This window comes from Hypanus sabinus, chromosome 19 (assembly GCF_030144855.1).
Source record: "Hypanus sabinus isolate sHypSab1 chromosome 19, sHypSab1.hap1, whole genome shotgun sequence".
In the NCBI taxonomy this organism is placed as follows: domain Eukaryota; kingdom Metazoa; phylum Chordata; class Chondrichthyes; order Myliobatiformes; family Dasyatidae; genus Hypanus; species Hypanus sabinus.
In genome coordinates, this window is record NC_082724.1 from 55,063,607 (window position 1) to 55,186,062 (window position 122,456).

Genomic DNA, 122,456 nt, shown 5'->3' on the forward strand with positions numbered 1-122,456 from the left:
CAGAAACCGAACAAAGCAATTAAAAGGTTTGGTTCTAGGTGGTGATTCAGAATATTCGATAACGTTAAAAAGACATCTTTCCAAAATTTCTCCAAGCTAGGACGAAACCAGTACATATGAATGAGAGAGGCCTTGCCCCTTTTGCATTTATCACAAAGCGGACTGATGTTAGGGTAAAATCGAGATAATTTAGATTTAGACATATGGGCTCTATGAACAATCTTAAACTGTAAAAGGCAATGGCGAGCACAAAGAGAGGTTGTATTAACCAATTTGAGAATCGAGTCCCAAGTCTCATCAGATAAGGAGGTATTTAAATCCTGCTCCCATGCCATTTTAATTTTATCCACAGGGGCACGTCATAAGGCTGCTAATTTATCTTGAATACTTGATATTAAACCTTTACCTAGTGGATTAATGGAAAGAAAAAAGTCCATAACATTTTTCTCAGGCATTTCAGGGAAGTTAGGAATTAAAGGAACAATAAAGTGACTAATTTGGAGATATCTAAACAAATGAGTATTGGGCAGATTGAACTTAGCTGAGAGCTGTTGGAAAGAAGCGAAGTGATTATCAATAAAGAGATCTTCAAAATGTCTAATGCCCTTCCTATACCAATCATGGAATGCTGAGTCATACGTAGTGAGTAGAAAAAGGTGATTATGTACGACAGGGCTGGAAATGGAAAAACCATGGAAACCATAAAATTTCCTAAACTGAGCCCAAATATGCAAAGTGTGTCTAACAAGAGGATTAACTATTAATCTGGACAAACTACTATGGAGTACATAGCCAAGAAGTGCAGAGATAGATAGTTCTTTAGTGGAGCTCAACTCCATTGCCACCCAATTAGGGCACTCGGGTTGGCCATGGAAAAAAGACCAAAAGCTAGCACAACGTATATTGGCTGCCCAGTAATACAAACGAAAGTTAGGTAAAGCCATGCCACCCTCTTTTTTAGGTTTTTGGAGATAGACTTTATTAATTCTAGAGCGCTTATTCTTCCACAGATATGACAAAATGATAGAGACTAAGGAATCAAAAAAAGATTTAGGAATAAAAATTCGGATTGTTTGAAATAAGTATAAAAGTTTAGGGAGAACATACATTTTAACAACATTAATATGACCTACCAAAGACATAGATAGAGGTGACCATTGTACCAGACTCTGTTTTATAGTATATGCAAGATTGGCAAAATTTTCACGAAAGAGATCTTTAAACTTCCTTGTGACTGTAATCCCGAGATAGGTAAATTGATTATGGACTACTTTAAAAGGGAGATCATGAAATGTTAATTCTTGTGCTTCTTTATTAATTGGGAAAAGTTCGCTCTTATATAAATTAAGTTTATAGCCAGAGAACTGGCTAAACTGATCAAGAAGTGAAAACATTGGAGGTAAGGATGTAGACGGATTTGAAAGAAAAAGTAATAAGTCATCAGCATAAAGAGAAACTTTATGCTCAACACCCCCTCTCCAAATCCCGGTCAATTCAGGACAATTTCGAAATGCTATCGCCAAAGGTTCTATAGCCAAATCAAAGAGAAAGGGACTTAAAGGACATCCCTGATGGGTGCCACGTTTGAGGTTAAATAACTGGGATTTCTGAAAATTAGTTAAAACAGAGGCAGTAGGACACAAATACAGCAATTTGATCCAAGAGATAAAACTTTGACTGAAGTCAAATTTTTCTAAAACTGCAAAAAGGTAGTTCCACTCTATACGATCAAATGCTTTCTCCGCATCGAGGGAAATAACACATTCAGGAATCCCAGTTGGAGATGAATATAAAATATTGAATAGACGCCGAATGTTAAAAAAAGGGAGACGGTTTTTAATAAAACCAGTTTGTTCATCAGAGATAATAGAGGGAATAACAGTTTCTAATCTATAAGCCAAAACTTTAGCCAAGATTTTAACATCAACATTAAGCAAAGAGATCGGCCTATACGAGGAACACTCTGTTGGGTCTTTACCCTTTTTTTAATAAAAGAATAATAGATGCCTCATTAAACGAGGGTGGCAATTTGCCGCAATTAAACCAGTCAGATAATACTGAGAATAACTGAAGAGAAAGAAGTGAGGAGAATGATTTATAAAATTCTATGGGGAACCCATCAGGTCCAGGAGATTTCCCTGAGGACAATGCAGAAATTGCAAAAGATATTTCTTCTGATGATATAGGCACATTAAGTTTGGCTTTAAAATCAGATGAAAGCAAAGGAATATTCAGATTATTTAAAAATTGATCAACAGAGATATTGTCATTCAAAGATTCAGAGGAATAAAGTCGAGAATAGAAATTTTTGAATGCGTCATTAATTTCTAAATGATCCGATGCAAAGTCTCCGTTCTCCTTCCAGATCTTTGTAATATGTTGTTTGGCTTTGGAACGCCTCAGCTGATTGGCTAAAAATTTACCAGATTTGTCACCATGAATGTAAAAGTGACTCTTACTTTCGAGAAGTTGGCGTTCGACAGGTTGAGTAGACAAAAGATTGAATTTAGCTTGAAGTTCTACACGTTTCTTGTATAGTTCAGGATTCTTAGTTTGAGCATATAGTTGATCCAATTGTTTAATCTGGTTAATGAGGTCTAATCGATCTGCACAGGACTTTCTATTAAGATTTGCTGTATAGGAGATTATTTGACCCCTCAGATATGCTTTCATGGCATCCCAGACAATCTGGGATGACACTTCAGGTGACGTATTAGTGTTAAAATAAAAGGTTATCTGATCCTTAATAAATTTTAGAAAATCATCATCCGATAATAAAGTCGAATCAAACCGCCAGTATTTATTCCTCTGAGGGAGATCAGGAAAGTTTAAAGAGAGAGTAATTGGGGCATGGTCAGAAATCAGTATACTCTGATAATCACAAGAATAGACAAATGGAATGAGTTGGTTATCGAGTAAGAAGTAGTCAATTCTAGTAAAGGTATGGTGAACATGTGAAAAAAAAGAATAATCTCTCTCAGTAGGATGAAGGAAACGCCATATATCAGAGATACCATAATTAGAGAGAAACGATTGGAGAGCTAAGGCAGATTTAGTAGGTGATCTGGTAACAGAGGACGATCGATCCAAATTAGGATCTAACCAACAATTGAAGTCACCACCGAGTATAAGAGAGTATGAGTTTAAGTCTGGTAGTGAGGAAAAAAAACGTTCAAAAAAATTAACATCATCAAAATTGGGGGCATACAGGTTTGCTAGTACAACTTTAGTATTATATAGTTTACCAGAAACAATAATAAAACGGCCATTTGTATCAGATATCTTATTATGGAGTTCAAAAGGAATATTTGAGTTAATAAGGATGGAGACCCCCCCTAGCTTTAGCAGCAAAGGATGAATGAAAATGCTGACCCGCCCACTTTGACAAAAGCCGGGAGTTATCAGAACAACGAATATGAGTTTCTTGAAGGAAAGCAATGTCAGCTTTGAGTTGTTTAATATGTGAGAGTACCTTCCTTCTTTTAACAGGATGATTCAATCCCTTTACATTCCAGCTCACAAATTTAAGTGTACTAGCCATTATCAATTATTAATGCATAAAAGGCAGCAGGCATGCAAAAAGTCAAGCAATACAATATCAGTCTGGGAGCAGAAATGTAAACATAGATTTGTAGAATCAAAGCATAAACATGTCCTGAGTAACAAAGAAAAGCAATAGAAACAGTGAGTGATGTTAAAACTGGAAAATCCACCCCACCCTCGCAACCCACAACGAGACGGCTACCAAAAAAAGCAGCTAGCTCTACCAAAAAAATTAACCCAAATATGACTTCCAGATCTGTGTCATTAACAACAGTTCCGTATAAATAATATAGCAAATGGTAGCTAGTTTATGCACTGGAAAACATAATTACAAATAGGAACAATTTCTGCAGAAGCATAAAACTTAATACAAAGAAAATCAAAGGAAAACCAAAACTAACCTACCCGCAAAAAATTATAGAAGATTAAAAGGAGAGAAAAAAAAAGGGAGGGAGAAAAGGGGGAAATTCTAGGTTCGAGGAGAGTACTTATCAACCATTTACAGAAAAAAAAGGCAGCAAAACTTAAACTGTAAATCAACCAACAGGGAGGCCTTCAATAAAAAACACTAAACCTCCAAAGCCTTGCTTTGGAGTTCAATTGTAGAACTCTATAGATAAAGTTATACAAGCATAAAATAGAATACATAAGTACAATCTAAACATCCGCAGGGAAGCATTAAGCACAGAATATCTATTTAGAAAAAAACGCACCAAGTCCAGGGAGAGATTGTCTACAGCCCTTAGAGTTTCAATAGATAGTGTCTGAGTTATTCAGGTAAAGTCTGATTCCGGAAAAAAATACTTTTACTATGAGAGGTACTTATCCACCGTTTTAGAAGGTCCGACTGGGTTCCGAAGAAGACTGGATGGCCGGAAGACTTCCAACAAATGCCTCAACCTCCTTCATTGACTTAAACCACTTATATTCTCCAGTAGTAAGCATAATTCGGAGGTCGGCAGGATTGCGAAGTGAGGGTCTAAGTCCACGATCGAAAAACACTTTCATCACACCACGCATCTTCAAAACCTGGGGGGCATAATCATCCACAAAACGAATGATTGAATTTCGAAAAGCAAAAGTACTTCTGCGGCGCGCCTCCATAATCAAATGGTTTTTCACCTGGTATTGATGAAAGCACAAAATTACCGGTCATGGGCGTGAGCCCAAAGTTGCGTGGGGAACGTAGACCCTGTGTGCCCTTTCAAGCTCAGGTGGAGTCGGAAAAAATTCTTTTCCAAAAATCTCAGAGAAAATTGGAAAAAAACTTTACAAGGGAACCCTGTTCGGTGGCCTCTGGCAAACCAAGAATTCGTAGATTGCAACATCCCCGGTTTTCAAGATCCACCATTTTGGCAAAAAGTTTACTATTCTTCTCTTCTCGGCTGGAACAAAGGGTCTCAAGGTATTCGATGCGGCGTTTTAAATCATCAGAGGTCGAGTCGATGCGCGATAAATGTACGGCATGTTCGTCCACTCTAGCGCTGATCCCATCCAAATTGGCATCCAGCTGGTTGAAAGAAGTTCTAAATTCCTTTAAAATATCTTCTTGATGTTGTTCCAGAGCAGCGATAATCTCAGTCGGCGGAGCCGTAACTTCCTTTTTCCCGGATTTAGATCTTCTGATAGACATTATAAGATAGATGTGTTCGCAGGCAAGCAAAAGAGACCTAATAAAATTCCTAACTAAGGTTTAAGAATGTAGACATATAGTGCAAAGATAGGGAAAATAACGGAGCAAAAGTTCGAAGCAGCTAAGCAATCGCCATCTTACCGGAAGTCCGACCACACAGAGTATTGTGTTCAGTTTTAATCAGGGAAAGATGTTATTCAACTAGGAAGAGTGCAGAAAAGATTTAGCAGGGTGTTGCCTGGACTTGGGAGGTGGGGGGGTGGGGGGTGCTGAGTATCATGGAGAGGTGGGGTAGACTAAGACATTCTTCCTTGGAATATAGGGGAATGACGGGTGGTCTGACAGGGTGAGAGTGCTTAGTCTCTTTCCCAGCCAGGGGGGTGGATAAAACAAAAGGGAGCATAGGTTTAGGATCAAGAGGCAAGAGATAGGAAAGGGACATCAGGGGCAACTTCTTCACTCAAAGCATTTGGAATGAGCTGCCAGAACTAATGACTGAGGCACTGCACATTTGGATAGGAGAGGATTAGAGGGCTGTGGACCAAATACAGGCAGATGGGACTGACTTACTGGGCAACCCATCCAGCCTGTCACATCCTGTTGGGAACACCACTCATGCCTCCAGAACAGCCATAGCTGCAGTTGGACAAGAAGCTGTGAAGCCACACTTCGGAATATTGCGCAGTGCCAGTCACCCTGTGCTAAGAAAGGTGGAGAAAGAATAGAAAATATTTATGAAGATGCTGCCAGAACCCAAGGGCCTGAGTTCAGAGAAAGCTTGCCAGGCTACGTCTTTATCCTCTGGAAGCTAGGAGGCTGAGTGGTGACCTTTTCAAAATGTCTAACAACATGGGAGGTATAGATTCCAGTGGATGAAATGCAATTTCTAGGTGGTGTATTTCTCCTTCCTGTCTGTATAAAGTTCCATCTGCCAGCTCTGCCACACTGACTCTCTGCTTATCCCACTTTCTGATACTGTTATCTAAATCTGGTTGACTGAATGTCCAAGGGCATAATGTTCTGGTTCTCAGCCTAGAAGACCTCTTCATAGGGCAAGTTGCTCTCTTTCTCACACCTCGACAGCACACTGCACGCTCCAGCACCAACAACTCAGGAATAGGAGAAGTCCATTCAAGGATTTCTATTTTCCGCATGGACACCTATGTGACACCTTGTTCACTCGTCCCTCCTGACTGATCTCCCTCCTGGTACTTATCCTTACAAGTGGAACAAGTGCCACATCTGTCCCTAGACTTCCTCCCTCACTACCATTCAGGGCACAAGCAGTCCTTCCAGGTGAGGCGACACTTCACCTGTGAGTCTGTTGTGGTCACATACTGAATCCGGTGCTCCCGGCGAGACCTGTTCTGGATTGGGAGACCGGTTCGCCAAGCACCTATACACCTATGCTTCATCCACCAGGAAAAGTGGGATCTCCCGCTAGCCACCCATTTCAGTTCTATTTCCCATTCCCATTCATTCCAAGACCTCCTCTACTGTCGTGATGAGGCCACACTTGGGTTGGAGAAGCAACACCTTATATTCTATCTGGGTACAGTCCAACCCGATAGCATAAATATCAATTTCTCCAACTTATGGTAATGCCCCCCTCCCTTCACCATTCCCCATTCCTGTTTCTTCTCTCTCCTTATCTGCCCATCACCTCCCTCTGGGGGTCCTCCTTCCCTTTCTTCTGTGATTTTCTACCTTCTCTTATCAAAACTCCCCTCTTTCAGCCCTTTACCTTTTTCATCAATCAACTTCCCAACTCTTTACCTCACCCCTTCCCCCCTCCTGGTTTCACCTATCACCTTGTACTTTTTCCTCTTCTCCCCGCCCCCGCCTCTTGCTCTGACTTCTCATCTTTTTTTCCAGTCCTGATGAAGGGTCTCAATCCGAAACGTTGACTTTTTATTCACTTCCATTTATGCTGTCTGACCTGCTGAGTTCCTCCAGCATTTTGTGTGTTTTGCCTTGGATTTCTAGCAGCTGCAGATTTTCTTGTGTTTGTGAAGTCTGCTCCTCAACTCTACTGCTCTAATGCAGGGAAATAGGATTTGTGTAGGTGGGCAAAATGTTCAGCATGGATGTGATGGGCCAAAGGGCCTGTTTCGACACTATACGTCATGATGACTATTTGTTAATATCTCCTTAAAAATATTGAAGGAGGCCATTTGACCCGCCAAATCAATGCTGGCTAACAGAGCAATCACATTATAGAATAATAAAGAATAGGCAACCAATAAAGTTGAGGCTCTATGAGGCACTCGCAAGACCACACTTGGAGTATTGTGTGCAGTTTTGGGCTCCTTATTTTAGAAAGGATATACTGACATTGGAGAGGGTTCAGAGAAGATTCAGAAAAATTATTCCAGGAATGAGAGGGTTACCGTATGAGGTACGTCTGGCAGTTCTTGGGCTGTATTCCCTGGAGTTCAGGAGAATGAGGGGGAATCTCATAGAAACATTCTAAGTGTTAAAAGGCCTGAAAAGATTAGATATGGCAAAGTTATTTCCCATGATAGGGGATTTTAGGACAAGAAGGAATGACTTCAGGATTGAAGGATATTCTTTTAGAACTGAGGTGTGGAGAAATTACTTCAGTCAGAGGGTGGCAAATCTGTGGAATTTGTTGCCATGAGTGGCTGTGGAGGCCAAGTCATTGGGTGTATTTAAGGCAGAGATAGATAGGTTCTTGATTAGCCAGGACATTAAAGGGTATGGGGTGAAAGTAGGGGAGTGAGGATGAGTGGGTGAAGTGGATTAGCCCATAATTGAATAGCGGAGCAGACTCGATTAGCCAAATGGCCTACTTCTTCTCCTATTTCTTAGAAATGGGCTTTTTGACCCAACTCATCTATACTGATACTGATATCTACCAAGCTGTGCCATTTGCTCATGTTGGAACCATATCTTTCTAAATCTCAAATATCCAGGATCTTATCAAAATGTCCTTTAAGTGTTGCTACTGTTCATGGCTCAACTGTTTCCTCCAGCAGCTCAGCCCATATACGCACCACGCTCTGCAGGAAGAAGATTCCCTTCAGGTCCCTTTTAAATCTTTCATCTCTCACTGTAGCTGTGCTCTGCAGGTTTTGGTTCACATTCCCTGGGAAAAGGCTATGGGCATTAACCTATATTCCTCTTCATTTTATACACCCCAGAAAGTTCTCCTCTCACTCTCCTATGTTCCAGGGAATAAAGATCTATCCTGGCTGAACAATCCTTATAAATCAGGTCCTCGTGTCCTGCCTGCATCCTCATAAATATTTTCAGCACTCTTTCTAGTTTCATAACACCTCTTCTTTAACAGGGTGACCAAAACTGCACACAATATTCCACGTGTGGTTTCACAGCTTCTTGTTCAACTGCAACATTGCTTCCTGTTATGAATGTACCACAGCTCTGAGGGGCTGAAGGGTGCAGGGTAGCCCCCTCCTTTGTGAGAATCGCAAGGTCACTATTGATTTGGGTCAGGAGACCCAGGAAATGAGAGAGAGACGTGCGGAATGTCTTGACTCCCCCCCGGCGATGCAAAGCTACGGGAAATGGCCATTGTCCCTTGGAGACGAACTTTGTATTGCAATACTCAGCCCCTCAGACACACCAGAAGAAACACTAGCGATCGCGTAATAGCGGAAGCCGGTGGGGAGGCCACGTGCGTTCGGTTCCATTTGCCCAGAACCAGTGCCCTTTACCATGGAAAAACGGCTTTTAGCTAACAACGGGGAAACCAACTCCCAATGACTCGAAGGATTGACATCATAAAAGGACTGGGGCAAGATTTAAACCCGTCTTTCTCTCAAACCAAAACGCTGCAGCTTGACTGAACTAACAGTGACTTTTATATTTCCATCGGATGATACATTATCCCCTAGACAACGATAGAGCTATTTCATATTGATTATTATTATACCCGCGCGTTTAGATTTAGTATTGACGATGTATATTATCTGTATGTTTGCTTTGATCTTATTTTTGTGTATCTTTATCAATAAATACTGTTAAAAATAGTACCATCAGACTTCAACGGACCTCTCTATCTTTGCTGGTAAGTGACCCAGTTACGGGGTTCGTAACAAAATTGGAGTTCTCGTCTCGGGATTTGATACCAAATTGGAGGGCCAGTGAATCGGGCTTGTAAGTCCAAAACTTGGATTTGGTTATGCGGGTAGCCAGACGGGAAACCAGCAAAGATGGACGTGGGTGAATTTATAGAAAACCCGATTCTGGAGGCGCTAGAGGCGGCAACCAAATCAGACTTAATAAATTTGGCGAAGGGGTTAAACCTCGCAGACGTGAGGTTGTCAGTGAAAAAGCGGGAGGTGCGAAGGGCAATAACACAGTATTATATTGGGAAGAATGTGTCTGTAGCTGAGGTATTGGAAAATATTCCTGAAAAGGTACCAGCTAGTGGGATGGCTCAGTTAGAGTTGGAGAAATTAAGGTTGGAACATGCAATTAAGGTAAAACAGCTGGAAATAGCTGAGAAAGAGAGAGAGAGAGCCAAGAAAGAGAGAGAGTATGGGGAGGCAGAGAAACAAAGGAAACAAAGGACTTAGAGATGGAGAAGTTAAGGCAAGAGCGAAGAGATCAAGGGTCAGACCAAGAGGAACGGTTTAATGTTAGTCGGCAGTTGAGGTTAGTCCCTCCATTTGAGGAGATGGATGTTGATAGTTATTTCTTGCTTTTTGAAAAGGTGGCAGTGAATCAGAAGTGGCCCAAAGATCAGTGGGTGGCGTTGTTACAAAGTGTGTTAAAAGGGAAGGCACAGCGGGCATATATGGCATTGTCCATGGAGGAGGAAGAGGGGGAGAGTTATGACAAAGTAAAGGCGGCCATTCTCCGGAGTTACGAGTTAGTACCTGAAGAGTATAGACAAAAGTTTAGAAATTTAAAGAAAGGGTGGAATCAGACGTATACCGAGTTTGCCTATGAGAAAGGTGTGCTCTTGGACCGTTGGTGCACAGCAGAGATAGTGGCAGAGGATTATTGGTGTCTCAGGGAGATAATTCTGATTGAGGAATTTAAAGGTTGTGTTTCGGAGGATATCCGGATGTATTTGAATGAGAAGCCAAATAAGTCCATCTCAGAATTTGCTAGGTTCGCAGATGAATATGCCCTAACCCACAAGACAAAGTTTTCCTTGAATAAAAGTTCCCAGAGAGACTGTGGGAACGATCGAGAAAGCCCGCCGGCTGAGGCAGAGATCCCGCCGGGAGCTAGTGGTAAGGTTGTGGGGGAAAGGCCAGGTAGCCAGAGATTTCCAGGCTTGACCTGTTTTAATTGTGGAAAGGGGGGGCATACTGCATCTAGGTGCTTTGCTCTGAGGAAAGAGACAGGAAAAGGGAAAGCAGCAGTCCCTTTCGGATGTGCCGTGGTAATCAGTAAATCGACAAGAGAGCCCCGGGTAGACAGAATATGAGAAGAGTCTGAGACTTGTATGTCAAACGGAACCGCGTCTGTGAGAGAGGGAGACACACCAGTTCCAGTACGGATCTGGAGAGACACGGGGGCTGAGCTGTCGTTGATCAGCAGTAAGGTACTAGATTTTGGTCGCAAGACGGGAATGGTAGCTGTCAAAGGAATAAGCAAAGGGACAGAAATGGTGCCCTTACATAAGGTCATTATGGATTGTGAGCTGGTGTCCGGACCAGTTGAAATAGGGGTGCGATCAGAATTCCCGAGAACTGACGCGGATGTCCTTCTCGGTAACGATTTAGCAGGTGGTAAGGTTTGGGCAGCAATGATGCTGACAAGCCGGCCGGTGAGTGTTGCGGCCCCGCCCCTAGATTCCAAGGTCTATCCCGCATGCGCGATCACTCACAGCTTGTTGAGAGAGGCAGCTGAGAAAGGGAGCAGTTTAAATCCGGACAATTCCAATTTGGCCGAGACGTTTTTACTGACCCCAGACCATGAGGGTTTAGAGGGTGGTAAAACGAAGAGCAGTAAAGTGAAAGGGCAAGGGAGAGGAGGTAGACCTTCCCTTAGTGAGGAGAAAAATTCTAGAGGCAGAAGATAAAGATGAGAAACAGCTAGAGCTGTTAAAAGGTCCAGAGTTGGACAGGGATGATCTGTCTGGTTTGGCAGAACTGTTTGAAGAAGTTGAAAATTCTAAAGGTGTTTCCTAGATAAAAAGGGTGTCCTTGCCTTGAAGAAGTCTGCTGGGTGGGCAGATGAGGTTGTTTCAGCCTGCGGGGTTGAGTTTACTGCAGAAGGGAGTTACCCAGAGAGTAGCTGGGAGAATCAGGGGAGTTTAGAATTTGGACTGGGTACGGGTATTGAAAGCCTAAAAAAGGCAAATGTCCAGTTTGAGTGTGTCCAAGATGTGGATGCACGTGGTACTGAACCTAGTAAGGGAGCTCAGAAAAAGTCTGAGGTATTTGATTCAGTTGAAAGGGAAGGCCGTCCTTGTGGGTCAGATAGACTTGGTTCAGTGAAGAAAGGGTTAACCTTGGTAATAGTGGGAAGTGAGAGTTCCCAGGTGTTTGTGCTCAAAGGTGTGTTAAAAGTTAATGCAGATATCAAAAGTGGGGAGATAAATATTATTGTTGAAGGAAACGGGAAATATGTAGTTCCCAAATCGAATGAAGAAAATTTAAAGCCTGCGGATCGCTTACAGATTGAGTTGGAAGATGACGGGGGGGGGGGGGCATGCTATTGTTATTCCAGAGTGTGGAGTGAAAAGGCAGAATTTGAAATGCTGCTTGAACAAAGAGTTCGAACTGAAAACTAATAGCCTGAAGGGTTATCGACAAGTATACGAGTGAAGTTATCCCCTTTAGTTCAAGAGCCTGATGGTTGAGGAGTAATAACTGTTCTTGAACTTGCTGTTATGAGTCCTGAGGCTCCTGCAAGTTCTTCCTGGTGGCAGATGTGAGAAGAGAGCATGTCCTGGGTGGTGGTGGTCCCTGATGAAGGATGATGCTTTCCTGTAACACTGTTTCATGTAGAAGTGCTTGGTGGGGGGGGGGGGGGGTAAGTGGATTTACCAACCATTGAGCACTTCTACATGAAACAGCCTGGGCCACATCCATCACTTTTTGTAGGATTTTCCATTCAAGAGCAATGTTGTTTGTTTCCATACCAGCCTGTGATGCGACCGGTCAATAATACTCTTCACACATCTATAGAACTTTCTCAAAGTTTTAGATGTCATGCTGAGTCTGCAATCTTCTAAGGAAGTAGAAGTGCTGACATGTTTTCTTTGTAATTGCACTCGCATGCTGGGCCCAGAACAGGTCCTCTGAAATGATTACACTGAAGAATTTAAAGTTGCTAACCTCTGATCCTCCAATGAGAACTGCCTCATGGACCCCTGGTTTCCTTCTTCTGAAGTCAATAATCAACTCCTTGGTTTCGGTTGTTGTTGTGGCACCATCAGCCAGATTTTTGATCTTGTTCCTGTATGCTTAATCGTCACTACCTTTGATTCAGTCTGTGACAGAGATGTCATTAGCAAACTTGAAGATGGCATTGGAACTGTGCTTAGCCACACAGTCATAAATGTAAGGTGAGTAGAACAGGGGGCTAAGCACACAGCCTTGAGGTGCACCTGGAGCTGATAAAGATCATGTAGGAGATGTTGTTACCAATCCAAACTGACTGGGGTCTGCAACTGAGGAAATCGAAGATCCAGAGCACAGGCAGGTGCTAAGGCCAAGGTCTTGAAGTTTATTGATTTGTTTTGAGGGGATGATAGAACTGAATGCCAAGATATAGTCAATGAAGAACATACTGGTGAATGCATCTTTACTGTCCAGATATTCCAGAGTTGAGTGAAAAACCAATGAGATGGCATCTGCTGTTGACCTGTTGCACCAGTAGGCAAATTGGAGTGGATCCAAATCTCTTCTCAGGCAGGAGTTGATATGTTTAATCACCAACCTCTCACAACACTTCATCACTGTGAATGTAAGTGCTACTGGATGATAGTCATTGAAGCAGGTTACTACGTTCTTCTTGGGCTTTGGTATAACTGAAGTCTACTTGAAGTGGAGGGTACCTCAGACTGCCAAAGCAAAAGGTTAAAGATCTCAGTGAACACTCCAGCCAGCTGATCAGCTCGGGTCTCTAGTACCTGGCCAGGCCTTGACCTTTAGGGAATCCTGCACAAAGACCCTCAAGTCCCTTTGCACCTCAAATTCCTAAATGGACATTGAACTCATGAACATTACTTGTATACTGTAATTGATTGATTCTAAATTAAGTATTGCATTGAACTGCTGTGCGACACATGCTGGTGATAATAAACCTGATTCTGATGCCCAGGTTCTTCCCAGTTATCAATAGGGAGCATCATCCTCCACAGTCCCAATTTCTCTTTTACCTCCCCAGTCCATTCCAGCCTGTTCCTGTTGCATGCCTCAGCCCCTCGGAGGACCCTTACCCAGCTGAAGTGAAGTGATCTAGAAACTTCCCAATTGGTAACTCCTAGTGACCAAGGCCCTTCCCCAGTTCACTCTTTTAAGGTCCAGTGAACTGTTGGCTAACAGGTTTAAGCCACTGGACCCATTCCCAACAGTATAATGGGCGGATTTAAGTGAACAGGTTCCAAGTGTCTGCATGGTCCAGCTGTTGAATATTCCCATGGATAATCCCCACAATACTCTCATTTATGCTGTAGGCATAGTTTACATTCCCTGAGAGTGTAAAATGATGATGACCCCCATGAATAATTCAATGAGCTCTACCCATTAACAGAGTAAAAATCCCCCATTCTTTAATAATGGAATTGTAATTCAATTCACAATAACAACACCGCCGGCCATTAAAGGGGATGTAGAGCAGCCAAAGCCTGTAATATTGAAATAATTTGCTGAGAACAGATTTCCAGAAAGAATTGGCTGTGAGCCTGCTGCTTGTTTAATCAAAGTTTATTCCATCTGGATAGTATGGAAATAAATGGTCATTTACGGATCCCTGTAATAGTCCTGGGAAATTGTGTGGCGCAGAAAACAGAATGAAAATGCACTTCACTAAAGAGGTGAGGAAAAAAACGAGGACATGGCCAAAAGGTCAGTCTAATGTAAACTGAAAACAGAGTAGGGGAACAGGAAAGCAGAATCAGTTTAGACTCATCCACCTTATCCGCCATTTCAGGAGCCACAAAACCGGACTGTAAGTGAATTATTCTCAACCTTGTGATGCCTGAGTGGAAAGAGGAGGAATATTCTAAAGTCTGTAAGCTCAGGCCAAACCAGTAAAGGTGCTAAGTAACCAATCACAAGAATGGAAGATTCTGATACAGGATTTTGACCCAAAATATCAACAATTCTTTTATCACACAGCTGCTGGTCAAGCTGCTGAGTTGCTGCCACAGATTCCATTCTTTCTTGTGTCTCTGATGGAGATTCTGTGTGTTCCACACCTCTTAACACCAACTTGTTTTCTCTCTCCATTCTGAAGAAGTGTCTAGGAGCTGAAACATTAACTGTTTCTTTTATGCTGCCTGACCTGCTGAGTGCTTCTAGCATTTTCGGTTCTTATTTAAGGAATTGGAGGGTTTGCAGAGTGGGGTATTCAGTGGACATTGTACAGTACAGGAGGCTACAGTGAGAGAGAAGCTTAAGGCTGAACTTGTCCAGGAGGATGAGATAGATTCACACCCCAGTATTTGCCAGACAAAACAAACTGCAGATGCTAGAATCAGGAGAAACATACACAATGCTGGAAGAACTCAGCATCAATGGAGGGAAATGACCAGGTGTCATTTCAAGTCAAGACCCTTTATCTGGACAAGACACTGAACTTGAAATTTATCTGACATTGTGTACCGCTACCAGTGAGTCTCACAGATTTATTTCTCATTTCAAAGTATGTAAACATATGAATGGTCTGTGCCTTGGGAAGGACATAACACTAACCTGCATGAAGAAAGGGAAGAGTTAATTACTCAAAGAAAGAGGGATGGCTGTGATGGACAGTGAGAAGGAAATGGAGGGAGAGTAAAAGCTGTGATGTCACTGCACCCTTGGGTGAGTGGTAAATGTGCACTGCCTTTTAATCCGTCGTTTCGGTCAGAGTGGCTGCATGTACTGTGTGGCCCCAGCATCGGCCAGTCTTTCGAATGCTCTGTAAGGTTTCCAGTTAGCGCACATCAGTTGTAAATGTTCCTTGCTTTTGTCCATGTGAGTCCTCAGATCTCAGGACCCGGTGGCGATGGTTTCTAACTGTACTTTGTTCACAGCTCCTGAGGGCACAGCTGTAAAACTATATTTATAACCTGGATTTCAATGGGACTGGGAATGCACAGCTGGTGAAACAGATGTTACCGATCTATGGAATGTTGGATACTCTTGCATTGTGAGCGTCACTATCAAGGGAATGTTCAAATGTGTGGCATTTTCATAAAAAGCCAATTTCAGATATTTATATCCATTTCTATCTTGTGGTTTATCAAAACAGTCAACGGTGGAGAAATGCTTTAATGTAAATCACCCAAATGAGATCTCAGAAACAAGAAAGGACTCTGGCACCATCCCACCAAAGCCAGGGACAGCTCAGATACAGTGTAAGACACATACTATTGAACAGTCCAAGCTCATAGACAGCAGAGTTGGATATGTTGTAAAGCTCCCTGAACAAAGTCCTACCAAAAGGTCAGTGGCCCAAAACGTCGACTGTACTCGTTCCCTAGATGCTGCCTGGCCTGCTGAGTTCCTCCAGCATTTTGCTCGGATTTCCAGCATCTGCAGATTTTCTCTTGTTTGTGCAGGGACTTGAAGCTTTGGTAAGATGTGGGCAAGACATCACAGGTCAGGAGTGAGTGTGGGTTGTGGAAGCCGTTCAGAGTTGAGCTGGTTCAGGAGGAGTCAAACAAGAGACAGGAGTCTGAGAGAAAGTGACCTGACAGGGATTGAAATCCCATCTAGGCCGAGCCCTGGGTCACTTGTGAAAAGAAAAGTTTATACTGAGGGACTTTCAGCTAGGGGAATCCTAAAGGGTTTGTGATCTTGTTCCTGTCAGGCTTGGTCCATGCCTCACTCTTCAACTACTCAGGAAAAGTGTGGAAGCTTGAAGTGCTGCTGGCTGATGTCATCTCCTGCATCGTGGATTCAGGGGGAATGGTCCATTTGTTGTACTGGGCTCTGTTCCCTTTGGCTCCCTCCAGCGAGAATGCAGGCAAAGATTACTTATTTTAACTCCTTTCCAGTCAAATGTGCCCATCCCACACGATTACAGTCATGTGACCAATTAACCTAATAACCTGTACGTTTTTGGAATGTGTGGGGAAACCGGAACACTCAGTCGTGCCGAAGGGCCTTGGCCTGAAGTGTCGACTGTACTTTTTTCCATAGATATTGCCTGGCCTGCTGAGTTCCTCCAGCATTTTGTGTGTGTTGTTCAGAGGATTTTGAAGAAAATCCCATACTTTTGATTTTATTTATTAATTGAAGGGTATAATGAAATACCATGCAACAAAGAAGATCTTCCATGTTTCGTAAACTTTTTCTGGCTGCGTCCAATTCCAGCTGCAGGGCAACGAAGGCTATGTGTGCGGGAGCCTTTTAGTTACCATGCGGCCGCAACCCTTGCAGCCTAGTGGGAACAGTGGGTGCTAGCATCCCTACCATTGAGACCACCTTAAAAAGGTGACGTGGCATCCATCATTGAGGGCCCTCACCATCCAGGACATTTCCTCTTCTCTTTACTGCCATGAGGGAGGAGGTACAGAATCCTGAAGACACACAGGCTTCTTTCCCTTTGCCATCAGATTTCTGAACAGCCCATAAACACTTCCTTGCTATTTTTGCTCTCTTTCTGCATTACTTTTTAACTTTATGCACACTCAGTGGCCATTTGATTAGGCACCTCCTGTTACTTATAAAGGTTCAAAGTATTGTGCATTTACAGATGCTCTTCTGTACACCATGATTATTTGAGTTACTGTTACCTTCCCTTTTGCACACATTAACACAAAGACTACAACTGGAGGTCATGGCTTAAGGGTGAAAGGTGAAATGTTTAAGGGGAACATGAGGGGGAACCTCTTCACTCAGAGTGTGGAATGCGCTGCCAGCGAAACTGGTGGATGCAAGTTCAATTTCAACATGTAAGAGAAAATTGGACAGGTACATGATGGAAGGGGGGTATAGAGGATTACCGTCTGGATGGAGGTCATTAGGACGAGGCAGATTAATAGTTTGGCACATAACTAGCTGGGCAGAAGGGCCTGTTTCTGTGCTGTCATGTTCCATGAGTGTATGACTCTCGAGTCTGCTTGAACCTGTCTGGCAATTCTCCTCTGATCTCTCTCATTATCAAGGCATTTTCGCCGATAAAACTGCCGCTCACTAGATGTTTTGTTTTTGTATTTTTGCACCATTCTCTGCAAACTCTAGAGATGGGTGTGCATGAAAATCCCAGGAGATCAGCAGTTTTTGAGATACTCAAAACTGCCCTGGCTGGCATCATCAATCATCCCATGGTCAAAGTCACTTAGATCACTTTTCTGATATTTAGTCTGAACAACAACTGAACCTCTTGATCATGTTTGTGTGCTTCTATACTTTGAGTTGCTGCCACATGATTGGCTGATTCGATATTTGCATTAATAAGCAGGTGCACCTAATAAAGTGACCACTGATACCTTATTGCAATTTACAGTATGTTTTATGTATTGTATGATACTGCTGCCTCAAAACAACAAATTTCAAGGCATACTGCATGTCAGTGGTAATATGCCTGGTTCTGATTCCTATACAGTCCATTTAGGACAACTTTGAGTTGGTCAGGGAGTAGATCCTCTCTCCCAAAGTGTTAGTCCATCAGTCACCTTCCTCTCCCTCATCCTTGAGAAGATGTTCGACAAAGTTGATCGTGAATACCTTTTGGGGGAGTTGTGCTGCATTTTGTGGGCCAGGTCAGGTGTCGGGACAGTACTGCAAACAGTCTGAAACACGATTAGTAATGCTCAATGGCACCCTTTCATTTTGGAGAGGAGTCCATCAGACCAACCCTACATCTGGCCAGCTGTGTGGAACCATTCCCTGTATCTTCTCCTTTGGAGTTTGAAGGTTTTGGTTATATGAAGGCTGAGCATAAAGGTCATCTTCTTGGCTTATGGGGATGGATCCTTTTGACCTGCTGCAGATCTCTTTGATTTGGTTGTCTGCAATTTGGAGAAAGGGTTAGTTATTGAAAGGTGGACTCCTTTCTGGAGATGAGACCATTCATGTGGAAAACCATGCACCTCTTCTGTCAGGGAGTCTACCTGAGCCTCGCTGATAAACTGACAGGAGCTGGAGCCAAAAGTCATCACAAAGACAGGAGTCTTTCCTATAGGGGCTGAGTGTTGGTCACCAGTCAATAGGTGAACTGTCATCACTGCCATCCAAGTCAATGATAATAAATGTCATTCTGATTTCCAGAGGCAGCATGAAGTCAGTGGTGTAGAACTTGATTTCTGTGATGGACTGAGCTGCATATCTCTCTGCAATTTCTAGTGGCTTTGGGCAGAGCTCCCTTCTAGATTATGTGTCCAGGCCAACATACACTTTCCACTAGACAGTTACCTTTCTTACACCAATCTTTACAGACTCTGGGACTTGGTTGCCTCCAGTTAGAGTTCTCACTGTGCTGATATCACATGTAAGAACGTGATTGGAGAGAGTTCTGAAGAGATGATAGATCTGGAAGCATGGTGCTGTAAGACATGTGTGGTTGTTGCTGTTAAATAAAAGTTCTATTCTTCCAGAATATGATGCTTTATTAGAAACCCATGGTATGTATTAATATAAAGAGCACCATATGGTGTCAGAAGTCAGTCTGGAAGAATAATACGTTACCTAGCATGAGAGAATCGAAGATAATCGAAAAGAGTTGGAACTGTTTTGGTGTTTGCTAACAGTTTTACAAATGGAAGGGCTGCAACCTCCACCGACACTTCAGTTGTCTGGGAATGTAGCTGAGAGCTGGAGAAAATTTAAGCAACATTTTGAAATGTATTTATTGGTGATCAAAGTGGATAAAAAACAGGAAAAAATGAAAGCTGTGCTTCTACTCCACGTAATAGGTGCAATTGAGGTATAACCATTTTACTTTTGAAAATGGAGATAATTTAAATCTAAAATCAATAATGGACAAATTTGAAGCATTTTGTATACCGTGACATATGAGTGGTATAAATTTTTTACATGTCAGCAGAGAGCTGGAGAAACTATTGATCAATATGTTACTGAGTTGAGACACCGTAGTAAAACATGTGAGTTTGGAGAATTGATAGATTCTCTCATTAAAAACAGAATTATTTGCGGCATTCTGGATAATGATCTGAGTGAAAGACTGTTAAGAGAGCAAGACTTAGACCTGGAAAAAGCTTTGATGCTCTGCAAAGCTACAGAAACCATGACGTTACCAGCTAAAGAACTTTTCATTGAGAGTTGCAACAAACATATTAGGAAAAAATAATAAAACGACAACGAAACCGACAGAGAGCAAAACATCATCTGAGAAAATAAAGCTATGTAATCACTGTGGGCGGCAGCATCGGCCAAAACAGTGTCCAGCGTATGGAAATATGTGCAACGACTGCAGTAAGAGTAATCATTTTTCACGCTGTTGCAGAAGTGGAAAGAAAATAAAACAAGTAAATGCAGTGCTTGAAAATGAACATGAGGAGTTTTATATAGATGTGCTTTGTGAAAATAAACAAAGTAAGAATGACTGGACTATTCCATTGCAAGTGAATCAAAACAATATTCTGTTTAAACTTGATACTGGAGCACAATTAAATGTTCTTGCAGAATCTGACTTTAATGCATTAAAGCCAAGACCAAAGTTACATAAGACAAATATAAAGGTGACTGGGTATTCAGGTGCAGACATTCCATTTAAAGGAACATGTGTGGCAAAAGTATCACACAAAAATATTGTGCACATGCTTTCATTTGTGGTGGTGCCAAGGAATGTACAGACAATACTGGGTTTATCTGCCTGTGAGAGACTGAATTTGGTGAAAAGAGTCTTAGTCCTGGACAGTGACACAGAGTCAGAATACTGTGACTTGATGAAAGAGTATAAGGACTTGTTCAAAGTGTTACGTATCCTGTAACTGGATAACTTACCAGCAAAGATAGAGAGGTCTGTTGAAGTCTGATGTCACTGTTTTCAAACATTTTTATTTGTAAAGGGGCACAAAAGTAAGGTTAATGCAAACATTCAGATAATGCACATCACCAATACGCAATCTAAAGCCCGGATATAGTCATAATCATCATTAATCTCGGCTGTTGTCTAGGGGATAATATTTTTTGTCCATTGGAAATCTAAAGAGTCATTCAGAAGTCTTTCGAGGAATTGCTGGGTTTCACGTGTCTTAGAGGGATCGGTGAGAACGAAAAGAAGACTTGCCTGTATCTTTTTGACCACTCCGTTAAAAATCAGGGGAGCGTTGGTTTCCCCGTTGTTAGTTCGAAGTCCTTCTCGGTATTATCAGCCACCTGCTCCCCAGGCAAAGGAGTTAGGAGCACACGTGGCACTGAGTGGCTTCCAGCTCTCCCGGGAGCGTTGAGCGAGCAAATTCCTCTGGTGCATCGCTAGGGTACTGCCTCCTGCAGTCCGCTTTTATCTTTACTTGCAGAGTTGTAGCTGTCCATCAAAGTAGGGGGATGCAATCTCCACCCCCACATGGCCCGAGGGTGTTCAAGTTCATGGTAGTTGTCACGTAGCTGGGACTTGCATGTGACACAGGTGCCTCTAAGAACAAATAGTCAAAACCGTTGCATTGTCTCTCACTTCCGAGTCCCGAATTAATAGCAATCTTGCGATTCTCCGGAAGGAGGGGGCTGCTCCCGCTCCTTCGGCCCCTCATAGCTGTGGTACCTTCATAACAAAAGGGCTTGGTTGTCTTCCAGGACAGCACACAGTTAACATTGACAACACAGTGCCACCTGTAGTACATCCATGTAGAAAAGTGCCTTTTGCATTACGTCACCAACTGAAAACAGAGCTGGACAGAATGGAACAGCTAGAAGTCATAAAGAAAGCTCCCAGACCCATCCCTTTGTTACCAGCATCCGACAAAGCATTGCCACCAAAACCAGGAGTTGCAGTTTTGCCGTCTGGAAGTAACGCACATGCATCAATGGGCCATGCATTCCATCACAATGTCACCTCTGCTGGAGGACAGAGGCCAAGCTTGCCGGTACAGCACAATACTGATCTGAAGCCAAAGAGTGACAAGAATCAGGATCCAATTGAAGAAATGAAAGCACAAGTGAAGGAATTGGGAAGTTTTATTGAAATGATGAAGCCTCAGCAGAAAAAGATTACACAATTAATGAATGAATTAGATGAGGAAATGAAGATTCGTCTTTCATTACAAATGGACGTGGAAGGAATTACCAAAGCTACAGTACTTGAAGTACTTGAAGAGCAGAGTGGGCTCCCGAAGTTCAGGCAGGCAGAGCAGAGTGGAGCGGGCTCCCGAAGTTTGAGTTCAGGCAGGCAGGTAGACAGGTCCCCGGGTTCAGGCAGGCAGACAGGTCCCGGGGGGTTCAGGCAGGTAGATAGGTCCCGGGGGGTTCAGGCAGGTAGATAGGTCCCCGGGGGTTCAGGCAGGTAGGTAGACAGGTCCCCGGGGGTTCAGGCAGACAGGTCCCTGGGGTTCAGGCAGGTAGACAGGTCCCCGGGGGTTCAGGTAGACAGGTCCCCGGGGGTTCAGGTAGACAGGTCCCTGGGGTTCAGGCAGGTAGACAGGTCCCTGGGGTTCAGGCAGACAGGTAGACAGGTCCCCGGGGTTCAGGCAGGTAGACAGGTCCCCGGGGTTCAGGCAGGCAGAGCGGAGCGGAGCGGGCTCCCGATGTTCGAGTTCAGGCAGGCAGGCAGACAGGTCCCTGGGGTTCAGGCAGGTAGACAGGTCCCCGGGGTTCAGGCAGGCAGACAGGTAGACAGGTCCCTGGGGGTTTAGGCAGGTAGGCAGGTAGACAGGTCCCTGGGGTTCAGGCAGGTAGACAGATAGACAGGTCCCTGGGGGTTCAGGCAGGTAGGCAGGTAGACAGGTCCCTGGGGTTCAGGCAGGTAGACAGGTCCCCGGGGTTCAGGCAGGCAGGTAGACAGGTCCCCGGGGGTTCAGGCAGGTAGACAGGTCCCCGGGGTTCAGGCAGGCAGACAGATAGACAGGTCCCCGGGGTTCAGGCAGGCAGAGCGGAGCGGAGCGGGCTCCCGATGTTCGAGTTCAGGCAGGCAGGCAGACAGGTCCCTGGGGTTCAGGCAGGTAGACAGGTCCCCGGGGTTCAGGCAGGCAGACAGGTAGACAGGTCCCTGGGGGTTTAGGCAGGTAGACAGGTCCCTGGGGTTCAGGCAGGTAGACAGATAGACAGGTCCCCGGGGTTCAGGCAGGCAGGCAGACAGGTCCCTGGGGTTCAGGCAGGTAGGTAGACAGGTCCCCGGGGGTTCAGGCAGGTAGACAGGTCCCCGGGGTTCAGGCAGGCAGACAGATAGACAGGTCCCCGGGGGTTCAGGCAGGTAGACAGGTCCCCGGGGTTCAGGCAGGCAGACAGATAGACAGGTCCCCGGGGTTCAGGCAGGCAGAGCGGAGCGGAGCGGGCTCCCGATGTTCGAGTTCAGGCAGGCAGGCAGACAGGACCCTGGGGTTCAGGCAGGTAGACAGGTCCCCGGGGTTCAGGCAGGCAGACAGGTAGACAGGTCCCTGGGGGTTTAGGCAGGTAGACAGGTCCCTGGGGTTCAGGCAGGTAGACAGATAGACAGGTCCCCGGGGTTCAGGCAGGCAGGCAGACAGGTCCCTGGGGTTCAGGCAGGTAGGTAGACAGGTCCCCGGGGGTTCAGGCAGGTAGACAGGTCCCCGGGGTTCAGGCAGGCAGACAGATAGACAGGTCCCCGGGGGTTCAGGCAGGTAGACAGGTCCCCGGGGTTCAGGCAGGCAGACAGATAGACAGGTCCCTGGGGGTTCAGGCAGGTAGACAGGTCCCTGGGGTTCAGGCAGGTAGACAGGTCCCCGGGGTTCAGGCAGGCAGGTAGACAGGTCCCCGGGGGTTCAGGCAGGTAGGCAGGTAGACAGGTCCCCGGGGTTCAGGCAGGTAGACAGGTCCCCGGGGTTCAGGCAGACAGGTCCCTGGGGTTCAGGCAGGGAGGTCGACAGGTCCCCGGGGGTTCAGGCAGACAGGTCCCTGGGGTTCAGGCAGGTAGACAGGTCCCCAGGGGTTCAGGCAGGTAGGTAGACAGGTCCCCGGGGGTTCAGGCAGACAGGTCCCTGGGGTTCAGGCAGGTAGACAGGTCCCCGGGGGTTCAGGCAGACAGGTCCCTGGGGTTCAGGCAGGTAGACAGGTCTCCGGGGGTTCAGGCAGGCAGGCAGGTAGACAGGTCCCCGGGGGTTCAGGCAGGTAGACAGGTCCCCGGGGTTCAGGTAGACAGGTCCCCGGGGTTCCAGACTGGACCCTGACAGAAGAAGTACAACCCAGATCATACATGGTCCAAACAGAAGGAGGAGCAGTGTTAAGAAGAAATCGCGAAGACCTCAAGAAAGAACTAACTTCAGAATTTCAGTTAACTGATGCAGACCAGACAAAACATGGAAATAACGACAAAACACAAGAACTGTGCGAACCACTGAGAAAGTCTACTCGTTGTCGTAGACCTCCAGAGAGACCATTATAAGGAAAGGAAAATGTGGTGATATCACGTGTAAGAACATGATTGGAGAGAGTTCTGAGCATGCGCAGAAATGATAGAAAGATCTGGAAGCATGATGCTGTAAGACACGTGGTCATTGCTGTTAAATAAAAGTTCTATTTCTTCCAGAATATGGTTCTTTATTAGAAACCCACAGTATGTATTAATATAATACCCACAGCCACACAACACCCACAGCCCTCCCAAACCCCACAAAGAGAGTGACTGACTAGGTGGCTGGATGCTAGGAGGAACACACGTCAAGGTTCATAGCCAGAGCCTTATTGATCCCAAAGTTGGTCCAATCTGAATACCGGCCCCAAAAACTTTCTCAGAAGCCATTATGAAAATGCCTTCTCTGCAGGAAGCTTTGGAAATCTTGAGGCTGAATGAAACATAGTAATATGTTTGGGCTCATTGCATCACAGGATATCAGAAGATTCCAAGAAGAAAACCACATGGAGACCTTCTGTGACCCAGTCCTGCTTCCCGGTAAATAGTAGCTGTAAAGTCTTGCACTCAATGTCAGCAACTGTAGACTTCAGGACAGAGAACTGATGGGAACACCCACCAGTCCTCATTGAGGGATCAGGAGTAGAAAGGGTGAACATTTTCAAGTTCCTAGATGTGAACATCTCGGAGGATCTTTCCTGTGCCCAGTGTATTGATGCAATTGCAAGGAAGACCACACTGGCAGCTATACTTTTTAGAAGTTTGAGGAGATTTGGTATGTCGCCAAAGTCTAGCTAATTTCTCTTGAAAATTTGTATGGTGGAGAAGGAGAGTATTTTGACTGCTTGTATTACCAGCTAGTTTGGAGATGCAAATACACAGGACCATATGAGGCGGCAGTGTTGCAGTCTCAGCTAGCTCCATCACAAGCACAAACCTTCCCAACACTGAGGACACCTTCCTGAAGAAATGTTTTAGGAATAGCTTCTTTCCCTTGGCTATCCGTTCTTTTGTGCCTCATTAGCAACTCACACAAAATGCTGGAGGAACTTAGCAGGTCTGGCAACATCCATGGAAATGAATAGGAGGTCAACGTTTCAGGTCAAGACCCTTCTTTAGGACTGGGAAGATGCCAAAATAAAATGGTGGGGGGAAGGTGATAGGAGAAGCCAGGTGTGTGGGAAAGGTCAAGGGTTATAGAGGAAGGAATCTGATAGGAGGGGAGAATGCACCATAGGAGACAGGGAAGGAGGAGAGGACCCGGGGGGAGTTATAGGCAGGTGAGAAGAAGTAGAGGGTCAGGGTGGGGAATAGAGGAAGGGAGGAGGGGAAATTTGTTTGCCGAAAGGAGAAATTGATATTCATGCCATCAGGGTACTCAAAGTTCAAAGTAAATTTTATTATCAAACTACAGAAATGTCATCACACACAACCCTGGGGTTCATTTTCCTGCAGGCATACTCTGACATAATATAAAGTGTTACTCCTCTACCATAAGGGTGGCCTCCTCTTGGCCGTGAACCAACACTTTGGAATGGGAATGTTTGGCCACTGGGAAGTCCTGCTATTGGTAGAAGCTAAGGAAGTGCTCAACGAAGCAGTCCCCCAATTTATGATAGGTCTCACCATTGTAGAGGAGGCTGTATCGGGAGCACCAGACACAACAGACAACCCCAGTGGATTTGCAGGTGAAGTGTTACCTCGCCCAGAACTGGGGCCCTGAATGGAGGTGAGGGAGGGGGTGTATGAGCAGGTGAGTAACTAAGGTCTGCTTGCAGAGGTAAGTGCCTGCAGGAAGATTAGTGGGGGAGGATGAATTGCAAAGGGAGCAATCCCTGTGGAAAATGGGGGGGTTGGTTAGCTAACAACGTGTTTGGTGGTAGGATCCCTTTGGAGATTGCAGAAGTGTGTTGGGTGTGGAGGCTGATGGGGTGGTAGGTAAGGACAAGAGGAACTCTATCACTATTAAGGTGGCAGGAGGATGTGGTTAGTGTGAAGGTTTGGAAAATGGAGGAGATGCAGTTGAGGGCAGCAATAGTGGAGGGAGGAAAACCCTGTTCTGTGAAGGAGGAGGGGATCTCTGATGTCCTGGAATGGAGAGCCAAGACCTGGGAACAGATGTGGTGGAGGCAAAAAGGCTGAGAAAAGGGAATAGCATTTTTACAGGAGGGAAGGTGGGAAGACGTCCAGTCAAGTTAACTGTGGGAATCAGTAGGTTTATTAAAGATGCCTTTTGGAAGTTTGTTTCCAGAGGTGCAGACAGAGAGATTGAGAAAGGGAAGGGAGGTGTCAGAGATAGATCCAGTCAATTTAAGGGCAGGGCGGAACTTAGAGGCAAAATTCTAGCCTGCCCTTAAATTCACTTTTTTGCTACTCTTCTCATCATTCCACTTTGCACTGTATTTACTTTTACTGGGATTTATAGTAAATTTATAGTAATTTGTTTTGTTTGAACTGCACTGCTGCCACAACAAGTTTAACTCTGACTCTGACTCTATCAAAATTAGTGTTAGCCTTAGCTCTTGCCATTGAGCGATGACAAGATTTTGCCCATTCGGGTGAGAAGCAGCAGCACAGTAATAACACTGGTACATCGCCAGTGACCGGCTTCAGTTCTGCTGCTGTGGTGAAGGAGCTAATACGTTCTCCCCATGACCGCATGGGTTTCCTCTGGATGCCCCACTTTCCTCCCACCTTCCATGTGTGATCACGTGGGTGTAATTGGGGAGGCGCAGCCCCACTGGTACTTCACTGTATCTCTAAATAGATAAAAGTAGAAATAAAATGTCAGTGGTAATGAACCAGATCCTGATTCTGGAAGCAACCGCTGGAGTTCAGCAGGAGCTTTGGCACAGGGGCACGAGTTTCGCAGTAGGTCAATGCAACTGGGAAAAGGGGCCAATACCAAAGCTAAATTTTCATTGAGTCAAAGTTAAATTTGTTGTTTTCTGACAGCAGTACAGTGATGGCATTACTGTAAATTACAATAAAAATAATCAATCGTTCAAAAGTGGGATAATGAGGCGGTGCGGTATGTTCAGAAGCCTGATACCAGAGGGGAAGACGCTGTGCATAAAACACTGAAAGTGGATCTTCGGGATCCTGTACCTCCTCCCTGATGGTAGCAACACAAAGAGAGCAGACTGTCACATGGCTTATCTATACATTTATCACAAAAGTGGCCCTCTACTGCAGAATGGAGGATGTAGCCATTACTTACCTTCCACACAGCAGCTGAAGTAATGAGTAACTATTTTGGATGTGAGTCAGAAGGGGATTGGGTGCAGGTAGGTATTGTAGAATTATATGGCATTATGTCTGCCCTGTTACCTAGTCAGCCAGCAAGTTTCCGGCTGGTGTCATGGCTTGGTGTCCACAAAGGTTAATGTGAGATTAGCTGTGTATGTTAACCACATGGAAGTAGTTTCAAGGCTGCACATTACTTGAAATAGTTGACAGATTAATCAGATTTATAAACAGAGCAGGGGCATCAGTGTGTGAGCTGATGTTTAAAAGATTTGACATCTCATTGCTTTTTACTGTTAATTATTAATTATCTGAGACTTCCCTATTGTATTGGAGCTCTCATTTCTGAGTTTTCTTGCTGTCTCATGCTGCACCTGAGGGGATGTGCAATGTCTGGAAACTGGTGGAGTGTGTTAATGTTTCAGAGTCAGTGTTTGAGTGTGGTATTGCCTCAGACTTAATGTTTCACTGTTGTTTGTAGGGACTGTGTGCTTGATTGTGGTTTAGTATTGTATTACAATGTACTTACGCCCTAATAGATCCACGCCAGTCTGAGTATGTGTCCACCTTCTCCTGCCTTGCATTCCTTTCTCCCATTGCTTCTCCTTGGATCAGTACTACACTGAAGAGTGTCTGATGTCTCTGGGCCTGAATTTGATGGAGATCAGAAGGACAGGAGGAGACTGGATTTCATTGAAACCTACTGAATCCTAAAAGGACTGGATAGAATGGACATAGGAGAACCTAAGACCCTAGGACACAGCCTCAGAATGAAGGAATGGTTCTTTAAAACTATGATGAAGAGAAATATGCCCTGCCAGAGAGTGTTCACTCTGTGGAATTCATTGCTGCAGAGGGCAGTACAGCACAAGTCACAATGTTTATGTAAAAATGGTGAATAGGTTACTGATTGGTAAGATGGTTAAGGGTTACAGGGAAAAATCAACTGTTATTGAATGGTGGAGCAGGTGCAATGGGTTGAATTGTCTGATTCTGCCCCAATGTCTGTTGGTCTTATAATACTAAACCCTCAACTTCTCCAAAAAAGTTCCACAGTTTTACCATCACATTGTAAATTGTTGTGACTGACTAAAACTGAGCCACGCAGAAGCTGTAACTGGGAAATAATCAAGTCTTTATTCACGAAGTGAACCTCCGAGAGAGAGAGTCCAGGAGAATCTCACTCACCTGACATGGTGTTTTATACTTCAACGCAAAGATAACAAGAAAGAATTAACTACAGTTTGGCATTCAACACCACAATTCCCTCCAGGCTTGACAAGAAGCTTAGAGACCTTGGCCTTGTGTAGCTGGATCCTGGACTTCCTGTCAGATCACCTGCAGGTGTAGGAGTGGGCTCCCTCACCTCCAACCCTCTGACCCTCAACACAGGAGCCTGTCAGAGCTATGTCCGAAGCCCCCTCCTTTACTCTCTGTATACCCATCACTGTATCACCACCCACAGCTTCAATCTGCTAATTAAAATTGCTGACAATACTACATTGATTGCCATGGTCTCAAATGATGAGGCAGCCTACAGAGAAGAAGTCATCACCCTGACACAGTGCTGTCAAGAAAACAACCTCTCCCTCAATGTCGCAAAAACAAAGGAGCTGGTTGTGGACTGCAGGAAGAATGGAGACAGGCTAACCCCTATTGACATCAATGGATCTGGGGTTGAGAGGGTGAACAGCTTTAAGTTCCTTGGCATATATATCACTGAGGATCTCACGTGGTCTGTACACACTGGCTGTGTGGTGATAAAGCACAACTGCGCCTCTTTCACCTCAGACGGTTGAAGAAGTTTGGCATGAGTCCGCAAATCCTAAGGACTTTCTACAGGGGCACAATTGAGAGCATCCTGACTGGCTGCATCACTGCCTGGTATGGGAACTGCACTTCCTTCAATCGCAGGTCTCTGCAGAGAGTGGTGCGGACAGCCCAGCGCATCTGTAGTTGTGAACTTCCCACTATTCAGGGCATTTACCGAGAAAGGTGCATAAAAAGGGCCTGAAGAATCATTGGGGACCCGAGTCACCCCAACCACAAACTTTTCCAGCTGCTACCCTCTGGAAAACGTTAACTCCAGGACCAACAGTTTCTGGGACAGCTTCTTCCACTAGGCCGAGGGTCGGCAACCCGCGGCTCTTTGATCTCTGTGCTGCGGTTCCCTGTAGTTTGTTAGTTTTCCAAATGTAATTCGAAATTTGAAGATTATGGTGATCTTGTACAATCTAAAAACGTTGTGGCGACCCATTTCCTGGCACATCCGAACCAGCTCACAATTAGCCACCGTTCCGGCTAAGGGAGATAGCCTACGGGGGTTTGTGAGTACGTGTCTTTTGGAGCATCCGCGCCCACGGGGACGGGTTGAGGGAGGCTTTAAATCAAGGCTGTTTAGTTCAAATAAAGTTACCTTTGACTGCAGTGTCTTTATTTTAGCGCTGCGTGTAGCGCTACACCGCTACAACGTATTTTTTATCGCTATTAATATACCACCACTGCCAATGCCTGACACCCGCCAGTGTGCGTTTTCTTTTAATTCTTCGATCCAAGGTAGGCTAACTATGGAGTAACCTTCAACCCAACGTCTTTTTTTTGGAGTTCAAAATGTTTTTGTTGCATGCAGAAATGTAATTTTGTTTTCTCTGCAGGAGTTCATCAATTTCATAAATGCAACACATTATAGTTTGTTTATACATAGCATAAAGGCAAAAAAACCGTTGTATGCAGTGTTATTTCATTTTAAATGTCAAACGGGTTTTGTGGCTCCCAGTGTTTTCTTTTCTGTGGGAAATGGGTCCATATTGGCTCTTTCAGTGGCAAACGTTGCCGACCCCTGCACTAGGCCATCAAACTGATTAATTCATGCTGATACAGTTGTAGTTCTAAGCTATATTGACAGTCCTGTTGTACATACTGTTTATTACAAATACTATAAATTACACATTATACATTTAGACATAGACATTACGTAAAGATTTTTATAGCCATAATCACCTGCTTGGACATTTTCAATATAGCCAGGTAACTTTGCAGAACTACATTCAGTATTTACAACGGTAGGACAGCACAACCAGCAGAACCCCTTTGAAAATTCACTGTTGGTGTCTGTTCCAAAAGCCTCTGAGTACAAACTCCAGGCAAACATGGGGCTTGTTGGAGAGCTAAATTGGAGCAGGGAAGATTACGAAATATGATGATGGAATTAGCGAGAATTAATTGGGAACAGTTGTTTCTGATCATGTCACATCTGATATGTGGAAGATGTTTAAAGAACACAAATATGTTCCAGAAAGAAAGACAAGGATGACAAGGTCAGGGAACCTTGGACGAAGAGACGTGATGAATTTAGCTAAGAGGAAGAAGGAAACATAGGTAAGGTTTAGAAAGCTAAAATCAACAGAGATCTTGAGAATTATAAAGAAGACAGAAAATAACTCAAGAAGGGAATTAGGAGAGCCAGAAAGAGCAAAGAGCAGTCTTTAGCAAGTAGGATTGAAGAGAATCCCAAGGCACTCTATACATACATCCAGAACAAGAGGACAACTAGGTAGAGGGCAGGGCTACTCAAGGACAAAGGAGAAAAATGTGCTCGGGGACAGAAGGCGTGGGAGAGGTCCTATACATGTACTCTGCATCAGTATTTACTAAGTAAAAGGAAGTGGAGGATAGGGAGATCACTGTGGAATCAGCTAATATGCTAGAGCATTTTGAGATAAAGAAGGAAGTAGTGCTGAGTCTCTTAAAAACCATTAAGGTGGATATCCCAGGGCCTAATGGGTCTACCCCAGGTTATGGAGAGAGGCAAGAGATAAGATTGCCAGGCACTGGCAAGTAATGCTTCATTATTTAAGAAGGGAAATGGGTTTAATTCTGAATATTATAGACCGGTGAGTCTCATATCAGCAGTAGGGAAGTTACTGGAGAGGATTCTTATAACTAGGATTTTTGAGTAATTGGAACACCATGGCCTAATTTGGGACAGGTAGCATGATTTTTTTCAGGGCAAGTTGTGTTGTATTAACTTGATTGAATTTCAAAGAGTTGAGGAAAGTAGATGTGTGGATATTTGACAAGGTTCCTCATGGGAGACTTACACAGAAGATTACGAACCATGGGATCAGCTATTCAGATTCAAAAATGGGCTGCTCATTGAAGATAGGGCAGTGGTTCATGGCACCTGAAGTGAATAAAAGTGTCAGCTTGTGGGTTAGTAAGTTTGCAGGCAATGTAAATACTGGAAGTGGTGGAGATAGCACAGGTAACTGGGATACACATCAGTTGCAGATGTGGCCTGAGAAATGGCAGATGGAGTTGAACCTGGCCAAATGTGAGGTGTTGCACTTTGGCAAATCAAGTGTAAAAGGACACTGCACTGTTACTGGCAAAACACAAAAATACAAATGCAGATACTATGGATCAAAAAATACATACACAATGCTGGAAGAACTCAGCAGGTCAGGCAGCATTCGTGAGAAAAGAGTAGCCAACGTTTTGGCCCGTTGGCTACTCTTTTCTCACAGATGCTGCCTGACCTGCTGAGTTCTTTCAGCGTTGTGTACGTACTGTTACTGGCAAGAGCCTTATCAATATTGTGCAGAGAGATCTTGAGGTCCAAGTCCATACTCCCTGAAAGTGGTTACTTCCCTCAGCTGACAGGCTGATCAACACCTCTACCCCTTAACCCACCCCACTACTACCACTACATATACCATCACCGAGCATCACTTTATGTACATTAATCAATGTATAAAACCAGTGTGGTTTATAGGATTGCTTTTATCATGTTTGTATGTGTTCATTATGCTTATTATGTTAATTTCATGCTGCATTGAATCCAGTGTAGCAATCATTTCATTCTCCTTTATACTCATGTACTGAAGAATGATGATAAACAATCCTAAATCCTAACAATCAGCTTCATCTCCAAGTTTGCGGATGACACGAAGCTGGGCGGCGGTGTTAGCTGTGAGGAGGATGCTAAGAGGATGCAGGGTGACTTGGATAGGTTAGGTGAGTGGGCAAATTCATGGCAGATGCAATTTAATGTGGATAAATGTGAGGTTATCCACTTTGGTTGCAAGAACAGGAAAACAGATTATTATCTGAACAGTGGCCGATTAGGAAAAGGGGAGGAGCAACGAGACCTGGGTGTCATTGTACACTAGTCATTGAAGGTGGGCATGCAGGTACAGCAGGCGGTGAAAAAGGCAAATAGTATGTTGGCATTCATAGCAAGAGGATTCGAGTACAGGAGCAGGGAGGTTCTACTGCAGTTGTATAAGGCCTTGGTGAGACTGCACCTAGAATATTGTGTGCAGTTTTGGTCCCCTAATCTGAGGAAAGACATTCTTGCCATAGAGGGAGTACAAAGAAGGTTCACCAGATTGATTCCTGGGATGGCAGGAGTTTCATATGAAGAAAGTTTGGATCGACTAGGTTTATACTCGCTGGAATTTAGAAGATTGAGGGGGGATCTTATTGAAACGTATAAAATTCTAAAGGGATTGGACAGACTAGATGCAGGAAGATTGTTTCCGATGTTGGGGAAGTCCAGAACGAGGGGTCACAGTTTAAGGATAAAGGGGAAGCCTTTTAGGACTGAGATGAGGAAAAACTTCTTCACACAGAGAGTGGTGAATCTGTGGAATTTTCAGCCACAGAAAACAGCTGAGGCCAGTTCATTGGCTATATTTAAGAGGAAGTTAGATATGGCCCTTGTGGCTAAAGGGATCAGGGGGTATGGAGAGAAAGCAGGTACAGGGTTCTGAGTTGGATGATCAGACATGATCATACTGAATGGCGGTGCAGGCTCGAAGGGCTGAAGGGCCTACTCCTGCACCTATTTTCTATGATTCTAAATCTTGAATGTGATCACCCCTCAGCAAGTCTTTCTCTCCAGAAAAATCAACCCCAAGCTATCCGGTCTCTTCCAATAGCCCAAGTTTCAGTACATGGAAGAGACTTCTTCGTGTTGGGAGGAGAAGGTGGCAGAGATCGGTGCTTGGATTTGAAAACAAGGATCTGAATTTTTGGACTGAGCCTCTGCTGGTTCGGAACCCCAGAGTGAGCACTGTTCAGTTGGGACTCTAACCTACAGCATCCCTTCGAAGGAAAGCGACTCCCCAACACACTATCACCCTGGGAATCTGTGGATGTTGCCGGGGGCATCTCCCACTAGACTGCCGAGCATCCTTTCGGTTGGATGCCTTCAAAGGAAGGAGGTACTGGAGCAGTGTCGAGCACTTGAACTTGATAGCTGTGCTGATTGTGTGAGATACCCGTCTGACAATCAGCCTTTCATGTTCCGGTGATCAAAGGGCAGAGGCGCCTCAGGCAGGAAGGGAGTGGTTATTGACTGCTTCTCCCTGTCCTTGCACCCTGCTGGACATTTAAACTGTGTTAAAGCAGCGGCTGAACCTCAGTGCCACGGTGCCCACGACTGGACTGGTTTGTAATCTGGCGAGCCAAGATGCCTATAGAGGACTGCTGCCAACTGAAGTGTGGTGCAGCCTTGGCAGCCATTCTGCTATTCAACAGGGAGGGGATGAGGAAGTCCCTTAGTTATTACAGTAGTGTACTACCCCAGGGGGCCACAGTCCTCTTGGTTCTGAGGAATGTCATAGAACACTAATTAACACATTGAAAATGAATGAAAGAATGAAAAGGCATTGCACTGTTGATCTTGTAAATAATGTTATGAAATAAGTATTATTTAATATAAATGAAGAGAATCAGGAGAAACAAGACATGGTGTTAACATATTTATGTTCCTTGCCTCGGACCTCAGTGTCTGCCTGCCCGGCACACTCTCTGTAAGCATGTCACTACACACTGCACTCTGTTTTTGCTTTTTCCTTTTACTGCACCATTGTACTTCCATTTTGAAATATCTGTATGGACGGCATGCAAAACTAAGTTCTATTACTGCATCTTGGTTAATAATGCAACCTTGGCTTATCAGAGAAGCACTTTTAATAATAGACTAAGACAACTGCGCCACTTCAAAGAGCGCTATATGAGGTCATTCTTACCCTCGGCTATAATGAGTCAGCTTAGAGCCGGGGAAGTGATGACCCCTCCTGTTAGACTGTTTGAGGTAACTTTTTTTTATGTTTTCTACTTCTCTTCTAATATTTATATCTGTGTACTTGTAATGCTACTGTGACACTGTAACTTCCCTTGGGATTAGTATCTATAATCCAATGCCAATAACTGGCTCGGAACAATTATTGGGTGGCATTTGGTAGTGGAGAAGCTGAGGCACCAACTCAAGCCCATGGACTGAGTGTACTTTGTAAAAGACTTCATATTTCTCTGACCCCAGTTCTGTCACATTGATGATAATCAATCAGGTCTATGAACCGATTTGTGTATTCAATTGAATATTTATATTACCTGATCTAAGAGTCTTCAGCCAGTCCTGAAAATGATAAAATGCATTTGCTCCAACATGATGTTTACAAAGTGATTCTACGAGTCTCCATTCGAATCTCTGGAAGCGTGGGGTTGGTAAGTGAAGTGGGCACAGGTAAAAAGATCTGTGTAGTGTCTGGGATGCCTGCTTTTGGAGAGTATCTCTTCAACCCATGGTACACCTGCTGTGGCAGTAACTTAACAGAAGTTTGATGGCTCAAGAAATTAAAAGAAAAAGAGATCCACGGGCCAAAGTCCATCAGATACTTGAGGAACTCAGTGAGTCAGGAGGGAAAAGGACAGTCGACATTTTGTGTCAGGGTGGAAAAATGAAGGGGGATGGCCTATATAATGAGGGAGTGGAAAGGGGAGGAGCAAGGTCTAAGAGGATCCAGGTGAGAAGGAGTAGGGGGCAGATGATGAAAGAGAGACTGCGGGTAACATCAGAAGCTGTGTGGAAGTGAGAAACAGCCGAGGACGATGGATCTGACAGAGGAAGGTAAGACTTGGAACAAAGGGAGGGAGGTGGGGATGGGAAGCAGTAGGAGGAGTGGGTGGCTGGTGGAGAGTGACAGGGTGATGGAGAGTGACAGGGTGATGGGAGAGAGTGACAGGGTGATGGAGAGTGACAGGGTGATGGAGGGAGAGTAACAGGGTGATGGAAGCTATTTAGATCAGGATGAGAGTTAAAAGGGATGTGAGCAGGGGGAAATTACCGAGAGTTTGAGAATTACCGGTAATCTACTTCCACTATGTCCTTTCCTTAGTTTGTCTTTTCAGTTCTTAGAAATTCTTCTCCATTGCACTCCAGGAATACGACAAGCTGTGAATCGGGATTGATGGGTCCACTGTGGAGCTAAATCCGAAGCAGACTGTGTCATCTCTCTGTTACTTGTCTGTGTCTTTCACACATTACTGCAGGTCAACTCCAACTGTCCCAACTACATGGTGAATGAAAAACTGTTCAAAGTTTGAAGTAAATTGATGATCAATGTTGTATACCATACACAACGTTGAGATTCATTTTCTTGCAGGCAGTGACAGGAAAATAAAGAAATTCAATAGAATCCATGAAATGTCCACACAGATGAAAGTCCAAACAAAGGTCCAAAGTAAAACACAGAAAACAAATAATACTGAGAGCATGAACTTCACAGGGCCCGAGAATGAGCCCTTGGGCTGTGGAGTCAGTGAGGCGTATGAAGCCATCCCTGCTGATCCAGGAGCCCGATGGATGTAACATCCCTGTTGATCCAGGAGCCCGATAGATGTAAGATCCCTGCTGATCCAGGAGCCCGATGGATGTAACATCCCTGCTGATCCAGGAGCCCGATGGATGTAACATCCCTGCTGATCCAGGAGCCCGATGGATGTAACATCCCTGCTGATCCAGGAGCCCGATGGATGTAACATCCCTGCTGATCCAGGAGCCCGATGGATGTAACATCCCTGCTGATCCAGGAGCCCGATGGATGTAACATCCCTGCTGATCCAGGAGCCCGATGGATGTAACATCCCTGCTGATCCAAGAGCCCGATGGATGTAACATCCCTGTTGATCCAAGAGCCCGATAGATGTAAGTTTCTGCTGATCCAGGAGCCCGATGGATGTAACATCCCTGTTGATCCAAGAGCCCGATAGATGTAAGTTTCTGCTGATCCAGGAGCCCGATGGATGTAACATCCCTGCTGATCCAGGAGCCCGATGGATGTAACATCCCTGCTGATCCAGGAGCCCGATGGATGTAACATCCCTGTTGATCCAGGAGCCCAATGGATATAACATCCCTGCTGATCCAGGAGCCCGATGGATGTAAGATCCCTGCTGATCCAGGAGCCCGATGGATGTAACATCCCTGCTGATCCAGGAGCCCGATGGATGTAACATCCCTGCTGATCCAGGAGCCCGATGGATGTAACATCCCTGCTGATCCAGGAGCCCGATGGATGTAACATCCCTGCTGATCCAGGAGCCCGATGGATGTAACATCCCTGCTGATCCAGGAGCCCGATGGATGTAACATCCCTGTTGATCCTGGAGCCCGATGGATGTAACATCCCTGCTTATCCAGGAGCCCGATGGATGTAACATCCCTGCTGATCCAGGAGCCCGATGGATGTAACATCCCTGCTGATCCAAGAGCCCGATGGATGTCTGGAACAATTGTTCCTGAACCTGGTGGCGTGAGACCCAAACTCGTGCGCCTTCTGCCTGACGGTAGCAGCAAGAAGAGAGGGGGATGGGTCAAATGCAGGGAACCCCGATGGTCTCCATTCCACAACCAAGTTCATCCCAATTCACTGGGCTGCAATACCCGGACAAGCTTTGTGTCGGGGCACATTCGAAAGCTGAACTCTTGTCTGCCGACAGTTTGTCCACTGAAGCATACAATAGAATGGGCCTTACACTGAACAGTCACAAGTAAGGGTCCTCTACTAAACTGCCCCCATCATGCAAAAAGTGCAATCAAGCCCCAGGACAAGACTCTGCATAGGGTGGATCAATCCCCACATCTCAGGAGCGGAAATGGACATTGATGATGAAATTCACATCTGTTTGCCAGAGCAGCCTTTGTTGAAGCATGAAGAAAATCATTACAGGAGTCCTGATGAAGGGACTCAGCCTGATACATCAACTGTGTATTCAATAGGTTTCAAGAGGTTCAAAGCTCCAATTTAATGTCAGAGAAATGTATACAATATACATCCTGAAATGCTTTTTCTTTGCAACCATCCACGAAAACAGAGGAGTGTGCCAAAGGATGAACGACAATTAAATGTGAGAGTCCCAAAGTCCCCTCCCAGCTCCCCCCCCAGGTGTAAGTGGCAGAAAGCAACAATCCCCGCTCTCCCCACCAGCAAAGCATCAGCACAGTCACCAAGCACGAGTGTGAGCTGGGCAATAGCAAAGACACAGAGTTGCAGTTACCCCAGAGACTTCGCCTTTCATCCAGCATTCGACAAACAACAGGTTCTCAAAATGGTGTCCCCCATTTTCACAGCGAGGGAGGGACATGACAACAACCGGCTGGCTTACGATGTTAAAAGTCCATTTCGTCACTTTTTACAAGGTCTGTCCCTGAAGATCGGGCCCACAGTGAAAGATTTTCTGGTGTCCCCGATGTCACACGGGTCTCCGGCCATGACGCCGACCCTCGATCCACCTGTCTCCAGAGCTCCGAGATCCCAGGCTTCCGAACACGATCGAGACTCTCAGACCAAACCCTTGGCATGTCCAATAACTGCCGGTCCTGAAACCCTGAGAACAGGTTCCATTCCCACAAAGAACCACAGTCTGCGTCTAACTCAGGCATGGGCAAACTACGGCCCGGGGGCCATATGCGGCCCGTTAAGCTTTTTAATCCGGCCCGTAGAACTTCATGAAATTATATTAATAAACCTTGTTAACATTTTTTCCCCGCAATTCTGGCTTTTTCCCAATAGATGACGCACTCTATATACATTGACCTTTGATGAGGTGCAGCGTATTACTCCACATTTGCGCTTTACTCTTTGTTCGGCTCAACCTATTTGTGTGAACAGGCATTCAGTGTCATGAACATCAACAAAACCAGCCACAGATCCAAGTTAACTGACCAACACCTCAGATCCATCCTGAGAATCGCCACAACAAAACTAAATCCAGACTTTGATGCGCTGGTTAAAAAGGGAGACCAACAACACTGTTCCCACTGAAATTAAAAATAAGTTTCTTCGTTGTGTTATGTAAAAAATGCATTTGAAAATATTTTTTTCAATAAGCCTTACATGTTACATGTCATTTCTGTTAAGTGATGGACATGAGTAGTGCGCAGGTGCACGTATGTTCTCAAAATAAAAAATGCGCTCCAGATCAAATAACGCGCTCCACATACTGGCGCGCTGTCACTATTCTGTCCTTGTGCTGGTCGTTGTTGAGTTTTGGCACAGGGGACAATTGAATAAGAAGGAGCAGGACAAGTAGACCTGCATCTCCTACCGTTTTTGAAATAAAGACAGTCAGGAGGAGAGTGATGATGATAATATCTTGAAGGATAACAGAATTTTCAGTGCTTTAAAATAATAACTGTTACTATTTAAAAAAGCTGTATTTTATTCATTTAATTTTCAGTGTTTTAAAAGTCATTTCAATAAATAGCTAAATACCATGGGACTTCAAAGACAGATATTTTGTTGTAATGCATTTGTTCATTTTCAATTGAAATTAAAGCAAATGTTTTCTACATATCCCATGATATTTTATTTTCTCTTATGAGGTGTATTACCAAAACACTCCGTCCATCTGCTCCTGGTCCAGTCCCCCTGTCAAATTTTAGAACCCTTTGTGGCCCACAAGTCAAAAAGTTTGCCCACCCCTGGTCTAACTCCAGGTCAGGGTCTTCAAAAGAACCTTGAAAGGGAAAAGTAAAGATATTAAAGATGGAAATAGAGCTGTTTCCGAAGATGCAAGCAAAGGAGTTGCTGTTTAGTGCCATCTTAACTCCACCTCCACTTTCGCTGTGGAACATTTAATGTCAGAGAAATGTATACAATATACATCCTGAAATTATTTTTCTTCACAAACCTCCACAAAAACAGAGGAAATTTCCAAAGAATGAATGACAGTTAAATGTTAGAACCCCAGAGCCCCTCACAACTCCCCCTTCCCACACACAAGCAGCAGCAAAGCAACGATACCCACTCCCCAACAGCAAGAGTATTCAGTGCCCCCCCACCGAGCACTCAAGCATGCAGCAAAGCATTAATAAAGACACAGACTTGCCCCAAAGACTACTCATTATCCGATAATTTGACATACCACAGGCTCTCTCCCTCTCTCCCAAATAAGGGAGACAGAGATGTCTCCATTTCTCAGCGAGAGGGGAGACATAGCAAACAACTTGCTGATTTATGATGTTAAAAGTCTGTTGTGTTGCTTTTTCTGATCTCAGTGCCCAGAGAGTGAGCCCCAGAAAGGCTCAGGTCTCTGGACACACAGCCTGCAGCTAACCCCCTGCTTGCGATATTCTGTGTTCTCCCGTGACGCCTCAGTCAGGGGCATCGGCCTTGAATCAGCCCGTCTCCAGAGCTGTGAAAATCTGGCACCCTGAGGGCACTCTCGTCTTCCAGGCCGTGTCCTTGGGATATTGAAAAGCGGCCGGTCGTGAGGCCCTGTGAGCGGGTCCCATTCTCACAGAGAACCAAAGTTAGAGAGTAACCCCAGGTCAGGGTCTTCAAAAGAACCTTAAAAAAGAAAAAAAGAGATATCAAAGATAGAATTAGAGCTGTCTCTGAAGATGCAAGCAAAGGAGTCGCCATTTAGTGCCATAATCTCTTCACTCCACCCCTCGAATAGCTGCTGCCTGACCTGCTGAGTTCCTCCAGCACTTCCCGTGTTTTACTCTGGATTTTCAGCATCTGCAGAATTGTTTGTGTTTGTTGTTACATGGATAAATATGAGCAGCAGTAGGCCATCCCCGCCGTTCAATATGATCACGGCCGATCTGTCCCAACCCTTTTTCCCTCTTCTCTGGCCTGACCTTTCTCTGTCCTGACCTTACAATTCCTGGACCTTTCAAAAAAAATGACTCACTTCATCTTTAGGTGTCCCCAGGGATCTAGCCTCTACAACCTTTAGGGCAGTGAATCCCAGAGGTTCACCATCTTCCGTGTGAAGTTCCCCTGCATCCATTCTGAAGGAGCAGCCCCAATCTTGTAACTTGTCTTTTTCAAAGAGAGAGGCATTACCACAGAAAATAAACACAGAAATAATCTTTGAAGATTGGGTAGTCCTGGCTCAAAGCTCATGGTCAAAGTTGAGATAATTTGTCTCATAAACCAAGTATGTATGGGTGCAATGAAAGATGTACTTGCAGCAGTCTCACTGGCACGTAGCATTAGAGACACAACATTCACAAAGAAAATAGAAATTGAGAATCGACTTTATTATTACTGACATATAGTACGGCATGAAATTTGTTGTTTTGTGGCACTGTATGTTTGAGCTAAGCTTAGCCACACAGTCATGTGTATATAGAGAGTAGAGCAGTGGGCTAAGCACACACCCCTGAGGTGCACCAGTCAGTGTTGATCGTCAGTGAGGAGATGTTATCACCAATCCACACAGATTGTGGTCTTCCGGTTAGAAAGTCGAGGATCCAATTGCAGAGGAAGGTACAGAGGCCCAGGTTCTGCAACTTCTTAATCAGGATTGTGGGAATGATGGTATTAAATGCTGAGCTACAGTTGATTAACAACATCCTGACATAAGTGTTTGTGTTGTCTAGGTGGTCTAAAGCCATGTGGAGAACCATTGAGATTGTGCCTGCCATTGACCTATTGTGGTGATAGGCAAATTGCAATGGGTCCAGGTCCTTGCTGAGGCAGGAGTTCAGTCTAGTCATGACCGAACTCTCAAAGCATTTCATCACTGTCAATGTGAGAGCTACTGGGCGATAGTCACTAAGGCAGCTCTCATTATTCTTCTGAGGCATTGGTATAACTTTGCCTTTTTGAAGCAAGTGGGAACTTCCCCCTGTTGCAGTGAGAGTTGAAAACATCCTTGAATATTCCTGCTATTTGGTTGGCACAGGTTTTCAGAGCCTTACCAGGTATTCCATCAGGATCTTCCACCTTGTGTGGGTTCACTCTCTTTAAAGACAGTCTAACATCGGCCACTGAGACAGAGATCACAGGGTCATCAGGTGCAGCAGGGATCTTCACAGTTGTAGTTATATTCTCCCTTTCAAAGCGTGCAGTCCATCAGTGAAGCATCATTGCCATTCATGCTGTTGGATATTCATGCCTTTGTAGGAAGTAATGTCTTGCAGACCCTGCCAGAATTGCCGTGCATCCAATGTTGCCTCCAACCTCATTAAAATTGTCTCTTTGCCCTTGAAATAGCCCTCCGCAAATCATACCTGGTTTTCTGGTACAGGCCTGGGTCACCAGACTTGAATGCCACAGATCTAATCTTCAAAAGATGATGTGCCTCCTGGTTCATCCACGGCTTTTGGTTTGGGAATGTACAGTAAGTCTTTGTGGGCATGCACTCATCCACACAGGTTTTAATGAAGTCGGTAACAACTGCAGCATACTCATCCAGGTTCAAATACAGTCCAGTCCATCGATTCAAAGCAGTCCTGTAGGCACTCCTGTGCTTCCCTTGTCCAAACCTTCTTGGTCCTCGCTGCTGGTGCTGCAGTCTTCAGTCTCTGCCTACACTCAGGGAGTAGAAGTACAGCCAGGTGATCAGACTTCCTGGAGTAAGGGTGTGGAATAGCACGGTAGGCTCTCTATATACACATGACTGTGTGGCTAGGCATAGCTCAAATGCCATCTATAAATTTGCTGATGATACAGCCATTGTTGGTAGAATCTCAGCTGGTGACAAGAGGGCATACAGGAGTGAGATATGCCAACTAGTGGAGTGGTGCCACAGCAACAATCTGGCATTCAACGTCAGTAAGACAAAAGAGCTGATTGTGTATTTCAGAAAGGGTAAGACAAAGGAACACATACCAATCCTCATAGAGGGATCAGAAGTGAGAGAGTGAGCAGTTTCAAGTTCCTGGGTGTCAAGATCTCTGAGGACTTAACCTGGTCCCAACATATCGATGTAGTTATAAAGAAGGCAAGACAGCGACTATACTTCATTAGGAGTTTGAAGAGATTTGGTATGTCAACAAATAAACTCAAAAACTTCTATAGATGTAACTTGGAGACCATTCTGACGGGATGCATCACAATGTATGGTAGGGGGCAGGGTGGCTACTGCACAGGACAAAAAGAAGCTGCAGAGGATTGTAAATTTAGTCAGCTCCATTTTGGGTACTAGCCTACAAAGTACCCAGGACACCTTCAGGGAGTGGTATCTCAGAAAGGCAGTGTTCATTATTAAGGACCCCCAGCACCCAGGACATGCCCTTTTCTCACTGTTACCATCAGGTAGGAGGTACAGAAGCCTGAAGGCACACACTCAGTGATTCAGGAACAGCTTCTTCCCCTCTTTCATCCAATTCCTAAATGGGCACTACTTTCTTTTCAATATACAGTATTTCTGTTTTTTTGCACAATTAAAAAAAATCTATTTAATATACACATACTTTAATTTAGTTACTTGTTTATTTATAATGTTTTAAAATTATTATTATTATTATTATTTTCTCTCTGTTATATTATGTATTGCATTGAACTGCTGCTGCTACGTTAACAAATTTCACATCACATGCCGGTGATAATAAACCTGATTCTGATTCTGTTATGGTATTGGGTTTGCTGACCATGAAATTCTAAGCTCAGATGAAAACCTTAAGTCTCATCCGACATATGGTTACCCTCTCTAAAAGGAGGATATACTGTGACTAGCCAGCCTTTATAGATTAATTCCATGTTTATTTTCTGTGGTGAGTTTAGCTGCCAATACGGTCCCCACTATCTGAGCAGTGGATCCTCCCTCCCTATACCAAGAAGAAGCTACCTCCAGCTAACAATGTAGTTTAAAACACAGTTCATTTATTTTCAGTGAAACACATTTAAATCTAATCAACACTCTTAAGACATATTTAAAACTCACAAGAGGATTTCTATCATATAAAACATTTCCAAATTACAAACCATTTGCAAAACCCAAAGGATTTCCAAAACACAGGGACAATTCATATAATTCAATGATGCAGACAAATGAATTGCCTGTCAGAGAAATCGAATCCAAAGGAATGGATTCCTGTCACCCTATCTTCCTATCATTCTTCTTAATGTTCTTTAACCGTTTCTAATAAGCCTGAACTTCTCCCTACATCTGATTATGAAGGTTCTCAGTCATCCGGGTCAATGTATATATAGCAGTAGTAAAGCAAGACAACTGGACTTGCTGTGTTGTCTAGAATATGTTTTGCCCCTCATCCCAACGTAGGAGGGCTAACACCTCAGGTCAAGGCTACACCTAACTACACCTAAAGGACAAGGGACACGCCTTTGTTATTTTCTCAGATATCTTTTTTAAACAAACTGTCTAAAAGCTTCTTGAAAAAACATTTCCCAGCTACTGACAATTAATGCTGTGAAGCTGACGAGCTGAATAAACAACCCTTCCAGCATATTAACACATCAGCCATTTGATATGCTAAGTAATATTATCCATCTGTTTTGCAAGCTTTCTTGAATAACTTAGCCTGTTTTGATACAAGCCCAATTAAATAACCCTTTGTCTTATACCGTAGCTCTTGAGAAGTCAGTCCATGTGCTGTGTCTGAACATCCTACTTTCTATAGACAGTGTGCAAAGCTCTCCTTTCAACTTCTAACTGATTATTGCTGGCCTTTTACATTAACAACTGAAGACTGGTTCCCATTTATGACAATCAGCTAAACAAAGAATATTATTTGGAAGTTTATGTTATTCAACAACAACCCTTTGATTTCTAGAAGAGTCAGCTGTTGTGTTTAGAAAGCTGAGCTTGGCAAGAAAGACGATGCCCCCTCACCCAGAAAGTGAATGTCCATCACACATAAAAAATACAAAAATAACAAAAAAACTAAATAAGGTAAAAGAGGAATAGTGAGGTAGGGTTCATGGCTTCATGGACTGTTCAGAAATTGGATTGCAGAGGGCAAAAATTGTTCCTAGAATGTTGAGTGTGGGTCTTCAGGCTCCTGTACCTCTCCTCTGATGGCAGTAATGAGAAGATGTCCTGGACGCTGAGGGTCCTTAATGACAGATTCTGCCTTCGTCGGGCACAACTTTTGGAAGACGTGCAAGGGTAGGGAGGATTGTGCCCATGGCGGGTCTGGCTGAGTGCACAGCCCTCTGCAGCCTCTTGATCCTGCGCACTGGACAGTGATGCGATTAGTCAGAATGTTCTCCAGCTACAGCTGTAGAAATCTGTAAAAGTCATACAAGAAAGAAAACAACAAGTACAAAAAAAAAGCCCATTGTAATGCAGAATTGTCATAGCTTCACTGTACCAAGGTAGTAATTAGGATTGTGTAGGTTGTTTCAAGAACTGAATGGATGAAAGGAATTAGTTGTTCCTGAACCTGGTTGTGTAGGACTTCAAACAAATTTCTACAGGTATACTGTTAAGAGCATTCCCAAGTGGTTACATCGGGGTTTGGAGACGGCCGGATCGAGAGTCAGTGTCACAGCAGGAGACCCATGTGTCGTCAGGGGAGTCAGAATATCTACAGCTGTGTGCCCAGATCTTTGGGCACAGAGCTCGATAAAAAGCGATGTAACAGACTTTTAACATCGTAAACCAGTGAGTTGATTGTTGTCTCCCTGCTTGCTGGGAAAACAGAGACACCTCTTTCTCCCTTATTACGCAGAGAGAGAACCTGTGGTATGTCGAATACCGGGTGAACAAGGTAACTGCAAGTCTGTGTCTTTGCTCACACCTGAGTGCTCAGTGGCGGGTCCCGATGCTTTGTTTTGACAGTGGAGGGAGGGAGGATTGTGCATGCTGCCACTCACGTGCAGGAGGGAGGGGAGCTGGGAGGGTGGATTTTGGGGTTTTAACATTTAACTGTCGTTCACTCTTTGTGGCACTCCTCTGTTTTCATGGATGGCGGCAAAGAAAAAGCATTTCAGGATGTGGATTGTTTACATTTCTTTGACATTAAATTGTATCTTTGAAACCTTTGAACTGTTTGGTGTGGAGGGGCCATTGCACAGGGTCAGAGAAGAGCTGCAGAAGGTTGTAGCCCAGCAATATCTGTTGTGTTTAGTTTTTCAGTAATATTATAATATATTGTTTGATTAGGCATTCCTGTTCATTTAAGTAATTCATTAATAGTTATATGTAAAAGTAAATAAATGGCATTCGTCATCGTACTATAATGTCATACATCTGCGCCTCATGTAAGGTAAAAATATTAAACTAAGACCCATTTTCCTGTGCTGCTGTCTTTTTCTTGTAATTAGATTTAAATTTTGGAGTTATGGAAACATAACAGTGGTGACGAGGTATTTTTAACATGAACCTGAGACAACTACTTACCTATTGAAGTACAGCAAGATGTTCTGGTGATGTTCCAGCATGTGTCTCTTCGGAAGGGAGAGAGAACATAGCTGAGTTTTTTAAAAAATCCAGAAAATGGACAAATTCATGGGTTCATAAATAATGTGTACCGGGTGAAAATATCATAAATTTTAAAAAAGCAAAAATGGCTGGCTACATTGGAGGGACACGTTCAATTGCACAGGAGGCAACTTGATTTTGTATACTGAACAGATTGAGCAGTGTTTCGATGCAAATTAAATAGCCAGTGAGAAGCAAGTACCAGTTTTGCTGAGTGCATTGGGTTTAAAGGCATGTTGCTTAGAAATCTGACTGCTCCAACCAAACCATCAGAAATTGGCTTTGCTGATATCAGGAAAGTAACGCAGGACTATTTGGAACCGAAGTCGTTGATTACAGGACTCCTTAGGTTCCAGATGCAAAATCAAAAGGAAGGGAAGTCCATTTCTCTGTACGTGACTGAAATGAAAAGATTGTCTGAGCATTGTCAGTTCAATGATGGTCTTAAGGATGATCTAGGAGACCATTCAATTTGTGAAATCTTACAAGAAATCATTTGAAAATGTCACCTCACTGAAGCACAACTTACATTTAAAAAGCAGTTGAATTTACTGTATCAATGGAGACAGCAGACGGAGACATGATTGAGTTGCCGTCAGGAACGAAGTTGGCTGTGAACAAAGTTGCAATGTCTAAAGAGAAGCATGCCTGGCCGAATGGACTGTTGTGGCGGGGCTCACGTTCACCAGGCTGATACAGGTTCAAAGGTGAAACTTGCAGAAAATGCAACAAAAGGACACATACAAAGAGCATGTTGAGCAGACAAAAACAAATGGACTGTACAGGGAAGAGAAACAGATAAAAAGTGAAGTCATAGTTTCAGAAAGGGCATTTATCCGCATGCTGTTGATGAAAAATCTGATCATGATGACAGAGATGCAAGATTGGGTAGCCGTAAGATTTTCAATGTGAAAACTGACAAGAGACAAGCAATTTGGCTCACACCAGAAATGAACAGCAAATTAATTCAAATGGAATGGGGCACTGGCTTGGCTGTTTCAATCTTTCCACAAAATGAGTTTGAACTGCATTTCAAAGATACTGAACTGAAGCCTGCAGGTATCTGGATGAAAACTTACACTGGAAAAAAGCTAACTCCTGTGGGAATAACATTTGTATCCGTGCAATTAGATTTATATTCTGGAGTTACAGAACATAACAATTTCCATCATGGGCACCATCGAGGACATCTGCAAAAGCCGGTGCCTCAAAAAGGTGGCGTCCATCATTAAGGACCCCACTGCTGAGGACACGTCCTCTCTCATTGTTGCCGTCAGAGTGAAGTTGCAGGAGCCTGGGGACACCATACTCAACATGTTAAGGACATCTTCTCTGCCATCAGATTTCAATTTTGCTCTTTTCGCAATACATATCCTTTTTTAGTATTTCTTATTGCGACGCAGTAATTTTATATTATTTACACTGCACTGCTGCTGTAAAGCAACCAATATCACAACATATCTCAGTGATAAAACTGATTCTAGTTGTGATGCTTCCTCGTGATTGTGTCTCCATGCTCGGTCCGGGACAGGTCACCTGTTAGGGCCAAGGAATTTAAAGCTGCTGACTCCCTTTGCAAATGTAGACTGCTGCAGATGCTGGGAGACGGGAGTTGGAGAAAAATAAACGGGGCTGTAAACGGAGGCAGCCCTTTCTTAGTTTCACTTCAGCCCAAGACTCCTGCTTGTGAAGTTTCAGGGATGGAATTTGAACCTGCAGCGTTCTGACAGAAGTCTGAGTTATGGCTGACACCTGGAGGCCGAGGGAGGAGAAAGAGAAATCAATGCTTCTGATAGCTCGGGGACAAAAGTAATAACTTGTCTTATGATGCTTTTGTTAATCTGAAAAAAATGACACAATCTCAGGCCAAGATGTCCCAGACCAGCTAGAATTTCTGTGTAGGACTTAAGGCAGTTGTCTGGGCAGCTAATTGATGAACCCAGGTGTGAGCAGCTGTGTTTACCAAGTGACATCATTCTGATCCAGTTACAATAACTGGGGAAGATAGGAGTTGATGTAGTGCGTCCTTGAATTGGGAGTCAGTACTGTTGGAATGCTAATAATGTTTATAATGCTTTTCATTGTTGTGTAAATAGGAGGCTTGTGTTCAGTTCAGAGTGTTAATTATTGTCCCCTTTCAATCTCACTGAGATAGTCAACCCCCTCATTCAAATCATTCACACTGACTTCAGTCCAACTAACCATCTGCTTTCTCACTCCTTTACCAGGCTAGTCCGGAGTCACTGAAAGACCTCTCACCTCCAGGCCGGAACAGGACAGGCACCACCCAAGCAACAACATGACAGCTCGAGCCAGCAGACAGTTAAAAGGTGGGGAAATAGTCTCTTCAGCCCAACTTGTCCTGGCCAAACAAGTTGCCTACCTGATCTAGTTGCCTGTGCTTGGCCCATAACCCTTTAAACCTTCTCTTTCTGCGTTCCTGTCTCCATTTATTTTAAATGTGCAGTCGCTCCCATCCCAACACTTTCTCTGGCACCTTGCTCCACTGACCCACCACCCTCTCTGAAAAACTTGCTCCTCACATATTCACCTGAAACTTCTTCCCTCTCACTTTAAACCTGAGCCCACTAGAACAGTACAGGCCCTTCAGCCCACGATATTGTGCCGAACTCCTAACCTGGTATAGAATCACTCTCACCTCCATGTCTGTCTAAGAGTTGCTCCAATGTCTCTGCCTCTACCTAACAGCAGCTCCTTCGGAAACAGCTTTATTTCTGTCTTTGATATCTCTTTTGAAGACCCTGACCTGGAGTTAGACAGTTCTTTATGAAAATGAGACCCGCTCTCAGGGCCTCACGATCGGCCATTTTTTGCTATGCCAAGGACATGGCCTGGAAGCCTATCATGCCTTCAGGGTGCCAGATTTTCGTGGCTCTGGAGTCGGGCTGATTCAAGGCTGTGTATATTTTGTTTATTTGTCGTGAATGCTGCTTATGTGATGCCAAGCGTCTGTGATGTTCTTCGTCACACCTGTACATACCAGTGTATACCGTATGACAGTAAACCCAACCTTCACTTCGTAACTCCCTCTGCCAGTCACACCTCCTCACCTGGGTGTATCTATCACATGTCTCACCCCTTTCCCCTTATTCCTTTATACGACCTAAGGATGTGCAGGGGGCAGCCCGCAAGTGTTGGCAGACATTCCAGCACCAACATAGCATGTTCACAATGCTCAGCAGAAAACGATATGTAACTACAACAAAACAATGGTCAAACAAGTGTCTTCCTCACCCTCCCACCCTGGTGAAAGAATAAAACCAGACTATCTGTCTATATTATTGACGGAAGTACTGAATTCAGACACAAAGTCACTCTCTACCCAGTAACCGTGCAAGATTCCCCTGACTTGTCCTCTTATCCAATCTCAGAAACATAACTCTATGGATCTCCTCAAGTTCAGCGTTAAAACATACATACATGGGGTATAAATACCATGAAGATTAGCTTTTTGCAGCAGCTCAGAACATTACAAAATGGGAACATAATGTAAACTTAAATTAGCATAAATAGTGCATAAATCATACATAAGAAAAAATAAAAAAGACAGTACTGAAGTAAGATTGAGAGAGAGAAAAAGATTGTAGTCTGGTTAGTGCTGAAGCTTTTCAGGTCATTTCAAGAACCTGATGACAATGGGAAAACAGCTGTTGTTGAAGCTTGAGTTCTCACTATTCACCAGTCTGTATCTCGCAGCGTCAGGAAAAGGGCATGGCCCGGGTGACGGGGGTCTCCGGTGATGGATGATCTCTTGTAAATGTCCTCAACGATGGGGAAAGGTGAGCTTGTCGTGAAACTGTCTGAGCCCACACTTTACAGATCCTTGCCTTCCTCTGCATTGGCATTTCCAGACCAAGTCATGATGCAGCCTGTCAGAAAGCTTTCCACTGTTAAGGTATAAGAACATAGGAAATCGGAGCAGGAGTAGGCCATCTGCCCCATCAAGCCTGCTTCGCCATTCAATAGGATCATGACTGATCTGAACATGGACTCATCTCCACCTTTTCCCTATAACCCTTAATTCCCCTACTATGCAAAAATCTACCCAACCTTGTCTGAAATAGATTTACTGAGGTAGCCTCCACTGCTTCATTGGGCAGAGAATTTCACAGATTCACCATTATCTGGGAAAAGCAGTTCCTCCTCATCTCTGTCCTAAATTTACTCCCCCGCATCTTAAGGCTATGTCCCCTAATCCTAGTCTCACCCAACAATGAAAACAACTTTCCTGCCTCTATCTTATCTATCCCTTCCATAATTTTATATGTTTCTATAAGATCTCCTCACATTCTTCTGAATTCCAGTGAATACAGTCCCAGGCAACTCAATCTTTCCTCATAATCTAACACTCTCATCTCTGGAATCAACCTGGTGAACTTCCTCTGCACTGCCTCCAAAGCCAGTATATCCTTCCTCTAGTAAGGAGAGCAGAACTGCACACAGTACCCCAGGTGTGGCTTCACCAGTATCCTGTATAGTTGCAGCATGACCTCCCTGCTCTTAAATTCAATCCCTCCAGCAACGAAGGCCAACATTCCATTTGCCTTCTTGATAGCTGCTGCACCTGCAAACCAACCTTTTGTGATTCATGCACAAGCGCTCCCAAGTCCCTCTGCACAGCAGATTGCTGCAATCCTTTACCATTTAAATAATAATCTGTTATTTCATTTTCCCTTCCAAAGTGGATGGCCTTCAACATTGTACACCATCTGCCAGATCCTTGCCCACTCACTTAACCTAGCTATATCTCTGCAGACTCTCTGTATCTTCTGCCCAATTTGCTTTTCCACTCAGTTTAGTATCATCCGCAAACTTAGTTACACTACACTCAGTCCCCTCTTCCAGATCGTTGATGTATATCGTGAACAGTTGCTGGCCCAGCAGCGACCCCTGAGGCACATCGCTCACCACTGATTGACAACCAGAGAAACACCCATGTATCCCGACTCTCTGCTTTCTATTAGTCAACCAATCCTCTATCCATGCTAATATATCACCCCAACTCTATGCATCCTTCATCTTATGGATAAGTCTTTTATGTGGCACCCTACCTTTTATGGTATCTAATATCATTAGTTTTATTTTTTCTCAACTCAAGCTGAGGTAAGGTCATCACCAAACACAGTCATTTCTCAATGGCCAGGGTCCTTTGGACTATTCTCATGTTGTTTAGTATTGGGGCTTTCTGAAGATTTACATAGACATTGCTGTGTAATTCTGATTGTTTAATGCTATTGTGTAGTACCTTTGGGATGATACCAGTTGTAGGTATTACTATCAGGATAATGTATACCCTGTTCATGTTCCATAGTATTTCAATTTCCTCTTTTAATTCAGTACATTTCTGATGTTTTTCTTTTATTGATTTCTGTATGTTATGTGTGTTTGGAATGGCTGTATCTATTAAGTGAGTTGTTCTTGCCTGATTATCCTGTAATACTATATCCGGGCGATTATTATGGATTGCTGGATCAGTGGTAGTATGGTTTGTGGGCTCTGACTCTAAAACTGGATGAGTCGTGTATTATATTTGTAGTAAGGTACGGTGTCTTTTATGAGTTTGTACTTCAAAGCACGATTTTGGTGTATGATCTTTGCCTCTTGATTGTGCTTGTGTAAGTAATCAGATTGAATTAAACTGCTGCAGGATCCTACATGTGCTGGATTGTTTCTAGATTCTCTTGGCATTTTCTGCATTTATCGTCTTGAAGAAATTAATCTTGAATGCCTGCGAGAAAATGAATCTCAGGGTGACATTGAAGTCAGAGTCTCAAGCTTGGGTCAAGGTGCGGTGTGGAAGAGCAGAAGCAGATGTAGCTAAAGATGATGAGTTTTCATGGTAATGGTACTGCAACAGGGGGTTGTAAATGCATAAACTAACAAGCACAGAAGAGACCTCAGAACCAAAGGGTCGTATCAAAAATCCATCTACAGTTTTTGTGAATGATGGTGGATAATTAAACAGTGTATGGGAGGAGGAGCCTCAAAGAACATTGGCATTTTCAGTGATGGTGGAGCCCCGTGCGATGCTGAAGACAAAAGATTAAAGACGAGACAATCTGTCGATGCTGGAAATCAAAGTAATACACACACAATGTTGGAGGAACTCAGCAGGCCAGGCAGCATCTATGGAGAAGAATAAACAGTCGACGTTTCGGGCTGAGACAGGGACTGTTGACTCTCTTCCATAGATGCTGCCTGGCCTGCTGAGTTCCTCTAGCATTTTGTGTGGGTTACAGAAGATTAAAGATCAGCTTTATTTGCCACATTTATAGTGAAATGTGTCATTTGTGTCAAATTGAATCAGCAAGCAAGGATTGCGCTGGGCAGCCACAAGCATCGCCATGCTTCCAGCGGCAACATGACATGCCCACAACTCGCTAACCCTAACCGTACAGCTTTAGAAAGTGGGAGGAAACTGGAGCACCCAGAGGAAATCCACGCAGTCATGGGGACAATGTACAAACTCCTTGCAGAATTGAACCCCAACCTTACAACCAGTACTGTAACGTGTCACTCTAACCGTGACGCTAACCATGAAGGCTGAAATGTTTACCGCCATCTTCAGCCAGAAGTGCTGAGCGGACAATCCATTATCCACTTCCTCCTAGGATTCCGACCATCTCAGAAGCCATCTGCAGTCAGCTCCACACATGATAACAAGACTGAGCAGAAAACACATCATACAACAAAGCCTGCAGGACCTGTCAACATCCAAGCAAAGCTCTTTTGCTTACAGTGTGCTGGCAACAAAAACAGTTACCCAAACGACTGGAAGATCCTTCAGGTTTGTCCGGGTCACAAAGGAAGAACAAGTCCAATGCAGCTAATGACTGGCCTGTCAGTCCAGGCTTAGTTGGACTGGCAGCTTCATTGACAGTGTGGTCACGTGGCACATCCTCACCAGTTTCCCACTCTGGAAGGAAGTGGCCTCAGTAAAACTCGAGCTTGACACCTTAGTGACGTCCAGCTCGATCCAAACATGGAGCAGAGGTGGAGCAAGATTGACTGCTCCGGAGAGCTGTATTTGGCCAAGTGTTATGACAGCCTGGTAAAAGTGAAGTCAATTGGGCATCAAGAGCAAACTGTGGTGTGGTGAACTACATATACCTGTCTGGACATGCCCCCCCCGCCCCTCCCTGCTGACTGCTCCTGTGGCTCCTCCCACTGACCCTGGTATAAAGCCGATTGGAGACACAGCCCCAGCCTCAGTCTCCAGGATGTAGTGTGGTGGTCAATTGCTGCTTGTTCTTTCTTCCAGCCAATAAAAGTCTACATCTCGCCTCACGTCTCCGAGAGTTATTGATGGTGTATCATGTGGTTATATCTAATGTTAGGGAAGGTGGTTATTCTACTGTCCTCATTGTGCATGTGAGCTAAACAACTTCTCAAGATCACCCAAGGCAGAAGCTATCTTTTTGGGTTTTTAATGAGACTGGTATTGTGAGACAGCGGACAGGTAAATAAATTCAATACAGAGTCATCACATGCCTGAATATGCTAATACTGTCAAACATTCTCGACGTGGGTGTTAGCCAAGGTAGTATACCGACAGATGATCAACTAGTTTTAATAGTATACTGTACATATGTAATGCTGCATAGCTATACAGTGTAAATGAGTGTAAACATGTAGCACAAAGATACTGTAAACTTAAACATGTTCTCTTCAAAACTTGTCTACTAAATACTACCAAAGGCTTAAAACTCAGAGATACGACTGTTTCAAGGGCAAATAAAGAATGGATGTCCTCCCTCTGCATGCCTCAAATGAGAAAAAGCAGCCTCTTCTTCTTCTTGCAAAGTTTAGTGGTGGTTTGCATTACCATCACCTACTGAAGGGGAATGAGGAACAAAGAGACTGGAAATATATCCACCTAAAGTTCACTCCTCCCGTAAAATCTCAAATAATATCAAACAGTCTCATGCTTTTCACAACATCAAGTATGCATCTAGCAAAAGCAATAGCAGAGATATGCTAAAAACTTCCCATGTTAAACCGTGTCTGTCCCAAGGATCTCAATTTAGCAATTAGATGTTTCCTTTGCACCTCGTAAGATCTACATTCACACAATATGTGCTGCATCGTTTCTTGACAAGTGCAGTGCCTACAAATGCCCTTATCATGCATATTAATTCTCAACAAGAAGATATTCAACTACATCCAACGCGTAAACATTTAAGTATAATTTCTTCCAGATGGGATGTGAGTCCAGTAGCACTCATCTCTATGGTGAAGTGCTTTGAGAGGATGGTCATGGCTAGAATCAATTCCTGCCTCAGCAAGGTCCTGGACCCACTGCAGTTGGGTTTCTCCACTATAGGTCTATGGCTGACACAATCTCACTGGCTCTCCATGTGGCTTTGGATCACCTGGACGATACCAATACTTATCTGAGGATGCTGTTTATTGACTATAGCTCAGTGTTTAACACCATCATTTCAACAGTCCTGATCGAAAAGCTACAGAATCTGGGACTCTGCAGCTGGATTCTCAACTACCTAACCAGAAGACCACAATGTGTGTGGAGTGGTAATCCACACTGGCGCACCTCAGGGATGTGTGCTTAGCACGCTGCTCTAATCTCTCTACAGCCACACATGTATGGATTGGCACAGCTCAAATGCCTTCTATAAATTTGCTGCTGACACAACCATTGTTAGCAGAATGGCAGATGCTGTTAAGAGGCCGTAGAGGAGCAAGATATACCAGCTATCTGAGTGGCGTCGCAGGAACAACCTTGCACTCAGTGTCAGTAAGGCCAAGCAGCTGCTGAACTGTATATAAATGCCATCCTTTCTTTTCATTTTCCCAGCTTTGTTGCCACAGTGATCAAATAGACTGTATGATTATGGTTTTCACTTCTCCTTTATGCAAGGCACTATCACATTTACATCCTTACTTGGCAAGAATGTCCACCACCTCGATTCCTTCAACCCCAGCATGGGCTGGGGCCTGTAAGAAATGGATACCCAAGCCTGGACCCTGCAGTCTCAACAGATGTTGTCCAACCTCAGGAAGAATGTCACGTATTTCTTCAACCCATTCCGAGGATAAAGTGATAGCAACCATCACAGACCGTTATACTGATACTCAGTTTGATAATCTTAAGAGTCACCTGAAACTCTGGGGCAGGGGTCAGCAGCCTTTTTGCCTCTGTGGCCCCGGATCGCATATTAATGAGTGGATGGTGGGCCAGATAAATGCCATTAAAAACTTGAAATATGGGAATTATCCATTTAAGTACATCTAGTTATGTTTTGCCTCAAATTAATGAATAACGCATGCTAGAAAATCATTTGTGCTTAACCAAGGATGCCAATTAGTAATCAAAGAACTCAATTTAGTTGCAATTTATTTCAATCAAGGCACCTTTTGAATCTATTAAAGGACAACAAAGAAACTTTAAGCATAAAACGTATGAACATGAAACATTGAATGGTGGTAAATTAGGTATAATAAAAAAGAAAATTTTAATGCAAACAGTTGATAAATCAGTGTGAAACTTGATGCTGTTTGTTGCTTGAAAGCTTCTCTATATTGGGTGTCAGACTTGTTGATGCCAAGAGCAAGACATTATCCAGATGGGCATCAGTCAATCTTGTTCTCAAATGGTTCTTGGTGTGCTTCATTTTTGAAAATAATTGCTCACACAGATAAATGCTGCCAAACAATGATGCCATCTTTTTTGCATGTTCTGCTAAGTTAGGATACTTCCCACTTGGATGAATATATTTTCTATTGAAGTCAAGCACTGACACATCTTCAGAATGAAATTTCGATCTCAATATGTCGTCACACTGCATCTCAATCAATTCCATTTGAAAAATTTCTGATGCAGTGTCCACTTCCACATCAAATGGAGTAGCAGACAGCTTGAACTCATTTGCGTGCAAGCGAAAATCAGCAAAATGAGATGAAAGCTCTTTTCTCAATTCTTGGACCATATTCACAAAAATGCCTGGATCTTGTGCTTTACTTTTCTGAGAAGTGGGAAGATGTGCACAATTTCCTTTTTGAAGCTGGTACTCCCACAACTTTTAACATCTGCTGACATTTCTTCAACTGGCCGTGTGATCGCCCTTGCTGACAGGCTGATAGATGCAAATAAAGATTTCTTTTCAGGACAAACAATATCCACCACTGCCAGTAAACATTCTTTGACAAACTCTCCATCAGTAAAAGGCTTCATCTTTTCTGCAATACGTTTTGAGACTTCATAGCTGGCACAGGTATTTCCTTCACTTTCACTGCTTTTCTTGGCAAAAGATGACATTTGCTTTCCAAAACTAGCCTTCGTTCTCAACTTCATCTTTCCTTGCTTGCCTAGCAAACTTGTTAAAATTTCCGCTATGGCGGGTTCTCATAATGTCGCATGATATTTGCCACCTCCTTCTCAGCAACATTTTCTAGGCAAATGAGACAAAGTGGTTTCCCAGCTTGCTTGATGAAGAAGTAATCTAGTGTCCAAGTATCTTGGAAATGTTGGCACTCAGTGTCTACCTTCCTGTGTTTTGCATTCATTGTCTTTGGAATTTTTTTCTTTGGTTTTATTTCGAAACATGAGTTATTCAACAAGTATCGTAGCACATGTAAATATCTGGATATTTAGCATGGATTTCTTGTTAATACACAGTGATCCTGTTTCTGTTTACAAATTTGAACGATCCCATCTGAAAACCTGCATGTGCACAGAGAGTATCTAATACATATTAATAATGTAGTCTGCCTTCCAATCATTCGTATATACCAGTGTTTGGTTTGGAACAAAACGGAACCTGGGGCCACTGTAACAAGTTGCCATGCACGTCCATGAGTGTGGTCACGTGAAACACTCAGAATAAGGAAAAACCATTCATGGGCCGGGTAAGTATAGTATCCCAATATTTGCTCACAGGCCGGTCATGGACCATAGGTTGCCTACCCGGCTTTGGAATATAAACAGCGACACCTGGCCGACCTTTCACTGGGTCTTTAGAACCCGTGAAAAGAACTTTGATGGGGATGGTGGGGACCAAAATGCTGCACTCTCCGAGACGAGAATTGAGACATGATTTTGAGACAGAGACAAGAACCAGGTTCTTGACTAAATGCTAGATGACAACCTGATGAGATGAAACAAGAATCAAAATGAGACAGAAATCTTAAACACAATTGCAGAATGGATGAAAGTTGAGCTGATGATTGAATCCCTGAGCCTGAATTCAGGTGATCTTTAAATATTCATATCTTGGTGCCAAACCATGGCTGGCAATTAGCAGAGTGGGCCAGAATCTTTAAATGGACCATATCAGCTATCCATACTCTAGAGAATTGGAGCTTCTAGATGCTGGAGTCAGGTGTGCACTGTAACCGGACCCTGTCCCCTATGGCCTGGCTGCTCAGGGTGATGCTGACGGTAACTATGCATTAGTGTGGGTCCAAGATGTCCCCCTCCGGAACCCAGCATTGTTCCTCGAGTCCAAACCCTACCCATTTAATGAGGAACTGCCAAATACTCTGAACAGTTCATAAATCCAGCAGTTTCTTCATGGTGAAGACCTGTTGCCCATCAGCAAACCTGGGTGGTGGCAGGGCTGATGGTGGTGGGGCTGGAGGACTGGTACTCATAGGTTTCAACCTGGGTGCATGGAAGGTGGGATTAATCTTAAAGGTTCTAGAGAGTGTAGGCAACGTGTAGGCTAGCAGGTTCACTTTCTGAAGGACCTTGAAGGGCCCAATGAACTCAGGCGCCAGTTTCTTGACTCCACCCAGAGAGGCAAACCTTGAGTAGCTAACCAGATACCTTGCCCAGGCTGCAAAGCTGGTCCCTGTCTTCTCTTATGGTTGGCCTTCAGTTCAGAGGCCAGCAAAGTCTCCCTCACCCTTGTCCATTTCTTCTTGCAGCGTCTGATGAGATCTTTGGCAGCAGGAGCCTCAACCTCAGTCTCCTCCTCAGGGAAGAGTGGTGGAGGATACCCAAGATGGCATTCAAGTGGAGACGTCCCATTCACAGAGTGCGGTAGTGTGTTGTGAGTGACATCAAATGATCGCACCACCACCTGGTCTTCCTGTGGGCATTTTCCATACCCTGGTTCACCCACTCTGTCTGACCATTGGACTGCAGGTGAAACAAGGCTTGCGGTTGCCCTGATCAGTGTACAGAAAATGCCAAGCGAACGGTGGACTACGATCTGACACAATGTCCATCAGAAATCAATGGACCCTGAAGACCTGATGAAGGATAATGTCACCTGTCTCTGCTGCCATTGCTAGCTTGTCCAATGCTATGACTTCGAGAAGCAATCCACAATCACCGTGAAAGCGGAAGACCAGTGACAAAGTCCTTGGAGATGTGCTCCCCATGGTCTGTCCAGGACAAGTAAAGGGTGAAGATTTGACCACAGCATCTGCAGTATACTTTGTGTTTACTAAGGGTGAAGAAGCCCCTGAGGTTGAATGGGGTTCCCTGATCTGGGCGCACACCTCACACATTTGCACATATCGTTGAACTTTAGCTATTCCAGGCCACCAGTATCTCCTCTTAATGAACTCAAAGGTTCGGGCAGCCCCCTGGGGTGAGCAGATACGTGTCCCTGTTGAAGAACCTTAGATATGACTAAACCTGGAATGACCAGATGATCTGGAAGACTGATCTTGAGAACCTCCTCTTGTGCCTGGGTCTTGCAAACAAGTATGTCAATTCCCCAACAAATGGGTGCTAACACCTTAGCTTGGGGCAAAATGGCGGCAGGCTGCTTCTCTTTTTCATGTGCATCGAACTGATGCGTCCGGTGTTTGGTTCTTTGACCTCGGTTCCTTGATCTAGATCAGAACAGAATTGAACTGGTTAAAGAAAAGAGACCACCTGGCCTGCTGGAATTCAGTCTTCTGGCCTCCTGAATATAACCCAGGTTCTTATGGTCTGTCCACACAGTAAAGGGTTCTTGGCAGCCTCAAGCCAAATGATGTCATTGCTCCAGTGACAACCTGACCATGAGCAGCTCCCTGCCTCTGATACCATAGTTCACCTCTACCAGGATTAGATGCCTGGAGAAGAACACATATGGGTGTAGCTTATTGCCCAAGGGCGTCCATTGAGACAATACTGCACCCACTCCGATGTCTGAGGTGTCTATCTCCACAATGAAGGGAAGGTGAGACCAAAATGGGAGCTGATGGGAACCACTGTTTGAGTTCTGCAAAAGCAGCCTCCGCTTTGGTAGTTCAAATAAAAGGCCCATGGATTTCTTAGTTAGTACTGTAAACAGAGCCACCAACCTTTGTTGAAACAGAGTCCAAATCTTCATCCGTATCCTTGATGACGGCAATGAGTGCTATGAATATTCTTTGTCCTCCTGGGACTAGGAGCCTATCCCTTAGACAGAACTTGGCGACTTGTTCCTTTAGGCTGGGTTGCTAGAGCACCAGAATTCTTGGGCACCTCCTTGTCGAGCTTCTTGGCTTGTTCCTGAACTTGAGACACTTCAAGCAGACAGGGTCAGAACTGGCACGGTCCTGTTGACTCCTCCCATGGAGGCATGACTGGGTCTCCTGAGGACCTCAGGTTACTCCAAGCAGAAGTCTGCCTCCCAGTCGGCCGCTGGTCTTGGGAGAGTCTGAGGGTTGGAACACCCAACCAAAAGCACTGCAGGGACTTGACCATGCAACAATTCTCCCTTCCTTCCAGTTCACAGAAGGGTTATGCTTGGTTAGCCAAGGGTGCCTGAGGATCAGTGGAATGTCAAGATAATCTATGATGTGAAAACTGAAGTCCTCTGCATGATCCCCTACCCTCATTCACAAAACCAATCTCTGCTGCAACTTCTGCCCGGACCCGTGGACGTCCATCCATGGCAGTGTTGCTCGACAGTGTTATGTGCTGGCTCATCTCCTGCAAGGGATGTGGAGCTGACGGGCTGTCCCCAAGTCCAGGAAATTAACAGTAGCTCCCGAGTCCACAGAGGCACTCAACTTTTGCCAGTTCTTTCTCTCTAAGGTCTTTGCCTCTAGCATGACACTAGAATCTGTAGCGAAGGGAGTAGTGGCTGCTGCCCTTGCATTCCTCCCAACACTGGACAGTCTTAGCAGCTTTCCTGACAGCTGCAGCTTAGGACATTCGGCCCGCAGGTAACCTGTTTTCCCACAGTAGTAGCTGCAGCCTTGTCTCCGACGCTGGGACCTCTCATCTACGGAGGGTCTTGTGTAGGAGACAGGATGCTCATCGTCCAAGGTAAGGAAATTAAGCTATGGTGCGAAGAGGCTGGCCTTGAACTAGCTTCCTGTGACCTCTTGAGATAGTCACACTTTCACTCTGCTAGGCGATTATCGAGGCAGATGGACTGATCAATCAGAGCCCCTAAGTCCTCTACCAGCTCTCCCAATTCACCCTGGTGGTACAGTGTGGCTAAGCCCCCCCTGTTCCAGCCACACTCCTTGGTCAAAGTCCAAAACTCAACTGCATAGTCGGTGACTGACCCACTACCTTGACGTGGCTTCATCAGATGGTCCAGGGATCTGTTAGCTCCGGCAGGATAACGGAACATGGTGTTCATGAATTCTCCTGAATCTGAGCAAATCTCTGACTTTCACTCCCAATGCGTGGCGGCCAAGGTTAGAGCTCTTCCTGTCGGGAGAGAGATCATGAAGGCAACCTTTCTACACTCCGTTGGAAACCGGAATGGCTGGATTTCAAACACCAAAGAGCACGATATGAAGAACCCGGGTCAATGCTGAACATCTCCGGGGTCGGAAGATGGAATGATTCATACATGTGACCGATGGCCTCACCCCAGCAATTCTGTCTTCCTCCTAACAACAGTTAGTGCATGGCAACCTGGAGGTCATGCATCTCCAGGCTCCGTCTTGAAATCTTTTCGCTGTGACTGGCCACAGCTGACAAGAGAGTCCAGTACCCCATTGTGTCCATGTTTGGTACTATGACGAGAGACGAAGACGAGGACAGTAAGGACCCGAGTGCTGGAGTATCCGAGACTAGAATCGAGACATGGTTTTGAGACTGAGATGAGAGCAGGGTTCTTGACTAGATGCAAGCCAAGAACCTGATGAGACTAGACGAGAATCCAAGTGAGACAGAAATCCTAAACACAGTTGCAGACTGAACCAAATTTGAGCTGACGACTGAGCCCCAAACCCGAGTTTAGCTGCTCTTTAAACTGTGGCGCCAAAACATGGCCGCCAATTAGTGGAGCAGAGCAGAATATTTAAAGGGACCGCACCAACTTTATCTCGGGTCTTTAAGACCACTGCTGAGGCTGACCCATAAGCAACACATCCATGATCAAAGACAGATCTGATTAAAGTAATCCACATTTGTTTAAGTGACCTCCTACTCACACCCTAATCACACACAGCTAACTACCTGAGCACATCAAGGGCTTTTATTACACTTTTTGAGATTTTCATTCACATGCAGCCTTTCAAAAAGGTTAACCTTGTGTCCATGCACATACCTAGAAATGTTACCTTACCAATCAACTTGTGGGGTGTAATGTTCCTTTTAGAAAAACAAATAACTTGAGGCTTTGCAACAGAAAATGTAAACCCTCAGTGGCATCCCAGTCATCTACTTCATTAATAGCTTGATGCACCATCAATAACTCTTGGAGACAGGAGGCGAATGATAGGCTTTTATTAGCAGCAAGAGACCACAATTAGCAGCAAGAGACCACCACACAACATCCTGGAGACTGAGGGAGGAGCAGTGCCTCCAATCGCCTTTATACAGGAGCCACAAGTGCAGTCAGCAGAGGGGCATGTCCAGACAGGTATATGTAGTTCACCACATAGCTGCCCATATTTTCTTAACTATATAAATTATATTCCTGCCTCTCTTCCACGCTGTACCATCATCAGCATATAACACCTTGGAAATGTCTGATCCAACAGTTAAGAAAATATCATTAACCCCTATTAATAGGGGGTGGGCTATACACAATCCCCTGTGATGTACTACTCTGTATCTCATACTCATTAGACAATGATGTTCCAACCCCAATTTGTATCTTCCTGTCACATGAAAAATATTGAATCTATTTGAATATACTACCACCTATAGCCATCTTTTCAAGTTTAAGCAATAACCCTTGTGTCCATGACATATCATAAGCTGTTCCTACATCAAAGAAAACTGACACCACTGATTCTTCATAAACTTGGGCCTTAGGAATATCAGATTTCAAAGTGAACATTGAGTCCATGGGCATTCTCTCTTTATGAACTTCAGATTGGTATACAGCTAGTTTTCCACTACTTTCCACAAACTAAGAAAGCCTTACTATACCCATTCATTACATTATCTTACATGCAGGTGAAGTTAGTGAAATGGGTCTATAAACCACGTTTCAATATAGGGCTAACTACGCTAATTTCCAGAAAGAAGGAAGTTGCCTTTCAACTCATGTTGTATTAAAAAATTCCAAAACGAACTTGTTTCAAATCTGATAGCCGTATAAACATACTATAACAAATAACATCTTTCCCAGGGTGATGTCTGACCAACACCATTTTAAGTTCAGACAATGTAAATTCAACACCTAAGCAGGAACTTGAACATTCACTTCCTCAGCAATCTGAGGACTGTTTGCCAATACTCTTTCTCTATAAAACCTCTCTACTTAAACTAGCCAGACTATGCACACTGACAAATGTTTTAGTGCTTTTTCAGAGTCAGTAATTGCAGCCTTCCCCCACCCCCCCGGCATACGAAGTAGGTTTTGAAACTTCTCACCCCTTTCTGTGTCTTTTTCCCCTTTACATTACATTACATTACTATCACATTACATTCTCAAACACAGTTTCTTTGCCTTTCTTTCTTTGGTTTGAGCTCTTTTATATTCATCCATTCACCAGGGAGAGCTTTCCTTTCATTATTCCCAACAGATTGTGAATTGCTTCCTTAGCTATTGAATTGAGTTCAGAGCACAAGGTATTTTTACATAACTCGATATTCTCCAAAAACAAATGATCATGAAGTCTACTTTCACATAGATTATCAAATACATCCCAATTTGCCTTTTCAAAATTCCATCTGGAAATCTGAGGACCTTTCTGCTGATGCACATCGTTTCCCATTGCATAGATAAATGGAGAACGATCACTGCCCACAGTTGTATCATTATACCTTCCCAGTTACACACACTAGCTACGTCCTCAGATACTAGCATGAGGTCTATAGCAAAAATAATGCTATTAAATAAGTTTATCTTTGTACTCCTGCTATAATTTCCAATACTCTATGTGCTATCCCATTTTTAACAAAGGCAGCCATTCTTCCATTACCCATGTGCTTGGTGGGGGGCGCTGATGGTTTTTTGTTGGTGAGGGAAAGGGGAGCTGGGGGGGGGGGGGGTCTTTGGGGTTCTAACGTTTAACTGTCATTCATTCTTTGGGGCACTCTTCTGTTTTTGTGGAGGTTTGCGAAGGAAAAGAATTTCAGGATGTATATTGTAAACATTTCTCTGACATTAAATGACCTATTGAAACCTGTTCTGATCGCACCTTTTATCAACATAACCTTGTATCTTAAAACTTAGACAAGATTTCAACCAGGTTTCTAATACACATAGAAACATCAGGGTTATTTGGTGAATCTTTTAATAAATTTGTTACATTCTTGACCATTAGCTAACAAACTTGTAGCATTCCATTATAAGATTAATAACCCTCCTTTGAAGTCTGTATATGATTTACTCCTCCTTGTAAAGCATCATTAATAACTTCTAGAGTTAAGACTTTTATCTCTAATTTTTTTTCTGCAGCCTTTAATATAATTTTTGTTTTTTCTGTTCTACTTTAGTTGGTGCTGGCCAATTTACCACAGATCTTACCATGAAGATACTAAATTTTAGTCTGTCAACAATCAGTAAATGCTTTGTTATAAAGTTATGTACCTTATGCACTGACTCTAATCTATCTGCTTTCTGGATATGAACAGGTCCCACTGACACTGTCATCTGTACTTTCTGAAGTGCCTCAGCATATGATTTGCCTATTTCCACCCAATTCACTGCACATCCTTCCACAGCTTTCTTATATACAGGACACCCTGCATAAGCAGAGTAATGTTCCTCTCCACAACTGCTACATTTTAGCCTATTGCCTTCTCCACAAGTGCCATAATCATGTTCTCCAACACATCTATCACACCGTTTTTTAAATCACTAAATACTGCAGCTACATGACCAAACCCACGGCACTAAAAACATCTCAGAGACTTGAATTGTATAACTCATATAACCTAAATTAACCTATCTGGCAAGTCTTTGCTATCAAATTTAAACACCACCAATAAGCTATCTGTTTTTACTCCACCACAAAACCCTTTTAAATGTCTAGCGTCCACAGCTTTTCCCTTGACTAAATTATTTTTAACTTGGTCCATGGATACATGTAGTGGCACTTCTGTAATTACTCCCCAAAGCCATTGTTATTTAATATAATTTCTTGGTGGTACTTTCCTTCTTCCCAAAACTTTTAACCTCTAAGCTTTCTCACTTTCTTTACAAAACACGATGAGTGCTCCATCTCTTAAAGGTTTTGCACCCACAATTTCTCCTAATTCATTTTCCAAATCCTTAGTTAATCTAATTAGATTGATATCAGAAACGGATCCACTTTCAAAGCTCAGCAAAACCTTGAACTCTTCCTTCCTTCTTTTATTTAACTCCTGCCTACTCCTTTCATCACTGCATGGGAAGCCATTACAATCTTCCATTTGCTACTTATTGTTTAGTTTCCCAGATACCTGCCATTCACCCTTCTCCATACAACACCTGTCAACCAATGCCACCTCCCATTCACTACCTCCAACTTCTTTGTCACTTCCTGCCACCTCCACCCTTCCCCTCCCACCTTGGAGCAACTCCTGACAGCAGCCTCAGTGCTTTGCACTGACAACCCAGACCAAGAGCAGCCTGGATTGAGGAAGTGGTAATCGTAGAACAACACAGCATGGATACAAGCCCAACCTCTCCATGCTGGCCATGGTGTCACACAGCTCGGCCCAATTTCCAGCATTCAGCACATATCCCTCTAAGCCATACCTCTTCAATTGTTTCCACTTCAAAGATTATCCTCTCATACATACTCTTGATCCTTGGGCACCCTTGGCTGACCAAATATGATCCTTCTGTGATCTGGGAGGAATACAATAAATGATTCTATTGTTCCTGCCTCAAATGCTTCCTCTGGCATCTCATTCCATACTCTCTATTGAAGAAGTTGCCCTTTGGGTCCTTTATGAATCCTCCCCCCCCATCATTCTAGGCCTAGTTTTGGATCCTGAGGAAAGGACTGTTATCATCCATGTTATCTATGCCCCTCATAATTATTAAACATACATCAATGATAATAAACCTGATTCTGATTCTGAACTGCAGTACACAAGTGACTACATTCTGAGGATCTTCCTCTCCCCAGTGTTGCGAAAGACAGGCTTGGCCTCATTACCACAAAGTGTTCCAACATGTTGGATTTTGCCATACCCCCTGGTCTTCTTGGAAAAGTCCTTCAGAAAAAATGTCTTTGACCACAGTCCACCTGCATGGAACGTCCTGCAGGCCCTGTGAGAGAAGGTCACAACGGATCCTATGGAATGGTTCCCTGAGAATATGGTCAAAGTAGGAAGGCTGCTGTCTGCAATGGAGTGTTGGTTCAAGTTGAAGCTAGTTGCCAGATACGTATGCAAGGACACGGTAACTAGCTTTCTGCAGCAGCAAAGTACATTACAAATATAACAAGCTTAAGCTTAAGTCAACATAAATTATACATAACTTTCCCATGGTGGGAGAGTCTAGGACAAGAGGGCACTGCCTCCGGATAGAGGGGCGCCCTTTCAAAAAAGAGACACGGAGAAATTTCTTTAGCTAAAGGGTGTGAATTTGTGGAATTTGTTACCACAGGCAGCTGTGGAGGCCAGGTCGTTGGGTGTATTTAAGGCAGAGATTAATAGTTTCTTGAGTGGACATGGCATCAAAGGTTACGGGGAGAAGGCCTGGAACTGGGGTTGAGGAGGAGAAAATAAAAGGATCGGTCATGACTGAATGGCGGAGCAAACTCGATGGGCCAAATGGCCTAGTTCTGCTCCTATGTCTTATGGTCTTATAACAAATTAAATGTAACAACATTAGTGAAAGTTCACAGAGAGAAGAAATGAGATGGTGTTAAGGTTCTTCATGTCTGTACAAGTGGGGTAGAGCCTGCTGAACTTTGGGAAGGGTCTATTCCACAGAAGGGTGGGAGCTCTAGTCATATTTGGGAAGAATGGGCTGTCCCTCCAGGGACAAAGTGTTTGGGTCACCACTTGGTGCAAAACCTGTTTTCATGGTGACACCTAAAGCCCCCATATATGGCTGTTACTTTACCTGAGAATAAGTCATTCTCAATTACATCAAGCCAGAAATAGCGATGTTATGTGGTTAGATAGCTGGACAAGTAGTAGCCATGGTCACTGTGCAAGGACTGGCAACTGCCATGTCAAGCCATACTCCCAACTTATCAGCTTTTCCCTCTCTCTCCATCACCATCTCCCCAATTCTCCATTGTGTTCATCCTCTAACATAGTCTCCATCAGTTTTTCTCCGACTTCAGCCTTTATGCCCTTCTTATTCCCCCTTCCCTTGGGGCCATATGCCAACTTGTTGGGTTGACTGTGAATTTTGTGGCAATCTCCAGCATCCAGGCCTGCTTGTGCACTCAAATCCAGGTGAACTGAGCTCCACATCTTGTCACATTGGAGCCCATGGCATGACAGCTGAGTCGGTCTCTGCGTATGACACTAACACACGAGTAGGTGGCCATGGTCATCTGCCAAAATATCACAATACCAGAAGTTCCAATCCAGCGCTGAAACCTCCCATTCTTTGTCAGGTCCTCTGTTTGCAGCCAGGGTCTTTCACCATCCCTCATAGCTCTCTCGAAATTCCACCAGATTGTAGATCATCCAGCTGTTTCTGGGAGGTGCACCTGCCAAGAAGGTTTGGAAAGAGGAGCCCATAATCCTTTAGGGATTCATGCAAACAGCTGCGTAACGCCCCATGCCTGGATTAGAAAGCAAGTCTTATGAGGATAGGTTCAGCGAGTAAGGGTTTTTCTCTTTGGAGAAAAGGAGGATGAGAGGTTGCTTGACAGAAGTGTATGAGATAATAAGAGGAATAGATCAAGTGAATAGCCAAAAATAGCTGAAATGAGGGGACATAATTTTAAGGTGACTGGAGGAAAATATAGAGCGGACGTCTGAAGTAAGTGGTGCGTGTGTGGAGTGATGGTAGGGACGGATACACTAAAGGCATTACAAAACTCTTAGGTTGGCACATAGATTATAGAAAAATGGAGGGCTAAGTAGGAGGGCAACATTGTGAGCTGAAGGGCCTGTACCATGATGTAGAGTTTTATGTTCTAGTACAGGATTCTACGGCCTGCTCCCAGAGATAGAGTCCGAGTTACAATCCATATCAAATGCTGGGGGATTAGTCGCTCTGTGAAAGTTGCTATCCAGTCTGCTGGTCTTTCAGTGCAGGGCATCATCAGTGACTGAACTTTACAGATAGCCACATTCCAAGGTCCAGAATCTCACAGGGGGAGCTTTGAAGCATGGTGTAGCCACTGGAAAGACTCTTCGGGAAACGATTGCAGTTCTAGGCCTTCTCACTTCTGGGCATTGAGGGACTGCCACCCATATTAAAAAACAACTTAGTCTGTTTGCTTAAGAAATCCATGGAAAGGAAATTGATGTCTTTTTAATCTAATCTAAAAGGAATGAGAGGTCTTGTACTGAGAACACTGACATATGAATACTATTATATACTGGAAAATGTAATGAAAACAGCAATATCTTTGAAATTAAAAATGACAGTTACTTCTTACTCCCTGCTGTTTGATATCTAGAGGATTTGTGATGGTTGGAACTTCTCGTTGCTCATTCGTCTTCCTTAGTGGAGCCACTGCTTCCCAGCTCCAGTGAGCCAGGTTCGACCCTGAGCTCAGGCACTGTGTCAGGGCACAGCTTGCACACTATCTTTGCGACCTTGTGGGTTTCCTCCCATGCTCGGGCTGGAATGGTGGCATAGCAGCCCCAGCGACCTGGGTTCAAATCGGCTGCTGTCTCTAAGGAATTCGTGCTTTCTCCCTCTGACTATGTGGTCCTCTGCTTTTCCGCCCACATTCCAAAAGATGTACAGGTTAGTAGCTTAATTAGCCACATGGGCGTAATTGAGTGGCGTGGATTTGTTGGGCCAGAAGGACCTTTCACCCTGTTGTAGCACGAAATAAATAAATACTTACACACAGTACTTTGGGGTTCTCGTGTTTAACTGTCATTTATTCTTTGGGGTACTTCTCTGTTTTCGTGAATGTTTTCCAAAAAAAAGCATTTCAGGATGTATATTGTACACATTTCTCTGACATTAAATTGAACCTTTGAACCTTTGAAAGATAGATACTTTATTGATCCCAGTGGAAATTACAGTGTCACGGTAGCGTACAGGTGCACAGACGTACACATATTAGAGGAGGAGTGCACACAAAGACAGGCGGGTCAGTGGGTTTATTGCATGCTGTAATAAGGTCAGAATACAATAGAGTGAGTAATCAGCCTAGATGTGCAGAATCTGGAGGTAGCTGTTGGGAATAACATGAGATTAGTGTAGATAGTGGTAGATGATTGGTTCAGTGGCTGACGGGCCTGTGCTGTGTTATATCTGTCTGACCCACTGTCACCGGTTTTCAGCTATGATACTGCTCTGACTTTACTTGAAGCTAAAAGTTGACTGTGCATAAGCCACTACCTATTCTGTGACCTGATTAATCTTCATTTTTCAGTATTCCCATTCCAAAGGCAGTGACACTACTCCAGTGTTGTTTACCAGCTTCAATCCCTCAGCCTTGCTCCTGACTGAAACCCATGAGCAAAAACGACCACAGGAAGTCATGGATACAGCCCAGGCCATCACACGTAAGCCCCTGAGTGCATGTACAAGGAACACTGCCACAACAAATCAGCATCCATCATCAAGGACCCTCACCATCCAAGAAAAGCTCCCCTCTCACTACTAATGTCGAGCAGGAGGTACAGGAGCTTTATTTTCTACACCACTGTGTTCAGAAACAGTTCAATCATCAGGCTCCTGAAAATTTCACTCACCTCAACTCTGAACTGGTGGCAGGACTTATGGACTCACTTTCAGGGACTGTACAACTCATGTTCTTAGTGTTATTTATTTGTTATTATTTTTGCACATTTTGTCTTCTTTTGCACATTTGTTGCTTGCCAGCCTTTATTTATGTATAGCTTTTCATCATTTCCATTGTATTTCTTTATTTTCCTGTAGATGGCTGTAGGAAAGCTAGTAAAGGGCGACATATAGATTGTGCTGCTCTCCAGAGGCGCTGTGCATTTTGTACGCATTTTGTTTGCATGAACATCACTTCCCGTTCATAAGCTGTAGGGGTTAATTTGGATTTCAACTTGAAGCAAATGCGGTAGAAAGGCACCCATCTCCATACATTCTTTGTTTGCCCTTGAAACAGCAACATCTGTAAGTTATTGGTAAACTTTCAACATGGATAGAAAACTGGTTGGCAGATAGAAAGCAAAGGGTAGCAGTGAATGGGTGTTTCTCAGACTGGCTGGAGGTGACTAGTGGGGTACCACAGGGCTCTGTATTGGGACCACAGCTCTTTACGATTTATGTCAATGATTTAGATGAGGGCATTGAAAACTATATCAGCAAGTTTGCTGACGATACTAAACTGGGTGGCAGTGTGACATGCGAAGAGGACGTTAGGAGAATACAGGGAGACTTGGATAGGCTGAGTGAGTGGGCAGATACTTGGCAGATATCATTCAATGTGAATAAATGTGAAGTTATCCACTTTGGAAGCTGGAACAAGAGGGCAGAGTATTGTCTGAACGGTGTCGAGTTAGGTAAGGGAGAAATGCAAAGAGACCTAGGAGTCCTAGTTCACCAGTCAATGAAGGTGAATGAGCAAGTGCAACAGGCAGTGAAGAGGGCAAATGGAATGTTGGCCTTTGTTACAAGGGGAATTGAATACAAGAGCAAAGATGTTCTTTTGCATTTGTACAGGGCACTGGTGAGACCACACCTGGAATATTGTGTACAGTTTTGGTCTCCAGGTTTAAGGAAGGACATTCTGGCAATTGAGGAAGTGTAGCGTAGATTCACTAGGTTGATTCCTGGGATGGCAGGGCTGTCTTACGCAGAGAGATTGGAGAGATTGGGCTTGTACACGCTGGAATTGAGGAGATTGAGAGGGGATCTGATTGAAACGTTTAAGATAATTAAAGGATTTGATAGGATTGAGGCAGGAAATATGTTCCAGATGTTGGGAGAGTCCAGTACCAGAGGGTATGGATTGAGAATAAGAGGTCAGTTATTTAAAACAGAGTTGAGGAAGAGCTTCTTCTCCCAGAGAGTTGTGGAGGTGTGGAATACACTGCCTCGGAAGACGGTGGAGGCCAATTCTTTGGATGCTTTCAAGAAGGAGCTGGATAGATATCTGATGGATAGGGGAATCAAGGGATATGGGGACAAGGCAGGGACTGGGTATTGATAGTGAATGATCAGCCATGATCTCAGAATGGCGGTGCAGACTCGAGGGGCCGAATGGTCTACTTCTGCACCTATTGCCTATTGTCTATTGTCTATTGTCTATTATTAATCCATCATTCACTCTGGTCTACATGGCATAGTTATGGAACGTTACATGTGTGTTTTACCTTGTTTAACATAGATCGTGAGAATAATCAATAGCATTCATATATTCAGGCGCGTGACAATTTTGTATTTAGTCTAATACGTGTTTTGCTTAACTTTCTGCAGTTTCACAAGTTTTTCTCATTAAAAGCCCTGAAGAAGACTTCCGGCTCAGGTGATCTCTGAGAAGGTGTTTTTAACCCTCTGCCTGACTCTGTACTCAAGGGTGGTAGGTATGAACCATACTTCCATAATAAATTTACTTTGATACCTTAACCAGAAAATTCTCCTGCCTTGTTTCACTGCCATTTCTCTGACTTGGATCCCAGAGTCCTGGATTTTTTTGATCAGCCCAGCACGGACTACACCAGAACTCTCTCAGCTGCCGTATGATCTTTCCAGCTTCAGTTACTGATCATCTTTCTGCCTTCTGCTGACTGGTGCAACTTTCTGTCACTCTGGTTCCCTCTCCTTCGCTTCTCAGCTACTTGTGGATGCTATAGTAACCTGCAGGTTCTTTTGCTCTGACCCCAGCCACTTGCGTGTCAACTTGTAAACCTGCAGTCCCATGAAAACGTATCTGACTGTAAGCCTTCACATGTTGAACAGCTGTCCCTACCATCCTCAGTAAAGATCAGGTCTGCTGACTGCCTTCAATCAAACCCAAGCCTGGTCTGGTAACTGGTTTTTATTTAAGCCGTGCTCACCCTCACCCACCGATGGCAATTAATGTCACACGTACTGAGATCAAGTAAAAAAGCTTTAGCTTGCATGTCATCTGATCTATTTATCACATGTACGTAAAAACATCCAGTGGGACGTATTTTTTGCATTAACAACCAACGGAACCAGGCTGCACACCTCTGGGACTTTATGTGGTGTCTCTGCAAGCTAGCTTTTTGCGGTCTCAAGCGCTGGTTTTAGCAGTCTGTTCCCGGCAGGAGTGTGGGGAACTGAAAATGGGATGGGTCATGCCCTCTGAAATGGTGCAATCACTGAGTGCGACGCAGACCCAGCTGTTGGGGTATAATGCCATGGTAATTGGCCAATTATTAACATCAGTGGCTAGTGAATGATGGCGATAGCTATCCTTGGAGATGCGGCCTCAAATCTGCAACAGTAATCAATGTTCTGATTAAGTAAAGAAGAGGATTGATCCCCACATCTATGGCCAGCCTGAGCTGTTCCTCGGGCTGTTTCTAATGACTGTTTAGGGATGGGATATAATGTGGAATCCAGCCAGCAAGTCATCCATTGACTGAGTCATTTATAGACCTGTCGGTTAAGGCAGAGAGATATAACAAAGGGCTAGCTTTAATAGTATAGTCTTGGTATTCTTTGCTCTGTGAACAAATACAATGAGCTGTGGGGGTTCTCAAGGTCCATACAAAATTGCATCCAGAATTATTTACTTTCTACTTCAGTCCAAAGTAGTGCATAATTATGAGTAGTTGGGAGATGAAATGTAAAGGGGCAGTACACAGTTAATGGCAGGTCTGTTAACAGTGTCAATGTACAGAGGGACCTTGGGATCCAAGTGCACAGCTTCCTGAAAGTGGCTGCACAAGTTGATTGGGTGGTAAAGAAGGTACTTGCTTAGGCACTGGGTTTAGGAGTCACAAACTTAAGTTGCAGCTTTATAAAATTGTAGTTAGGCCGCGTTTGGCATATTGCATTGATTTCTGGTCACCTAATGTGGAGGTTTTGGAGAGGGTGAATAAGGTGTTTACCAGGATAAGGCCTGGGTTAGAGGATGGGTGCCATAAGGAGAGGTTGGAAACACAAGGGTGTTTTCACCAGGGTAGCTCAGGCTGAGGGGAGAACTAATGGAAGTTTTTAAAATCATGAGATGCATAGAGTAGACATCTGGTAGCGATTGCTCAGGATCGAAACGTCTAGTACTAGGAGGCGAGAGGAGGTAAGTTCACAGTAAATTTGCTAGGTGAGGTTGTTGCACAGATAGATGGGTGCCTGGTAACCTGTCTTCATTAGGTCTCAATATCTCTCTCATTAACTGGATCTTGGATTTTATGACACGAAGACCACAGTTGGTCCGTGTTTGCATCAACATTATGTTATGTTTGTATTGACCGAACTAAATTAATTTCATTCATTCATTCAACAGCAATTGCTCCATCACACTGAGCACCAGAGACTCCCAGGTCCGCGTGCTCACTGTTGTGTCTGTGCCCAACTATAGTTCAATTAACTAAAAGCACGTACGTGAGAGCTGGCTTTAATTGGTGTATTCACATTGCAACAAGAGAGAGAACAATGTGCATGCGTAAACAACAGCGCATATGCAGACAACAGGTCAATACATAGTGCTAAGGGGGGGGGGCTCATTGCTCTAAAAGAAATAGATCCATACATTACGCTTCTTCCCCCTTTAGATTAATACAACATAAAACTGTACATGTACAAAACATTCCATAACCCAAATTCCAAATAAACGTGCTTTCACAATAACTGTCCATAACTAGTTCTAAAGGTTCAGTCTTTTGGGTGGCACTCTGTTTCTTTCAGGATAGCATCTCTGGACCTGTGGAGTGGCAATGGGTTTGGTAAGTGTCTTGTCTAAGACAACGTTCTCGGTTTCTGGTGTCATGTTACTTTCAGCGACATGATCATCACTGAGGTAAGTCCGGTGACTGTAATGTGTTCATCTTGTTGGATGCAGTCGACTCAGGTGTGTTCTTCGGTTGAGCATCCAGTATCTGGTCCAGAGGATGTCTCCATGTCTGATCTCCAACATCCACTGTGTGCATCAGCGGTCCAGTTCTTGTAGCTATTCTACCGGGTGTCCACTTGTCTTCTCAGTAATCATGCACTAGGACTTCCTGTCCAACCTCAAAGCTCTTTGTTCCTTCACTTGGCAACTGTTTATTCTGCACTTCCCTCTGGCGGTCTGGTTTCAGGAGGTCTGTGCAAAAATCTCAGGTTCCTGTTCAAGAATAGCATTCCAGGTGTTTGATTTGTCGTCGCATGAACAGAGTACAATTTACAAAAAGGACGTTATCCGCATTGGGCTGTAGCAAAATGTCCTCCTTATTCATCACTTTAATGGACTTCTTGAATGTTTGGATAAACCTCACAGCTAGCCCAATCGTTCCTGGCTGGTGAGGAGCTGACTTGAAACGTCTGATGCCATTTTTCTTCATGAACAGTCAGAATTCTTCTGATGTGTATTGTGTATTTGTATTGTATTGTGTCACTCCTGATTTCTTCTGCTAAGCAATTTCTGGTGAAGATAGTCCTCAGAGCAGAGACAGACTTTGCTGAGGTGATTGACTTCATTGGTATAACCTTCGGCCTCTTCAAATAAGCATCCACAGCAATCAGAAACATGGAGTTCATGAATGGCCCAACAAAGTCAGTATGTACCCTTTGCCATGGTGACGGCAGCCATTCCCACAGGTGTAATGGTGTCTGGGGTGGTGCATCTTGAATGTTTTGGCATCCCAAACAGCTTTTGGCCAAGTTTTCAACTGGTTTATTTCTGGCCACCACGTATAGCTCCAGGTGAGACTCTTCATCTTGACTGTATCCAAGTGTCCTTCATGCAGATTTTCTAACATTCTGGTGCACAGTTTAGAGGGACCACAACACAAGATCCACACATCAGCGTACTTTGACATACCGACAGTTGAGCTCATCTCGCTAAGAATTCTGGAAACACAAGATTACCATGAGCTGGCCATCCTTGCATTGTGACTTCATAGACTTTTGATAATGTCAGGCTATTCCTTCTTTCCCTTTGTATTTTGGAATTTGTTACTGGCTACTGGTCCACCAATGCAGTGTGAACTTCTGCTGGATCACACCTTCAGTTGTCAACAGTAGAAGATGTGACAAGCCATCAGCATTGCTGTGTTGTTGGTTCCCTTAAACTCTATGTCATAAGAGTGGGCTCCTAGGAACAGTGCTCAGCATTGTAACTGAGATAGCTAGTGCAACTATCCCTTCCTGAGATTGAAAGTGGACACAAGGGGCTGGAGATCTGTCAGTAGCATAAACTTTTGTCCATAGAGGCATTGGGGAACTTCTTTATTCCCTGTACTAGACTAAGGGCCTCTCGGTTGATCTGTGCATAGTTACATCAGTGATCTTGGAGCAAACACAATCAGGAATTCAGATCTACCTTTCATAGCATGTGACAAAACAGCTGCAATGCCATAAGGGGATGCATTGCATGCCAGTCTGACGGGCAGGGATAGGTCATAATGGGTGAGCAGTTCATCTGATGTTATTAGTCTCTTTGTTTCCTTGAACACTTTTTCACATCTTTCTGACCATTCCCACTTTGCTCCTGTTTGTAAAGCACTGAATGCGCTTTATGGAATCTTAGTGCCGCTGTTTCATCGAGTTCAATTCTGGCCTTCATACCTTTAAGTTTACAAATCCCCTTCTCAAACATCTTATTAGCATTAAGCAGCAGTGCCATGGTAGCTCTGGTTAGTGCTGCCGTTTGAGTTACCATTGGTTGTTGATATCACACTGAGAGTTTTGAGTCAGTGTCAATCTGGTTGGATTTTTCTCAATGATTCATGTCTGAAAAGTACTGGCCCTCCACTTATCAATACATGAAGATTTAACTGTTGTGTTTGACCTCCATATGTCACATTTACCTTCAGTTTGGCTTTGGGAGATACTTTTTTGCCTGTGTAGGTCTTTCGCATCACTGAGATCTTCTCTAATAGGATCTAGAAAACAGTCCACTGTAGTCAGCCTCTGGAATTATGGACAAAGCTGACCCTGTATCCAGTTCCATTTTCAGTTTTACACCAGACACATCTATTGTGATCCAGATGATTTTGTGATCTGCTTCAGGTGTACTATGCAGTTCAAAGCATGACAGTTCACCTTTGTCAGACTCTGTGTTGTCTGATTCTGTTTTACTTTCAGTCACTTTATGCATTTGTTTAGTTTTGTGTTTGAGACTTTTCACTCAGTTGTGCTTTCTGTCTGCCTTGCACACTCTCTCTGTGTGACCTTGTCTGTGACACTTCCTGCAGACTTTTTCTTTGAACCACAGTCATTTGCATCATGGGAGGATTTGCCATATTGATATCACCTTTGGCTTTTTGCACCATTCAGGGACATTTTATACATTTCACATTCTAACCTCCTTTTCTGTAGTTCTGCTGCATCCTTTGCTGCAGTCTCTAACAATATTGCACTGGTCAATGCTCACTCTACGGTTAGATCTCTTTCTGACAGTAGCCTCACTCGAGTGCTTTCACTTTGCATGCTGCGTACAAGCCTGTCCCTTAATGCATCTGAAAGTCCACCTCTGGAGTCACTTGCATCATACACCAGGTGCTCTCTTCAGTTACCTGATGAGGTAACCACAGCCTTTGGTCAAGGCAGATGTCGTCAGGTAGTGCCCAACCTTCATCGAGTGTTTCAACCCTTAACCACCACATTCTCTAGTTAGCGGGTCAGCAGTGGTTGCCAAGTCATGACTTACAGTTCAACTCTTCTAGCCTGCTCCATTTCCAACAAGAGGCTCTTTCCACTTCCTCCCCCGTCCTGCAAGCGGTTTGGTTCTTCCTCTTTTCATCAAGGCTCAGCAACCTCCATGTTGACCTTGCCATGAACCTTTTACAGCCGATTTCCACGGGGAATAGCCGCATCTGCCATCCTTTGTCCTGCACTCCTGGACTAAGGACTGGAACTACCTCTCGTGAGCCTCCTCACATCCTTCCTCCCCTGCTGCTGTGAGCTCCACCAGGGTGATTTTCTTGTCTTTGGTGGATCTCAGTACGATGTCTACATCCAATCTGCTGCAAACTGCCAAATCATGGGCGATGGAGACAATGTGGGGAGGAAGCTACCCAGAGGTGCTGAGACCCTTTATCAGGGCTGGGATGGCGGGGATAAGAAACCAGAATAAGAAGGTGGGGTGAGAGAAATGAGTGCAAGCTGACCAGCAATAGATAAAGGCAGGTGAGTGAAGAGGGATGAAGTGAGAAGATGGGAGGTCATAAACACAAGACAGTCTGCAGATGCTGAAAATCCAAAGCAACACACATAAAAAGCTGTAGGAACCCAGCAGGTCAGGCAGTATCCATAGAAATTAGTCAATGATTTGGGCTGAAACCCTTCTTCAGGACTGAGAAGGAAGGGGGAAGTAAAGGTAATAGGTGGAGAAGGCAAAGAAATGAAGGAGAAGGAATCTGATGTTATACTGTTCCTGTGTTGTATTGTGGAATTAGCGGGAGTGGGTAGGATTGTGTGAGGGAAGGGACATTGACACTGTGTGTGTGAGGAAGAAGGGTGGCAGAGGAGGTGAGGGAAGAGATGACTTGAAGGGAGAAAAGGAATAGAGGACATTGAGGTCCAGAACTCTAATATTTGAGTAGAAAGACTGCTGGTTGAAACTGCCTTCCAAAGACTTGAACACACGATCCAAGAAGATGTTTCAGTTCAGAGAGAGTATTGTATAATCAGAAGACTATTTCTGTAAATGTTAAACTGTTCCTTTAATGTGGTGGCACTTCACTGGGTGGGAGTTACTAGAATGGTAATACAACCACTGTAATTGTCTACTTGTATCGCACTTTCTCTGAAACTGCAACACTATATTCTCCAACTTTTTCCCCATTTGTACGTCTTAGTATATTTATGTATGGGGTGACCGCCATGAATGGCACACAAACGCTTTTCGCTGTGTCTTGGTACATGTGCTAATAATTAACTCATTAACACAATGACATTAAAATAGATCAAGGACCATTACAGCACAGTACAGGCCCTTCGGCCCACAATGTTGTGCTGATCTTTTAACCTACTCTAAGATTAATCTAACCCTTCCCTCCTACAGAACCATCCATTTTTCTATCATCCATGTACCTATCTAGGATTTTGTTAAATGCTCCTAAAGGTTCTGACTCCACCATCACACCTGTCAGGGCGTTCCTCAACCACTGTGTTAAAAAACTTACCTCTGACATCCCTCTTGCTCTTTCTTCCAATCACCTTAAAATTATGGCTCCTTGTATTTGCCATTTCCACCCTGGGAAAATGCTTCTGGCTGTCCACTTCATCTATGCTTCTTATCCTTTTGTACATCTGTATCAAATCTCCTCTCACCCTCCTTCGCACCAAAGGGAAACGCCTAGCTCATTCAACCTATTCTCATAAGATATGCTCTGTAAAATCCAAGCAGCATCATGGTCAATCTCCTCTGCACCCTCTCCAAAGTGTCCATATCCTTCCTATAAAGAGGTGACCAGAGCTGAACACAGCACTCCAGGTATGGTCCAACCAGGATTTTATGGAACTACACCATTACCTCGTGGCTTTTGAACTCTGTCCTCCAACTAATGATGCTCAACATATTTTCCTCAAATCAGAGCTATGATTATTCTTCAATAAGACTTCACTGCTCATAGATGGAAATACTGTCATACTGATCTGGCACAATGCTGTTTGATGACTGCACTCCATTGACTGGTGTCATTAACCCTGCATAATCTCTTTTTAACTCATTTATTTGAAAGAGAAAGTCTAGATTGTAGAATTGTGAAACCTGAGCATCACTTTCCTGTTTGCTTTTCTCAGTAATTCATTCATGTCCAGCCTCTCCAACACAGATCTGCTCATCAAATGGTTTTATCCCACACTCTTTGTTGTTCCATTATTGGATACCTAACTACTAACACACGGGCGTAATGCTGGCTATGCATTCGGCCAATTTGCATGAAGTTCAGAACTCATTGACATCAATTCAGTAAGTGGTTCCAACACAGATATGCAGTAACATCTGAAATCTTTGCGGTACGTTAGACAGTAAAGGCTGTGAGCACTGTCACATCACTGTGAAGGGTACTGTTAATCCTTGGACTCAGAGCCCCATCCGAATGGAATTATTGAATAAAAGGAGGACTTTGTGGCTGCTGTCACAGCTGGGCTTGAAGCTGAACAAATTGATTTTGGAGAGGTCTCGGTGAAGCGTAAGGCACAGGCTGCTAGTATTAGCATTAGGCACCTTTACAGGCAGGGATGAGAGGGGAAAGGAATTCGGTGTGCCAAAACACTTTAACCAGAGAATGCCTGAAGTTCCCTCAACATTGTAACTACACTGAATGTTTCAGAACTCCTGCAGTGGCCACGCAGAAGGCAGCCACACAAACTGGAAGTGTCTGGGTTAGCTCAGCAATGCCAGTCAGAGAAGTAAACTGAGAGGATCCAACCTTGAGCCTAACTGTCCTGACAAAGTGTCCTCTATCTGAAATGGTTCTTTCCACTAAGATGCTGCCTGACCTGCTGAGTACTTACTGTCTTTGGCCTTTACTGTGAACAGCTGTCCGTGTTATGACTGTAAACATAACACGGGTTCTCATCTCTGCTGGTGGTGGGCTTAGGTTATTGTACAGTACAATGTAATTCATAAACTTACTATACATTACAATAAAAAACAAAAAGTAGAGCAAGAAGAATGAGGCAGAGTTCATGGGTTCTTTGTCCAGTCAGAAATCTGACTGCAGAGGGGAAGAAACATCCCTAAAACGTTGAGTATGTGGCTTCAGGCTCCGTGAAGGTTGAGTCAAGGACAGGTACAGCACAGAAGCCTCCTGCACTTCAATAATAAATAATGAGATAAAAGGTCCTTAAAGTGAGGTCATTGGTTGTATAAACATTTCAGTGTTGGAGCAAGTGAGTGTAGTTATTCTATTCGAGAGGCTGATGGTTGAAGGATAGCTGTCTGATGGTTGATGCAAGTCCTGAGGCTCTTGCAGCTTTTACCTGTTGGCGGCAGTGAGAAGAGAGTGTGGCCTGGGTGGTGGGGATCTCTGCTTTCCTAGACAGCTTCCATCCGTATATAAGTTACTCGAATGAACCTCTTACAAACAACAAGGGTGAGCTCCTGATCTTGCCATGGCCCTTGCATTTTATTTGTCCACCTACACTGCATCCCCTTTGTAACTGTAACACCATCTTCTGCATTTTATCCCCACTTGCACCACCTTGATATACTTACAGTATGTATGGAATGGTCTTGATACATGTGACAATGATTAACCAATTGCCAATGAGAAGGCTAACATTAGCAGCGAGCTCTTTGGGAAATGGTTAGCCAGTGAAAGGACATTTGAGAGGCAAGTGCAGGAACACCTCTGATGTTATCCCATGTTCACTGTACTGGGAGCTTGTTTGATATCTGTACAGTTCCAGTGGTGAGTACTAACCTGAAGCCCCATGAATCCCTGAAGCCTAGTCTGTTACAAATGGCTGGAGTTTGCCTTCTGCCTAACAAGGCAGCATGGGTATCAGCAAAAGCCTCCTGTTTGGCAGTGTGGTTAGGTTTCTCACCTGCCCTCCTTGCTGCCTGCTTTATCTGTCACAAGTGCACCAAAACATACCGTGAAATGCGACATTTCTATCAAAGTGAATCAACAAAGGTAGTGCCCACCTTTCTTCCAGCACCATCATAGCATGCCTATAACTTACAAACACTAACCATACGTTTTTGGACTGTGGGAGGAAGCCAGAACAGTCACAGGGAGAAGGTCTAAACTCCTCACAGACAGCAGTGGCAACTGAGCCCTGACCTTACAGTAGGCTCTGTAACGCGATGCACTAGCCGCTATGCCACCGGGCTGGCTTTTCACTGTTTTATATATATTTCTACATCGAAGACTCAGTGACCCTGTGAATTCTGACCAGCTACCAGGTTGTTCATGGCTTTGTCACAAACTCTCCCAAGAATTTGCAGGGAGTTGTGGATATGGACCAGTCCATCATGAAATCCAGCTTCCACTTCATGGATGCTCTCGGGACTTCCTGCTGCCTTGGAAAAGCAGTCAGAACATTCGAAACCCTCTCCCATCCCGGACATTCCTCTTCTGTCCCCTGACATTGTGCATAAGATTGAAGACATGCATCATCAGGCTCAAGTACAGCTTCTATCCCACTGTTTTAAGTCTTTAAACAGACCTTTTATACAATAAAAATGAAAATTTGATCTCACAGTCTACCTGTGACCCTTGCACCTTATTGTCTACCTGGGCCGCAGTTTCCCTGCTACTGCGACGCTCTATTCTGTAATCTGTTCTTACTCTCTCTGGTACTGCCCCAGTCTAGTTACGTTTTGAAAGATTTATATGAATGCCTTGCAAAGCTAATGTCTTTTCAGTATCTCAGTACATGTGACAGTAATATTTCATTCGCACACCCATCCCCTCGCTTACCGCCACTACCTGACTGCTGCTCCAACTGGGGAGCTAGAGGCTTCCTTTGGAAGCTACAAAAGGAGTGTGAGAACTCTGGACATTCAAAAACTCAAGAGTGAGAAAACCAAAGAGAAATGTTTTACTAAGGCTGTTCCCGTGAGAAACAAGAATGTGATAATAAAGTGGAGCTTTGTGCCTGCGCTCTGGCGGGAGAACAGATTCTGTCCAGCTGTTGAACTGATAACCATCCCCATTCATCGGGACTGGCCCTGGGAGGGGAGGGGGTGGTGGTTAGGGGCTGGTTCCGCTGTCAGACAGAGCCACTGCCACCACGTTTGCCTTCTGCTTGATCTGAAAGGTCAAAGTCAAAGTATATTTATTATCAAAGTCCCTACGTGTCACTGTTTAATACCTTGAGATTCATTGTCTTGTAGGAAAGTAAAGAAGTACAGCAGAAGTTATGGAAACTACATGTAAACAAGCACTGACAAGCAAACAAACTGCAAAAGAAAACAGCAAACAAACAATAAATACATAACGAGTTGTGGATTTCTTGAAAGTGAGACTGTGGGTTGTGGAATTGGTTCAAAGTAACTTTTATTACGTGTTTTATTATCAAAACATATACTATATACGTCACCATTTACAGCCCTGAGATTCATTTTCTTGTGGGCATACTCTGCAAACTTCAAATTCAGTGTTGAGGTGAGTGAAATTATCCACGCTGCTCCAGGAGCATGATGGTTGGCGGGTAATAACTGTTCCCAAACCTGGTGGTGTGGGATTTAAGGCTCCAGTACCGTAGCAGCAAGTAGAGAGCATGTCTCAGATAGTGGATGGTCTTCCTCCCAGTGGTCAACATAACTCGTGCAGTTTCTGTCAGGAGACTGGTTGAACTGAAATTTCACCCACAGATTATGACCATAAGATCTAGGAGCAGAATCATGCCATTTGGGCCATTGAGTCTGATCTTCCATTCGATCATGGTTGAACCTCACTCTCCTGCCTTCTTCCTAGAATCTTTCATGTCCTGACTAATCATGAACCTATCAACCTTTGCTTTAAATATACCCAATCAGTTGGCTTCCACAGCTGTCTGTAGCAATGAATTCCACAGGTTCTTCACCCTCTGGTTAAAGAAATTCTCCTCATCTCTGTTCCAAAGGACACCCTTGTACTCGGAGGCTGCTCCCTCTGGTATGGGACTCCCCTGCCCGCCCGCTATTGGAAACATCCTCTGCATGTTCACTCTATCTAAGCCTTTCAATCATTGATAGGTTTAAGTAAGATCCCACATTATTTGTCTAAACTCCCACAAGTACAGACCCAGAACAAATAAATGCTCTGTATATGTTAACCCTTTCATTCCTGGCATCGTTCTTGTGAGCTTCCTCTGGACCCTCTCCAATGCCAACACATCCTTTAGTATATAAGAGGCCCAAAACTACTCACAGTATTGTCACCAGAACCTTACAAAGCCTCACATTACATCCTGCACTCTCTCTAGCTTAATCACATCCCTCCCCCACGGCAGTGTACACATGTACAGTACCAGTCCAAGCCTCAGCAAGAACACACAAAAATAGGAGCAGCTGTAGGCCACTTTTCTCAAGTCCCTCTCGCCAAGCACTATGATCATGGTGGATAAACGAAGGCCTCAGCCTTCTGCTGAGCCAATTCCCCACGGCCCCCAATGGCTCGACCTTTCAAATATGTATCTAGCCCCACTGAGATATATCTAATGATCCACCTTAAAATGCCTCAGGGACAGAGGTTCACCATCCCCTGCAAAAAGAAAGTTCTATTCACCTCCATTTAAAAAGACCACCCCTCTGCCCTTATGACCACGTCTCCTTTTCTTCCAGACTCTCTCAGCAGTGGGAACTTCTCAACATCACCCCTGGCAAATCCCCTTCAGGATTTTGTAGGCCTCATTCTTCTAAAGAATACTGACCAGAAGGCCAAGGAGTAGAACTAAGCCATTCAGCCCATCAAATCTGCTGTGCTATTCCATCATGGCTGATTTATTATCCTTCTCAACCCCATTCTCCTGCCTGCTCCCTGTAACATCTGACACCATGACTGATCGAGAACCTATCAACAGCCACTTTAAATATGCGCAATAACTTGGCTTCTGCAGCCATTGGAGTGTTCAAATTATAAAGAGGCTGAATGGGCTGGGGCTGTTTTCCCGAGAATGAAGGAGTCTGACTCTTGACTTTACAAATGTTTATTAAACCACAAGGAGCATAGGTAAGGTGAACAGTTTTCAGTTTTCTCCCAAAGCAGGTAAGTCGAAAATGAGGGGGCACAGGCTTAAGGTGAAAGGAGAAAGATTTAATGGAGTTAAGAAGGGCAAGTGTTTCCACAGTTTGGTGGGTGTATGGAATGAGCTGCTGGATGAGTTGGTAGAGGTGGGTATAATTACTACACTTAAAAGACATTTCAAGATTCACGGTTGTTTAAAGTGATTTCTGTTACACAAGTGTAAAGGAGAATGAAATGATTGTTACTCTGGATTGGATGAGGCACAAAAGAAACACAATAAGATAAAGCACACAATGCTAGCTTATGTGCATTGATTGTACACCCATAACGTGACGCTAGGCACAGGAGTGTCTGTACGTTAGGTGACTGTGACTTAATATGATAAGGTTGTAGTTTATCCATAAAGCTGTCCTCTCTGTAGCTTGGACAGATTCATGGAAAGGAAAGGTTCAGGGCAGTGGTTATGCCATGACCCCTACCATCAACTGATGGGACCATGGACCCCAGGTTGAGAACCTGTGGTTCAGAGGGATATGAGTCAAATGGGACAAACTGAGGGAGGCATTTGGTCAACACGGGCTGAGGGGCCTGTTTCCACTTTGTCTAGCTCTATGAATCAGCCACAAGGGGTCCAGCCTCTGAGATAGAACAGCACTCTCAGCCCAGGATTTAACCCGGTGAATCTCCCTCAGACTGCCTCTGCTGATTGTAGGTAAGGTACTCCTGGTGTGACATCACCAATACCCTTTGCCGATGGAGAGTGAGGTCATCAAAGGATCATCAGTATGAGATGAGAGAGCACCTCTGTCATGAGTCAACAGAGACTTGAGTGGAGAGGAAGGCCACACTGTTGGAGGTGCTGACGTTAGATTGCAACATCATATCTACAGTGTGAGGTGGACCATATAGTCTCAGCTTAAAGGGTTACATTCCAGGACTTTGAAGTAGAACAGGAGATTTCTCCTCACTTTCCTGGTCGACGTTTGTCTCTCCGCCAGCTTCATCGTGGTGCAGCGAGTAGTGCTGCTGCCTCACAGCTTCTGCCACTGGATTGATGCAGGCTTCTCCCCCCCCCCCCCCCCCCACCCCACTCCTTTCCCGATGAAGCATCTCAGCACGAAACATTGACTGCTTGTTCATTTCCATAGATGCTGCCGGACCTGCTGACTCCTCCGGCATTTTGTGTGTGTTACTCTGAATCTCCGGCATCAGCAGTGTTTCTGGTATTCTTATGCAGCCTGATCCTGAGCTCTGATGCTGCCGGTGTGGAGCTCTCCCTGTGTCTGTCTATTCTCCCTGTGACCATTTCGGTTTCCTCTGGACACTTTGGTTTTTCCCGCATCCCAAAGACGTGCCTGTTGATAGGTCAATTGGCAGCTAGAGCACATTGCTGGCCATCCTGCTCTCGAAGCTGTGGCACCTCCACACTTCGCCACTGCCTCACCGCTTGCAAGGCACATCCTTGAGTGTGTTGGTTGTTAACACAAACGGTGCATTTCGCTTTGTGATTTGTTGTACAGCTCCTAAATAAAGCTGAATATGAGATAGCTAGTACAACTATCAAAACAACCAGGAGAAAAGATGTTTTGATTGGCTTGTTCTGAAACCATTTCCTTAACCAAAATGGTGGTAGAGCTAACCCGTCTCCCCCTGCTAACCCTTCATCCCCTGACTCTCTGCACATGACAGTTTTGTCCAAGGAAGAGGGGGAACCCTTCATCTGCTGTTAAGTTAACCCTTCATCCCCTGACTCTCTGCACATGACAGGGAAATGGAATTGACTGAATCCTGAGCTCTACCAAACCTGTGGGTGGAGCAGTTCCCCTCCTGCGAGTTTCAGACAGAGCACTAAAGCACCACCTGTTTCAGCATGGACCCCTCCCTGCTGACTGCAGGCTCCGTCAATCACTGATCTACTTTGCCCTGGGCCAAACACCTCCTGCATTCTTCCCTCAGACATGACCTCACTGCAGAGACAGCAGGGCAAACCACAAGATGTGGGACACCTGGACTGTGAATGGAATTATGGAATGCATCCGCAGAAGGTGGTTACACGTTCCCAGGACTGAGAGGCTTCAGACCCCTTTGTGCCGAGGCAGCTAGCTGTAAGATCAGGGTTCAATATCCATCATTGCCTGTGAGGAGTTGCTACGTTCTCCCTGTGACTGCGAGGTTTCCTTCCACCTTCTAAAGAGGTGCTGTTAGGGTTAGTGAGTTGAGGGCATGCCAAGATGGTGCTGGATGTGTGGTGATTCTTGCAGAATATCCCCAGCACAGTCCTCACTGATTTGATTTAAAGCAAGCATCACTCTTCCTGAATGTTTCAATGTACAGTACACGTGAGAGATAAAGCTAATCTTTTTCCTTGAACATCAGGTCCTGGATCCTACAAAACGCAATTGGGATTGGGGGGGGGGGGGTAGCGCTACGAGGACTGATTCTAATTTGGACTCCCACGACATTTGGCATTTCCCCATGGTACTTCCATCTTGGGCACTAGCTGACAAAGTTCCCAGGACATCTTTAGGGAGCTGTGTCTCAGAAAGGCAGTGTCCATTATTAAGGACTTTCAGCACCCAGGGCATGCCCTTTTCTCACTGTTACCATCAGGTAGGAGATACAGAAGCCTGAAGGCACACATTCAGTGATTCGGAACAGCTTCTTCCCCTCAGCCATCCAATTCCTAAATGGACATTGAACCCTTGAACACTAACTCACTTTTAAAAAAATATATAGTATTTCTGTTTTTTGCACGATTTTAATCTGTTCAATATACGCATACTATGATTTATTTATTTATTTATCTCTGCTGGAATATGTATTGCATTGAACTGCTGCTGTTAAGTTAACAAATTTCACATCATGTGCTGGTGATACTAAACCTGGTTCTGGTTCTGAAGCTTCGTTGTCAGGGCCCCTTCCCAGATGGCCTGGCTGCTCATCAATGCTTGTCCACATCCCTGTATTGACCAGGTAAAGGCAACAGAGGCCATCCTGTATGAAGTCAATACAGGATTCCCCATTTCACAAAAGCTTTGCCAACTTTCACCCACAGGGGCCGAGCCCTCCCTCAGCCAGAATGGATGTGACAGCCAGGTCTTCTCAGTTAGCAGTCGTGCTGACAAGTCACTACTGACCACAAAGCCACATTTAACCTTGCCCCACCATGATCCATCGAGCAGGATTTCAGGGAAAGTTAAACCAACCTGCTAGTAGTGGATGAGAGCTGGTGTAGTTGTCCACCACAGTGGCTAGTTAGTGAGGTGATCTTTAACCTCCACGGTGCTAGAGGAGGAGGGGAGGAGCATTCTGGATGCTCCCTACACCGTGTCTGCCTGATTTAACCATGCCAGCTCTCTAACTCTCCCCAGCTTTCTTCTTCTGGTCATAGAATCACACAGCAGAGAAATGGCCATTCGGCCAACTTTCCTACCTTCTCCTGCTGAGCCCAGTGCCACTGTCTGAGAAAACCACACCTCCACCACCACTCACCCGCTTCAGCCTTTCCTCTACCCACCAGCACACCATGAAGCCGTTCCTGTCCTCCTTCAATGGGCACTGCAGAGTTATGAGGGCGGTGTGGCAGGGTAGCAGTTAACAGCACCAGCGCTCACCGATAGGGGTTCAATTCCCACCCCTGCCTGGAAGGAGTTTGTACATTCTCTCAGTGACTGTGCTGGTTTTCTCCGGGTGCTCCGGTTTCCTCCCACCTTCCAAAGATGTACCATCAGGGTTAGCAAGTTGTGGGAATGCTGAATTGGTGCTGAAAGTGTGGTGCCACTTATCCCAGTACAATCCTTGCTGATTTGATTTGATGCAAACAATGCTTTTCACTTTATATGATGAATAAAGCTGATTTCTCATGTCTGTAACTTCTCTTTAGGGGGGATACCGTGCTGAAGCAGGCTCTTCCGCCCATCAACCACCATTTATACTAGTCCTACATTAATTCCACTTCTTATATCCCCACACTCTATCACAACCTCCACACCACCACCACTAGATTCTACACCTCACCTGCACCTCAACAGAGCAGCCAGTTAACCTGCAGGAAACTGGAAAAGCCCACTGAGCCCAGAGAGACCGTGGAAACTCCACACCGACAACACCAGAGGTCTCTAGTACTGTAAGGCACGGGCTCTGTGTCTCTTCCATTCCAACTCACCGTGACCCCTCTTTTGTCAGCAGCAAGCACGATGGATGCACCTTATTGTTTTGCTTTGCAGAGGAATGCAGATAGGCTTTGTTATGACAAAGACACGCGCCTGTTAAATTGGTCCTGTGTTGCTGCATTTTACGGCATGTTAAACAAACAGAGAGAATAAACTAGGGGTTCAGTGGAGATGGTGCCCCTCTGTCTGTTCTGGCTGCCTTTAAAACCGCTCCCTCACACTCACTCTTTACACACTGCTTCCTTTTGTGTCACTTGTTTGCACAGCTGCTCTCCAGTTTAAGGCCCTAAATCCAGCCTTATAATGTCCCAGCCCTGCTCAGGGGTCAGGCACTGTCGGACATTGGCCATTCTATCATAACCTACCCCAACCCTCCCCACACAAAGCCCAGAAAATGTCAGAAACAGGACCGAGAGGTCAGCTCGGTACGGCAAATGCGGTGTCCATGACCGCAGGGAACTGCCGAGGGTTGTGAGCTCAGCTCAGTCTGTCACACAAGCTACCTCCCCTCTGTTGCTTTGCCGTTGCCTTGGGAAAGCAGCCAACATAGTCAAAGGCTTCCCCTACCCTGGTCATTCCCTCTTCCAACAGGCAGAAGGTACAAAAGCTCTAGAACGTGTACATCTGGCCAGCGGTTAGTGCAATCGCTTTACAGCACCGGTGGCGGGGTTCGATTCGCACTGCAGTCTGTAAGGGTTCTCCCTGTGACCGCGCGGGTTTCCTTCGGGTGGTCCGGTTTCCTCCCACACTCCAAAGACGTACAATTAGGGTTTGTAAGTTGTGAGCCTGCTACGTGGAGAACACTTGCAGGCTCTCCCATGATAATCCTCGCTGATTTGATTAGACACACGTGACATATTTCACTGTATGTTTCAATGTACCTGTGGCAAATAACTTTTCTCTTTACCTCTTTTCCTTGACTCAAAGACAGCATCTATCCCACCGTTATAAGACTCTTGATCAGATCGCTTCGTGATAAAGATGAATTCTTGATCTGTCGATCTACCTGGTTGCAGCCCTTGCACTTTATCTGCCTACGTGCTCTGTGCTTTCTCTGTGACAGTCACCTAAATTCGGTATTTTTGTCGTTTTTATTCTGCCTTGACGTTCTTATGTATAGAATGATCTGTTTGGATGGCTTGCAGAGAAAACCTTTTTACTCTATCTCAGCACACATGTTAATAATAAACCAGTTGTAAATTAATTTTGCCCGCTGGTTAACAGCAGCTTCAGCTAGGCTCGGATTTACTCTCAGAGTTGAAGCCTGTTTGGATGGGGGGTCTTTCAGATTCAGGGAGGTTTATTATCATATACCCCAGGGTGCAATGAAATTCCTAGCTCATAAATAGTGTGCATGCCAATGATAAATACAACAACAAGCACAGAGTAACAGAATGGTGCAAAGATTGCAGTATAGTGACACAGTACATTCCTGCGCTCTATCCTGGGTGAGCGACCCCTCCCATGATATCTCAGAGAAGGCAGTGGTGGGTGGGCAACTTGCCATAAACCTATTGCTCCCTCTGGGGCCCTGCTACTTACTGGCCTGGATGCGGAGGCCGGAAGATTGATCGGCATGGGCTCCCACATCGAGCAGCTGCTACCATGAATCAGCTGGCTGGAATGTGTCAGCCCACTGCTCCCCTCTGACGTGAAGAGGGCAGCTCGCAGACAGAAGGCCCTGTTAATGGCCAAGGCTGTGAATGACACTTCGTGGTCATGGGGCATTATTCATTTGACAATCTGCCCATTTCGTTTAGCCAGCGATGGGGCCCTGCACGTGGTGCTGTGTTGCGGTCAGTGGACCGGCAGGTGAGACTTCACAACGTTCCAGGAATTTCCAGAATATGCAGCAATTCAGGACCATCCACAGGGATCTGTTTGAAGGTGATAATTCTGAAAGTATTAAAGGAGAAGGTGAAGGGACCAAAACTGTTATAGACTATAAAGGTCCACCCAAATTAAAACGGTCAGCCCAGCACAGAAGGTATCCCACAATTCCTTAGTGACATGCTGGAGGATTGGCCTTGGGTGGGATACTCCCAACATCTAACAGATCTTACTCAGGTACATGCCATGGGTTATGAGGACAAAAGTTGGTAAATTTATTCATTATTGTCACATGTCAAAGCCCAGGCAGCAGAATGTGATGATACCGATAGTCACTCTGCATGCAGAAAGCAACTCTACACACCCATCCTGAAAAAGGTACCGTCCATCCATAGGTCCATAAGACATTGGAGCTGATAAAGGCCATTCAGCCCATCCACTCTGCTGCACAATTCCATCATGGCTGATTTATTATCCCTCTCAACCTCATTCTCTTGCCTTCTCCCTTCACCTTGGATGCCCCTATTAATCAAGAACCTATCAACACCCAGTTTAAATGTACCCAATGACTTGGCGTCCACAGCTGTCTGTGGCAATGAATTCTACAGGTTCACCACCCTCTAGTTAAAGAAATTCCTCCCCTTCTCTGTTCTGAAGAGATGTTCTTTGCTTCTGAGACTGTACTTTCTGGTCCTAGACTCTCCTGCTGTAGGAAATATCCTCTCCACATCCACTCTATCTAGCCCTTTCAATGTATGGTGTGACCTCCCCCTCCCCTTCGTTCTTCTAAGCTTAGAGTATAGGACCAGAGCTATTAAATGAGCCTCATGTGTTAACCCTTTCATTCCCAGGATCATTCTCGTGAACCTCCTCTGACTCACTCCACCAGCAGCATATCCTTTCTCAGTTAAAGGGCTCAAAACCTACTCACAATCTGACTAATGCCTTATAAAGTCTCAGGATCGGATCCTTGTCTGTACATTCATTGCACTTGCCTTCCTCACCATCAACTCAACCCGCAAGCTTTCCATTAGGGAGCTCCGCACGAGGACCCCTCATTCCTTTTGCTCCTCTGATTTCTGAATTTGCTCTACATTTAGAAATAGCCTATGCAAATGAAGACCTCCGGCTCATGGTGATATTGTGGGCTGCTAATTAATGATGACATTATGACATAATGATTACATTACAGCATTCCCACTCCCTCTGGCCAGCTGATAACCTGAAGATTAGGGCTGGTTCTGTCACACCTGAGAGCTCCCCACAATGACCAGTGTAATGCCCTGGTTAAGATTACTATTGCTATGCTGTAGGTATTTCATTTTAGCAGTTTTCTGCAAAAGCAGTGTGTTCCGCTGGTAGAATGTTTTGGTTTTAGCTAAAGATAAAGAAGCTCTGTTGTTCAATTTAGGAACGTTGCGTCAGCCAATCAGGATGGTGGGATAGGGAGAGGGTTCTAGAGAGAGAGATTTTTGATGGCCAATAGTCTGGTTTCGGGTCTTTTTGGGGAGAGCTGCAGAGTGGGTCAGAAGGGAAGATGCCTTTGGAAGGAGAGTCCACGTTGCAAGAAACACCTTGTGCAGGTGAATGGCTCCAAGGAGGAAGGGCCAACACTCCAAAGAGGAAGCCAGCTTGTTTGAGCTGGACTTTGAGGGAAGTTCGGACTGTGATGGGGGCTTTCTCACAGACCGTGGGTCCAGTGCATGAGTTAAAGATGACTCCAGTACAAGCTCCAATGTTATGTGCCCATTGGACTGGTTTAACTGAAATGGGCCCTTTTCTTTTCTTTTTCATATTAACTGTTTGAAAAAGCTGAAATTGGCAAATGTACTTTCTTTATCATTTTATGCGGTGTACGACCTGTTATTTTTTGGCGACTGATAGCCGTGTATGGGCTGTATTTACACAGCATTTGTCATATCGAGGTTTCTTTAATCGGAACATCACAACATTCCTGTTTGGTTGAATCCCCAATCATACCAACACTAGATGTATATTGTTTATGAAAGGTGGCCTTCTCACCACTGAGTCAGGTGGGTGTTTGCAGTATTATTTAATGAGCTGAGTTTGTATATGAACCCAGTGAGGTATTTACACCAGCTGGACATCACAACCTCTTCAGACCTAAGGTAATTGAAGTCCCACCCTGTGCGCACCAATCAGCCCCAGACCTGTCTGCAGAGTGCCCACATTTGCTGGGCTTAGGTCAGAGGTCACTAGCTTCCCAGCCATGGCCTAGTGTCACACTGGCCATCCCGTCATACCTGGGAAAAAAATTAAGACTTAGAACAGTTCAGCACAGTACAAGCCCTTTGGCTGACGATATTGTGTTGACTTTTTAACCTACTCTAACCATAAATCTAAAACTTCCCTTTTACATAGCCCTTCATTTTTCTATCATCCATCTGCCTATCTAAAAGTTTCTTAAATGCTCCTAATGTATCTGCAAGTATCACCATCCCTGGAAGGGCATTTCATGTATCCACCAATCTCTGTGGAAAGGAAGTACCTCTGACATCCCCCATTTACTTCCCTCCAATCACCTTAAAATTATGCCCCCTCATTTTAGCCATTTCCACCCTGGGAAAAAGTCTCTGACTATCCATCAATCTATGCTTCTTATCATCTTGTGCACCTTTATCAAGTTACCTCTCGTCATTCTTCACACCAAAGAATAAAACTAACTCACTCAACCTATCCTCATAAGACATGCTTTCTAATCCAGGCAACATCCTGGTGAATCTCCTTTGTACCTTTTCTAAAGCTTCCACATCCTTCCTATGATGAGGCGACTGGAACTGAATACGATATGGTATAAATCAGGATTTGCAGAGCTGGAACATTGCCTTGTAGCTCTTGAATGCAGTCCTCCAACTAATGAAGGCCAGCGTGCTTTTCGCCTTCTTAACAATCCCATCAAATTGCGCAGCAACTTTGAAGGATCCATGGATGTGGACTCTAAAATCCCTCCTTTTCTCCACACTGCTAAGAATCCTGCCATTAACCCCATATTCAATCTTCCAAAGTGAATCACTTCACAGTTTACTGTATTGAACTGCATCTGCCACTCCTCAGCCCAGCTAGGCAGTCTGTCAATGTCCTGCTGAAACCTATGACAACCTTCTGCACTGTCCACAGCTCCACTGACCTTTGTGTCATCTGAAACTTACTAGCCCAGCCTTCCACTTCCTCATCCACGTCTTTTATAAAAAACAAAGAGCAGGGGTCACAGACCAGATCCCTGTGGCACACCAAAGGTTATTGACCTCCAGACAGAATACACTCCATTTAAAACCACCCTCTGCCTTCTATGGGCAGGCCTGTTCAGTATCCACAGAGCCAGGTTTCCCTGGATCCCATGCCTCCTGATTTTCTGAATGAGCCCACCACGGGGAACCTTATCAAACACCTTACTAAAATCAGTGCACACCACATCCACTTATCCACTATCATCAATGCAACTTGTCACATCCTCAAAAAATGCTCATGACCCATGACCATCTCTCGGAAAGAAATGCTGACTATCCCTAATCAGACTATACTTTTCCAAATACTTGTAAATCTCATCTCTAAGAATCTTCTCCAATAACCTCCCCCTACTATACGAGATTTTACTTGGCCTCTGATCTGAGGTATCTGAACCAGACATACTGACTGCCTGATGTTATCAACAGATGTGGAGATACTGCTTCTCAGAGATTCTACATTTGAGCTTCTGCCTCTTGGGGATTCTGCTTATGAGATTTGTCTACTCTGAGATTTTGTTTCTAAGTTTCAACATCCCTGAGATTCTACTTTTCTGAGATATTGCTTCCTGGATGTTGTTGAGTGAGTGAGGTCACTGGAGAGAAGTACTGGTAGATCTGTTCTGGAGACAGGCCATTCCGGACTGAGGCAGGGCTTGCCACAATGGGATGCAATCTTGGTGTGGTCTTATTAAGGGCAGTAATGTCCATTGTTAACCGATATGAACCAGGCTTCCTTACTGGTCATATACACAAGTTAGCAGTTGATGCAATCTTTCTGAGTGTCCCCTGGTGTTTAAGTTCCTTCACTTTACCCTGAACAACTGTCAGTGCAGGTATGTTGGCTATGTTGTGTTCCCTGTTGGTTTTACGTGTTCATTGTCCATTTTATTTCTCCCTATAATGGCCCCTGCTTCTCCTAAGATGTCTAGTCCAAGGATAGTGCCCTCATTATTTGGACAGACCCAGAAATACACTTAAGTTGCACCCCGCCGATTTTGAGTACCTGCGACTTGCTTCTTTCTGCTTTCACCATGTTTCCTCTTACACCTGTAATACAAATAGTCTGTCTGGTTGTGAGCAAGGGTAGGTCAGTTATCGACAGCCAACATATCAATTAACATGTCAACTAACATATTGCATTGCCGGGTCCCAACAGTGCTGGTGTGTACATGCGCAGGTCACCAGCACTAACAGTTGCCACATTTTTTTCTGAACTAGAAGCCATTCTCACCAGTTCTATGGTCCAATCAACAGTCAGACTGGTCAGACTGGGTGATTATGGGCTGACAGATTACGTGTCTGCTGGGTCTTCCTCCTGTTTCTCTTTCCTCTGTTTTGGACACTGCCTCCAGCTATCTCGGTAGGCCATAGCTGCAGCATATCAATTCCTTACCCTCTTCCATCTATTCCAGCAGTGCCTTGCTACATGCCCCGGCTGCCGGCAAGCAAAACAAGCCCTCTGTGACGTCACAGCAACTGAATCCAGTACTTCACGAGTTCTCTTGTACTTCCTTTGGTCTATCTCACAGGCCCACAAAACTATCGCAGAGTAGATCGACCCCACTGTTGTGCCTAAATCTAAAACTTCCTGGTGGGCTGAGCTCAGGCCATCCTCCAGCATTTTGAGGAAGACTGGGTCGTCCCTCCTGGATTATCTAACCCTGAATACTACTCATAAACTCGCTATTTACGTTCTGCATAATCCATGGCCGCCTCATCAGCCTTTTGAGTCACTGCCATTATCGTTCCCCAGTTACTCTCACCTCCCCCCAGTCACTGCCTCACCTCCCCTTTGAAAAAGCGATATCTTTCTTCATTGCTGGCGCTCCCAGTACCATCCCGCACTCCCTGGGCCATCCTGTCCCACAAATTCCTCGGGCACTTCGCTTTTACCAACATGTGTATACCTTTGGGGTGCATCTGGTGAATTTCAACCATTTCCTCAAGCTTGTGCCGGAATTCCAAATTCCCACATGTGATTTTAAATGAGGGCAACTCTGACAAAATATTCCGTTTCTCCCTGGGGGTTAAGGGCCTATGAATGGTCGTAATCAGAGTCATGGGCTGGCTTGGAACACAAGGGTTCTCGACCTGACGTTGCCTGACTTCAATGGGAGCCATCCTGACAGATATATCTGGGTAAAACCTCTCCCTGAAATATCTCCACACTACGCAAAGTATAAATGGCAGGTACCAGTTAAACAGCACATAGCTAAAACCGCGAAGTATCTACTCTGCAATCCGCCACTTCTGTGTGTCTGAACTCGTGATGTCTGCTGTATTCCTTTGCATCACACACCCCCCTTCCCCCTCCCCCCCACCCAACCCTTCACAACTGGTGCCTCCATCTCATCAAATTAACACACCAAGTTTCGTCTCTTACATAAACACACATGCACACACACTCACTACTTTTCTATCGACAATTCAGCTCTCCCTGTACGTGTTCCTGTGAACCACCGACCCCAACAGATCCAAGTGTGAGTGCTAATTTTACAAATACACACTTAGGCTGCTAAGATCACTGGCCACCCGATGTGTCGCACGAAGGTATCCCACTCCTGATGCCTAATGTTCTTGCGTGATTGAAGTCGGCAGAGAAAATCACTGGTAGATACGAAGCAGCTTCTTCGTTCAACAAAACAAGGTACAGCAGGCATCACGTGGAGACGCTTTCAGTCGAAAGGTCTGGCTGGCCCATTGTGGGGCCGGATATTTTATCTGCTGAACATCAAAGGACAATTCCATATTTACAATGATTTATTTGAAACTACAAACTTCACACCTCCTGATTCACATCCACACCACAGACATCCAAGTAATTTTAATCAGCATTATTGGTCTGGGATTCACAGGTTTTAGGAACCCATTGTTCAGAGCTGCACTGCAAATCAAATCCACAATTCAGCTCTGAAGACAGGTGGGCGAAGATTTCTGCTAAATGTGCTAAACCCAAAAATGGCTCCAACAACGGACACCGTTTCTCGGAGATTCTTCCTCTCAGAGATTCTGCTTCTCTGTGTGTATCTCCACTTTACACCTTTGGAAAGCTGGGACAATTGCAACCATATTCCATTTTAGTACCTATAGTTTGTTAAAGTATGCTGGTGACCCCGTAGCCTGTAAGTCTTCGAGAGAGTGGGCAACCAATGCACAGTCATCATCAAACTGTAGCTCACATGCCACAATGCCCCTGACTTTTGTTTCTGCTCTCACTCTTGCGAGGTTGAGGAGCCCGCCATCAACCCTCGTTTGTAGGAAGACCCCCGACTTCAGGTCTGGTGTGGCATCCTGAAGAACAGCAGCGAAGAATAGTCCAAACAGAGTAGGAGCCAAAGCACAACCCTGTTTTACACCGTTGCTGATGGGAAATGGTCTGACAAATCACCACACGTGTTGATGCGCCTTCCATGCCTTTGTGGAACTGACGGATGATGCTGGTTAGGTGTGGGGGGCAACCGAATTTTAGTAGAAGCTTCCACAGGCCATCTCTACCAACAGTGTCAATCGCTTTGGTTAGATCAACAAATGTGACTTAGAGACTTCTCTGCTGCTCAACACATTTCTCTTGGAGCGGCCTCAGTGAGAAGATCATGTCCACTGTACTACGGCCTGTTCGAAAACCACACCGGCTTTCTGGAAGGATGTTGTCACTGATGTTGGACACCAAGCGTCTAAGGATGATCTTCATGAGGCATTTTCCCGCAACTGACAGACAAGAGATGCAGTCTCTCTTGTTCTTGTAGATGGTCACGATTGATGTGTCTTTGAAGTCTTGTGGTAGTTCTGCAGCTCCCACAACCTTGTGAACAGCTGGTGCAGGCATGATGTCAGTGTGTTATCACCATACTGGTAGAGCTCAGCTGTGATACCGTCAGACCCTGGTGTTGGTCAAACCTACCGCTTTGCCACACCTGTCACTACAGGACTGGGGTGTGTTGGGGATACTCCACTCCTCAAAAAGGAACAGCGTGTGCATGAATGGACTTTAGGTGAGTAGGGGGTTGCACGGGCCCAGACCCACCCTCTTGACATCCCCTCCCAGATCCAGCGTCCAAGACGACTGGGGGAAGTTCTGTTGCAGTGAATGGCCAGACCAAGCTTCGATGCAAGGGGTGCCCTTTCCACGCTTCACGGCACGTGTTTGCTGGACGGCCGTTGACCCTACGAGTGGGTTCATCCACCTTTGACAGGTTTTGTTTTTCATCCTGCAGGGTGTCTATGCACCCTCCTTGCCAGGCAAGCCTGGTGGGGGAGCCGGTTTGGTCGCCGAGCATCCGACAGGTAGTACTGGGTCACATGGTACCAGTAGCACTCAGACAAGCGACCTGACCTCAGGCCAACACATACACCTTCTTATCCACCCTATCGACGTACACAGCAACTATGGACACGGACCCCAAAATCCCTCTGTCCCTCCACACTGCTGAGAATCCTGCTATTAGCACAGTGTCCACCTTAATTTCAACCTGAGGCAGGCATATTGAGCACAAACAGTCTGCTAGAGGAACGCAGCAGGTCGAGCAGCTGCCTCAGTGGAAAGGGATCGTCAGCTGTGATGAACTACATATACCTATCTGGACTTGCCCCCTGCTGACTGCTCCTGTGGCTCCTCCCACAGACCCCTTTATAGAGGCAATTGAGGTCTGAGCCCAGCCTCTCTGTCTCCAGGATGTAGTATGGTGGTCAACCACTACTTGTTCCTTCTTCCAGTCAATAAAAGCCAATATCTCGCCTTTATGTCTCAGAGTGAGTTATTGATGGTGCATCAATTTTATTGACTGGAAGTTTTAAAACATGGAAACCATTTTACGTCGGGAAAGATTGGATTTGGACCCCCAAGACCCTGAAGCAGCTCTTGCCTTTGAACTCTGGCTTGCATGCTTCTAATCGTACTTGGAGGAGGTTCGTGCAACTGAGCCCGCTGTTATGCACAGAATTCTCCTCTCGAGGGTCGCCCCAAAAGTTTATTCATTTATCAGGAACCTGTCGACCTATGAAGGGGCACTGGACGCCCTCAAAAGACAGCACCTGCGGCCGGTGAACACCATCTATGCAAGACATCATTTAGCTACGCGACGACAGCGGCCTGCAGAGTCGAGCGTCGAGTTTCTCCGAGCCCTACAGACACTCGTCCGAACTTGTGACTGCAAAACGCTCACGGCGGAACAGCATGCGGAGCTGCTAGTACGAGACACCTTCGTTACAGGGATCAGGTCAGTGTATGTGCGCCAGCGGCTGCTGGAAGATGCCGATCTTACCTTACGCTCGGCGATCGAGACGACCGACACGCTGGAGGCTGCTCTGCACAATGCTGGCGCTATCCAGCCGCAAGATTCCCCGCCAGTTCTGTGGACACCTCAGACTCCGCTGCCGCCGGTTCCCATGAGCGAATTCGCCAACGCCGCTGCCAGTTATGATTCCACGAACTCCCCGAACCCGACCATGGCTGTGGCCAGGCAAAAGCCCGAGCTGTGTTACTTCTGCGGACTCGAAAAGCACCCCCGAAAATGCTGCCAGGCTCGAGAAGCGACCTGCTCCAGCTGCGGGGAAAAAGGGCCATTTCGTCAAGGTCTGTAAGTCTAAACTGCGAGCGGGGTCGAGCAGCGCTGCGTGTGAGACGTGGGGGCCGCCATCTTGCATGCCCGGATGTGGGTGGCCATCTTTGTCGGTGTCACCATGCCCTGCCCCCTACCCGTGTCAGATGTGGGAGCCGCCATCTTGCCTGCCCGGATGGGGGCGGCCATCTTTGTCGGCGCCAACATGCCCTGCCCCTGACCCACCGGTGTTTACCGGGTACCAAGACAGCGGTTCAACTCTGGCCACCATAACCCTCGACCAAAGTGCCCCACACCAGCTTGCAAGGTCAATGATGGACATCCTGGTGGAGGGGCACAGGACTAGCTGCCTGTTTGACACAGGCAGCACTGAGAGTTTTATTGACCCAGACACAGTGCAACACTGTGGACTCGTGACACAGCCGATAAGCCAGAGGGTCACAATGGCTTCTGGGTCGCATTCCACAGACATCCGGGTGGGTTGTGTAGTGACATTGGTGGTGCAGGGCACAGAATATCGGAACTTTGCGCTACTGGTCATGCCTCAACTGTGCGCACCTGTGCTATTGGGGCTGGACTTCCAGAACCATCTCGAAAGTGTGACTATGGCATATGATGGGCCCCTCCCACCACTCACTGTCAGGAATCCTCAGTTTGGTGGGACTTCATCATATACCCCACTACTGACCACTCACACACACCGAACCACACGTCCCGCCCAGCACCATGCAGACAGCTGCGCTACCGACACCACTTGCAGCCTCTCCACTCTCAAGGTCCCTCCCCCACCGCTGTTCGCCAACCTGACCCCTGACTGTAAGCCTGTGGCAACTAAAAGCAGGAGGTACAGCGCGGGGGACAGGGCCTTCATTCAGTCGGAGGAGCAGCGGCTGCTCAGGGAGGGGATCATTGAGCCAAGCTCAAGTCCTTGGAGGGCCCAGGTGGTTGTTGTTCGGACTGGGCAGAAAAATAGGATGGTCGTGGACTATAGTCAAACCATCAATAGGTTCACGCAGCTTGATGCATACCCCCTACCCCGCATCGCGGATATGGTCAACCAGATAGCTCAGTACAAGGTGTACTCGACAATAGATCTGAAATCCGCTTATCACCAGCTCCCCATCCGCCCGGAGGACCGCCCCTACACCGCCTTCGAGGCGGGCGATAGTCTCTATCACTTCCTGCGCGTCCCCTTCGGTGTCATGAATGGTGTCTCTGTCTTCCAGAGGGAAATGGACCGGATGGTGGACCAGTGCCAACTGAAGGCCACATTTCCCTATCTGGATAATATCACCATCTGTGGTCACGACTGGTCGGATCACAACGCCAACCTCCAACGATTTTTCCAAGTGGCCGAAGCTCTGAACCTTACTTATAACAGGGACAAGTGTGTGTTCGGAACCACCCGACTCGCTATCCTTGGGTATGTCGTGGAAAACGGGGTCATTGGCCCTGATTCCGACCGTATGCACCCCCTGTTAGAACTCCCTCTTCCCACCACCCTCAAAGCCCTCAGATGGTGCCTGGGTTTTTTTTTCCTATTACACCCAATGGGTCCCCCATTACGCAGACAAGGCCCGCCCCCTGGTCAAGTCTACCACTTTTCCCCTCTCGGCTGAGGCCCCGTGGCCTTCAGCTGCATTAAAGGGGACATTGCCAAAGCAACGATGCATGCGGTGGACGAGACCGTTCCCTTCCAAGTAGAGAGTGACGCCTCCGATTTCGCGCTTGCTGCTACCCTCAATCAGGCAGGCAGGCCAGTAGCATTCTTTTCTCGTACCCTTCAAGGCTCCGAAATTCGGCACTCCGAGGTGGAGAAAGAAGCCCAGGCCATAGTGGATGCTATTAGGCACTGGAGGCACTATCTCGCCGGCAAAAGGTTCACCTTGCTGTCCGACCAGTGCTCGGTTGCGTTCATGTTCAGCAACCAACAGCGGGGCAAAATTAAAAATGATAAAATTTTGCGGTGGAGAATAGAACTCTCCACCTACAACTTTGACATCCTGTACTGGCCTGGCAGAGTCAATGAGCCCCCTGATGCCCTAAACCGGGGAGCGTGTGCTAGCGCACAGCTCGACCAGCTGTACACCCTTCATGCACAACTTTGTCATCCGGGGGTCACCCGATTTTACCATTAAGTGAAAACCCGGAACCTGCCGTACTCCCTGTAGGAGATCAGGACGATGACTAGGGACTGCCAAATCTGCGCTAAGTGCAAACCGCACTTCTACCATCCTGAAACGGCGCAACTTATTTAAGCCACCCTCCCTTTTGAGCGACTGAGTGTTGACTTTAAGGGCCCCCTTCCCTCCACCGACCGTAATGTCTATTTTCTCAACATTATCGACGAGTACTCGCGGTTCCCCTTTGCCATCCCCTGCCCCGACACCACTGCCACGTCTGTCATAAAAGCCCTGCGCCAGCTCTTCACTCTGTTCAGATATCCCTGCTATATCCACAGTGATAGAGGGTCCTCCTTTATGAGTGACGAGCTGCGCCAGTACCTGCTGGCTAGGGGCATTGCTTCTAGTAGGACCACGAGCTATAATCCCCGGAGAAATGGACAGGTGGAGAGGGAGAATGCCACAATGTGGAAGGCCACACTTTTAGCCCTTAAGTCAAAAGGGTTGCCGGTCTTTCGATGGCAGGAGTTCCTCCCAGAGGCACTCCACTCTATCCGCTCCCTGTTATGTACGTCCACCAATGTCACCCCTCATGAGCGCCTATTCTCTTTTCCCAGGAAGTCTGCCACTGGGACCACCCTACCAGTTTGGCTGACATCCCGAGGGCCAGTGCTGCTCCGGAGACATGTGAGGAGCAATAAATACTCCCCGCTAGTCGAGAGGGTTCACCTACTACATGTGAACCCCCAGTATGCCTACGTGGTCTTACCTGATGGGCGGGAGGACACGGTCTCCGTCCACGACCTGGCGCCCGCAGGAGCAGCAGACCACTACCCCGAACACTCCACGGTAACTATGAACCCTGTACCCGAGGTGACACCGTGCACACCGAGCCCTACACAGACTCCTCACGACACTCATATACTGGGCATTTCGTATGCATATATACCAGGCGCCTCGCACACGCATGAGGGATCACTGACGCCTAGTGGGCTGACACCTACAGTTAGGCCGGAACCAGCACAACCACCGTCTCCGGTGCAAGCACCACTGGCTCCTGTGCAATCACCACCATTGGCATCTGTGTAATCACCACCACTGGCTCCTGTGCAATCACCACCACCGGCATCTGTGCAATCACAGCTGGTGCTACGTAGATCGCAGCCACAGATTCGACCACCTGATAGACTTAACCTGTAAGAAACTTCACCACATGGGGACTCTTTTTAAAACAAAGGGGGGGGGGTGAAAGTGGTGAACTACATATACCTGTCTGGACATGCCCCCTGCTGACTGCTCCTGTGGCTCCTCCCACAGACCCTGGTATAAAGGTGATTGAGGTCTGAGCCCGGCCTCTCAGTCTCCAGGATGTAGTATGGTGGTCAACCACTGCTTGTTCCTTCTTCCAGTCAATAAAAGCCGATATCTCGCCTTTACATCTCAGAGTGAGTTATTGATGGTGCGTCATCAGCCTTCTGGCCAATACTCTGCATGAGAACATCAGCAGCTTCCTCCCTCCCACGGGTGCTGTTTCACCCACTGGGTTCTTCCAGCAGACTATGTGTTGCTGTCTCTTGTATCCTCACCCCTATCTAGTGAGTCAGCCTGGGATCAGCGGTTAACAGTCCTGTCTCGCAGTCAGCCTGTTGTGGATTAAAGTCCCACCTCAGGGCCCACCTCTGCATCAGTGAAGGAGGAATCAGATACAAGCTGAAGCTTGCTCTGCTCTTTCCAGCATTACCGTGGCAGTCTTTCAGCAAAGAACAGAGCAAAGAAAGATGGGCCATCTCTTGAACTACCATGGACATTTTAGTGTCGTTGTTTTTCTCTGTACTGTCTTGCTTCTGTGCAGTCTTTTATCACTGCCTGGTGTAGTTGTACGTCTAATTTCTGCTCTGTATGCTCTTGTGTGTGTCTGATACTGCTGAAATTAAGGTTTTCATTATGCCTATACCTCACCTTACTTATGCGCAGGTCAATAAACTTGACTTGGAGTGAAGATAAAGATGGGCTTTGTTTGTCACAAGTACGGTGGAACATTAAACCGTGCATCATTTGCGTTATCAGCTAGGGTTGTGCAAGTTTTCCCACACTTCTGGCCCCAGCACTGTATGTCATCCTAACCCGTGGGAGGAAACCAGGGCACCCAGGGGAAAGCCACGCAGTCACGGGGAGAACGTACCAACTCTTTACAGACAGTAGTGGGAATTGAACTCTGATCTCACTGCCAGTGCTGCGAAGCGTTGCTACTAACGGAACAATATTTACCTCCAACCACCATCACTGAAGGGAATGAATTAGTGAGTATTGTTGGATCTCACTCTGTACATTTTGGCTGAACTTTTATTCTCTCATTACAACTCATCATTAACAACCTGGGTTCTTGTAAAGCACATAAAACAAAGCGAGGTGTTGCACTTTGGGAGGACAAACTGAGGTAGGGACTTACATGGTGAGTGGTATGGCGCTGAGGAGAGGGGTAGAACAGAGGGATCTGGGAATACAGATCCATAATCCCTTGAATGTGTTGTCATAGGTAGGTACTTTTGTAAAGAGAGATCTTGTCATGAAATCTGTTGTTATTTCATTGCAGCAGTACAGTGAAATATGTGACAATTATTATAAAACTACAAATTACTATAACAAGCATATATAATAAAAAAAAGTAAATTAATTAAGTAGAACAAAAAGAGCAAAATAGTTAGCAAGGTAGTGTTCATCCTTAATGATGGATGTAAGAGAAGTTTGGATAAGTACATGGATGGGAGGGGTATGGAGGGCGATGGCCTAAGCAATGTAATTGTTTGGCACAAACTAGATGGGCTGAAGGTCCTGTTTCTGTGCTGTAGTATTCTATGACTTCATAAGGGTGGATTTAGTCATTGTGATGATTGGAAAAGATTGGTGATCAAACTCTCAGCTCCAGCCAGTGGGAGGTGGTCTGGGAGTTTGACAGAGTTGGTGCCCATGGGTGTCCCTCGGTCATGGGACTGCTGCTGGGCCTGCCTGAGCTCCACTGGCCTGACCCATTGGGCTGTGCGCCACCCTGCACCCATCTGACTTGTCAGCGACTTGAGGCAAAACTGTGCCGCAGTGACTTGCTTTGATCATTTATCTGATTGCTATCTCCCCAGTACAGCTCAGTGAGAACAGTCTCCACAGCCAGAACAGAGATACCTATGAGGAGGTGTGCATGCTTAGCACCCAAGGCTATCTCCAGGTATTTGAACCCTGACAGAGTTCAGCTTCCATGTGAGATTGTCAGCTGTTTCCACACAGCACAAGGACACATGGTTAAAGAGAGATTAAAGAGATTAGCTTTATTTGTCACATGCACATCGAAACATACAGTGAAATGTGTCATTTGTGTAAAAGCAAATCAGTCAGGATTGTGCAGGACAGCCCGTGAGAGTCACCACCCTTTTGGCTCCAGCGTGATGTGCCCACAGCTCACTAACCCCAGCCCAGGAGCCTTTCTAATGTGGGAACAAATCGAGCACCCGAAGCAAGTCACGGGGAGAATGTACAAACTCCTTACAGGTAGTGGCGGGATTCGAACCCCTGACATTACAACGAGCTGCTGTAAGTGTTGGGCTAACTGAGCCACCCTATTTTTCATGAGGATGTAACAGACAAGAGCAGATTGAGGATATTTATCCTCTAGAGCCTTTCCCCAATCACAGAGCAGAGTACAGCACAGGAACAGGTCGACAATGTCTGTGCCAAACTAATTAAGTTGATTACACCAGTCCTTACTGTCTGCACACAGTCCATGTCCTGCCATTCACTGCATACTCATGTGCCTATCAGAAAGCTTTTTAAACACCTCTGTCATATCTGCCTCCACCACTACCCTGTCATGGCATCTCAGGCCCCTCCTCTCTATCACAGAACATAGGCATCTCTTTCAAACTTACCTGCACACCAACATGCACCCCCCCCCCGCTGCCCTCTCACTTTATAGTTCTACTTGCACACCTCACCCCCTCACCTTAAATCATTTCTACCCTGGGAAAGAGATTCTGTCTATCTACCACTCTCATAACTTTGTAAACTTCCATCAGGCCCCAGAGCATCCAGCTCTCCAGGCAAAAACAACCCAGGTTTAGAAACATAGAAAACCTCAGCACAACACAGGCCCTTCAGCCCACAAGGCTGTGCCGAACATATCCCTACCTTAGAACCACCTAGGCTTACCCATAGCCCTCTATTTTTCAAGCTTCCATTCAGGAGTTTCTTAAAAGACCCTATTGTTTCCAACTCCACCACCACCACCACCAGCCCATTCCACACACTCACCACTCTCTGCGTAAAAAACTTACCCCTGACATCTCCACTGTACCTACTTCCAAGCACCTTAAAACTGTGCCCTCTCGTGTTAGCCATTTCAGCCCTGGGAAAAAGCCTCTGACTATCCACATGATCAATGCCTCTCATCATCTTATACACCTCTATCATGTCACCTCTCATCCTCCGTCGCTCCAAGGAGAAAAGGCCTAGTTCACTCAACCTATTCTCATAAGGCATGATCTCCTATCCAGGCAACAACCTGCCCTCTAATCCAGACAGAATCCTGGCAAATATCTTCTGCACCTTCTCCAAATCTCCACACCCTTCTCATAATGGGGTGACCAGAAGTTCACACAGTACACTGAATGCAGCCTTGCCAAAGTCTTACGCAACCACAATAAGATTTCTTAACTGTTATACTCCATTCCCTGACAAATGAAGACGGGCATACACATCAATAAGATCTCGCTGATCTCAGCACCACTTGCCTGCACTAACCCTGTTGTCCCTTCATCATCTCAAAGTGACTGACTTGAATAGATTCAATGTTTACAGGGAGTGCTGCCACAAGAAAGCAGCACCCATCAGAGGACCCCCCACCATCCAGGCCACGTTCTCTTCTCGCTGCTGCTGTCGGGCAGGAGGTACAGGAGCCTTAAGACCAACACCACAAAGTTCAGGAACAGTTATTACACTTCAACCGTCAGGCTCCTGAACCAGAGTGGGTAACTTCATTCACCTCTACTCTCATCTGTTTCCACAAACCTGTTACTCCATTTGCTTATTTCATCTCCATCACATCTGCTCTCAGGATGAGGATTTTCATTCCAGATCTAAGGAGATGTCCTCTTTCTTCAATGAAAGGGGCTTCCCTTCCTCCACCATCAATGCCACCCTCACCCACATCTCTTCCATTTCACACACGTCTGCCATAGAACCATAGAATATTACAGCACAGAAACAGGCCTTTTGGCCCTTCTTGGCTGTGCCAAACTATTTTTCTGCCTAGTCCCACTGACCTGCACCTGGACCATATCCCTCCATACACCTCTCACCCATGTACCTATCCAAGTTTTCCTTAAATGTCAAAAGTGAGCCCGCATTCACCACTTCATCTGGCAGCTCTTTCCACACCCCCACCATTCTCTGTGTGAAGAAGCCCCACCCCCAATATTCCCTTTAAACTTTTCCCCCTTCACCCTTAACCCATGTCCTCTGGTTTTTTTCTCCTGGAAAAAGCCTGCTTATATTCATTCTATCTATACCCATCATAATTTTATACACCTCTATCAAGTCTCCCCCCCCACCCCCATTCTTCTACGCTCCAGGGAGTAAAGTCCGAATCTATTCAACCTTTCTCTGTAACTCAGTTTCTCAAGTCCCGGCAACATCCTTGTAAACCTTCTCTGCACTCTTTCAACCTTGTTAATATCCTTCCTATAACTTGGTGACCAAAACTGCACACAATACTCCAAATTCGGCCTCACCAATGCCTTATACAACCTCACCATAACATTCCAACTCTTATTCTCAATACTTTGATTTATAAAGGCCGATGTACCAAAAGCTCTCTTTACTACCCTGTTTACTTGTGATGCCATTTTTAGGGAATTTTGTATTTGTATTCCCAGATCCCTCTGTTCTCCTACACTCCTCAGTGCCCTACCATTTACCTTGTATGTTCTACCTCGGTTTTTCCTTCCAAAGTGCAATACCTCACACTTGTCTGTATTAAACTCCATCTGCCATTTTTCAGCCCATTTTTCCAGCTGGTCCAAATCCCTCTGCAAGCTTTGAAAACCTTCCTCACTGTCCACGACACCTCCAGTCTTTGTATCATCAGCAAATTTGCTGATCCAATTTACCACATTATCATCCAGATCATTGATATAGATAACAAATAACAATGGACCTAGAACTGATTCCTGTGGCACACCATTAGTCACAGGCCTCCACTCAGAGAAGCAATCCTCCACTACCACTCTCTGACTTCTCCCTTTGAGCCAATGTCTAATCCAATTTACTATCTCACCACGTATACGTAGTGACTGAATCTTCCTAACTAACCTCCCATGCGGGACCTTGTCAAAGGCCTTACTGAAGTCTATGTAGACAACATCCACTGCCTTCCCTTCATCCACTTTCCTTGCGACCTCCTCGAAAAACTCTAATAGATTTGTTAAACATGACCTACCACACACAAAGCCGTGTTGACTCTCCCTAATAAGTCCTTGTCTATCTAAATACTTGTAGATCCTATCTCTTAGTACTCCTCCCAAAAACTTACCGATTACCAACAGCAAACTTACCGGCCTATAATTTTCAGGATTAATTTCCAGCCCTCACCTAATTCTCCTGTCACCCCACCAGGGATAGGGTTCCTCTTGTTCTCACCTACCATCCTACCAACCGCAGCGTCAACGTCTAACACACAATTCTCTGTAAATTCCACCTTCTCCAACAGGATCCCACCACCAAGCACATCTTTCTCTCCCCACCCTCCCGCTCTCTGCTTTCCACAAGGATGTGACTCCCTTGTTCATTCATCCCTTCCCACTGATCTCCCTCCTGGTGCTTATCCTTGTAGGAACAAGTGCTACGCCTGCCCCTACACCTCCTCTCTCACGACCATTCAAGGCCCCAAACAGTCCTTCCAGGTGAGGCGACACTTCACTTGTGAGTCTGTCGGGGTCATCTACTGTATCTAATGCTTCCAGTTTGGCTTCTTGTATATCGGTGAGATCCAGCTTAGATTGGGAGACAACTTCACCAAGCACCAACGCTCCATTCACCAGAAAAAGCGGGATATCCCAGTGCCCAGCTATTTTAATTCTGCTTCCCATTCCCATTCCGACATGTCAGTCCACGGTCTTCTCTACTGCTGCGATGAGGCCACTCTCTGGCTGGAGGAGCAGCACCTCATATATGGTCTCGTAGCCTTCTACTTAATGGCTTGAACATCGATTTCTTGAACTTCTGGTAATGGTGCCCCTCCTCTCCTTCACCAAACTCCATTCATGTTTCCCTCTCTCACCTTATCTCCTTACCTGCCCATCACCACCCTCTGGTGCTCCTCCCCCTTCCCTTTCTTCCATGGTCTTCCACCCTCTCCTATCAGATTCCCCCTTCTCCAGCCCTTTATCTCTTTCACCAATCAACTTCCCAGCTCTTTCCTTCACCCCTCCCCCTCTCATAGTTTCAACTATCACTTACCCCCTTGTTTTATCCCCTCCTCCCACCTTCTTCCTCTGACTTCTCATCTTTTTTCCCCAAGTCCTGATGAAGAGTCTTGGCCCTAATCGTGCCCGGCTTGCTGAGCTCCTCCAGCATTTTGTGTGTGTTGCCACAATCTATAGACTCACTTTCTAGAACACTACAACTCATGCTCTCAGTATTGTTTATTTATTCCTACCTTTTTTATTTGCACACTTTCTCTTGCATACGTTGGTTGCTTGTCAATCTTTGTTTATATGTGGTTTTTAAAAATTGATTCTATTGTATTTCTTTGTCCTACTCTGAATCTGCAAGAAAATGAATCTCAGGATAGTTCATGGTGACATATGCATACCTTGATAATAAATTTTCTTTGAACTTTTGAACTTTGACTGAGTCTCCACTTGCCTGAGAATTGATTTACCACCTCTGACTGGGGGATTTCTTTTTGTTCCATCCGACTGTCATAGAGAGATACAACATGAAAAAGGCCCTTTGGCCCACTGAATCCATGCCAACCCCCAACCACCCATTTACCCTAACCCTCCTAAATTAATCCATTCTTTTATTCTAACCACTTTCCCAAACCCCTTCCTTTTTATCCCCCACCTCTGATTAGAATTCTGTTAATTTCAGTGAGATCACCACTCGGAGTTCTAAACTCTAGAGACCAGCCCAGTCTGCTTAATCTCTCCTTATAGAACAAGCCAGGTGTCCCTCTATCACATCTGTACCTCAGGCCATGAGCATATATTTGCAATGAAGGCAATGCTCTGACAATTACTCGAGCTCATTTCTCAGAAGCATTCTGGCATCGATGTGCAACACTGAAGTAGTGCTTGCAAGGTTGGGAAATGTTCTGGGGCATGCTGAAAGTTGTTACATTTTCTTTTGTCGAAAACATTCCTGGAATCCTAATGGAAGCTCTGCTCCCACGGCAGTGCAAAGAATTGTATCCGTAAAGGTCACGATTAGGAGTAGTCAGCATGGCTTTGTCAAGGGCAGGTCGTGTCTTACGAGCCTGATTGAATTTTTTGAGGATGTGACTAAACACACTGATGAAGAAAGAGCAGAAGATATAGTGTATATGGATTTCAGTAAGGCTTTTGATGGTACCTCATGCAAGGCTTATTGAGAAAGTAAGGAGGCATGGGATCCAAGGGGACCTTGCTTTGTGGATCCAGAACTGGCTTGCCCACAGAAGGCAAAGAGCGGTTGTAGACGGGTTATATTCTGCATGGTGACCAGTGGTGTGCCTCAGGAATCTGTTCTGGGACCCTTACTCTTCGTGATTTTTATAAATGACCTGGATGAAGAAGTGGAGGGATGGGTTAGTAAGTTTGCTGATGACACAAAGGTTGAAGGTGTTGTGGATAGTGTGGAGGGCTGTCAGAGGTTACAGCAGGACATTGATAGGATCCAAAACTGCGCTGAGAAGTGGCAGATGGAGTTCAATCCGGATAAGTGTGAAGTGGTTCATTTTGGTAGGTCAAATATGATGGCAGAATATAGTATTAATGGTAAGACTCATGGCAGTGTGGAGGATCAGAGGGATCTTGGGGTCCGAGTCCATAGGACGCTCAAAGCAGCTGCGCAGGTTGATTCTGTGGTTAAGAAGGCGTATGGTGTATTGGCCTTCATCAATTGTGGAATTGAATTTAGGAGCTGAGAGATAATGTTGCAGTTATATAGGATCCTGGTCAGACCCCACTTGGAGTATTGAGCTCAGTTCTGGTCACCTCACTACAAAAAGGATGTGGAAGCCATAGAAAAGGTGCAGAGGAGATTTACAAGGATATTGCCTGGATTGAGGAGCATGCCTTATGAGAATAGGTTGAGTGAACTCGGCCTTTTCTCCTTGGAGAAATAGAGGACCAGAGATGATCTGATAGAGGTGTATAAGATGACAAGAGGCATTGATGGTGTAGATAGTCAGAGGCTTTTTCCCAGGGCTGAAATGGTTACCACAAGAGGACATAGGTTTAAGGTGCTGGGGAGTAGGTACAGAGGTGATGTCAGGGATAAGTTTTTTACTCAGAGTGTGGTAAGTGTGTGGAATGGACTGCCAGCAATGGTGGTGGAGGCAGATACTATAGGGTCTTTCAAGATGCTTTTGGATAGGTACATGGAGCTTAGTAAAATAGAGGGCTATAGGTAAGCCTAGTAATTTCTAAGATAGGGACATGTTCAGCACAGCTTTGTGGGCTGAAGGGCCTGTATTGTACCGTAGGTTTTCTATGTTTCTATGTCATTTGTACCAAGACCTCATGAGACTTGCCACAGAACATGAGACAGTAGAAATGGGCACCTAACCAGTGCCCAGGGCATAAAGAAAATATCATTGAGTTACACAGTTCTGAAGCAGCTTCTTCTGCCCGACTCACCTGTGTGGACCTCGATATCTTCTTGAGATGGTCCCATTTGTCTACATTGTGCCATATCCTTCTAATCCTGCCCTATCCACGTATCTAACCAAAAGTATTTTTGTCATTATAATTGTATTGATCACTTCCTTTTGCAGCTCGTTCCATGTACCCACCATCCTTTCTATGAAAAATTAGCCCCTCTGGTTCCCTCTAAAGCTTGCCCCTCTCACCTTAAGTCTATGCCCTCTGGTTCTAGACTCCCTTGCCCTGGGGGAAAAACTGTGACCATTCATCTTACCTATACCTTTAGCACTTTATGGAATATTATAAAACTTTGGGGTGTATGGGGTGTCTAGGGAAGGGTAGCACCTGCAATAGGGCAGCTCATCCACCTTTGGTCCCCACCTGGCGCTCAGCTCTCACCTGTGGCTCCAAGTAGCTGTAACACACGCAGTGGCCACACCCCAGTAACCATCCACAGACGGACAAAGCAGGTGAGGGTAACCGACGGGTCTTTGACCCTCGGTGAGGTAGCGAATCTGCCTACCCCAGCGTGTGAAGTCTGGCCCTGGCAGATGGAGTGGAGGAGGCTGATTAATGGTCCAACGGTCAAGAAGTCAGGCCCAGTAGGCATTGTGGAGCGCTAAGAGCACGACAAGACACTTAGACGTCCTGGTCATCCACTGCAGCAGGAGAGGTCTCCCGCCATAGCGGCTGTCCATGCCATCATGGATAGTTTGTGTCTCCTTCGAATCCGAAGGACTACCACTATAAAACTTTTATGGTTTTATAAACCTCTCTAAAGTCACCCTTCAGTCTCCTTCACTCCAAAGAAAATGGAACCAGCCTATCCAGTCTCTCCTTAAAACTCAAACCTTGCAGTCCAGGCAATATTCTCGTGAATCTTCCCTATCCCTTTCCAGGTTAATGATATCTGTCCTATGTCCACTTTCCCTGTTAATTCCTGATCCTGTTGTAATCTCTGACAATCTTCTTCCTGTCTGCCGCACTACCAGTGTTTGCGTCATCTGGAAACCGCGCCACCTGCATTCTCATCCAAATCATTGATAGAAATAGCAAACAGCAGTGGGCCCAGCACCGATCTCTGTAACACATCACTGGTCACAGGCCTACTGATCCTGCACTATCACACTCTGCCTGTTATGCTGAAGCTAATGATAGATCCAATTGTTATCTCAGCCTGAATTCCATGGAGCGCAGATTTAGCACCAACTCTTTACAGCACGCCAATTCCCTTCCTCTATTGATAGTGGTTAAGGGTAAAAAAGTTGCAACACTTTATAGTACTAGCTCAAAGATCAGGTTTCAATTCTTTTCACTTTTCTGAAAGGAGTTTGTACATTCTCCCCATGACCATGTAGGTTTCCTCCCACTATCCAAAGGCATATGGGTTAGGTTAGTGAGTTGCGGGCATGCTATGTTGACGACGGAATGTGTAGCAAGAATTGCAGGCTGCCCCCAGCATATCCCCGACATAAGGGATATATTTCATTGTCTGCTTTGATGTACGTGTGACAAGTAAATCTAGTCTTTGTCTTTCTTTATCCTAACCTTCTAGACTGGCCTACAAAGCAGGACCTCCATACGATTGCCTAAACCAGACACAGGCCTCCTTCTTCCTGGCCAGGGCTTCGATACCCCCGGTCAACCAGTTCTTGTAACCGTTACAGAGGCTCTCCCTGAGCGCTGGTGGAGAGGTTTTCCAGGATTTAGCCCCTGTAACAATGAAGAAGGCTGATACGTCTACAGTCAGAAAGGTACGTGACTCGGAGGGGAACCTGCACTTGTTGCCCCTATCCTTGCAGGTAGAAATCAATGCTTTGGAAGTCACCTGGTGAGTAACAGCAGTGCATTTCGGAGACGGTATTCACTGCTGTAATGTCCTCCACAAATGTGTTTTTGTTGATGACCTCCTTCTACGGACATCCTGCTGGAAGAATAAAAAAACATTTGCAAAGAATGGCTTGTAGAGAATGGCCATTCACTGGGCACATGTGGTTTGTATTTGGAATAGTCTTTAAGTTAAAAAAGTTGTGGAATTATACAGAGAGGCAGATCTGACACTGAATTATATATCTCTGTCATCCCCTTTGGCCATCACCAATGCTCATGGAAGGCATCCTATCCAGGTGAATCACAACTTGGTCTAGTAACTACTAGACCCAGAACGCAAGAAGCTGCAGGCACAAAATGCTGGAGGAACTCAGCAGGTCATGCAGCATCTGTGGAGAGGAATAAACAAGCAATACTTCAGGCCAAGACCCTTCATCAGAGCTCATGAAGGATCTCTGCCCATAACGTCACCTGTCTATTACTCTCTTTAGATGCTGCCTGACCTGCTGAGTTCCTCTAGCCTTTTGTGTGTGTTACTCTGCATTTCCAGCATCTGCACAATCTCTTGTACTTAAGAAGCAGCACAAACGTGGACGCGGAAATGTGCAGACATCACAGAAACCAACCTCTCCTCTCCTCTACATTTCTTGCTGCCTCAGTAAAGCAGCAAGTGTAACCAAAGACCCCACCCATTCACAAAATCTTCTCTCCTTTCCTATCGGGCAGGAAATCCAAAAGCCTGAAAGCATGTACCACCAGGCTCAAGGACAGCTTCTATCCTGCTGTTATAAGACTATTGAATGGACCTCTTGTTCGGATAAGAAGAAATCTGAATCTGAATCTACCTCGTTAGGACCTTTGTGACTTACTGTCGACCTACAGTGCACTTCTCTGTAACAGTTCTCTGTAGCCTTCCTCCTCCTAGCTTCTCACTTCATCACCCTTCCCCCGCCCACTTACCTTCCCCTTCACCTGGTTCCACCTATCACCTCCCAGCTTGTACGTCTTCCCTCCCCCGTCTTCATATTCTGGCTTCGCCTGTTCTTTCCAGTCCTGATGAAAGGTCTTGGCCCAAAACGTTGACTGTTTATTCCTCTCCATAGATGCCGCCTGACCTGCTGAATTCCTCCGGTATTGTGAGTGTGTTACTCTGTAACTGCAACACCACGTCCTGCCGGAGGGTCTCGACCCGAAACGTCGACTACTCTTTTCCATAGGCGCTGCCTGTCCTGCTGAGTTCCTCCAGCATTGTGTGTGTGTTACTATATTCTACATGCTGTTATTGCTTTGCCCTTGTGCTACCCTGATGCACTGTCGTGATGAAATCACGTGGCAGCAGCTCAATGCACAAAAGCATGAAGAAATGGTCAAGAGGTTCAGACCAAACATCAGAACAGACCAGACTATGTAACAGTTTCTTCCCCCAAGCCATCAGACTCCTCAATACCCAGAGTCTGGACTGACACCAACTTACTGCCCTCTACTGTGCCTATTGTCTTGTCTATTATTTATTGTAATGCCTGCACTGTTTTGTGCACTTTATGCAGTCCTGGGTAGGTCTGTAGTCCAGTGTAGTTTTTTCTATGTTGTTTTTAAGTAGTTCAGTGTAGTTTTTGTACTGTTTCATGTAGCACCATGGTCCTGAAAAACGTTGTCTCATTTTTATTGTGTACTGTACCAGCAGTTATGGTCGAAATGATAATAAAAAGTGACGACTTAATTGCCCACTGAAAATCACCCTTAGTATATGGATGAGTGAGGGAAATGGGGTTTTGTTGAGAGTTTGGAGAGAATTGAAATGGCATTAGTGAAGGTTTGTGTAAATAGGTGGCTGACGGTTGATAGAGACTGAGTCACTGACAGGGCCTGTCTCCGTGCTGTCTCACCTTATGACTACAGTTATCTGACAACCAGCCACTTCACTGCCTCCAGCTAGAATATTTTTGCTATCCACCCTGAAGACCCACTTCAGATCTTTGCATCTGATTACTGCAGGTCACTTTCCACAATGGTGTCTTTGTCTGAATCAATTATGTAATCACAGAAATAAGACACCAGGGATAATGTTAAACCCCTAAAGGAGATACCCATTCTATCAGGGGCCCAGTGAAGCTATCTCAGTGCAATGAATATGGTTACATTCTCTCAGCCCTGGGGGAGCTAATAGCAGGCATATTCTGTGCAATTAGAATTATGCTCCCTTCTTTCAAATGGGGAACAACTTTCCCAGCCCAGAGACCCCTCTTACCATTTGCACTATTCCATCTGTCTCTGAATCTTTTGCCACACTTTCTGTCCCAGTCATTCTTTCGCAAGCTCAGCCATTTTTACCAGATTGCCTTTAGGTTTTGTGCCGATGTATTTATTGAGTTCCTCTAATGCTTCCTTGGTTCCTGTCCAACTTCTCAAACACCCTAGCCTACCTTGGGATCCTAACACTCTTTCCCAGTTCCTGTCACTCCTCGTCAGAAGATCCCTGTCTCTCATTCTCAGGTTCCCAACCTCAAGCCCCTCCTTCTTATCCTGCATATTTCGTCACAAGAGATAGGAGCAGAATTGGGCCACTTGGCCTGTCGAGTCTTCTCTGCTATTCGACCATAGCTGATTTATTATCCCTCTCAACTCCAAGTCCTGCCTTCTCCCAGTAACCTTTGGTGTCCCTACTAATCAAGAACCTGTCAACTTCCAGCTTAAATATACCCACTGACTAGGCCTCCACAGCCATCTGAGGCAATGAATTCCACAGATCCATCATCCTCTGGCTAAAGAAATTCCTCCTTATCTCTGTTCTAAAGGGGCGTCCCGCTACTCAGAGGTCTTAGGCTCCCCCACAAATGGTCCTGGACTTTGGTGTCCGCCTCTGCAAAACCTCCTGCCTTCTTTGTCCAGGGTTGTTGGTCCTGATATGATCAACAGCATCTGGGTCCCAGTCTCTCCAATATCCTCTCAGGTTCTAAGTACCCCTCTCCCTTGCACAAGTCAGCAACATACAAAGATGGGCTCTCCATTCACGTTACAAAGCATGTCATCCATAAAATATTAAATCTTCTCCTTCTTCTTCAAAATGCTACTACCAGTTACCGCCGTCCTCAGATACCTCAGGAATTGGGTATATAATGCGTGCAAAGAGTCTGCAATTCCTTTCCTCTGTTTTATTTGGTTCCCCTCACTCTACAACCTCATTGTCACGACAAGGCCTCTCTCAGATTTGAGGAGCAAAATCTCACATTCCGTTTGGATAGCCTCCTACCTGACAGCATGAACATCGATTTCTCTAACTTTCAGTAATTTCTGTCCCCCTACTTCTCTCCTTTTCCACTCTCCATTCTGTCTCTCCTCCTACCCCATCCCACCTGCCCATCCTTTCCATCTGGTGCCACTCTCCCTACCTTTTTTCCCATGGTCCACCCTCCTATCAGAGTCATTCTTCTTCAGCCCCTTACATCTCATAAGATTCCCTCCCCCCCATTCTTATTCTGCCTTCTTTTCCAGTCCTGAAAAATGACCTCAGCCCAAAATGTTGACAGTTTATTCATTTCTATAGACGCTGCCTGATCTGCTGAGTTCCTCCAGCATTTGGTATGTGTTGCTTTCGATTTCCAGTATCTGCAGAATTTCTCATGTTAAGAATCTTTGGGAAATGGTGCCTCAAGAAGATGACATTCATCCCTAATCACTAGTCTCAAGATTTGAGGGAATAGAATTAGGACAGAGATGCGGATAAACTACATTTCCCAGAGAGTAGTGAATCTGTGCCCAGGAAAAAGGTAGAGGCTACCTCATTAAACACATTTAAGACACAATTAAGGACGGTGGGGAAAAGGCAGGAAGTGGAGTGAGTCCATCTTGAACAATGTCTCCCATCCATTCCATAACGTACTGATTAGGCACAGGGGTACATTCAGCCAGAGACTCATTCCACCGAGATGTAACACTGAGCATTACAGGAAATTATTCCTGCCTGTGGCCATCAAACTTTACAACTCCTCCCTCGGAGTGTCAGACACCCTGAGCCAATAGGCTGGTCCTGGACTTATTTCCACTTGGCATGATTAACTTATTATTATTTAATTATTTATGGTTTTATATTGCTATATTTCTTCACTGTTCTTGGTTGGTGCAACTGTAACGAAACCCAATTTCCCTCAGGATCAATGAAGTGTGTCTGTCTGTCTGTCTGAGTCCATGGCCAGATCAGCCGTCATCTTATTGAATGGCAGAGCAGTTTAACAGGCCACGTGAGCTACTCCTGCTCCTAGTTCTTCTGTTCTTATGACCCACCATCCAGAAAATGCCTTTTCTTGTCACTAACAGCAGGGAAGGGGTCCAAGGGTCTAAAGACTGACACTCAGTGGTTTAGAAACAGCTTCTTCCCTCTCCCATCAGGGTTCTGAATGGTCTATGAACCAATGAATGCCTCCTTATTATTCCTTGTATTGCACTGTTTATTTTCTACTTCGTCTTTGCCACAGAATAATAACTGTCACATCAGATAAAACAATGATAATATACTTGATCCTGAATCTGAAAAGAGCACTGGTTAAATTGACAGTCTGAATTTCTTCAGGCATGTTACTGTTAAGACTTTTGCAGGATATTTAAAAAATAATAGAATACATTCATAGCAAAGGCAGTCCTGAGAGTGAGCATATACCAAATGTGCTTCGATTGTGAGGAGGCTTCTGTACAAGGAAATCACACATTTATATTGCATTGGGCTCTTTATAGTCAACAAGCAATTTCCAAAAGGTGGTCGCTTTTATAAAGGAGAAAAACAGAAACTTTGTTACAGATCACAGGCTCCACAAATAACCATGTGTCCAGCTAATCTCCACAAATAACCATGTGTCCAGCTAATCTTCAGGGGAAAATATTGGTTAGGACATCAATTGGATCTCCATTTTTCAGGGGCAAGTTTTGTGAAGCTAAGGTTTAGCTTTGTCACACGTACATCTAAACATACAGTGAAAAACATCATTTGAGTTAAATCAGATCAGCGAGGATTGTGCTGGGCAGCCCACAAATGTCGCTATGGCACCAACTTAGCTTGCCCACAACTCACTAGCCCTAACCATAGAACCATAGAAAACTACAGCACAGTACAGGCCCTTCAGCCCTCCATGTTGTGCCAACCCTGTAACTCCCTGGCTCGCCTCAGGCTCGCTCAGCTCGTTTCGTCTAGGGGGAGCAGCCTTCGGCCCCGCCAAACTGGGTAATCAGCTGGTGTGGATGCTGTGTGATGTCCCCGCCTCGCCCAAAAACAGACAGTACACCATATGCGGTTAAATGAGTACAACTTATAAAGGTTACTATAACTAAGTGATTAATAACGATACAGTATATATGAAGAGAAAATTAAGGAAAAGGCTCCAAACTTATCAAAGTCCAAACCACTTCGTGCACAACCGTTGGAGCTCAATTACTGAAGTCTTCTGGCCACCATTCGCTCCCCTCCGAACTCCTCGACTCGCAGCTCAGGACCCTCCGAACTCCTCGACTCTCCAAACAGCTCAGGACCCTCCGAGTGGTCAACCAAGCACATCTAGCTTCATCCCCCCCCCTCGGAGAATCTCCCGGCCTCGGACCCCCCTTTGGGGTCCAAACCTCACCCAGCTTAGAGCATTGCGTCCTCTCTCTCGATCCCCTTGCGCTGATCTGCCCAAAAGCCCGTCAACAAAAGCTTACAGACTCAGAAGAAAGAACATTAATCCCCATTTGGTTTACAAAGGAATACCATTCTCGTTATCAGTAAATTAGCATTCCTGCTAGTTAACAAAAAGAAGAAACCCTCTTTACACTCTCCCTCCACCAAATAAAAGTCATGTCCTCATGACTACTAAATAACTCGCCACCTTTCCTGCCAACACACCGTAACCCAAGCACAAACAGTGACATCTCCTCCCCACACAGTAACCCTCACACCCTGTTTTTCAGGCGCTACTTAGGCCAACTATCTGGGAGTTCCCTAACCCTTCTGAGACCTCCGTATCCCCTCACCTAAACCCTTCAGGCTCGGACACAACTGGGGATACCTTGGGCCCACTACCAACTCCTCTCTCAACCTCTCACTCATGCCCCACACTGCACACAGCTAACCCTCCCCGCTACACCTGACTCAATGGGAGAAGGGCCAAAGGTCTCTTCCTTAATCGAGGGAAAGTCAGCAAAAGGCAGCATGTACCACATATCCAGCACATCATCCATCGAATCTGTATTCTTCCTCATTCCTGTGATCGGTAGCTGCTGTTTGATCTTCTCCAAACGGAAACACGTGGCCTGCACTGCTCCCGCAGTCTCTTCAGCCTCCTGTTCAGTATTCACTGCACTTCTCTCCAGCTTTTTCTTCCTCATGACTTCTTCCAGATCAACTTTCAGGTTTTGCACTTCATTTGAACTGTCGATGGTCACCTTCAGGTTCCCTTCAAGCTTCCGCTTCTCTCTGCTGAGATTCGTCTGTAATTTCTTCAGCTCCGCAAACTCCCCTCTCCGGGTTCTCAGTTTGCTATTACCCTCAGTCAGACAACTTTCTTCATTCTCTCCAACTTGTAAGTCTTCCGAATGGTTCCAGATCACTTTCTCCAGTCTCTCCGTCTTCATTTCAAACTTGATTCCGTAGAGACAGTCTCTCACGAGCTGCGACCTTCGCCAGCCCTGGCACGTGTCCCTAAAACACTTTAACTCGGTAGTTCTCAGCTGCTCCTGCAACAACCTCACTTCATATTCTCCTGAGGCAAATCCAAATACCAATAGATCATCCACATACACCAAAACTCCAAACGCCTCCACATCCACTATGGTCTTCCACCTGCCCCGCAGGAAGGTTGCAAGGGCTCCAGATATGCCCTGTGGCATCTTTTTGGACCCGAAGACTCCTAGGGAATTTATAACGGCCGTCTTCTCCTTGTTGGCCCCACTCATCGGGATCTGGCAACATCCACTCCTCAGATCCAGCACCTTAAACCACTTCACACCACTCAGACAGGCCATCGCCTCTCTGGCCCTCAGGGCCATATTCTGGTCACTGACAGTGCGCCTCTTCAATGCAATATAATCCATACACACGCTGCCTACATCTTCCACAGCTGTAGGGGCCAGTCGCCGCAACCTCTCTCTCTCCGAGGTGTCTTCAGCAGTCAACTCCCCTCCCTTGTGGTATTTCGCAGCGTCCACGAAGAGGGTCTCACCATCAGATACTTCCCCCAGGCCGTACCACCACTGGCTCTTGTTTGAATTCGGTATCAGCCCAATGCTGCTACACACGTCCGCACAAGCAGCTCGAAACCCTGGGTGCATCGACAATGCCTCCAAACAGCGCTCACCCGCCTCCTCCGAGCAGGCCCCCAAGCTCACCAGCAGGATATTGGTTCTCTCTACAACAGAAACACTGCCCATCTCAACAGGGTCCGGACACATCAGCATTAACGATTCATGAACCTCAGTCTCCTCCACATTTGCCTCCAAGAACTCCATTTTCACTGACCAACAACCGTTGTCTGGATAATCACCGGCACTGGTACCCCGAATCTCCAGTGTCCTCAATGTTGTCAAGGGTAAATGCTTCCAATAATGGTTATGAAACAAACTGTACAGCAACTTCACCGGCGCCCCGGTGCCGAGGATGGCTTTAACTTGACTTCCATCCATCCGTAACAACACCTGTGCACATGGCCCCTCTAAGCCTTCAGGAATAGGGTCTGTTCCTTTCGGGAGTTCCTTGGTACATTGCTGGGAACGTGCTCCCCCAGAGACCCCAAGCCGTTCCCCCACTGGGCCTCTCCTAAGTTTCCCGACACCTCTCGAATCAACGGAACAACTGATCCCCTTGGCACCACAAGCAATTAATTTGCCCCCCTAGGCAAAAAGGGATACCCTAAAAACTTCCCACCAATCTCCTGCCACAGATATAATAAGCCCCCCAGCTGCGGCATTTGACTTCCAGTCGAACCACACGCATTTTCCCACACTTTCCCAGAACTGGCAGCGGTCACTTCGAGGTAATTGCGCCTGACAGTTCTAACGAAGTCACCAGCCCGCCTACTCAAACTTTCAACCCGTCCCTGTCGCTTTTCCTCAGCCAAGCACTGCCACTCACCCAACAACTGAGGGGTCCGCTCCGCCCACGCCTCTGCCCCTTTAGGGCTGGACATTATTCCAATAACCGGGCGGAGCTCACCACTGCTGAAACATCCCAACCTGTCACTCCTCACTCTCCAAACAGTACGGACAGCCCATGGTCCCACCACCATTTCGTCAGCCAACAGCAACCACCCCACCCAACACACACACCGCGACACCCACAAAGGCACACCAGCTCTTCGCCACAGACACAATTTAAAGAGGGTGATCACACAGCTTCCACAGAAATCAATCCCGGACGAGCACCCCACAATGTAACCCCCTGGGTCACCTCAGGCTCGCTCAGCTCGTTTCGTCTAGGGGAAGCAGCCTTCGGCCCCGCCAAACTGGGTAATCAGCTAGTGTGGATGCTGTGTGATGTCCCCGCCTCGCCCAAAAACAGACAGTACACCATATGCGATTAAATGAGTACAATTTATAAAGGTTACTATAACTAAGTGATTAATAACGATACAGTATATATGAAGAGAAAATTAAAGAAAAGGCTCCAAACTTATCAAAGTCCAAACCACTTCGTGCACAGCCGTTGGAGCTCAATTACTGAAGTCTTCTGGCCACCATTCGCTCCCCTCCGAACTCCTCGACTCGCAGCTCAGGACCCTCCGAACTCCTCGACTCTCCAAACAGCTCAGGACCCTCCGAGTGGTCAACCAAGCACATCTAGCTTCATCCCCCCCCCCGGAGAATCTCCCGGCCTCGGACCCCCCTTTGGGGTCCGATCCTCACCCAGCTTAGAGCATTGCGTCCTCTCTCTCGATCCCCTTGCGCTGATCTGCCCAAAAGCCCGTCAACAAAAGCTTACAGACTCAGAAGAAAGAACATTAATCCCCATTTGGTTTACAAAGGAATACCATTCTCGTTATCAGTAAATTAGCATTCCTGCTAGTTAACAAAAAGAAGAAACCCTCTTTACATAGCACAGTACAGGCCCTTCAGCCCTCCATGTTGTGCCAACCCATATAATCCTTAAAAGAAAAAGTATTAAACCCACACTACCCCATAACCCTCCATTTTTCTTTCATCCATGTGCCTGTCCAAGAGGCTCTTAAATACCCCTAATGTTTTAGCCTCCACCATCATCTCTGGCAAGTCATTCCAGGCATTCACAACCCTCTGTGTAAAAAAACTTACCCCCGATGTCTCCCCTAAACTTCCCTCCCTTAATTTTGTACATATACCCTCTGGTGTTTGCTATTCATGCCCTGGGAAACAGGTACTGACTATCCACCCTATCTATGCCTCTCATAATCTTGTAGACCCCTATCAAGTCCCCTCTCATTCTTCTACGGTCCAAAGAGAATAGTCCCAGCTCTGCTAAACTTGCTTCATATGACTTGTTCTCCAAACCAGGCAACATCCTGGTAAATCTCCTCTGCACCCTCTCCATAGCTTCCACATCCTTCCTATAATGAGGTGACCAGAATTGAACACAATACTCTAAGTGTGGTCTCACCAGAGATTTGTAGAGTTGCAACATGACCTCTCTACTCTTGAACTCAATCCCCCTGTTAATGAAGCCTAGCATCCCATAGGCCTTCTTAACTACCCTATCAATCTGCGGAGCGACCTTGAGGGATGCATGGATTTGAACCCCAAGGTCCCTTTGTTCATTCACACTCTTAAGTAACTGACCATTAATCCAGTACTCAGTCTTCTGGTTTGTCCTTCCAAAATGCATCACCTCACTCTTGTCCGGGTTGAACTCCATCTGCCATTTTTCTGCCCAACTCTGCAGCCTGTCTATATCCTCTTGTAACCTTCGACAACCTACAGTTCCATCCACAACACCTCCAATCTTCGTGTTGTTATGAACCCCGTAACTGGGTCACTTACCAGCAAAGATAGAGAGGTCCGTTGAAGTCTGATGGTACTATTTTTAACAGTATTTATTAGTAAAAATACACAAAAATAATATCAATGCAAACATACAGATAACATACATCATCAATACTAAATCTAAAAGTGCGGGTATAATAATAATCAATAAGAAATAGCTCTATTGTTGAGATTTTTAGAAACTTGCCAGCTTTTCCTTTTTATGATTTCGATCCTTCGAGAGTTCCGTTGGGTGTGGCCTCTCCTTTAGCTAAGCCGTTCATCCGTGGCGAGCCCGCCAATTCCCAGGCAAGGGAAAAGGACGCACATGAGCCCTCCACCGGCTATCGCTATTAAACGCTGTCACGGGATTTCTAGCGTTTCTCCTGTTGCGTCTAAAGGGGTTGTTCCCCAGACCCTCTTTTATCCTTACTCATGGGGTCTCAGATGTCAATCAGGTTGGGATGATGCAATCCCTCAACCAGCCCACTCTGGTCATCCCCTGAGGGCTTCAATGAATAGTACAGTACTCAATACACAATTCCGTCTCCAAGAGACAATAGCTGTTATCAATGGTTCCGTCTTGCTGAGGCCAGGGCACATTCCAAGCCTGTGTATTCTGGACGTCTCTTTCTCATTTCCTGGGTCCCAGACCCGAATTAATAGCGATCTTGCGATTCTCACAAAGGAGGGGGCTACTTTATACCCTTCGGCCCCTCAGAGTTGTGGCACATTCGTAACAGTGTCATCCGCAAACTTACTCACCCATCCTTCTGCCTCTACGTCCAGGTCATTTATAAAAATCACAAATAGCAGGGGTCCCAGGACAGATCCCTGTGGCACTCCACTAGTCACCGACCTCCAGGCAGAATACTTTCCTTCCACAACTACCCTCCGCTTTCTTCCAATTTTTTATCCAAACAGCCAAGGTTCCACTTATCCCATGCCTCATGACTTTCTGGATGAGTCTCTCATGAGGGACCTTGTCAAATGCTTTGCTAAAGTCCATGTAGACCACATCCACTGCCCTACCCTCATCAACTTCTTTTATTACCTCTTCAAAAAACTCAATCAGACTTGTGAGGCATGATCTTCCCTTCACAAAGCCATGTTGACTATCCATGAGTAGACTATACATCTTTGTGGAATGTGGGAGTTAACTGGAGCAGCCCCAGGAGACCCATACTGCC

The 122,456-nt window shown here is 45.3% G+C and overlaps 1 long non-coding RNA gene across 1 annotated transcript; it reads left to right on the forward strand.

Annotated features, from left to right (window-relative positions):
• Positions 1–47,196: 47,196 nt before the first annotated feature.
• On the forward strand, positions 47,197–112,945 carry LOC132378156 (uncharacterized). Its single transcript, XR_009506904.1, has 4 exons — positions 47,197–47,290; positions 47,710–47,811; positions 111,041–111,239; positions 112,419–112,945. It is a non-coding gene; the product is annotated as an uncharacterized LOC132378156 (long non-coding RNA).
• Positions 112,946–122,456: the final 9,511 nt, after the last annotated feature.